Source organism: Manis pentadactyla, chromosome 8 (assembly GCF_030020395.1).
Source record: "Manis pentadactyla isolate mManPen7 chromosome 8, mManPen7.hap1, whole genome shotgun sequence".
NCBI classification, from domain to species: domain Eukaryota; kingdom Metazoa; phylum Chordata; class Mammalia; order Pholidota; family Manidae; genus Manis; species Manis pentadactyla.
In genome coordinates, this window is record NC_080026.1 from 14777980 (window position 1) to 14922158 (window position 144179).

Consider the following 144179-nt stretch of genomic DNA (forward strand, 5'->3'; position numbering starts at 1 on the left):
AAATCCTTTGATATGTTTTGAGCAAATTTAGCAACCGATTTGATGGTTTGGGGAGGGGGACTTTTTTTTTACAATAAGAAATTGAGGCTTGGCAAAATTGAGTTACCCAAAGTTGTAGAGCTAGTCAGAGAAGTAGGGATTTGAGTCAGAGGTTTGTGGGACTCCACAACCTGTGTTCTCTGCCACTTTTGCCAGTGTTTGCCAAATTTCATTCATTCATACACTGTCTTCATGAGCTTGGCATAGCTAAGTATCATTTAATCTAGTAATTATTTTTTTCTTGAAAGCAATGATTCGCTTAAAAAAACCCTTAAAGACATCTTTTCTGAGGAAACCATATATCACTATGTTATTTGGAAAACCAACTCACTTGTTAGGAAAAGGAGGTAATGTTTATGATGATAAAGATGCATTCATAATGTTGAAACTACAGTGTCGCTCATATGAAACCTTCATAAGATTGTATATCAGTGATACTTTAATTAAAAAAAATGCATTCATACTTATACTAAAACCCCAGATTCAGAATAATGGTAGCGTGTGTGTGTGTGTGTGTGTGTGTGTGTGTGTGTGTGTGTGTGTGTGTGTGTGTGTGTGTGTGGTAGGGATCTGAGGATAAAGGAGGAGGAGGTTGGTAGATAATACAGTATTGATACTGTTCTAGTTTTTGAGTGATGTGTTCATGGGTAGTGATTTTATTTTTAGATTTTATAACCTACCTACATGATACATACTTTTTAGTGAGAAGATAAAGAAAATTAAACATAACCATTAACATAATGATTACTTGGGGAATATTTCAGTGCACTGTTCTGAGTGTAGACTGAGCTGGTGCCTGTGTGGAGTAGGCACACAAGAACTGCTGGCTGATTGACAGGACCCCAAGTGATCATTTCAAAGCAAGCTGATTGTTGTCATACCTGAAAAAGATTGAGGTGTGTCCCCTCTATTTTCTTCTGCTTCCCTCTCATTTCCAATATTGTGATTAAAATAATACCATGGGCTACAGCCTGGTTTCTGCTGACTGTGGTTCTGGGAGACGGGTTGAGCTGAAGCTGGCACTTCTCAGCATCACCTTGTCTTTCACATCGAGCTCTGAGGATGGGGCAAAAAATGCATTCATGAAGTGTTAAAATGCTCCCCTTTTACCCAGTGGTAAGTGTGACCATTCAGACCAGGAAGCTGGTGTTTAAGAAGCCTGGGTAAAATGTTCACAGCATTAAACTAGCAAGGCTGGGAAATAAAGCCATCAGAGATTTTAATTGGAATCCTGTTTTATTTTCCCAATCAAGTATTGGGCACTGTGGCTTTATTCCTGGAAGTGAGGATTTGAATTGGGTTTCCTGGTATGAAATGCCTTCTTTGATCTCTTAGAGTGAAAACTTTGTGTTCTTTTTGTGGCCAATTTCAGCTCTCAGAATAACCAAGTGGAAGGTTTAGCAGTTGGCCATAGACTCTCACTTGCCATGCTGGTTTCAGAATCAAGTTCCAAACCAGGATTTGTCTGTTGGAAAGAGTGTTTAAACTTGATTCCGTTTGAAAGAGCCTCATGAAGTTGTGTGGCTGGCACATCATGGTTTTTGCTTCAGATGGGAGGTAGTTTTGCTTGAACTTACTCTATTGAAGTTAGCTAATAAGAGACCCAGCCACTTCCTTTCTGAATTTAAAACAAATACTCCCTCTGCCCCCACTATTCTATTCGACCACACAGTTTAATATTCCTGCGCTCTTGTATGCATTTCTGGAAACTGAGCTTGTTTATATGTCCAAGGACTCTTCCGTGACCCATGAGAGCATTGTTTTCCAGAGCTGCCGCTACTCAGTTGTTTGATTTTTGGGTTTCAGTCACTGACCAACATTTCACTTTGCCCATTAGTATTGCTTCACTGTTTGCTTTGGGTATTGGCCTTCATTTCTGTGACTGTGAAAGTGACTTTGAATTTTAGTCTTTCCAATCTTGTGGGTTCCCACAGCAGGGGACTGTCATTGGGTGGCGTGGGGTCAAGGGGGTCTCCGTTAGCACAGGTGCCCTGATGGTTCTCCAACAGTTGAACTCTCACTGGAAGGCCAGGTCTTGGCTGTTCTGTCCCTCTGTGTTGCCCTCATCCCCACTTTTGAGGAGAGCCAAATCTTTCAGGGCTCAGAGTAATCTCATTGCAGTCAAGAATGCTTCCCAGATTTTTGCCTTTTGACATTCTCCTATTTTATCATCTTCACTACTCATTCTGGGACTTGATTGATCTCTCTGAGGGCAATGACTTTAGGTCATTCATTTCCCTTCACCAATAAAGCCTTTCCATTTCTCTCACTGGACTCCTTGAGGTCAAAAGGACTGTGTCTTATTCAAAACGTTTGCACCCAAGACAGTGTCTAGCCCAGACCACACAGTCAGTGAATCCTGTTTTAATTGCTGAGAGAATGAATGGGTGATTTCCCTTTAGGGGGGCAAAAGGACCCAGTGCCTAGGATTCTGGGGGGCGTTCCCAGAGAAGGTCATAACAGACTTAGTGGTCCTTAAGGATGAGTTTGGGAAGCAGGGACGAAGGACACTCTAGGTAGAAGGAACTGTTATAACCCTTTTTAAATGCTTGATACTGTAGCTTATATTTAGTGGATTCAACACACATCTGTTATATCTTTCAGTATATGTTTGCTGTTCTGATTGTTTTTGGATTTAAGGATGACACCTCCTTTTTAAGGAAGAATATCTCAACTAATATTTTATATCCCTCAGAGCAAGGAATCCTGCTGTACTGTGTCTATGGCTGTGGCACAAGCATGTGGCGAATTAACTCCTTACTCTGACTTTCTCCTGTTGCATGTATTCTCAAGCAGTTGACAGTGGAAACAGTGGTAAGCAGTGCTCATGTGAGAGGTGGAATGTGGATGACCTCTTTGGAATCCAAAGTCAGCTTCACTTGATAGGTTTTAAGGGCTGATTTGAGTGGGCAGAAATGCTATCTAGACCTTTTCTGCCAATAGGTGGTGGTCGGGTTGTAGTTCCTATGTGAACGCTGAGATGGGCCGTTGCCAGCCACCCAGCAGCAAGGATGTCATGGAAATAAGATCGCTCTACTTCTTGTTTCTTTCGTAGCAATTATGGAAGAAGTATTGCTTGGACTTTAAAAAAAATAACCTTGAGTTTGATGAGAAATGTACAGAGGGAATAAAGGAAGGTCACGGTGGTCTTAGAGAGTTTGGAGCCTGGCAGTTGAGAAAAATGTGCAGTAAAAAGAACTTGAGAAAAAACATTCCTGTGTAGAGGGCTGGATTGAGGAGATGTTTTAGACCCAATTCTGAGTCTTCCACTGTTGGAGCCTTTGATGAGTGGGGTTACACTCTGGGTGAAAACAATGTGCTTGATCACTCTCCTAAGTGGTAGGTTAATGCTCATAAGCAAATACCACCAAGAAAACCGGAGCATTTGGACTTGTAACTTGATGTCAGGGACTTACACAAGGTAGAAATAGACATAGGAACAGCCAGGAGGAAGAAAAAAGTGGTAGATGGTTATCTAGAGTGACCCTTACCTTCCTTTTTGGGAATAAGGAGAATGGTAAGGCACAAGTATGCCAAATGATATTTTTTATATGCTTTTTTGAACTTGAAGAACTGAACTGTTGTGCACAACAGGTGGCAAGAACAAATATTCTCTTATTTTATGAGTATGGCCTAGTGAAAAATGGAAAATCTCAGTCCCCAGGGATTATACCAACATAAATGGTCTATTTCAGTGTTTTAAAAACATTTTTGATTCCCAGCAATGCATTTTACATCCTGAGTACACACACACACACACACATATTGAAAATAAAGCTGAATTACAGGTTTTATAAAACAAAAGTGCAGGACTTCTGAACTTGTATGCAATTTTTATTAAAAAAAATTCTGGTCTCTGTCAACTAAATTGATTTCACAACTTGCTAATGGGCTCTAATTCGCAGTTGAAAAAAAAAGCTATCCTAGGTATTGTAGAAATCAGTCTTAATTTGTTTATTGAGCAGTTGCTAATCTGGATGAGAGTTTTGTTTTTCTTTTTGTATGAGTCTCAATTATACTACAGATGTTCCACACCCTTCTGCTCCGCAACTGTCCCCCACCTCATTGTTCTTTTCGCTGTGTAGGGGTCTTTGCTCCTTTTTCCAGATCAGATTAAAGGGACTAATATGTGCGTTGGCCCAGCTCCAAGAGGGTATCATTCTCTTGATCCTAATCTGCATCAAAGGTGTGGCTCATTAATTTAAGCTGGTGGGAGGAGCCACTTAGTACCCTGTTTGTTTATATCATATTTGAATGGGATGGTGACTCAGTAATAAGGGGACAGCAGGAATGCCTGTGCTGGTCAGGCGCACAAAAAGAATGGCAAAGAGGTGGGAAAGGTGATGCCATACGTTCACTGTTCAGGAACACCAACGAGGTTTTTAGGGCACAGCTCTTTGCATTCAAAGCAGTGGAAGCTTAATTGCTGGCTACATTGTGGCTGCCATGGTCTCCACCATTAAAATTTCCCTGCCCTGCTGCGGCTCCTTTATCTTTTCCCCTCTTCCTCATTTATTAAATATTTATTAGGTCTTCCTCTGTGTGGGGCTGGGCATGGAAATTTCAGTAAACCCACGATGATCTTAAGGTGCACTTGAGTAAGGGAGTGAAGAATTAACACATCTAATTATAAACAGCAGAACACCTGAGTATCTTGGTCACAAGATAGAGAGGGACAAGGACCTACCAACACCTTTGAGGAAGTGGCTGTGTGGCTGGCCTTGGAAAGAGGTCTGATTCTGATGTTACCATTTTGAGGGGGCTCTATGTAAAGTGGAGTGTAGGTTGTGGACTAGGCACCATTCCAAAACCAGGCAATGAGGCAAGTAAATATGAAGTAGTTGGCTTTTGTTTAGGAGCCAAGTTGTATAAACCATAGTTGCACATGTTTTTAATCACTAGAATCAGACTCAATGCCTTGAGGTAAACTTCATGAAAAGGCATCAAGACCTGAGATAACTGAAAGGCAGTGGATTCCTGTGTCTGGTTTTGTGGCAATTGCAGAGCCAAAGTATTCTGAGTAGCACGGTCAGTATTATTTAACTGGTTGTATTACACACACCTTCCCACCTTGTTTTATTTTTTTGCCAAGTGTATATGGTAAACTTTTGGAAGTTAAAGTCCTTTGTGATGGAATGTGACTGTATAGAGTACATAAAGGGGAGCACCATAGAAGAAAGCTTAGAAAGGGAGATTTAGAGCCAAATTGCTTTGAATTCAGGCTAAAGGTTTCAGATTTGATTCTAAAATAGCAATAGTAAGATAATACATGTAGAAGAGGCCCTAGTCAGACCCCTTTTCTTCCATTTTTCATTTATCGCACATACCCACTCTAGAGATCTCTTCTCTTATCCCCATTTTACAGGAGAAACTGAGACACAGAGGGTGACAGGAAATGTGTAGGTCACACATCTGACCTTTAACCCAGGTTGGACATTCCCAGGTAATCATGCTCTATAAGCAAAGATTGTGAAGGCGCCTCCGCTGAGTACACCTCAGAGTTGTGTTCCGATTTGATATTGTTTGTAAAACTTTTTTTTATTTTTAAATGGTTGCCATCATTTAAATACAGAGAACTTACCATAAAAAAGTTCAAATTTCCACCTGCTCCTGCAAAATTGCACTCTCTGGCAGCACAAGGCCCGAATTCCTGCAGGGACCCGCCAGAGCTCCTTGTGATGTGTGTGTCTGATGGCACAAGTGTGCTGTTTGCAACAGTCCCTGCTTGTCCAGTACTCTTCCAGACACAAGGCCCAGCATCTGTTGCTATTTGTTCTTTATTTCTCCGAATTCCTAGTCGGCCTCACTCCTTTATGCTAATTGAATTGTCCCTATAAGCATAGGAGTTCCAGACCCTGTTACATTGTTGTCTGCAAATAGTCTAGTGGGAAGGGTAGATGCCCAGCAGCAGAGGGGGAATGAGAGGAGGTGGAATTAGGGTTTTGGCCTTGGGCTGGGAAAGCCATTGGTGAATGTATCATTTTTGTGAGGGGAGGGAGGGACGGCTGGAAGGCAAATGAATCTGGCTTTTGGAAGCTGGATGACTGGGAGAATGGTGTTGAAGAGGTGCTGGTTTGGGACAGGGCGTGGTATTCGGGTTGAGGTTCTGGTGGGATAAGGTCATAGATGAGGGCCTGCTTGAGCCTATTGAGTTGGAAACTCCTGGAACCCAAGGCTGTGACTTTATATTGGCGACCAGGTGTGTGAGAGAGGATGGAAACCATCCTGGGGCATTTGGACCTGGGGGAGGGGTCCCTTTTGGGAACAGGAAGAAGCAGGCTGTGAGGCCTGAATGATACGATGAACCAGTTCAAAGTCTCATACTGACTTTTTTTGGGTCAAGTGCCCTATCTTGCAAATAAATCAAGTGTTTATCCTAATAAAGGAGCACCATAAGTCTTCGCTTTTGAGCATGGGACCCGACAAACATCTGCTCATAGAATCAAAGGCAGATGCACTGTTTGATGGGTGAGTCCTCTACCTTACGTGTATGCCTATTTTGCTAAGTCTTCTTTAGGAGACTGGGGTTCTAACAGTGACATTTTTGATATCACAGGTGATTAAAAAAAAAGAGGTTGCCATCTTCCTGATATTGGGGAAAAAACATGCTAGAAGAGAATGACTTGGTTTGGGATTTTGTCTTGCCTTTGGCCAGTTCAGAATGGAATGTCCTTTTCAAAATCAGATGTTTTTTTTCTTCTTATCTTGGCTTGTTTGTTCAGGATTCCTTCCAAGTCATTGTTACTTAATCAGCTGGGTCCCCCTCAGCTGCTCCCCTTCTCCTTCACTCCCTCTGGATCCCCAAAGGTCTTGATTGTTGTAGGACACCGTCAGCACCAGTGGGGTGGATCTTTCTCAGCGGTGGCTGCTGCTCACGGAAGTCTTCCAGGCGGGCATTTCTTTTGTTTTCATAGACAAATTGTCTTAGACAGTTCAGTCTCCGACTTGTGACGTACCAGCTCTTTTTAAAAAATTCAAATTGGTGTTTTTGTTGCTAATTCATAGCTAGCTCTATTTTATTACATGTGCACATTAATATGGGTTCCTATGTAGTTTTGCTGAAAAATTGTGTATTTTTATTCATTGTGATATTTTGTTTTAGAAATGATAATTTATGTTCCATGTGCTCAGTGCAAGATTTGAAGTACAGGAGGGGGCGGTGGACGAAACACAACTTTTGTTTTCTAGGCTTCCACTTTCCCTTGCTGGAGAAAAACCATCATTAAAACTAGTTGCCTGTCCTTTCAGTGATAGTCTTCATATTTACAAGCATAGTAATGTGTTTTTCCTATAAATATTGTATCATTTTGCGCATGTTTCTGTTCTGTTCCTGGCTGTTTTCTCTGACCAATTTGTCTTGGAAATTTTTTATTATCAGTGTGAACAAAGTTTCCTCATTTTTTTGAAAGGTATTCCATCAATTGCCTGGTGTATCCTAATTTATTTAACCAGTCCTTTGACGTGTTATTTTAGGTAATATTGTGTGTTATAATGTTGCAGTGACTATCTTTACGTGAGCTGCTATGTCTACATATTGATTTCTATGTAGGCGCACATGTAGATGTATATCTCCTGTATATCTGGGGGTAAATATCAAGGATTAGAACTGCTGAATCAAAGGGTACTCATTTTCAATTACTGTATAGGTTGTACTGTGAATTGGGATTTTGAGTTGTATTAGAGAAGCAACGTGTCTTGGAGGAGATGAGAAAGCAACCGCTAAGACTCAAGCACTAGTCTGTTCTTTGGTATAAACCAGATTTGTGGCCCAACAGAGTTACTTTCTTAACCTTTTTCTTGGTGGTACTTTTCTTTCCTCATCTGTCAAGAGAAGGGCATAGACTCCGGTATTTCTCAAGTTTGATGATTTGTTGATTCTCTTTCAGTCTCCCTCCATTTCGGGCCTTCCAGTAAATGGAACTTGATTTTTTTTTCCCCATTTAAGTTTCAGTCTGTGAAGAACCCTGGGCTTTGGAAGCGTTGCTAACCACAGCTTTACTTTGATTGTTTTAAAGCACTGTGTTTGGTTTGTGCTTTTTGTTAAAAACAGAGCTTATTTGGCTGATTATCTTTCTTTACTTTTTTTAATATGGTGAATGGTAAGTAGGCATTTAGTGACCAAGAAATTTACATAGTCAGCTTTTTATTATTGATTATGATTAGAATGGATTTTTAGACTTAAGGAAAAAGTTTTATTTTTGTAATAGTTTTTCTAAAAAAGCAATAAGTATGTGATAGTCTTGAAGAAAGTGCAAAATTTTGTTTATGACCTTGGAGCAGACCAGGGCAGACTGCTTTTGATCTTTTAAAGTATTTTGCAATATGAAGAAGGTAAAATAGGGAACTTGGAAATGTTGAGGTATTTAGCTGGTGTAGTTTAATGAAATGTTTGGATTCCCTGGTGGTTACCAAATTAGATGTATTTAAAAATTCAAGTTAAAAAAAATTTAATGTAAAATTCATGTTTAGTTCCTGTATTGCATTTTTTCTTTAAAATTGGCTCCCCTAGTTTTCCTGGAAAAGATTTGTGCGTTTGGTTACTCATTAAAAAAAAAAAAGTCACTTAACTAAAGCTCTCTAAGTATACAAATTTATTCTTCTAGCTGTAGAGTAGCAACCTCTCTACCACAAAAAAAAAACCCAAAGAAAGAAATGTTCTACAATAAACTATATATATAACTGGTATTTAAGGTTAGGTGTGTGTGTGCACTCTTTTCACACACACACACACACTCACATGTTGTAAAACAATATTATGTAATAACTAAAAGCATTATTTTAGATGAGTTTTCAGGGACAGATCTTAACATTAAAAGTTACCTTCCCAAAGACGCTTTTGTTGGCTAGTCCATCTAATTAGATCTTTTCTTATTTTCTGTATTTTGTATATACTACCAGTGTATCTGTGGGGTAAATACTAAGAACAGGACTGTTGTCTGTTTGGTGCGTGTGTGTGTGTGTGTGTTTTGTGCCTGGTATACTGCCTTATTCATAGTAGGCATGCAGAAATTGTTGGTATACAATCACCATGCAGAGTACACAAAACAACATTAAGTAGAAAAAGCAGAACCTCAAAACAATAGAGTTCCTAAAACAGTACACATAAATTACATAAAATTCCATAAACAGAAACAAACAAAAGCCAGTACAGTTTCAGATTTATAGTGATATACATATGGATATAGAAAAAAAAGACTGGTAGGAAATAAACCTGCATATTAACAGTTATTGTCTCTGAGCTGTGGGTCATGCATAATTTTGAAGATAAAATGTTCAAATACAAAAGAGTGAAGTAGATGTGGGAAGATTATGTCACCTCGATAATATATTTTACCCTTTCAGCATTAAAGGTGGTCACCTTACCTGAATGATGTATTATAATACTGTGGCCTTTTCTCCTCTTGAGTAAAAGGTACTGTATCTCTGCAGTGTGACAGTTTTTATATCTACTTTAGAATTAAATTATGATCTGAGAGCTACACTTTTAAGAAACTGTTTTTAATTTCATATCAGTTGAAGTTAAAGGGTAGTGAAAGTATATTAGATCTGGTACAAGTGTCTAATTATAATTATTGACACATTTTCAAATGCTCTCTTAAATATGATACATTGCCCATGATTTTGACAGCTGTGACTACATTAAACTTGCTAGAGAACTCTTTTCACAAAGATTTGTTTAAACTTTGAATTGTCAGAAGGATTCTCCGTAAGTAGAATGAATATAGATGTAGAGGTCAAATGGTGTTTCATCTCCCACTGTGTCTGGTGATTTTAGTCTGTTAAATGTTAATCAGAAGATTGTCTTGACTTAGTTTTCATTTCAAGAAAACTGGGAATTTTGTGTGTGTATGTAATACAAAAAAATGGGTGATGATATTCCTTGTGATTTGACTCTCAGCAGTGTTAACATAAATTATTTTACTTCTTTTGCTGAAGGTCCCTAACTACAAAACTCCAAAGTAACAAACTTAATTCTACAAAACAACCTTAGTTTCTAATTTTCTAAAAGTCTGCCCTCACCAAGTTCATGGATTATCTCCTTTGTGTGGCCACTCCTTCCTTCTCTATAGATTTGCTGAGTAGCTGCTGTGTGCCAGGCACTGGGCATATGAAGACAGAAAGGCTGTCAGAAAGCTTAGGTTGGGAGAGGCAGAAAAATAAGGCAGCCAAGCTACAACAGAGTGAAACACCAGAATGTAGCACTAAACAAAATAAAGATGGGATGATCAGTTGTGTTTGAGAGGATACTGGAGCTCATCTTCACAGGGAATGATGTTCTCAAACATTTTCAAGGTTGAGTAGAAAGGTATCAGGTGGGAAAATGGTCTTTGAGGCACAGAGGCTTATAGGAAAGATGTCATCCTTTGAAACTGGTACTGATACTCCCAAGTATGGTCCTTGGATCAGCTGTTATGCAACTTTTGGGAGCTAGCATCATTAGAAATACAGAGTCTCAGGCCCACACAATTCTACTGCATCAGAATCAGCATTGCTATAGTACTTCCAGGTGATGTGAATGCTTCTAAAAGTTTGAGAAACTAGACTGGAACACAGGGAAGGTGTAAAAGATGGGAGAGCTGGGAAAGTAGACAGACCACCTGCTAAGGAGTTTGGGCTTTTTTTAAAAAAACATGGGATTGATAATAAAGAAGTCACACGATCACATTTATATTTCTTCTGAATTGTCTGGAAGTACAAGTGAGGCAGCATACAACAAGGAGTTTCTTAAACTTCAGTCATAAAGTATGCCACACACACGAAAAAAGAGGTCAAGTTATATCCTTCTCTTAGGCGATGTAAATTACCAAAGTGCATTGAAGTTCGGAGAACTGGAGGAAAACCATTAACTGAGTCATTTATCCTGGGATATCCCTGGGGTCTTGAAAGTTTATTCTACACCGGAACCCTTTGTAGCTGCACAGCTGTTAACACCCCAGGGAGGGTAGAGAGTGTTTTGCTGAACACGTTTTGGGAAATGCTAGCACTGGTTCCCAGAGTTCAGACACTGCCTTATCTGAGTAGGTCACCAACTGTCTGAGTTTGCCTGGGACTGAGAGCTGTCCCAGAATGCTGGATGTTCTGTGCTGAAGTCCTGGGGAAACGGGGTGTGGACACCCTTTCTGTTTGTTTGCCATACCTTTGACTAATTCATTTTCTTTAGATGGGCTCAGCCTTTCCCCTTAAGTGCCTGTTTCAGGCTCATTCCAGTGGAGTTGTCCCCAAATTTGTCATCACATAGAAGCAACTGGAGAGTTTCCAAACCAGAAACCCATTCCCACCCTGTGAAGCTGTGATTTGATTGGTCTGGGATGAACCTTGGTGATGGCATATTTTCAGTCTCTAGGTTATTTAAACATGCATAAAAGTTTGTTTAAAGCAACTATAACTGTGGAAATGCAGTCTTGATGTGTGCCTGAAGAATTTAATGTATAATAGGAAAGACATTAACCAGTGTAAAGAAAAAGCTTAAGAACCACCCAGCATCCTGTTTGGGGACCATCAGTGGTACAAGTTTCACACCTTGGGAAACACTTGTATGGAGGCAGGGGGAGCTGCTGTCTGGCCAAGGGACAGTGACAACTGTGGCTGTTTTAGAAACCTGGGCTGATGGGATGTGGTACCTGATCTGATCTATGTGATGGGGTAGAAGGAGAGACATCTCGGGCTACTGTGGGGGCAGATGATGATGATCAGATGATAACAGAAATAGGGAGGAGTGGGGAATGCAGGAAGGTGACAGGCTCCGTTTGACAAGTTTTGTTTGCGAGGCCTTGGGACATCCAGTGGGGGCTGTTCAGTGGGTTGTCAGGGGAAAAAAGATTTAGTAAATAACTTTTTATTTACTAAAGAGCTAGGCTGGAGACAAATGAGTCTCCCCAGGTCCAGGTGGCAGTGGAGTTCAAGGTGAGGATCATCTTGCCTGGGAAGAAGGCTTGAGAGGGTGATGTGCACCCAGAAGGAGGGCAGAAGAAGGACCCTGGGAGGAGACTGGGGCAGCCTGAGGAGTAGGAGGAACTCGGGGAGAGTGTGCCGGGCCCCACTCACCCGGAGGAAGGGAAGGAAGGGAAGGCTGCTCCGCGGTAGGCCTATAAACCCAGAGATAAGAGCTCTAGAGGGCAGTTTGTTTTGGTAATTTAGGATGTCATTAGTCATGTTTGTATAAATTTAGCACGAGGGAGGAAAGAGATTATAGTGGGTTTAGAGGGAGGAGATCTGCTACAGCAAGTAAGTGGCTGTAGAAGTTTTAACTGAAGAAGCAGCCGGGAGAGTATGGGACCTGAGGGAATAAGTCTGGGTTTGTTTGCGGAGTAGCCATCTTCTGGTTACTCGTGGAAGTTATTGCAACAAGGAATAAAGAGGAAGGAATATTCAGATATTCATAGATAAATTGTCAGAGCTCTCTGGGGCTCCATCAAACTGCTTTACTTTCAAATCATAGCCACTCACCTTTTCTCCCCTTCTTTTATTATTCTCTGGACAGAACAATGTCAAGTTCTGAATTTATATGTTTATAAATGTCATTAAAAATTTTTTTTTATGGTGATGAGAAGGCAGCATGTGAATAAGTATTCTACTTTTGTTCCTGCGTAGCTCACATTTGTGAGGCTATGCAGTTTACCAAAAGCAGCACCACATTTAACGGAAGTCTCTTGATAACTTCTGTTTGAAAACCATGGGTGAAAATAGTATGATTCCATTTTACAGACAAAAAAGTTAGAACCCTGAAGTTTAAATACAGTGAGGAGGACTTTCTCGTGATTAATGACTTAGTGGTGGGTCCAGAACGGAATCCTTTTCTCCGGGCCCAGCACCTCTCCCGTTATATTTGAGGAGGGGTGGGAGCAGACCGTATGTCCTTTTTCTCCCAATAATTTTGTAAATTCATTGTGTGCAGAGACCGAGTGTTCACAGTTAGGTCGCTCATTGGCTCCTTCACTCTCTGCCGTGTAGAGAGAGACCTTAGGAGGTGGTGGTGGGCAGGAGGGCCTACTGGCCCAAGCTTCACTTTCACAAGGGGCTTCACATTGGTCTTGACATTGCTTTTTGAATGATAGGGCCTCAGAAATCTATCAGCAGGATCAAAAGAAGGTGTCATGGGTCATACAACTTTGAACTCGTGTCTCATTACTGGACCATGTAATTATCATGAGGCTAGCCAGATAATATTGCTTGGCATGTTTCATAAATATTTAAGGCATCCACACTTGTTGTCCCTCTGCTTTGGCATTTCTTCATGTTTTGATACCAGAAGTCATCTGCAGTGGAAGAAACCCAAACCCCTTTGGATTTCTGAGGGGCCCTCCTTGGCGAACAGAATGCGCTGATGAGCTGTGTGGAGGGACCCGGCGATGACTCGGTCCCTCTCACGGTGCTCACATCCAGTAAAGCTGATCTGGTTTTATAACTCCCACAGGGCACACGGTGGGCACTCAATAAATACTTGTTATTTTGAATCAAGGGAGATCTCTTCTGTGTTCTACCTTCTTCATTGTATCACCACGGACCACTTGTCAATTTGTTTTTTCTTTTAATGCTCTTTCCCTTTAGTCATTAAAGCCAGGTTGTGAGGATTTGGGGAAGTGAAATGATGAAAGAGAATAAAGAAATGGAATCAGTGAGTTAGGAAAAGAGGAGGGGTTTTGAGAGAGTGGTGAAAAGTTGAAAACAGGAAGGACTGGCTCAGGAAACCCAAGAGGTGGAGGCCCTCATACAAGAGCACACGGCGGGGAGGTGAGGGTGAGACAAGCTGTTCAAATCTTCTGTCTTAACGGGAAAACCAAGGGCCCTTTTCAACCTCAATTATGGCCACAGGAAGAAAGCACATTGTAGCACTTTATTCTGTCTCTAAGGGCTGATTGTGTGTAATCTCTTCTGTGGAGTTATGTCTAAGAAGCTGTACTTTAGGCTACATTAATATTTGTTAATTTTTAGGGTGCCATGGGTTGAGGAAGACAAAATTTTGACTCCCTTTCTTGCACTTATATTTAAATTTCAAGCTCCTGGTGCATTAAGAAGCGAGGAACTTCCTTCATCCTCGAGGAGATTTAGGTGGATGAGTTAATGTTTGCTCATCAGAAAATGTCCCATTAGGAGCTTGTTTCTCTAGAGAGGAGAAAAGCAAAATATGAGTCAGAGCATAAAGTCATTCCCTCCACTTACGTTAGTCACCCTGTTGCTGAAGGGCCATCAACCCGAAAGGGTGATCCAGATGGGAATAAGCACTGGTGTTTGTGGAGGACTTTACGGTTTATAAAGCCTTTTCCCCAAGACCACCCACAGTTTTACTTTGACTCTTGTATATAACTTGCTACTTCCGATGAGTGGGGCACAGGGGGATTAAAAAAAATTTTTTTTTAAGGAAAGTTGCTTTAATGAATTTATGACCTAAAAGTGCCATCTGCAAGTCTGAGTGGGAGAGTTTTCTCTTGTGAGAGGCCCCTTCAGTTCATTGGCATTTATGAAAAATATTAAAAGGCAGTAAACTAATGTAATGATGTTCTAGAACACTGAAAGAGTGTAGTTTGTTTTACGGATAAACACTCGGCTGTGCCCTTTGGTATTTGGTAATTCAACAGCAAAGGACCACCACTCTCCTCTCTCTGCTCTTCATCTTTCAGTGATTTTTGTGTTTTCCATTTTTCTGGTGATTGAGATAATCAGCAAAACTTTGTGCAGATTTCTAACTAACTAGAACTATGTCTATTGGACATAGATGTGAAATGTTAGGACTAAAAAATCCATCTCTCTTTTCTTCAAACTCTGTTATGGTCTGATTGATGCTTTTATCTGCTCAAGTGTTGGTTTTTTTTTGAATACCAACTGTATGTGGCATGTGTTGATGACACATGGAACCATGGCACTGTCCCTGGGCTCAGGAGAATTCACAGCTGGGAAGGGAGACACGTGCATCAGCAGTGTTCAGCTTGACAAGTGCTTTCTATCACAGAGGCATCCAGAATGTGCAACAGCAAGTCTAGGGGAGGAGCATCTAACCCACTTTCAGGGGAGAGAAGGATATAGGGAAGGTTCTGACCAAGGAGGTGTTAGGTGCACACCTTAATAAGAGTGAGTGGAAATGAGCATGGCAGCAGTGTAGGGGCAGGATATTCTAGCGTAGGGAACATTCAGTGTAAAGGTGGAAGGCATGAGAAGAGTGTGTATGCTGGGAACCCCAGGTAGCTCGGCTTGACTACAGCTTAGGGTACGTGTGGGAATTGATGTGACATAAGACAGGAGAGGTACATGAGGCTACGTTATGAGGACTCTTCGTTCTGTGCTGAACAACCCAGATCTTACTTCCAAACTATGCTAATAGTAATTAATTCAGGTAAGGAAGTTTCAGGATTCTGAATGGGATCTGAGTAGTTTTGGATTTGGAATAATCATTGGCAGCAGTTTTGAGGATGATCTTTAAAAGAATTCATCCATCTATCCATGCTATGGAGTGAATTGTGCATCCACACAAAATTAATATGTTGAAGCTGTAAACCCCAATTGATGGTACAGATCTTCCTTGACTTAGGATGGGGTTGTGTCCCAATAAACCCATCGTAAGTTGAAAATTCTGTTTAGCTGAAAATATATTTAATACAGCTAACCTATTGAACATCATAGCTTTGCCTGGCCTACCTTAATTGTGCTCAGACACTTAAATTAGCCTACATTTGAGCAAAATCATCTAGCAGAAGCTGTTTTGTAATAATATATTAGATATCTCATGTAATTTATTGAGTACTATACTGAAAGTGAAGAACAGAATGGTTGTATGGGTATAGAATTATATGGGTCATAAGTGTGTCTATTGTTTACCCTCCTGATGGTGTGTCTGACTAGGAGCTCTGGCTCACTGCCACTGGCCAGCATTGTGAGAGAGGGTCATAGGGCATATTGCTAGCCCAGGAAAGCATCAGACTGCAAGACTCAAAGTACAGCTTCTACTGAATGTATACTGCTTTCACGCAATCATCAAGTTGAAAAATTATAAATTGAGCCATCATAAATCAGGAGCTGTGTGTGTTTGGAGTGGGGGTGGTCTTTGGTAGATAATTAGGTTTAGATGAGATCATGAGGGTGAGGCCTTCATGATGGCATTAGTGCCCTTGTAAGAAGACACTAGAGGAAGCCACAGTGAGAAGGTGGCCACCTGCAAGCGAGGATTAGTCTTCTCCAGGAACTGAAATGGCCAGCACCTTGATCTTGGACTTCCAGCCTCCAGAACTGTGAGAAAATAAATTCTGTTGTTTACGCCACCCAGCCGACGGTATATTTTGTTATGGCTTGCTAAGGAGACTAATACTATTACTTTTATTTATTATTTGGGTCGTTGTGAAACTAGGGACAGGAAGGATATCAACAGTTATTCAATAGTAAGTCTATTTTGAAAAGTATTTGAGCATACAGCTATTCATTTTCACTTAAAAAATCTGTTTTTTGAGATTGTGAAGATGTCACTGCTATGATAAGCCTTCTGGGAGAACTTTCTAAAATATCTCAACATACTACCTTTTATGAAAGTAATCCACTGATGCCTTAAGTCTTTTATTGTCTTTATTCTGCATATTGGTACAGCCCAATTATCAGTACCTCATGCCTGAGGGTCTGGGAGAACTTTCTAAAATATCTCAACATACTACCTTTTATGAAAGTAATCCACTGATGCCTTAAGTCTTTTATTGTCTTTATTCTGCATATTGGTACAGCCCAATTATCAGTACCTCATGCCTGAGGGTAAAATCTGTTACACAGTCCTTTTCTACTTCATCTAATTTTGATACTATGACATTGAGACTTTTTTCAACAGGAATCTTGATCTTTGTATGGTTTTGGGAATTCCATGCAATGCCATTTCCATGTATACCTTGGAACTACTGTAGACCATGATATGTGTTATAAATTTGGTACCTGTCTTGTGTGTGCTTGTGTAACTATTTAAAAGAGAATAGTTTTAAATACTATTGTTTGTACATGTGCAGATGCGTCTTAAATGTGTTATCCAGCACTTGTTCTGTGCGGGATATTTTCAGGTTGAGTCCAGCTAACTTTTCCAAAGTCTAACTCTTTCTGTTTTCTTTTTTCTGAGCTTCCTTCAACTTACCCTTTTTGTTGGCTTTTTCCTTGAGCTTAGAAATAGGCTCCCCCCCCTCCCTATCATTAAACAAAGTGTTTGAGCCCTATAACTGTCATAAACCACGTCTTGAGGAATCATTTCAGAGAACGAGTCCTCATTCATTGCTGCCACCTCCTCTTCAGCAGATCGTGGTCGGTTCCTTTGAAACATAATTCTGTCGTTCTTTCCCCATATTCTGAAGTCGCCTCCCATTCATTAAATGTTTATGAAGGGCCAGGTTGGGAGCAGATGCTCGTGTCTCAGGAGTGTTTGTGACTCCCTCGGTGGCCTCTTCTTAGATGAAGAATCAGAGGTGGGGAGGAGTTATTTCGTCCAACCAGCCAAGGCCTGTGATTGCTCTGCCTTATACCTGCTCACTGAACCCCCAAGGTTCTCGGAAGTTCTGCAGAGTTAGGGATGCAATATCTACATGGAGTCTGCTCTGCCTTTAGACAATGCTGGGTTTTTTTTCTTTCTCTTTCTCTTTCTGTTTATAACAAATTCAGCTGTTTTTATGCTTTGATCATAGTTCTATTTTTCAGCTATAGGAATAGAATCGAATACTGTATTTACATGATTAGAGCTATCATATTCACCTCTGATCTTTACTTCTCTGAGCAGAATCTCTCCAGAGCTTCCAGGTCATCATCACCATCTTGTTCAGCTTGTTACTCAAGCTTCTGTTTGGTTCAATCTTTAAAAGTTGGTATGGAGAGCTAATAGCAGTATTCCTGATTGGATTTTCTCTCCTATAATTTTTGAACTTCCATGATTGTATTATGCAGCCAAACTGCTATATTTGTGAGCCACATTGTCCTCCGTACTGAGTGGACTACCCAGAAACCTCAAAATTTCTCATGGATCATATCTGTCTCATGGATGCTGCCGCTATGTCTTGTTTACCTTGCATTATACACATCTATTTGTGCCTTTGTCTTTCATTCCCTTTGCTGTATATCGGACTTAAATTTACCTTGATTAATTTTCAGTTTGTCACTTCCCACCCTAGCAGTAGCCCATTGAACATGTTGGGTTCCGTTTCCGTCTCTTTAGGAAGACGGCAGTTCTTCCTAATGCACACTTTAAATGCAGTAAGTTAGAGAAACATCCGCTTACCTTTTTGTCCATCTTGACCACAGATATTTCTTAAGAGACTTTATCGGATGCTTTGCTAAAATCTAGACGTGTGTGTTTCCTTTAATTTCTAGTTTCAGAATCTTATTGAAAAGGAAACTAGGTTAATCTTGTTTGACCTCTTAGTATTGGGTTCCCTAGGGATTATCACTTGCTAAGTGTTTAAAATCCATTCTCAAATCTTGCCTTGGACTTTGGTCTGTATCTATGGTCTGTTGACATTTCCCCCTCATTTTAATTTTTCCAGAGCATTTATTGATCACTCAATCCTGTCTTCTTTTCTGACTTCCATGTCCCTGTTTCCTCCAATTTTGGAATTTTCTGAGATACCTTGTTCCTCACCTTCTCAGTCTCATGCTTAATACTTGTCTCGTCCAATAACGTAGCCGCTAGCCGCCATCTACACAGAGATGTCACGGGCTCTAAGGAATCTACCAACTTTAGTTGGAAGCTAGAGCAGGAAACGCTGACGCATGGAGTAGAAGGTTAAGGTTGACTATTCTGGGAATCATGAGAAGAGCACAGAGGAGAGAATTGGTCACTATTTAACCAGTTAGACTTGCTTTTTGCTGTAACCAGGTTATGTGTGAATGGTATGTTCGTGGCCCTGTCTGCTGCTAATAATCAGTCATTTGCAAATAAGTATTAATGAATTTATGTTTATTTAAAAAAATATAAAATCTTATGTAGTGTGCCATGAGAATAAATTTTGGAGCAGAGTAAGTCCAAAACTCAGTTTTGTCATGAGGTTCTGTACGGCTGTGCTCATTGTGTTTGGTTATTCAAATTCTATACAATAATGTTTGCTGTGATTTCCCAGTGTTAGAATATTTTCTATATGCTTGTTTTTGTAAATACTACAAAACTTAACATTTCTTATTTATTGAGCAGTTTTAGAAAGATATTCATAATAGTAAAGTGAAGAACGCTGGAGGTATTTTAAAGATAATTTGTGCTCTCTGATAGACAGTGACTGCAATGGGGCTGGGTGGGGGGGACTTGATAATATGGGTGAATGTTGAAACCACAATGTTGCTCATGTAAACCCTTCATAAGATTGTATATCACTGATACCTTAATTTAAATAAATAAATAAATAAAAATTTGTGATGTCAAGAATTCCTAGGAATTTCAGTTTCTTGTTTCCAAATACCAAAAACTGATGTCTGTAGGGAACTTGGAAACAGTAGTCCGTAGTGTTGTCTCAAGAATGATTTGTTCCTGCTCTGTAATATGATAGGTATAGACGTTGAGGTTAAGTGTTTAGGAACTCTTATGGCAATTTGACATTGCCATGACTGAATGTGTGATCAATGGACCCTGGACAGGATGTTTTTTATTAAAGTATTATTCCATAATGGACAGTAAATTTAGTTAGATAAGCACTGGTCTAGGGGGAAGAGAGTGATGGCTGGGCTAGGCTTGGTGGTCTGAGAAGAGAATGGTTGGGATCAGGATATACTTTGAAAATGGAGCCAGGGGGATTTGCTCCTGGATTACATGTCAGATCATTCCAGATTATTTTTTCCTCTCAATCATTCCATTTGTAAAATGGGGACAGTTAATGAGATCTACACTCAAGGTTGTTGTATCTATATTGTTTCCTTGAGTTTACTGGAAATCTCCCCTATATGCTGCTGCTAATATAATCTTCCTAATCCAGTCATATAATTCCCTTGATCTTTAACCCATCAGCTGATCACCATGTGTACAGAAGAAACTTTAAACTGTTCAGGTTGACTTTCAGTATATGTGGCACCTTCCTCAGACTATTTTTCATGGTTATCTCCTACCATGTCCTCCAATACTGTTGACTATTCTGTCCCATCAACCTGCTGCCACACAGTAAACCACCCCAAATGTTGTGGCATAAAATGGCAACCATTTTATTATGCTCACAGTTTGGTAATTCAGGGATTTGGAAGGTGCATAGCAAGGACAGCTTGTCTGTGTTCCACAGCGTTTGGGACCTCAGCTGGGAATGCTTGAAGATTGGGCACTGGAATCATCTGAAGGCTCAGGCACACACATGTCTGGCGGGTGATGCTGGCTGTCAGCCAAAACACCTACATGTGGTCTCTCTGTGTGGGCTATTTTGAGGTTCCTCAGAGCATGGCGGCTGAGTTCTCAGAGCAAATGTTGCAGACTACAGGAAGCAGAAGCTGCTAGTTTCTTAAGGCTTGGACCTGGAAACTTGCAGTGTCACTTCTACCGTATTCTATTGGTCAAGCAATCACATAGCCGAGATTCAAGGGTCTGAGAGGATAGAAATCCTGCCTCTTGATGGGAAGAGAGCCAAAGAATTTGGGGACCATGTTTTAAATCTAACACAGCCCACGATCTGCCAGCTTCCTCTGTCCTCTGCTGTGTCTAAGCCCCTGTTCCTGTCAACAGCTCTTTCTTGCTCTCTTCCCACTCCCCAGTTCAAATGCCCTTCCTTTCTCCGTGCAGTCTCTGTCATATCTCATCCTCTGGCTAAAATCAGTTTCTCTGTCCTCAGTGTTCCCATAGCGTTGCTGTTCAGAGTTCTTCAGTAGTTATTTTCCATTTTTACCCTTTATTGGTAGATTATAAACTATTTGAAGGTAAGGATCTTGTTTACCTTTGCATATCTCCTAGTGGATAGCTTCTTGAACTGAACATTCAATATTCAGCTGAGTTTCAAATTTAGGACCCAGATGGGTGGGGACTTGGCAGGGGCTAAGTAGAGCATTTTAAAGAGTAAATAAATGAAAAACTTTTCTTTTAATGCAGAGTGTTTCCTGTAAAACAAATTGTTTCAAAGCTTTTTTATTCACTTTAAAGTAAAACTTAAACTTGTCTCCCCCGTAGCCATAAAACTAGAGGAGAGTAGCCTTTTGATTTTATCCACATTTTCTTCTTGTCCGGTTCAGTCCCTGTTACCCTGTTTTTGTGGGTTGCCATCTATTACTGGATCAAGTTAGCAAGTCACACTCAGCATTAGAAATGAAAGGAAATAAAAGTTTTGAGTAAAACTCATGTGTTGCAAGAGTGAGCCTTGCTTCATAAAATTTTTGTTATATATGTATGTGTATGAGTTGAAATGTAAAATATCTTTTATTACACTTAGAGGTCAAAAATTGTGAAAGGCACTTTCCTAAGCTCTCTGCCCACTCCCCAGTTCAAATGTCCTTCCTTTTCTTCTCCTCTGGAAAGCTCTTAGTATTCTAATTTATTTGGGTTTTTGTTTATTTGTTTGTTTTTTTTAGTTTATTGTTTTTGATGTTCTTTTGAAGGGCTTATCTGCATATCCCTCTGGGAACCATATATTCGTATTCCTTTATGCTCATTCTTTTCTTCTCCTATGTAGGGTGACATAGTTTGCTTTCCCCCTTCATCTTTGGAGATTTTAAGCCTATTCTTCTGCCCTGAAGAGGAGAAGAGGTGGAATCCACTCATTCTTTTACCCCCTTGTATGTTTTCTTGGGAGATAGCATGCATACAGTAAAGTGCACAAATCCTAACCATATAGCTCCATGTGTTTTGACATCTGTACTTACTCGTATAGCATCATACAGATGAAAATATGAACAGTTCATCACCCCAGAAGGAGAGAGCTTATTCTGAAATCCTTTCTGGAGCAAGGTGGGTGGGTGAATACATTAGTAGATTCTCTGCAGCTCCCTTATATGGCATATATAAAGTAATAATGTTGCGTTTTGAAGTGCATAAAGATGTCAAGCAACTGAGTTAGAAAGTGTTAAAACCAGAGGATATTGACTGAACCTGAGCTTTGGAAGAATAAAACAGGATTGGCTTGGGTAGGCCAACGGAAGAGCAAGGAAGAATCATTTTGGGAAAAATTCAGGGGAGAAAAGACTTAACTGAATATCAGAGGAAAAAACATAAAACAGTCTGCAGTTGCCACTTTGCCACTGAACAAATTATGAGAAGTATTTATTAGTATCTGGAGATAGCACAAATTAATTTTCTTATGGTTCTGGTGGCTCTGAGAGGAGGGTCCATTTTCTTTGGCTTGTGGCTCCTCCCTCATCTTCAAAGGACATCCCTGCCATCTGTTTCCATTGTCACGTTGCCTTCTCTCTCCAGTTGAACCTCCCCCTGCCTGCCTCTTAAAAGGATATTTGTGACTGCTCTTAGGGCCCCCTTAATCCAGGATCATCTCCCCATGTCCAGATCCTTAATCACTTCTGCAGAGTTCCTTTGTCATACCAGGTAACACTCACACACTCTGGGGATTAGGACATGGCTAGTTTGGTGTCTGTTCTTCAAGAATCTTTCTTTACAAAAGGAAGATCTGCTGGATATTTGCTTCTAGCGTATTCTGCTTTTTAATATTAAGTCAATTTTCCTTCAGCATCACGTTGTACATTTTATTCCCTTGCTCAAATGTCTTTGGTGACTCCCCTATTAGCTCATGAAATTAATATGACCTAGATAGACATTCAGTTGCTTTTTCACCCCATGTTACATTGCCAGCTTCTCTCCCCCTTCACTCTGATGTGGCAGCATGCATTTCCTTCACCACCAGCCTGTCTCTCTTTCCTTGTATGGTCTGTACTGTTCTGCACCCGCCCATCAAGGTCTTACCCAAGGAGCATTTCCTCACCATCTGTGTGAGTTTCCTAGGGCTTCCACAACAAACGACACAAACTTCGTGGCTTAAAACAACAGAATTTTATCCTTATGTAGTTGTGGAGACCAGAAGTCTGAAATCAGGGTGTTGGGTGTAGCCATGCTTCTGTAATGGCTCTCGAGGAGAACCCTTCCTTACCCCTTGCAACCTCTGGTGGTTCCTGGTATTTCTTGGTTTGTGGCTGCTTAACTCCAGTCTCTGCTGCTTCTCCCTCTCAGGACCCTCTCCTTTCTGTGATGCCTTCATTTGTCTCTTAGAAGGCTACTTGTCATTGGATTTAGGGCCCACCCTGATAATCCAGGACACTCTCATCTCAGATCTTTAATAATAATTACATCTGCAATGAACTTTTTTCCAAGTAGAGCCACATTCACAGGTTCTAGGAGTTAGAGTGTGGATTATCTTTTGATAATGGGCCACCATTCAACCTACTACATCTCGCCAGCAGTCATTTTTTTATTTCTTTGACCTGTTGATGTTACTGGCATAACTACAGGATTGGAACCCCTCATCTCTGTCCTATTATTTTGTACTTGAATGGATAATTCCTGTCTCTCTGGTCAGACTGTTAAGCCCTTTGAGGGCAAGAAGACTTCTTTTGCTGAGGCAATGTGCTTAAGAAACGGATGCACTTTTTATTTTTATTTTTTTTAATAAAACAAAAGGTGGCACTTGGTTGATTATCATTGTGCTATTTTGAAATAATAGCAAGTGGTCTTTTTCACTGAAAGTTGCTTATCAATTTCTGGTACTCTTTTTTAGGGAGCTTTTTATTTCTCAGGAACCGTAGTGAGTAGTCGGGAGGGCACAGAGCTGATAGTGGAAGTGCAGGGCTGAAACGACAGAGGAAGGCCTCTGAAGGAAGGGGCCAGCCTAGTGCAGACAGTGGGTTTGGAGGAAGCTGAGTGGTAGATCTGGCACTGTTACGTGGGAATTTGTCATACCTGATCTCATGAAAGGCCTTTTCTTCCCTGGAATCTTTTCCAGTGAGTTTACAAACCCACGAGACAGTTCTTGTAAGCACCTGAACTTGATCGTCCTCAGCACAAGGGAGGCCCAGGCCAAGGGCATCCCCTAGCCTGGCTTCCCTAGAGGAGATGGCTTCCCAGTGTCACCTGCCCTGCAGGCTCACTGTCCTTGGCTTGCCCCATAAGCACAGCTGCTCTTGAAAGCTTAGCAGTAAGCACAGATCTCAGGCTGTTTTCCCAACTATTTTCTTCATTTGGCTTAAATTCAAGGTTACCTGGTAATTTTTTTTCTTTACCTTCAGTTTCTGTCTTATATGAATGGATTCTGACAGTTTAACCCTCTTACGTTTAAGTGGTGCGCTGATGTTTTTTCTACTAAGCATTTGAAGGTGACCAATTTTCAGTCTTTTTGGTGTTTTCAAGCTGGTGATACCTTCATTTGGAGTTGTATTATGTCCATGAATCCTATTTAGAACTGCCGGAGTATGTGAAATGTAACCATTGCTTCCAGTGACAGCATTCTATAGCAAGGTTGCTCCATAAGGTGCATATTAATGCTCTCCCAGCATTTTGGGCTTGGAAAGGAATGCAGAAGATTTAACATAATGGGTGAGAATGGCTGACAAGCTCCACATCAGGCAAGTGTGGGTTTGATTTGCATTCTGCCACTTTCCAGCTTTGTGACCTTAAGGAAGTTACTTAACTTTGCTGAGCTTCAGTTTATTCATCTCCAAAATGGAGATGATAATTCTTATTGTATTGTTTTGCATGCTGGGAGGATTAAGCGTGGTAATATACATGCAAATCCCTGGCATGGCAGTATCTGGTACCTGAGAAGTATTAAAAAAATTGTGTCTGTTCTTACTTATTTTGCAGGGAAAACCGGGACACTAGTAATATTAAGGAATGTTTCCAAGTTACTCACAGTCAGATTCTAACTTGCAGGATTTAGTAAACACTCAGTGTTTGTTGGGTAATGTCGAATACATCAGTCATTACAATCTGGCTGTAAGATGTATTTATTGGTTAGTTTGTAGAAAGATAGAAAAATGACAGGAATAAAAACACACTTACTGACTATATTATTGAGCCGAATCATTACTCATGCAGGCTCTATGAAGCTATGCCTCTCATTAGTTCAAGGCCTCTATCTCCAAACTTGACAGGAGGATAGAATTTAGAGTAGTTTTAATAGTGTTAAATTTGGATTTTTAGGAATAATTTTGTGACTGTTAAAGTCTGGAGGTTTATTCTGTATTACTTGACTTTTACAACAGAGATATGTTGAAATGTGTTGTTCTTTGTACTAGGAAACCTTGAATATATACACTGCCTTGCTGGCTTTTGGACTGAAGAACAGAAATCCTAGTAGATGAGTCTCACATGAGTCCACTCCCTGGAGTCAGTATTTTGGATTAAAATTACTTTCTGTAAGCCCCTCTGTGTATCAGATCATTTTGTGGCTGGGGGTGGGGGTTATCATAGGTACAAAGTGCTGGAAATTGAGCATCATCTGACCCTGAATATTGGTTTTTCTGACTAGATGTTGAAGACTTTTGCTGGAGTTAATAGGTTCTTCGGCTGAAGAATTCCTTACACCGGGGTGTGTGTTCTTATGATAAAGGGAATCTTCTCAGCGTTGGGGCCTCATAGCAGGAGACATGGTTAGATAGCGAACCAACTTCCCTGCAGAGTTTTCTGCCTGAATGTAAACCGTGTGGGGGTAGGAACTCAGTCACCTTTGCTGTTAATGCCTCTAGTGCCTAAAACAGGGCCTGGCTCCTTGTAGGGTTTTGGTCCACATTGGTCAAGTGTATGAATAGGGCTGTGGGGAAGAAAGGCAATGACCTTGGGAGTGTTCAAAATGCCGTCATACTCTTTACGCTGTATTTCCGAATAGGCCTGTCCTAACGGGCAATAAGTTGTTTGGAAGGAAGATCGATCCATGCTGTGTATGCCAGCACCGGGCCAAGTGCTGGAGATGAAATGGCACGAAAGACCTTATCCTGGGTCTTTAATATTTGGGTCTTTGTGGTTTCTACTTTTCCATAGCAGCTGTAACAAGGGATATTTCCCGAGAATGCCTCCTCCTAAAGTACTGGGGTGATCTTTGTGGATTGGTTCAGGGGACCAGGTACATCTTCAACCATTAAGGCTAAGTCAGTCCTGAGAATTTTGGTCCCCTTTATTGTCCCTGAGTAGCAGCTCGGTACGTGTGGTCATGTATTTATGTGATTTCCCCGTCTAAGCAGTTTCAGTGAGTTTCTTGTGCTGCCTTCTGCTCCTCGCAGGTGAGTCAGGCCAAGTTCTCTCCTCCTGCCCCCACCCTGCCCCCTTACATCCTCTGACAGAAGAATGACTATAAGGGTTTTTTGGGGTTCCTAATGACTGGCATGACGCAGAGGAGTTGAGAGGGAGCTGATCTTCCTCCCTTCCTCCCTCTCAACCTTGTATCACACTTCTGAGCCTGTGTGTTCTGTCGTGTTTCCTAAGCACCAAACTATGACCTTATTTGTATGATATTTGACTTCACGGCCCCCTCTTTTTGATCTTTGGGGCTCCGAACCAAGTATGGACGAGAGGAGGGTGAGAACCACGGCTTGCCAGGGCGCCGGGGAAGCGCGTATGCACTTCGACCTTTTGCCGCCCCTGGTGGGTTGTGCGGAATTGCTTGGGGAAAAGCCTGCAGTTCCACTACCAACTTGGGGGCAGGAGTTGCGGTTGCTGTCGGGCCGGCAGCCAGGAGGATATTTATAGTTGGAGTGCGTGGCTGTGAGCCCACCGTGGTTCTGGACGTGCCTCCTGCCTTAAAGTTCCCGGTGTCCTTGAACCGAACCTGCCCTTGTGGGCCACACGGTAGGTAACGATAAAGCGGACGGCGGCAGGGAGCGGGGCGCGCTATGGCCTCGGCGGCGCGCAGCCTGTGGGTGTTCGTGCCGTGGCTCGCGTGGACCCCCGGTGGAAGAGCAGCTGCCCTCGTCCACGCTGGTCGGGGCTGCGGGGGCTTCCCGGCCTTCTCTGAGTTGACTTCAGCCGTATGGTGCTGGTGCGCCCCTTGCTCACCGGAGTCCGCTTTCTCTATGCGGCTCTGGCTGGGTTGTGTTAAGATTTATGACACCAAAAGAAAATGCAAATCATGAATTTAACTTCCTCATCTCTCCTTGCATTCAGGTCAGATATTTAGACTTTCCTTATGGAAGGGGCCCCACATCAGGTGATGCTTTGTGTATTTTATTTCATGTTAGGGTCTGTAAGGACTAAAAGGGAAAAAGTGAGAGTAAATTGTCTCAGGGAACAACCAAAAATGCAAACTTTTTATGGTAAAGTATAAAGTGTGTGGAAACTGGTAGGTGTTCGTAGAATGGAACGATGGTGCACCTGTTAGTTTGCGTTTGCAAGTGACAGAAAGCCCAGACCAGCCTCCGTATGATGAGAGCCCAGTGGCTGCCATCCTGGGGAGTCCAGGGTAGGGCAGGTTTTAGATCTGGGTTGACCCACTGAAGGGGTGTCCCTGAGACCCTGTTATTTTCCCCCTAATTCTTCCTTTGTTCGTCTGTTTTCAGGCAGAATTTCCTTTTGTGGTAGCGAAATGGCTGTAACATATTCTCCTAGGTTTAAGTATAATGACAAAATCAAACTTTCTTTTCTGGCAGTTCCTGTAAAATCTCGAGTCACTTTGATTGGAGAAACCCATACCCCAGTATTCGCTCAGAGTGGAAAGTGGTGTAGACGCAGCCCGCCCCAGGTCCGGGGTTGGTGGTGGATGTGGAGTGCTTTGGAAAGCCGCTGGGGAGGCAGACGGCTCCTGCAAACTGATTCGGTAGGGCACATCCTGGGGCCTTCGTTGCCAGGAAAGAGTGGTGTTCTTGGACCACCTGGATGGTTGCTTGGTGGTTTCCAGGAAGCAGTAAGTTTCTGGGTAAGTCTGGCATTCCCTCAGAGCAGAGGGCCAGTGACTTTGCCGTTGCCCCACAGATGCTCACTGCAGGGCACCAGGTTTACAGTAGGTCTTCACGGATGGCATGCTCTGTAGCTCTGAGCTGTGACATTGCCTCACTTAGCTTTCACCATATGCCATTACATCAAAGATTGTAGCTGGACAGTTATTCTTGACATATGTTTTGTTTGTGCCTGAAAACACGTGTTCTGTTTCTCTCTGACCATTTAGAATCATTTTGGGTGACTGTCTCGTCAGCTTGGGGCTGGGCAGAGGGGAGGAAAGGATGCATTTTGGCAGTGCTTCAAGCCTGGAGCAGCGTCCTGCAGCCAGCGCCATAAGCTGTATAATTTGTCCACGGAGGCCTATGCATTATAGAAATGAAAATTCCTTCCCTGACAGCATTCATTGCTTAGCACGCAGCAATTTGGCTGTCAGAAACAGCTGGCCCTGCAGGGTGGGACAATGGAAAGGCGAGACCAGAGAGAGACCAGTGCTTACTCAAGGCGCCCACTGAGAGCGGATCAGGTTACTGAGACTGTCATTAACCAGAGACTGTGAGGGGCTCTAACGCAAAGCTTCCAGTGAGCAGGAGCCTGTGGCTCAGACAGTGACTGATTGTGCCCACCCTGTTTTTTGCTGAATGGAACCAAAAGATAAATTAAAAACAAACAGTTAACCTTTGCTCCCTCTCAGCTTTGGGCTTTTCTTGTATGTTTGGTTCTGGTTGTGTCTTCCACTTGGCGATGAGCATTTCTGGGGAAAGTCAGTGCCTTCTAAGTATAGTTGTTGGTGCATTGTAGAAAACTCAGGAAGGAGTTGGGGGTGAGGTTTGTGCAGGATTGCTTGACAACTGCATATTTGAGTCTGTAACTTTTAGGTTCTGCTTACACAGAAGCAATGCTGAAAGGACCGACGTTGAGGAGGGCCCCGTGAGGCATGGTCAAGCGTGAAGTAGAAATCGGGTACGCATTTCTCCCCTTTGCGTATTCTGGGGACAGGAAGGGGACAGAGGAGCTGCAGGGCTTGGTGCTGCTCTGCTGGGTGAATCTGTAGTGTGGCTGGCTCTGCATTTTCCTGTATCGATTCCATGACTCACAGAGCATGATCTAAGCAAAAAGCACACTTAAACTACAGAAGAGACAGCTGTCTATTACAGGAGGACATAGTTTCTGGGTTGGATGGCGCCAGTTTTTTCCGATTACTTTGTACACCAGAGATATACTCACTAGTAATGTCTCATGGAAGGTCTTTTTCCCCCCTTTTGAAAAAAAAAATGCATTCTTCTGAAAGTCATCTTCTAAATATTATGCTTGACTTTCATTTCACAACTGAACTTCCCATCCCGGAAAGCAGTAATAAAATTTTCTATTCCTTTTTTAAAAGCTGCATGTCAAATGATGTTTCTTTATTAACAGAGGTCCAGAGGAGGTTAAAACAGTGAGGTGGGAAGTACCTTGCCGTTTTGAAGGGAACAGTGTCCCAGAGATCACGGGTGGCTCCAGATAAGTTTGGGTGTTGGAATTTGGTTGTCATTCCCGTGTGGCTAGAACGGTATTCCCCCTCCCCGTCTTTCCCACTAAATCTGTTTCCCTTTTATATGATAGAGGCTGAAATTCCCAGATGTTGTTTGGATTAAAGAGTGTGTGTGTGGGGAGAGTTAAAAAAAAAAAGCTTTCTTAATGATAATAACAGAGTCAGACTGGCTGGTTCTGTACTGACAGGAAAATGGAGAGATAAAAACTCCATTAATGGTGTGTGCACTGCCTAGTAGCCAATAAAACAATGCTGTCCTCACTGGAAACTGGTCCCAGACTGGCAGCGCTCCGTGCCAACTGCAGGACACAACAGCTGCAAAGAGGGCAGAAGTTTTCCATCAAGAGTCTATGTTGCAAGACTGGCTTGGGGGCAAGTCTTTTGTCCTCTTGCTCCTCCACCTCATTCTCCCACTTGTGCCCATTTTCCTTGATGAGTCCTTCTTAATGCTTGCTGTTCCAGAAATTGAACCACATCTGATTAAAACTTAATGGTTACTCACAGAATGAAGTTGGCTGGTAGTTTCTAAACCACTTTGTCTAGGTTAGTGTGAATGTGTGACAAGAGAAATTGTTATTTAAAATGTATGCAAGGGTTATAGATCCTTAAAGTTAAGATAATTCATTTAAGGACCAGGAGAATAGTCACTGGTCACAGATAAAATGTTGGAGTCTCCTCCCCATCCCCTTCTTGCCCCCAGATATCTTTGAATTTCCATGCTTAAAATTAGTAGCCAAAAAAATTAAAAAAATATATATATATCTCATTTTGGAGAATGGCAAAGTTTTGCTTTTAGTTGCATTATTCTGTGTTCTGTCTGAGTCCATTCTCTGGGAAAAGCCCTGTGCTCAGACAGTGGTCAAGGCAAGGCTGTATACCGACACCGACACCTCACTTTGGGAACTTACATCTCACAGCCTGTAAGCCCCTAAGCCTCCGGAGAAGGGAAGGAAAGAGGTGATTTATGGGCGCTGTAGAAAAGTAGCTCCAAAAATTCAAAAGAGAGGTGATCTGATGACCTTGCTTTGTTTAAAATCTGGGAGTTTAAAATCTGTTACTTTGACTTTTTAATTCCTGTTCTAAGAGGGAGAGGGAGCAGATATTTGAGAGTTTACTTTGTGCCACAGACTGTACACATGTCAGGAAGTTGTTATCCGCAGCCTCATTTACAGGTGGAAGAAACAGGAAGCTTGAGGGATCCACGTCTTCCAAACTACAGAGTCTGTCCCTCCTGTTCTTGGGTGCAGCTGGAATGAAACACATAGGAGCGGACTGCCTGGTATTTAGTGCACAGAATTGCAGCGAACGTCAAGAAGAGGAGGCCAGACATTCTTTATCTAGATTCAGAATGCTGGTGCTGGCAGGGGAGGGGTATACGCTGCTTTAGATCCTGGAAGGCTCTGTTGGGCAGGGGAGCCAGTCATTTATTTCTCAACACGCTCTCTTAAGTGTACATCCTGTGTCAGGCACCATGCTTGGGGCGGGGCACTCGGATCTGAAGAGGACAAAGTTCTGCTGTCAGAGGAGGCAATTATTTCTAGGTAGACAAAGCCAGGAGTGGGGAGCACAAGGATGGGTGTTCAAACACCCTGGGAGAAGTGAATCCTGAGCACACTACCCAGTGACGGCTTGGCTGGGAGTGAGGCTTGTTTGGGTGACCCTCCTGAAACTGTATGTGGATCATGAGTGGTCTCCAGAATTCAAGTTGCGGCTTCCAGGCCACACCAAGTGGCCAGTGGCTGCAGCATGTGATTTCTTCTGTCATGACTGAAGACAGCAAAGTAGTGACCGTGGGCAAACTACATTCTTTTACGTAAAGCCTTCATGTTAGGCATTTTTAAAAAAAGTATGTGGCCTTTCTTGGTATAGTTTTTATTTAGGTGGCCAACTGGAGAGACTGTTCTGAGGACATACGATTCCTCAGTGATTAATATTAGATAGTGAATGGCCTTTAGCATGTCGTGCTTACACTGCTGGGCCAGCTTGTCTTTTTCTAAATGTCAGGCCATCACTGTTAATGTTATGTTTAAAGGTGAGTTCCAGATGTGACACTGGTTTTCATTTTTAGATTTTATGGTATAATTGGCCCCACAGTGTCCTTGATGATGTTCGTGTGTACATCCTTACTGATAAAGAGTAGTACTGCATACAGCATTAAAGGTGTCGGCCGGTAGGTTGGTGGAGGCTCGATTTTAGTATTCTCCTCCCTCGCTAACCCTTGGGGGACGGAATCTTCACACTTGTTTCCAATATGATGGTTTCCCTGTAGTCTATCAATAAACTACTGGTTGAGGGATTCTGGCTTTTACCTTTGGTTTTTGGCCCTGCTGTGGGGCAGAGCTAGACCGTGGTCCATTGTGAGCTTCACAAGTAATTTATTATTCATTATGGAAGTTTTGACATGCTTCAGCACCACACTCTTCTTTGCCTGCTCTTGTTAGCCTTCCAGAGAACAGAAGGGAATTCAGACAGGCCAAAGTAACTATATGTTTGAGTTGTTAAAAGGTAGGAAGCATAATGAAAAGGAAGGAAATGAGTACCACAGAAGTCAATTATGGTTCTAATAATAACCACACCAGTAACTTTCATGGCTTACCCTTTAATGGTGCTTGCATATCAGGTTCTATTCTAGGTACCTTACATATATTCACTCATTTAATCCTTATAATAACTCAGGTTATTAGACAGGTACAATATTTTAATCTTAATTTTGCAGATGAAGGAAATGAGGCACATTGAAGTATGTGCCTTAGGCTATAAAGGTAGTACGTGGCTAGGCCTGAATTGTAACTCCGGCAGTCTAGCCTCAGTTCTGTGCTTTAACCATAATATGGGGGAGAAAGAAGATAATGAATGAGGGCAGCTAGGGGTGGATAGGGTGGGGCATGCTGGTAGTGTTCCTAAAAAACTAGGGCCTTCACTAAAGGTTGTAGTTGCATTTTTAGTATATATGGGTTAAAAATATATATTCATATAATATGTATTAGGGGTCTGTGTGTATCCTTTTGTTCATACTGTATTTGAGAAATGACAGATGTGTATGTGAGAGCCTTAGCTTCCTTACCATTCTTGATACTTAATGTACAGTAACCTTGGGAACCACTTATCTCCCTCCAGGGAGAGAACACATTCACATACGGAAACTGGAAGCTTTTCCTAACCCTGCGTGCCCCTACTTCCGTGAAATATTCATATTTACTTGCCTTTTCTTTTTCCTTAATACCTTACATAGTAGATCTTGTCTTTGCCAAAGGCATTAGGGGTTGATTATAACTCTGAAGTAGAAGTAAAAGCATTTGTGTGTGTGTGTGCTAGGAAAGTTCATAGAAAATTGTATTTAAAATAAAATAGCTTCTCAACATGTATCTGACGCACTCTTTATGTATCCAAAGAGAAAAATGGTGGAGGGACACCTCACAGTTGTGTTAAACCCATCTAAATTTGGTTATAAGTTCTAAGAGCCTCGGGTGAATTCATGCTAGACTGTGTTATCTTAAAATAAACCTGACTGCACAGCGATGTTGGTAGACCCAGCAAAAATGTTGCATATGAAATAACTAAAATGTTAAAAAATAAGTTATTATCTAAGAGTTCCCTCCCCAATACTTAATGCTTTCAAAATTAGAACTAACACAAGCTAGCCTTTTCCTTCCTGCCAGTTTTAGAAAAAGCCATTCTAAAATGTATAGAACATTATCATTTCCCTCTGGGATTTAGAAAGTAAAAAAGCAAGCTCAGGGAGACAAATATTTATAAAAGAAGCAAGGGTTTAGTGACCCGAAACAGCGGAATTTTTCTCAGAATTGTTGACAGTGTGAATGGTAAACAGGCAGTTGCTAATGTTTTTCTTTCCTCTTCATGCCCATGTTGTACTTTCATCGTCCTGTTGTGTTATTGAAAGAATGCTGGCTCAGTGATATTCTGCTCACTCTCCCGCTCTACCGAAGAGCGATCGCCAGACGCTTTAAAGTGCAGCCATGTGCTGGGGAAGACTGGGTTGCGAACCGGTTGGTCTGTGGAGGAACTTGGAGCGAGAGAGTGCAGTTAACTGCTGCGTTGCTCCTTCGTGGGGGAGGCCAGGGCCGACAACTTGCTAGTCTTTTGAACTCTTCTTGGTTGGCTTTTCAAGGGTAGAAATGTGTGGCATAAAGTTTGCATGTTTTTAAATATGTATATATGTGTTTTTATGTGCGTGCATACATGTGTACGTATATGCACACATATGCATACATATATAAATAATATATGTGTGTAATACATATATATGTATTTTTGAGGGTCTTTTTCCTGTTGGTTGTTTGGACAAATAGACCGACCACATTTTAAATGAGAACGGTTTTGTTAAAACCACTATGGAGAATTATTTCACCTGAGATATTCTGGCCCAGTTGGGAATTTGACGGTAAATATAGAGTGCTTGTAGTAATTGTCAGGAAAGTTGCTTCTTAAGGGTTACAATATCACAAATGATGGAAAAGCTGATGTTTCAACTTGTGCTGATGTAAATTAAATCACAGGTGTGGAATCTTGAGGTTTGCAATGAAAAGACTGTAATATGATCAACTTCAGGCATGTTTTATTGTATAGAGTTAATCTGTAAAAAAACAAATCCTGGTACAAAACTATGTGTTCTAATTAATGGCAACCCAAATCAAGAGGCTATAGTTCTATTAGTGGACTGAATGCTTAATGACACTTGAGGAGATTTAAAGTATAGAAAATGTCTCTGCTTTGTTGTTACTCATATAAAATTACTTAAGTAAGGAATCTAGAGATTAAGTGTCTTGGGTAGTGTAGTCTTGATCATGGCACATGCTTCTGGGAGTGGACCTATCCTCACCCTCCCACTCCACATCTCCTGAACCCCAAAGCAGCACTGGAACCAAAAAGAGGATTCTAGAAGAGTTTGCTCTGAATCTAGATAGGCTAGGCTGGCATTGGTCTTAACTCTTCATTTGCCATATCCTCTCTGCTGTGTCTTCCTTCGTATTTTCTCCTGGTACCTGACCTGTCCTTTCTTAGAGCCTATCCATTTTAATTTTCTGCCTTTTACCATCAGTCTGAGCTTGGTGGTGAATTGCAGATTCTCAGTCTCCTCATCTGGTAAGTAGGTGGTATTTGCTGTTTTACAGCTGGGCAATGGGGCTCAGATGGTAATATGCCCAAGAATCCTGAGCCTGGGAAGCGACAGACCTAGGTTCCGTTCCCAAACCGAGCTGGGAGATTCCAAAGCTTTGGCTCTTTCCACAGAATGAACTGGGAGACAGAGTTTATTCATGGAGTCAACAGGCAGAGCAAGCATATACTCAAGGTCTGAGGTGTACAGAAAACAGTGTAAGAGCTTTTAGACTGACTATTAAAATAACAGCTTTATTGAGTTAGTTAATACACTAAGGCTTTCGCTCTTCTGTGGTGTACAATTCAGTGGCTTGTAGTAAATCCAGAGTCGTGCAACTGTCATCACTATCTAATGTTAGAACATTCTGATCACCCCAAAAAGAAACGTCAGCATGTTAAGGCTGATTTTAAAGCTAAGATCATGAAGAAGCTGAGTGAAGGTCAAGGCTTCCAGTCATTCTGTGAACTTGAGTGAGCATAGAAGCCGAGTTCCTAGACTCAGTCTCAGAGGGACCCAGTGTTCATTGACTCACAGAATCCTTCATGATGGTATATTTTCAACCTTTTTAAAAAAAAACCCATGCCCAATTTTGACAGACAAAAATCTCACATTTTTCTGCCAATTTGTAATAAGAAAACATAAGAACTTGTTTTTCTATACATGTACATACTTATGCTTTTGATTTCTCTAAAATATATTTTCCACCCTCATTATTTTGATTGAAGAATCATCTACATCTCAAGGTTTCTAGGTCATCTTCATTGCCGGTTTGCTTGAACACATTAAATGAATCAATACAGTCATGATTTGAAATGACTCATGCATTAAGCAGTTTCATAGTGAACGTAAAGTGATCCCAGGCAGTGACAGCTAGTAACCGGCCAGTCTGTTCCTTCCCTCTTCCTTCTATTTTCCTTAACTTTCAACTTTGGCCATTGGCTCCTTTCTGTTACCTTCTTTATGCTTATTAAATTGTGTTTTATAGTATTTTATCTCTTTGATTTTTTCTTCCCACTATGTGCTATAAAAAGGCTGGGGCTGGGACAACGGGTGGCGGAGAGGGGAGGAATCAATAGCAAGAATAGCTCTTCCCCCTCATCCACATCTTGACTGAAGTACTTGGGGAAGCAGGACAGTGAGGGGGAGTCTAGCCTCAGGAACTGTATGGGGGCCTGGCTCCAAGTGTCTGTCTTGGGAATAATTTTTCTGGGAGAAAAATGCAACATCTCCCTTCTTATTTTGCTGACAACATCTTAGTCTCCTGTAATATTACAGTGTCAGAATGGTATTTGAGTGTTGTTCTCAAGTTACATTTCTGAATATATTTTAGAAAAAGATTATATTCTAAAGTGTTGGTGGAAATATTTCCTTGTTTTCATATGTATGTCAGAAAGCTATGGTTTAGTGTATACATTTAGTTTACATACTGTTTTTTTTTTTTCTGTATGAAATAAGAAACACTTTAGTTCTTAGTGTCTATAATTTAGGATTTGGGTAAGTTTTTTTGCTTTGAATTAAACTCCATGACAACACTACAGGTGGATGCTGGTAGGTCTGCCTCCTTTTTTTCCATTAGCATAATTATTTCTCAATTTCTATTGCTCATATTTCACTTGGAGGGTTCCTCTTATGCTTTGAATCCGTTACCAGGATTCACCTACTCATCCATCAACATTTATTAAGGACCTATTATTTATAAGACTATTCTGGATGTTTCAGAGATGAAAAAATATTACTTTGAAGAATCCACAGACTCAATAGAAAGTGACATAAAAACTTGGAATGTTCTTATTAGATGCTGTGATAATTAAATTTGGAAACAACAAGTGAGAGTGAAGAACCTCAGACAGGATGTAGGCTTGGGGGCTTCAGGGAAGGTAATTCTTGGGCTGATCCCCAAACAGGAATTTGACAGATAGAGAAAGACATTTTAGATGGACAAGGTGCACAGGCAGGAGGTGAACAAGACTGTGGTATCTTCCGGAAGCCGTGAGGTACAGTTAGTGTCAGAATACCTGAGGGGTGATGACTGGACGAGAGTGGAGAGGTCTCGGATCAGATCATGGAAATCAGGCACCTGTATGTGCCAAGGAGAGCCATTGACAGCTGAGCAGAGGCGAGGCAGCCCCGTGGGCACTGACCGCACTGTTGGCGGGTACCTGGAGGCGATCACAGAGGAGGCAGTTGGAGTGCTGCTGGGGGAGCAGTGAGGGCTGGGACAAAGGTGCCCTTGGGGTTTGTAAGGTGAACCCCTCAGTGTCCAACTTGGTCATCCAGCTTCATGAAGGTATGGTTCTGCTGCATGAGATGGAACATAGGGACGGTTAGCAAGTTTGGGGTTGGGGGTGAGATGGACATACCAGCTTTAGTTTTGCTAATTTAGATTCCTGGTCTTGGGAACGGGACCCGTGCTCATGCTTGTTGAGAGACTGTTCTTTATAGGCACCCCCCCACCCTGCCCCAATTGGGGTACTTCTTTCTGTGCATTTTCTTACTCAGTTATCCTTCATTTGGCAAACAAATTATTGGTAAACAAATGAAAAGCAAACCTATGTGAGTTAAGAACTAAATTGCTAAATTAAATGAAAAATGTTATTTTTACCTTTTTCTTTTTTTTTTAAATGAGTGGGTTGGGTGCCATCTCGGTACAGGAGTAAATTGAAACACCATACTACATTGAGGAGGTGGCCTTTCTTGTTCTCATAAATCTTGAGGAATCCTGCTAGCAATTATAAGAGAAATATCTAAATAAAGAATCTGAGCCAGAGGGAGGCTTAGCAACTTGGGCCACCACTGTTAGTTTATAGTTAGGACAAATGGACGCCAGAGAGGATAAGTGACTTCCCAGTGTCACACAGTTGTGGTGCAAGGGTGTGTCTAGTTCATTTGTTCATTGTTTTTTCTTCCGCACCTTGATGACTTCCTGCAGTAATCTGGTCGAAACGATATGGCAGAGTCTGAAGACTTCAGTGTTCAAGTCTGCTCAGGCAGTTGTAGACCCAGAGTCCCCTGGATTCTTAACTTTAATCTTATTTTAAATTAATCTCACTGGTCCTCAGTCAACAAATACTTGTTGACTATATGGAAGGCATGCTACCCCAGTTAAACAACTGAAAGATAAATAAGGGGTTGTTTTTTCTCTTCAAGAAGCCTGCAAGTTAGTTTTTCAGATAACTCATTACAGATCTAACAACTCATTCATACAAAATACAAAGCTTGTCTGGCATAATTATGGATATATAGGATACACACAGTTAACAGCAAGAAAACAAGGCTGTACAAAATACTGTTCACTTTTAATTTTTTTTTTTTTTAGTTGTACTGGGTCTTTTTTGTTTTTGTTTTTTTAACCTGGTTCTCTCTGCACAGGGGGCAAGCAGTGTCCCACCTAATCTTGGAAATACCTGTGGGCCTGTGGGCAACTGACACATTACACCAAATAATTAGAAAAGGACCTTCAGTTGCCTTTTATTCAGTTTATTTTCATTGAACCTTAATTAGGGAGAGTAATCTGGTGAAAGCTTTATTTAGGCTGTTAACTGACGTAAATGTTTGCGAGAGGGCATTGGACAAATTCTTTTTCAAAGCTTTAGCTCTATGTTCATTTATTTGGTACTCCTTTGGTAGTAACCCCCTCAGTGTTTCTGGAAACGTTCTTTAGATACAGTGTTGAAAAGCTTGATTTTAATTTGGAGTAGTTGTTTAGTTAATAAATGTATTAAGAAAACTTATTGCCATTCTAAAGTGAAGACTGCTTTTACGAGATCATAACTTTTCTATAATTCTTTATAGGTTCCTTCTGTTAACCTGTTCTACTCAAGTTTTTGTTACATTTTACACTGCTTTGAATTTATTTATTTATTTTTAAAATTGAAATGTAGTTGATATACATCTTATATTAGTTTCAAGTATGCAGCACATTGGTTCAACAGTTACCCATATTAAATCCTCCCTGCATATTATTAAGTCTTTCCCCCCAACTAATACGGCTAGTATCTGTTAACATAGGAAGATGTTACAGAATCATTGGCTGTATTCTCCATGCTGTACTACTATTCCCATGACCAACCTACATTATGATTGAGAATTTTTGTGCCCTTTTATCCCCTTCAACCTCCCCAGCTGCCCACCCCAACCCCTCCCCGATGGTAACCACCAGGCCCTTCTCAGTGTCTGTGAGTCTACTGCTGTTTTGTTCATTCTGTTTTGCTTTGTATTTATATTCCACAAATAAGTAATATCATATGGTACTTGTCTTTCTCTGCCCGGCTTATTTCACTGAGTATAATACCCTCTGGATCTATCCATACTGTTGCTACACTGCTTTGAATTTTAAGTCTAGGGTAGAAACTTAGCCATTTAGTAATAGAAAAGTTTTCTTTACCAAATTTATGATCTTGAAATTGTTAATGTTTTTGGTCTTTCTGTAATTTTAAGCTTTATTCATTCCACAAATATTTAAATAAGTCTGGGGTAATGCTAAAGCAGGCATTACAGCAAGATGTCAGATACAGAGAGAGTCCCTCCTTTCAAGAAGCTCCCTGTTGAAGCTCTGCTGGTATCTGGCTAATTAGGGTATATAGACACAGGAACCCCAGAGTGAAGCTTAGGAGAAACAAAATGCCAGACATCTAGAAAACCAGAAAATCTGGTTGTGGCCCAGGTGGATGGCATCCCTTCAAACTCTCATAAAAGTGCTTTGAGATCATCAGCTGATGAAAGCCTCTCTTGTATTATGTGTGAGGGTGAGCATCAAGGCTGCCACGTGACTGGGAGGCAACAGAGGGTGCATGCGTGTGTCGTGGCCATGGCTGACGTGCTGCGATGGGCTTTCTGTGTGTGAACGCTGGACCCCTCGGGCTGAGAAAGGCCGTGTAATTACCAGGAAGGTCTGATGCTGTTTCGAGAGTGCACTTAGAGCCTTTGGAGATTCACATATAGCTGGAGTAGGGCTACTTAGGTGTGGGCTCATGGGTGTCCTGAAACTCAGATCTCATTCAGGAATTGACATGACCCCATCCATCAGCCACAGACCCATTAGCTGGATGACGACTAACAGGATTTGAAAAAGTTAACACCTTTGGTATGAAAGGAAGATAGAAAAATGAGAGGGACCTGTGACGGGCCCATTGGATTTCTTTATTGAGCTCCCAGCTGCTCTCCAGGGCCTTCTGAGAGGCTGCTGTGCACTGGTAACATCAGCAGACTGGAAATGCTGTTTCCTTCCCAAACTGGTTAACGGTGTAGGGAGAGAAATAAGGAAAGGAAAGGAGAGGGCAGGAAAGGAGAGGAAGAGAGAGAACCGGTGAGTTACATGGGCTACCTAGGGGTGACGTGTGCGTTTCTTTGTCTTCCTGTCTTTTGTGGAATCTCCTCTTGCTGAAAGTCACACCTCCTGTCTAGGGAGGAGTTGACGAAGGGGTGTTCTATTTTGGTCTGTAGACTTCCCATCTGGTGTCTGGAGTTCTTCTCAACTGCCAGCAGTGGTGGAATGAGGATGGGGTATTAGTCTCTCCTGTTCTCTCCTTTCAGACTTCCCCTTAGAACTCTTTATAATATTTATCTAAAAAGTGCCATTTTTATGAGTCAAAATGGTCAGGCTTGGGGATTTTCATATATTTCAACCTAATAATTCAACCCTTGTGATTCAGTCTTCAGCACTGTCTGCTCTTCTTATATCTGCTCCTCAGCTATGGAGTTTATAATACTAGTAACATTTATTAACATCCATCATACGCTGTGTATTTCACATGTGACATCTCTTCAAGGACGTCATGATGTCCATTTTGCCTGTAGGAGGCTGTAGCATGGGCAGTTGTCCCATGATTGCATGTTTAGTGAATTCAATCCAGGGATCTTTGGTTCTAGCCTGGACCCCTCTTGGTGCTACCATATCCCACTGCTTTGTTCCCTTTGGTTTTATCCTTAAGGATCCTTGAGCTTTGTATTTCTGGCTCAAATAAATGAGTCTTTGGTTGGACAGGTAAATGGGATTTTGGTGGGCTGCAAAACCACTTCAGATGAGGGTGTTTGCGATTATAAAATTATAAGCAGGTTACCTTCAGAAATATATAGCCTGGTACTTAATGACATTCACTCCTAGCAGTGATCTACAATGGATGCCTCTCAGCTCCGCCAGATTGTAATTTAAATTCTGGAGGAGAAAGGTGCTTTGCTATTTGGGCCTTAAATCCATCATAGGGCTTAAACATGAGGAAATCTCACCTTCATCCTATCTCTCTTTTGGCTGGTCTTCTCTCTAGGCTTTGAGCTAGACCTTAAATCTCTTTCTTAAAACATTCTGGGGCTTTTGTTCTTCCTCACATCTCCTTCCTCTCTACAACTCTTTATCTTCCATCCTTTAAATGTCTAGTGAGTTTGATTCCTACCTAGTATGTAAATAGACACCTGGAGAGAATAGTGTTTCCAGGGCAGAATTCCTTCCCAGGGTTTCTTGGGAAATATATGTTTTTCCAAATCCCCCAAAATCTGTTAAGAAATCAGGTAAATGGGAAAGAGTTGTAATTCTTCTATGAAAATTAAATGGTTAACATAGAGACATCGGTAGATCCGAGGAATTCATTGAAAGTTAACCTGTGGAGTTGAAAGACAAGATTGACGTTTCCCAGAGCCAGCACAGGATGGGGGCAGAGAGGAGAGGCTCGTTCGTGATTGCTGGTAGCTGTTGCTATGTTATAAATGTGTGTTTATGGCCCTGTCTGCTGCTACTAGTGAGTCATCCTTGAAAATAAAATAAATACAAGTTTATGTGCGTAGCATGTTGTATACAAATTCTGTTCATGGTATTCCAAGAGATACATTTCTGAGGCAAAATGTCTTTAAAATTGCAGTTTTAACATGGGACTCTGTGTTGTGCCATTAACCTTCCTCGTAGATCCAAACGCAGGGTATTGCAGGGGTCAACAAACTTTTTCTCTAAAGGGCCAGATAGTAAATATTTTAGGCTTTGCAAGGCATATGGACTCTGTCACAACTATCAGCTCTGCTGTTTTAGTGTGAAAGCAGCCATAGACTATATGTAAAATCAACAAGGAGGGCTGTGTTCCAATAAAACATTTATTTACCAGAACAGACTGTGGACTGGATTTGGCCCACTACTGGAACACTACCCAAACATGTTCACTGGCATTTTCTAGCATTTGAATATTTATTATAGGCTTCAATTGTTTGTAAGTACTATCAACTTTATTTAACAAAAAGATTTAAAGATATATAATGGTGAGTAAAAAATGTTTGGAAGTATTTTAAGATTAACTTTAATTTGGGGGAAATCCTGGAGAAATTCCTGGAAATTTCCATTTCTTACTCCCAAATCCCAAAGACTAATATCAACTGAGAATTTGGAAACCCTGGGAAAAGGAGATCTGGGGGTGTCTTCATGCTCTTCTCCACTTCTGATTCCGTCTGCATTGATCTTTTCCAGTCTTATGTGGCTCTCCCTGTTATTTCTGCTTTACGGTGTCCCTCAAGTTTATCAGTTTTCTAGGTCATTGGACCTATTTTTGTTCCACTGGGGAGATGGGGAATCTTGAGAACCTGCTGAGACCCCTATTGCCTTTCTCTAGAATTACTAGTAGATCATACCTGTCTTTCCCAGGTACTCAACTATCTAGAGGACATTATTTTACAAATTACTCAACATTTCTATGCTTGGTTATAACAATATTACTTGAGAGTCAGAACAAGAGGACATTTGTAGTACAGTGCAGATGATTTGGGGTGGTGGTTGGTGTGCCTTGTGCTTTTCCCGCCGTGTTGCTTTAGCATTTCTGTTACTCTAAGGTAGTAAACAGGAAAGGAAGCTAAGAATTTTTATTATGAACACTCAGTTCAGTTCTTTCAAGCAATTAAGATACAATTTAACTTGTTGGTTATTAAGAACGTAGGTTTTAGAGTCAGCAAAACTTGAATTGATTCTTCGTTTTTCCTCTTATTAAAAAAGTGTGATATTGGGCAGTTTTACTTAACTTTTCTGCATTTTTTCTCATCTTTCAAATGGGAATAATAATCCCTTCCTCTCAATTTTTGTGTTATCTGGATAAAATCAAACAATGCAAATGTAAGATTAGCATAGTTCTAGAACTAAGGGCTTGCTAAATGATAGCTGGCATTGTCAGTAACTCTCAAAGGTGTGAGGTATTTACCCTGTTTGATGCGAAAAGAAACTGAAATTCACAGAGGTTAAATGATTTGTGAAATATCACATTTATTAGGTTGGGAAACTGGGTTTGACTCTTTCCATGTTCTTTGCTAAAATAATTTCAGTTAACGGCATTTCTACTGTAAGGGACACTGTGGTTGATTTCGGTTATGGGGTTGGATGGGTAGACAGGGAAGGTATGGGCTAATGTTTTTTCTATTTTTTTTTCAATTGAGGTATAACTGTAGCACTGTGTTAGTTTTAGGTATATAGCACAATGATATTTGTTTATGTGCAAGGTGATTATTGCAGCTACACGTAGTTAGCACCTGCTCCTGTAGAAAAGGTGGTGTCTGGAAAGGGAAGGATTTGCAGTATTTGGAAGCCACAGTTTCTGGAAGCCCAGGGTACAGTTATAATGAAGAGGTTGAGAAAACTTGCCCTGGTTTCTTTGCCTGTTGCTTAGCTGCTGAGTTGACTGCCAAGAACTTGTTCGATTTCAAGTATCTTCCATGCTTGCCTGTTACTTAGGTCCTGAGATATCATAATAGCCTTTAAGAAACTATGCATGTTCTTCTGAATTGAATGAAAGAAAATGCACTACTGTGGTAAGCCTGCAGTTGGAATTGGATTTCTCCCTTTCCTTCTCCTCACATTCATCTTCCACCGCTTTGCAGGAATAGGCCTCTGACTTTCAGGGATCAGATTTTTCACACGGCACGATTAGCTGCCTATCATTAAACCTCCAGGGCCAAACAACTGAGTTGGCTATGGTTTTGGAAAAACTCCACTCTGAAGGTTTTGTGACAAATTGCTGGAATGTTTATTTTACAGCACTGATTTTAATTGGTGCATATGTCCCTTTAATGGGGTTGTTTTTATTTCTTTAATCACTCTTCTATTACCTTTCAGGATCTTCCAGGGTTGCTTTGGGCATGAAGGATATTTGTGGGGAGACAGGACCTAAGTAGACTACTTGAAGAGTTAAGTATCTAGATTTGCTCTTCACTTTAGCTCCCAACCTATTCTTCCTGGTAGTACAAGATAGTTTTGACTTCAGTTTGGCTTATTTGAGTGCCTGATGAATTTTAAAACAAACATTAAATTATGTTCAATTTGAAGTCTTGATTTTTATCCAGTAATTGTGGAGCACCATCTATATATGCTAGGTACCTTGAAGAAGGAATATAGCAGAAGTTGTAACATGTGATCTTGCCTGGTTTTAAATTGGTTTTGAGACAAACCTAGTTCAAGACAGAGAAGTAAGTGCCAGGTTGAGGAATCTATAGAATATAAATAACCAGAAAAGTTGGAATGGAAAAGTCTGGGAAATAGAATCATTGGAGAAGGCTGAAAAGAGGCAGGAGAACCTGAGCACAGTCTTGAAGGAATTCCAAGCAGTGAAGGTGTTAGGGCTGGGAAGTTAGAAGGGAAACAGAGGCATCTTTGTAATTAAAAAACAAAAATCTGATTTTTAAAGAAGAATCAGAAAAATATGCCCCAGTGTGTCCTTATTTTATTGCCTATCTAAAGCTCCACGCAAACCGTAGCTGTCATTTAAAGACATGGTTGGTCTTAGGCAAGGCAGCCTCGTACTGGCTTCCTTCTCTAACATGCAGTTAGTCTTTGCAGAGGAGAAAGCAACTCCATTGTGAATTTGCCAGATTTCTTTGGCCCCAGGATTTCACCAGTTTGTTCTGAAGCTCAAGGTTTGTGGATGCTGCTTAGCTGATGGGTTTGTTTTTAAGGATGTCCACTCGATAAATGGGTTTTTACTCTTAGCTTCGATAAAATGATTAGTAAAAATACCAAATTTCTGGGTGGACTTTCTACAGGGAGGATATTTTGTCTTCATTCTAGTGTGCTTTTTACATGACTAGATTTTCATTTCAGATTGATTGTGAGCTTCAATTTAAACTGAACCAAGGAAAGGTCTGATGTGTTTTGTAAAGCATTTCCCTTGAACTTCAAGGTTGATGTGTTTTTCCTTTCAAATAATTATTTAGGAATGCTGTATTTTGGGTTTGTTTTCTGCTTTGATTTATTGACATGAAGGTGCTCTTGGCAAAATGTTCCTAGAGGTTAGAAAAAAAAAGATGCTGTTTTCTGAAAGGAAGAAGTTCTTCAATGTTTTGTGTTACTTAACTATTTGAATGGAAAAGTTTGGGTCTAATGAAAATTTCCTCTTCCTTTGGCAAATGTTTTTAAAGTCTTAGGACAAGGGAGCCTGGGTGGCTTTTTGTTTTCTGTTAGTTATCTAGAGCCCCATTCCTTCCTCTGTGTGCTCCTTCCCCACCATTGTTTTATGAGCCTTTGAACTAGATCTGTGTACAGCTGAAAATGGTGGTTGAAAATGGACCAAAACCAGATCATTTCTGGGTGGATGCACAAGACACTGGTTCCTCTGGTACGTGGGGTGTCTCCAGGAGCAGCCGGGGTCTGGAGAGAGACTTTCATTCTATACTTATGTACTGCTTGAACTGTTTTTTTTTTTTTTGAATGAAGTCCATAATAATTAATATATGCAAAGCCATTTTTTTGGTTCTTCTTTGTAATGCACTAGAGTACATGGTATATGGGCTTTAAAGGAGCTTTATTTTGAAATTTGTCTGCTACAGACCTTCCTGGGTTTTGTGTCATTGAGAAAAAAAAGAACTTAAAAGTACCGTGTCGATCTATGACAGCAGCATAATGCACGCCAGTGTTGTTCAGCCCTTTCCAGACTTGCTTCAGTCGTAAACCGGCCTTAGTTTTGTGGTCCCAATGGAAAGGCTTGTAAAGTGTGAACTTTCTTAAGCCAGAACTTCCACAACTTCTGAATTTTCTTCTGCTTAATTGGGTTTCTTTCTTCTTCCCCCCTGCAGACCGAGCCATTTGTGAGTGTCACATTGCCAGAACGAGAAGTGCTGGAGATCTTCACGTAATTTCAGGAGACTCCGGGAGCGCCTCTCCCACCCCCACGGCTCCGGTGAAGGAGTGAGCGGGGCTCTGGACCAGAGCACACAGCCCGGGGGACTGCAGGGAAGATATGACCTGGAGTCAGCCCTAAGGTAGCTGAGTCAGCTTTCACCCGGGAGCCCAGAGCAGCATTGCCAGCCAGAGCGGACAGTAGAGCCATTTCAGCAAATCACCTCTTTTAATGCTGTTTGGGAGAGATCTAATCTACACGGTAATTGCTTAGCTACAATGATCATTTTGTTGGTTTATACAAATCCAGTATAAAAAAGTTAGGACCCAGCCTAATAATTCTTAGTTCCTGCATCACCTGGAAGGTAGGCTTATGTTGGTAGATCTGCTCACTTATGCTTTAACTTGGGCCAAATTAAAATACTACCAACATTCTCCTGCATGTAACATGCTTCTGCCATGCCTTTCACCTTACAGAGCCATTACTATGTTTTTTCCTTTTAAATAGACTGTTTTAGAGCAGTTTTAGGTTCATAGCAGAATTGAGCAGAAAACACAGAGTTCTCCTATATACCCTGTCCCCAACATGCACGACCTCTCTCTCTGCAGTAGTTCCTCTTCTCTGCGGTTTTTCTCCCTGAGGTCTCAGTTATGCATGGTCAGGCACAGTCTGGAAACAGAGGAGCCTCCTGGCGTTATGGCCAGAGAGTCACTAGTAGCCTGACACTGCGTCGCAATGACCACGGCATTCCCCTCACTCCATCCCATCATGTAGGCATTTTGTCATCTCACATTGTGGTGAAAAGAAGGGTGAGTACAGTACAAGAAGATATTTTGAGGAAGAGAAAGAGACCACCTTCATGAAACTTTTATTACAGTATATTGTTATAATTGTTCTATTTTATTATTGTTAGTCTCTTACTTACCTAATTTACAAATTAAACTTTATCATAGATATGTAAGTTAAGGAAAAAAAACATAGTATATATAGGGTTCGGTACTGTCCATCGTTTCAGGAATCCGCGGATGGGCAGGGGGTCATGGGGTGTGGGGCCACTGTATCAATATCCCTTACCAGAATGGTACATTTATTACAATAGATGAACCCACACTGACATATTGTTATCACCCAAAGCCCGTAGATTACCTTAAGGCTCATCCTTGGCGTACTACCTTCTGTGGGATGGTACAAACATATCATGACATCGTATCACCGTAAGGTATCATACAGACAAGCGTCACCGCCCTAAACATCCTTTGTGCTCTCTCTTAACAACCCACCTTCAACCCACCCCACAGCAACCACCATCTTTTTATTGTCTCCATCCTTTTACCTTTTTCAGAACTACACTTTCATAATTTGCTTCCTTTTGAAGTAAGGACGGCTTGCTATCAGGATGAACTATTGTTAAGGCTGTGTTCAGCTATGGGGGTAATACAGATACCTACTTTAGAATGGAGTCTGTAAGCTGTTTCTGTGCCCAAAGGCCTCAAGTTCTGTATGTTGGTGGGTGTGTCTCTGAGTTAAATGCTGGGATTGCTTGAATGTGGTTTGAAACGTATAGAGAGAGGCGGAAGCAAGTAACTTCGGAATAAGGCTCAGGGGGCTCAGCCTCTGCTACTGCCTCAGGGTCGGCACTTTGGGGGAGGGCCTCTAGGAGCTGTCAGGTGCTTCACTTTTTAAGGAGAACCTAGTATATTATTTAAAAAAATTTTATCTCTATGTAAAAGTTTATTTTTGGTTACTGAATTTCAAATGGTACAAAGCAGTCTAGAGTACAGACAAACATGGAGATAAAATTGCTTCCCTTCCTTTTCTCTTTTCACCTGTAGCTCGTCATTTGGAACACACACTTCTTCACGCACAAATCTTTTCATATACATATTTATTATGTTTAAAAATTAATGGAATACGATCACATGTTTTACAACTTGCTTTTTCCTTCCACTCGGTATGTTGTGGCCATTTGCCCTGTTAAGCAGAATTTTTCCCTTTGGAGCAAAATCTGGGTCTAAATAGTGACTGCTTAGTGTTCCTTGTATGGTTAACATCACAATGACCAGCCCTCAAGTGACGGGTTAGCCTATAATTTAGAAGGAGAGGTGGGAGAGCCCTTTCACATTAGGGAAAAAACAAAAGCCATGACTGTTGACGTTGGACTTTTAGTCATTAAGGGTGAGTTTTTATTTTCTAAGGCAGCTTTGGGCTGTTGCCGAGGTGTCCATTATGTCAAATTTTCATCTTCTGGATGCCTGGAAGGAACTTCTTAGGCACTAGGCTTGTTAACATATTAGCATAGTTGTTAGTCCTGGCTACTACTGTCCTTGGAGGATTTTGACATTTCAATGCCCATTTCAGGCGGCATGAGGTTGAATTAGTTTTAGGAGGAAGTAATGAATAACGGGGATGGGATTAAAAGACTGACTATTTTGCATATATATTTATTTGAGGGAGGAGGAGGAGATGATGGCGTAAATTAATTGCTAACCCTGTGATTCTTAATTATGAAACAGGCTTAAAATTGCTCAGCTCAGTTTCCTGGTGTGGCTGCCAGTGAGAATCACCAGAGAAGTTTTCAGATATCTGGAGCTGGGAATGAATATTTGTGTGGTTATTTATAAAATAGTTAATTTTAGGAGGTACTATAATCAATGTGTATAAGGTTCAAAAAGGTATGAAAGAGTGAAAAATAATTCTCCCTCCTCTCCTGTCTCCCAGGTGCCCAGCGACCTTTCCTAGAGGCAACCATTGTTACCAATTTGATGTATATTCTTCCAGAGGTTTCAGGACATAGATAATACACCAGCATATAGTCTAGTCTATATTACAATTTCATTTTTTTAACCCAAATGGTAACACTATATACTATTTTGCATCTTTTTTTCATTGAAACAGTATTTCTTGGAAGTTCTTCATGTTAATACTGTATTCTTTTTGAATGAATGCCTAGTATTCCACAGGAGAGATATACTCTAGTTTATTTAACTGGTACTGTATTGATGACCATGTGGATCATTTCCAGTTTTGTTTTCATGAACGAGGCTGTAGGGAATGACCTTGTACATGTATCATTGAGCATATCTGTACGATTCTAGTAGTGGAATTGGTGGGGGGCAAAGGACACACACATTTTGATTTCGGTAGAAATGTAAGTTGCTATTTTTTCATGGAGCTTGCACAGTTTTAGATTTCACTAGCAATGGATGAGAACACTGCTTCCTCATATCCGTATGATTGTCAAACTGATAGGTTTTTTCTTTGCTAAATCGATAGGAAAAATGACAGTTAAATGTAGCTTTGATTTGCATTTTTCTTGTTTTGATTGACATTGAGCATCTTTTCATGAGTGTGAAGGCCATTTGTATTCCCTGTTTTATTCCCTCTGTGTTTATACTTAGTCATTTGTATAAAAATATTATTTTGTTGGGCAGATTGTTTAAAATTTTGTATACTTAAGTGTACTAGTTTATTCACTCAACACATACTTTTGAATATCTCTAGGTATTAGGCAGCAGGCTATACTGTACAGTAGTGAAGAGGACAGATCCCAATTCTTGTGCCATGGAGCTTGCATTCTAGTGGAAGAGACAGTCAATAAAATGTTCAAAAAAGACTTATAGAGCTAAATATATAATCAAACTTTTTATGGCTTCAGGATTTTGTATCACGGTTAAAAGACCTTTCCATTCTTAGAGTTAAAAACGTATCTCGTGGTTCCTTGTAGTGCCATGTGGTTCTTTTGTCAGATTTAAATCTTGAATCTACCTCCAATGTTAGGTAGGAATCCAACTTAATTTTTCTTTAGGGGCTCTGTTCATTAGGGTAAGGCTGAATTGCTATAACCGAGGACCTAAATACGCTATGGTTCAAAGAATATAGAAGTTGATTTTACTCCTCAACTTAACAGCCCCGGTGTGAGCAAACCAGGTCAGCAGAAGAGCCCATATCCAGTGGTCACTGAGACTCGGGTTCCTTCTGTCCTGTTGCTTCAGTAATTGTCCCTGTGGATATCTCAGTTAGCTGCACGGTCATGGCTGAGGTGCTACCAGTTTGGGTTCCCTCAGTGTGAAGGACAAAGGAGAAAGTCCAGGGCAAGTGATCAGAAGTTGCACACATCACGTCTACTTGCATTGGTGAGAACTGAGTCATGTGGGCACACCTCCCTGCAAGGGAGGGTGGGGAACACAGTCTCTGCTGGTCAGCTTTCAGCAGAGAAGGAATTTTAGTGGAAAATGAGCAGTCTCTGTCACACTGGTTAGTCATGAATAGTTCTAACTTTTCTCCTTTGTTTTTTTTAATTATAAATCTTGCACATTTTGGTCTATTTCTGGGATATCCATTTAGTTTCATTGATCTCCCTGCCTGTGTGTATACCAGGATCACACCTTTTTTTTATTTATTTTTTTTTTTAACTTTCAGAGCTGAATAATGCTTTTTTCTTTTTGGTAGGGGTAGTTCCATTTTACAGAAGTTTCATACTTCTTTTAAGTTCCCTTTTACAGAATTTTCGTATTTGTGTGTGTGTGTATGTTTGGTTATTATAAATATATGAACTGTAGAATAATCATATCAAGTCACCACTCCCTTCCCTCCAAGAAGAAAACCCATTAATATTGTTATCAGGACTATGTTAAATGCATAGATAAATGTTGCCAGGGAGGGTTCATATCTATAGGGCGTTAATCTTTCTTATTTGATGATCATGTACAGTATTTGGGAAACAGTCATGTGTACTCAACATCTTGCTCTATCCTTAACTCATGAAGCTTATGTAATTGATGTAGGAGAGACAAAGGAGCAGCTTATCCTAAGTTATTGTGTTCATTTTATTTTAAAACATTTCTGATTATGACTAGGTAACTGATAACCTATTTCTCTATTAAAAATTAATAAACTTAGAAACTGAAAAAATACTTTTCCTGTTTGAAGGTAAAGAAAAATAGATACTATTTCAGAATTACATTATAGAAACTTATTTTTAATCCAAACCTGGGCCAATTTTTGTATATATATATATATATATATATATATATATATATAATACACAATGTTGTTGCTTTCTCAATGTTTGTGTGTGTGTATTAATCTGAACCTTTTCTAAAATAACACACATTATCATACTTTTGTGTTCTCCTTTTTACCTCTTTATTGTAAAATAAAGCACTCATACAGACATCCATGCACAGCATGCAGAGCACAGTTAACTATTATAAGATGAATATTGCTTGTGACCAGCATGCAGGTCAAGAGAAGAGGCAGATAATTAGTGGCCTCTCTAGAGAGCCCCTCTGTATGTCCCGTGGCAGTCATAGCCCTGTCTCCCTTCAGAGGTAATCACTTCCCTGACTTCTGTAGAGTTGATCATAGAACAACATGGATTTTAACTGTGTTGACCCACTTGTACGTGGATTTTTTCAGTAAGCATGTTGGAAAATGTTTTGGAGATTTGCAATGATTTGAAAAAACATTTTCTCTAGCTTAGTTTATTGCAAGAATACAGTATATAATACAAACAATATACAAAATGTGCTTTAATCAGCTCTGTATGTTATCAGTAAGGCTTTTGCTCAAAAGTAGACTTAGTTTTTGGGGAGTCAAAAGTTATACCTGCCTTTTCCACTGTGTGGAAGCAGGAGGGGGTCAGCGTTGCTCCAGGGACTACTGTAATTGCTGCCTTGTCTGTCCTTATGGTTTTATCACCCTTATGTGTATATCTAGCCACCTTAGTTTAGTCTTGCCCATCTTCTTATGCCTTTTAAGTCTCTTAAACCTTGGGCTCCCTTGCAACCTTTTCCTTTCCTTACAGTTTACCTTTTAAAGAACCCAGTCATTTGGCCTCTAATTACCCATGGGCTGGATTTGGTGATTGCAACCTCATGGTTCAATTCTACTTGTTCTTTTTTTTCTAGTGGGAAATGGTATTTTAACATCTCAATCTGAGCACCGGGAATCCTCACGGCTCCTGGGTAGGTCATTGTTTCTAGGTTTTTTAGTGGACAGAGGATAAGTAAATCTGTCATGAGGTCATGCTGATACTTCCAATTCACACTCAGTTTGTACGGTTCTTACTTAACTTTTCCTGTATTTCGTCTCTATCTCCTTTACTCCACACAGAATTCCGGTTGTCTGGAACAGCAGGGGATGACAGAATTTGAGTATACTCTAGGTATTTGCTTTCTTCCACATTATACACACACACAGTATTCTCAAAACGGCCACAGTCCCATGATAACTGAAAAGAGATAAAAAAAATTTCTTTTTGGTATGCTATCCCTCTTCTCCCTGTAAGGGGACTGGGGGGGGGGGAGTGGTTGAGGGATATTTTAGCAAATTTTAGTACTGCCTCAGCTTTTAGATGCTAATCGGAGGAACAGTACTTTTAATTTTGTTTGGTAAGATTGTTTTACAGTTATGGTTAGGGAAAGTCCTTTTTTGTTAGAGAATCTGTGGGTGAAATGATGTGACATCTGGGATTCTTGTTAAAATACCTCAGGAAGAAAATGGACAGAATAGAGGAAGTAAGATTGCTTACTTTTGAAACAGGATGGTAGGCTGTTGCTAATATTTGAAACTGGAGGTCAAAAATAGGGTTCATTATACTTTTTTCTGTGTACCGTGAAATACCTGTCAAGATTTTTTTAAAATTAATGTTATAAATAGTGAAAAGACAAGGATATATGGTAGAGGAAGAAAGTAATAAGGAGTAGGCAGAGGTCAGGGGGATGAGTAAGCAGAGATTCCATTCTTAATCCAGTGGTTCAGCCCTGGCTTGGAACGGGGGTAACATCTTAAGTGAAAAGAAGAGTCTGAGATGTGAGGCCTTGTAGGACACCAAGATAAAGCGATGAGTGGCAGAACAGGAAAGCCCCATCCAAGGAGCCTGAGATGGTCCAGACCATGCAAATAAAGACACCAGAGAGCATGGAGCCTCTGAAAGCCAGCAAGGGAAGACCCCAGGGGACAAGGAGGCCTTCGGCACAGCAGCGAGTCTGTTCTCAGCATCCCCTGGGTTGCTGGGGGCGCGGGGGAGGGGACTTCTGGGCCTCATCTCATGTCAATTGACTTACAATCTCCGGTGCTGAGGCGTGGGAATCCGAGTCTCAAGGACTCTCCCCTGCGAATCTGAACAATAGTGAGGGTCTACAAGGACTCAGACCCTTAGCAAGAGGCATTGCAGTGAGGGACTCGGGAAGGCTGGGGAGGGGGCGTGTGGATTGCTCTTTCCAGAAAGTTTTCTGCGAAAGGATGAAGAGGCTATTTATGGGGGACTTGGGGCTCAGCGAGTTGGTGATTGTTGAAATGGTCTCTGCTTCTAACAGTATGAGAGTGGTTTGCCTGTAAATGTGGAGAACGCGAATGGCTCCCCTTGTAGGATGACTGGGTAGTCAGGCTAAGTATCAAATTAAGTCCGCCCCCCACCACCAGAGAGACTATTTTTGAGGAAGAACTTGAGTTTTTGAGGGTTCAGGGAAACCTGGGGAATCACCATATGGATTAGATATTCTTTATATTTGTTATTATTTTGAATGACATATGAAAAGAAGAGAGGCATCAAAGCCTTCAGTGCCTCTGCCTCTCCAGTTCCGACTGGGCCTCCTGGAGGGAGAAGGAAGGAGTGGAGTCTGCAGGCTGACATGGGCACCTCCTTCTCTCTCGGCACTGCCCTCTCCCTTTCACGGTCTCTGTTTTCTGGCTTTCCTCTTCTTCGTGTTCAGGGGACACCCTCCTGCATGTAGAACCCCCAGAAGGGTAGGCAGGTACGCAGTGGTATTTTTCAGCTATTTGCTCTAGGACCCTCGGAGGCATTCCTGTATTTACATGATTTCATGATCAGTCCTGGCAGGACTGAGGTGAGAATCCTGTTCTCCTGTTCTCCTCTGCCTCTGGGTCTTTGTTTGGTTTGGTTTTTCTTAACAAATGACATTTATGGTTTCTGCTTTGTAGGCTTCTTGCTCTGTGTACTTGGCAGCCTCATCGATTTCCTAGATTTCGTTTCTCTCCACTTAGTGGAGCACATTTATTTTTACTTCTAACTCACCATTCATTTCTTCTTTAGGTCAGTGAGTGTTTTGGGGTTGGATGGCTGGTTTTTTGGGTACATCTGTTTCCTGGTTTCTCTGTACCAGGAATACGGAATGTCCTGCCTCCTTATTTTCTGTTGTGGTTCCTTCTATGCTAACCCATTCAACTTGTGCTCTGACCTTATGTACACAGCTCATTTTCTTTCTTATGATCATATTTATACTTTTGACGGATATATTTAAATGAACAGCTGTGCATTTGTTGAGTCATACCACAATTATCTGATTCTGCTTTAGCTGCTTGACTTGCAAAAGCATATATCAAACTAAGTTGTGAGAGAATTCCATTAATCACATTCTAGTCGGGGGAGGGGAGAGGAAAAGACCCCTAAAAAAGTCTTTTTAAAGGTTAGTATTAGTTAGCTCTTCCATTATTTTAGAATAGATTGATTTGGTTGCTGTTTCAGATGTCACTTGGAGAAACTTTATAAAGATGTAAATTAGTATAAAGGTTTAATGATATGAGCCTTGTAGGGGAAATTCCCTGGAATCAACGGGCAGAAACCTTGTAGCTGGTGCTCGTCTATTTAAATAGATAACAGGATCTTTAAAAGGGCTCCTTTCTGTAAAGACCAGTGTTCTTGACTCAGCATTCTTTGAATTCATTGGCTTTGTATTTTGTTTTAAGCCTCCTGAACAGATAACATATGATCCAGAAGATGTTACAACTTTCTCTTCGTTCAAATGTATTAATTGCTAATTGTAACTGATTGAGGCTTTGCTTCCACAGCCGGATCTATTTTTCTCTTGACACTTCCTCAGGGTTCTTTCTGAAGGTTATTAATAGGCATGGAAGCATAGCTTTCCAAATAGTGTCGATAACTGTTAGACGACTGTGGGGAGGAGGGGGAGATGATATGTCAATCTCTGACTTGTAGGAGATGTATTTTCAAGCTGCAGAGGCGGTCTCACAGGTCACTGGGGATGGCTCTGGGCAGATCAGCTGGTGTCTGCAGCTAGACATCCAAGCAGTCCTTCCAAATGGGATATTGTCCACCAGGGAGTTGTCTGGTTTACCCAGAGCCTGCCAGGCGTCTTTTTGTTTGGCTGCTTCTCTTGGATGACACCCTTGAAAACTGAAATCCAAGTTACAAATGATATCTTTTAATTTATCTCAACTACCTGGTCGCTACTTTATTAAATTGAGGATGAGGAGCACCCCCTCCCCTACTGATTTCCTTGCCAGGTTGTATCAAGTTCTGTAAACCTCACCTTCTTCCAACCCAAACTAAAGTGTAGCATGGACTAAGAGGCTGAGATTAATGTATTTTAATTCATATTAAGTGGCTAGTATGTTCCAGGCATGGGGTTGTAGCCATAAGCCAGACAAGGGTTCTTACTCTCATGCTGCTGTCATTTGTTGTGTGGAGGGTGGAGGGGTGGGAGAGGGGGACAAATAATAAAAGCCAACTAATGAACGACAAACTTCACGCAGTGCCAAGTGCCATGAAGAAGATACGGCAGGGTGATCAATGCGGGGTGGGGGGGTCAGCAGCAGGAACGGGCTTCACCGTGTGGGTGGCGTATGAATGCGAAGGAGGGCTCCGCTCAGGGGCTGTATAAAAGGGGGTTTTTCTTACCTCCACAGAAATATGTTCTAGTGTCTCCCATTTTTTGAAAAAGGGAGAGAAATATACCTCGGTAGTGTTGACATCTCTTTTATGCTATGCCCCATCTCCTTCAAATTATTGTAGGTTAATCATTACAGCCTTAGAATTGGGACAGTTGTATCAAATGGCAGGTGCCTGAAATGCCATTTGTTTGGTAAATGGGAGGGATAGAAAGGTCCACACTGTTAGGTTAACGGGGAAACTTCAGCTGTAGTTAGAAATAAGATCGAGGGCTAAGACAGCATCTAACTGAGGACTTTGTGAGGAAGTGGGATTTTAAATGGATTCCACGGTTACACTTCCAAGAGTTTTTGAGTGGGAGGGTGGGAAATAATAGGGCCTTTCCCTGTTAAAAAAAAAAAATTGTTCCAGTCACAGTTTCTAAACTGCTGGGAGAGGAGTGAGCCCTGAGCTGCCTAGTAGAATATAACAAAACACCTGGGGGACGATGGGGTCCCATCAGTTGAAACAAAGCAGGAGAGCCAGGACTGTTTGAGACAGAAGGAATGAGGTGGAAAATGCGGGACGGTTGCCATGTACTCAAGCATGTCAAAATAAAACCCAGTCTTGAGATACCCCGCCCCCACCACCACCACCCTGAATTCTTTTTACAGATTATATTGTAAAAATATAATCCTTCTTTCCGATCCATATCTTGGGACCCAGTCACAGCTGGGAAGTTTGTAGTGTAACTCTTTCAGTCAAAACCCTTTCTTTCCTGAGATAATCTGAGGTTATTTCCTCTAACTACAGGATGAACTGATCCAGGGGCTGGGTTTCAGTTCTGGAGGACTTGTCCAAGAAGCTATTTGTATCCATCTATCGCGGAAGATCAAATTACATGCTAATATTCTGAAAGTAACACTCCACCAGGAACCTTCCAGCAGCAGTGAAGTCTATATAAAACCAAGCCCTGGCAGCTTGCACATTGCCAGTCAGACAGAGTGTGGTGTTAAAAATATTTCACAGGTCATTTGTGAACTGGAGAAAAGACCCTGACTTGGCTTATATGGTATGATGGCTTCGGTTTAGCCCCTTTCACGGCTGGAACTGACAGCCCATGTCTCTTTCACCTCTGCCAAGGGCCCAGGTAGTTGGGAGCAAGCTGCCTTGGGTTATATTTGCCTGTTGAGCATAGCAGAGACGTATCTGTTGTTGCGTAATGGGTGATTTTTGTCTCACTTGGAGGTAGTTGTTTTAAGTATAACTTCCCTGAGTGTTTTATGCCTGCAATTTGACTTACTGGCCTAACTTTGCCCCCAGATGTGCCTGACTTACACTAATTTCTGTTTTTATTTCGAGATGGGAATTTCGAGAGACCTGAAGAGTGCCGTGGGGAGGTAGGAACCACCTGATGGACTATCAAGGATGGCTTGTTGTTCTTTTCACGTCAGCATCTTTTTTTTCAGGGACAGGGGAGATACTCTGTGGTTACAGAGACTATGAAATTAATTTTGAGGTTAGAGAAATGGAAAAGGGCATGACTGGAAGGTAGCCCAAGTAACCGTGAGTAAAGATGTTTTCTGAGAGGAAAATGAAGACGGTTAAAGCACAGAATGTGTCTAAGCTTGGATGAAATGTTAAAGATGACAAAAGCATATTGCTAGTCTGTGGTGGGTGGTTTGATGAAGGTTGTGAATGGCGGCTGATGAGGACCTGAACTCTGGTCAGATGGTTTTGAGTTTAATCTTGCATCCTTAAGCAAGTTACTCCTTCCACACCCATTTTCTTATCCGTAAATGAGCTTAATATGAGTATTTTAGAGTGTTCTGGGTAGCAACTGACTGAGGGAACGTGAATGATCCTTAAGCATGGGTGTCTGGCTGCCTGGCTGCCTGGTACATGCCATTACTGTTACGATGCAATGTTGTAATGTTGACAGGTAACTTAAGAGAAAGCAGAATTATTCTCAATTCTTTTTCTGCTTTGCATCTATGTTTTATATTAAAGAGAATGGTTTTTGTTTTTGTTTTTTTCTTATGGAAGGCATAGCAGAGACTGTAAAGAGATATAAAGAAAAAACTGTCATGGAATAGTAGTGACACCTGTCATGAATGGTGAGTGAGCAACTTCATGTGGATGGTGTAAAAGCCATTTGAAGTAGGGGTGGATAAATGTGTAACCTGTCTTTTAAGGTTTTCTCTAATTTGGAGGTTATTAGAAATCGAATTGAGAAGAATATTGAGAAAGTCCCTGTTGAATGAGTAGGTACCTGGCAAATTATGTTTTGAACAAACTGATGAACTATGAGTTTAGGCCATCAGGCCAGGCACACGAATATTCTGTAGAATTTTCTGATGGGAAAGAATCTTAATTCATCATACAACTTTCCCCTCATCCTCAACATTATAGAAAACAAGTTGTATACTGTTCATAAGTCTTGATTTCAAAAACATCCCTTATTCTTAAAGTAGTTTATCCACTAGATTGTTTGATATGAATTCCAAAATATGACTATAGAAGTGTATTATGCCCTTGATTATTCCATGCCCAATATCAAAATACTTTCTGACTTTTTTAATGTATTGCAGTGTGTCTGTGGCTTTATTCAGCTGTATAATTGTGATGAACAAGAGAAGTGCCAAACTTGGTTTCGAGCCCACACATGTTAGAAGTTGAGCTAAACACCAGCTCCTTAACTGGGTATCAGCCTGTTCTATAAATGGAGTTCAAAAAGTACCATGGGATTTGGAAAGCAGCTCTGTTCTGCCTGCTGGTATACCTGTTTTTAGTAGAGTACCATGGGACTGTTCTGTCTCCAAGGAGGGTGATCCTGAGACATTGTAAGAGATGGACTGATTTAAAGGGGGTAACTTCATTAAGATGGAGGTCCTAACTTTTTTTCTGAATAGCTATTTTCCTTGTGTCTGAAGGAAAGACAGATGAGTTATTACCAGGGATAGAGGACCTTATACAAAAACAGAAAGGAGGTGGTGTACACTGGGGGCAAAAATTTATACTCTGAACCCTGCAGATATTACAGTATAATCTCCAGTAGCCTATGACTTTTCAGTTAGGGATTTTGGCCTTAGAATACTGCATAAAGATTTGGTTGAACCTAAAATACAGAGAAGTAGTTAAGTATCTACTTACACGGTTTATGTCTCATTTAAAAAATACTTAGCTGTGTACACAAAATATTCCCACATTAAAAAAATATCTCAAACCTTCTTCCTTGCCATTAGACCTGCTGACTTCCTTGATGTTATAGAGGCTAATGAAATTTTTAAACTTGCAGAACTGTAACATTTTTGTTAGGTATCAGGTAAATATCTGTTGCCATGTGGCTATTGGGTGTGGCAGAAGGACCGATCGATCATTTAAGGAGTAAGGCAGCGGTTCTCAAAGTGTGGTCTAAGATGGTCTGCATGACTTTCTTGGGTATTATTCCACAAAGTCTTCCTTCATCTGATGACATATATGTGTGAGGGCGGGTTTTCTATGTGTACTTTAACCAATGGAATATTTCATCAGAATCATATATGAGAGTCCAGTTGCTTTTTACTAAGCCAGATATTATGGAGATTTGCCAAAATGGAAAACAATGCCATTTTTGTCATTACATTTTTTTTTCTTTTTTGGGTGGGGAACATTGTTCTTTTTTAGTTTATAATAAATAGGGTTGTATGTTTATTGTTATTTTTAAACAAATACAATATTTAAAAATTTCTCCATGTTAATTTCTAATGGAATAAAAATTGATAGGTAGAACTCACATGGACAAGCTCCTCTGAGTCCTCAAAATGGACCCTCAGAAGTTCAGTACATGGCTATACTCTCTAAGCAAACTATGTCTGCTCTTTCATATCACGTAACACCCACTCTTTGTGGAAGATAACCTTTGGTACTAGACTGTTATAAGGAACTGAGACAGAGACCAAATAAAGGTTCATATTATTTATTGTTCTATAAAATTAGAACATCTTTAATAAGATAACAGTTTTAGTACAGAAGGTTCCTGACTTATGATGGTTTGACTTAAAATTTTTTGACTTTATGATAGTGCAACGGCAATAGGCATTTGGTATAAACCACACTTCAGATTTTGAATTTGGTTCTTTTCCTGGTCTGGCACTCTCTGGTACGATCCTCTTGTGACGCTGGGCAGGGGCAGTGAGCTGCAGCTCTTAGCCACACGATCACAAGGGTAAACAACCAATATATTTACAACCATCTGTTTCCATCCAGCCGTTCTATTTTTCACTTTCAGTGTTCAGTAAATTACTTGAGATGTTCAGCACTTTATTGTAAAATAGGCTTTGTGTTTGATGATTTTGCCCAACTGTAGGCTAATGTAAGTGTTACGAACATGTTTTAGGTAGGCTAGGCTAAGCTATGATGTTTGGTAGGTTAGGTGTATGAAACGCATTTTTGACTCATGATGTTTTCAATTTATGATGATGGGGACACTTATATTGTAAGTGAGGAAGATCTGTATTTTCATGCCATAGTTCAGTGAATTGTTGTGCATGACATTGATGCATGTACCCCTTTTGGAGATGTGGGCTAGTGCTAGAGACTGACATGGACAAATAATTGATTCTGAGTGGTGTTAGACCAGTGGTAGGAGGTAGAAACCACTGCTGATGGAGTGATGTTTCAGCGTTTTGAGCTAGATTATGGATGACATGAGGGACTTTGGCAGGAGAGCAGTGGAGAAGAAGGCTCAAGGCATTTGAAGCAGAGTGTGTTCATGTTCAGAGGCATGGAGACGAGGTGGTGATGGGGGAGTCAGTCTCTGGTTGGGTGGGCCCTGGGAGCCAAGATGTGGTGTTTGTATGCCACAAATAAGGGCTCACTATAGAAAAGGTCTATGTGAACATGGAAATAATACTACTACCAACGATAATAGTGAAAGGGGCTCTTTCAAGCTTACGTGCTTTTAAAAATATAAAAAGTACATAAAACTCTCCTTTACCCTTCCCTTCCTTGCTATTAGAGAAGGGACAGATGAAAATGTAACTACAGGCAAATCGAAAAGAAGGAGGTAAGATAGGACCGGGGGTGTGGGGAATGAACAGTCAGACTACCAACCAAAAAATTTGATTTTACGAAGATGAGTCAGAAAGTGTCCACTCCAGACAGCTTAAATAACAATGGGCTTTTGCTCCTCGCATTGAAGCTGTAAGAATAAGGTGGTACATTAACCTATTCAAGGACTTAACCTATTAAAAACCTTACCCAGTTTTCTTTTCTATTTTGCCACTCAAATGATCATAAGTAGTCACAGGTTTAGTTTTTTAAAAAGTTAATTCTTGTAATAAAGAATTAGTATATCCAAACTCTCATCAAATTCCTGAAATTTTGCAGGAATTAATCAAATGCAGAAGATCTTTGCTGTAGCCCTTTGGCTCAGGATATTGAGCTTCTGCCAATATAGTTTTAGGATTTTAGGAGAGTATCAACTTGAAATTTATATCAGGTATCTTGCTTTTACTCAGTTATACTTTCATGTGTTACAGATTTACATGATTTCTTCCTGTTGCATTACATTTGAGATTAATTAAGAATGCATTGCTTTGCAGTAGGTGAGGGATAATTTGTAGGGTTGGTTTTTTTTTTCTTTTTTCATGTTTTGGGTTTTGTGATGATGTAGGTTGCTTCACCTCTAATCCTTATTTAAAAGAGTAAGTAATCCTTACTCCTTAAATTATGAAGTAAGGCCCAAACATAATTTGGATTGGATTATTCAGTTACTCTTTAACATTGTTAGAACAATCTATTCATGCTTCTCTGAGTTTTTAATTTAGTGTCAATTTTGTATTCAATAGGATAAGATAAAATTCGAACCTAAAATCCTATGGGAATACCTAGCCTTATAGCTGAGAATTTTTCATGTCTTTATGAAGGAGTTCATTGTAAGAGAACGGACTCAGAGAAAGTCGTTGTAGAGTGGACACCACTAGGAGGCAAATCTTCATTCCTTAAGATGATGTGTTTAGATCCAGATAAAGGGGGTATGTTTAAATATACTAAGAAATAAGGCAACATATATGAGTGGGATTTGTAAGAAACTTCTTGAGTGACAGGTTGAAAATGGTGTACTTAATTAGTCATCCTGCAGTTATATATATTTTTATTTTATTTTAATTTCTTTTTTCTTCCCTCCACAGTTGTACAATGCTAGATGGAGTGATGATTCTTCCTGTGATAATGATGATTGCTTTCCCTTCCCCTAGTATGGAAGGTAAGTGGCTCCTAGCTGTTTGGGATAGGAGAGTTATAACTGTGTATTGTTGGCTGACTGTAAACTAGTTTATTCTCAATCCCATCAGATATGACTCCTCCTCTCTAACCCCTTTGAAGACTTCATTTTTTTAAAGACGTTTTTTAGGTTTGCAGCAAAATTGAGAAGAAGGTGCAGAGATTTCTCATATGCCCATTTCTCATATCCATGTGTAGCCTCCCTCATTATCAACATCCCAAAGTGGTTCATTTGTCATTATTGATGAACCTGCATCGACACAGCTAGGTCACCCAAGTCTGTAGTTTACATTGGGGTTCACACTTGCTGGTGTACATTCTGTGGGTTTGGACAGATAGAGAATGACATGTATCTACCATTAGAGTATCATATGGAGGATGTCACTGCCCTGAAATCCTTGTTGCTCAACCTGTTCATCCCTTCCCCTTGGCCACCTTAACCAGGAGCAAGCACTGATCTTTTTATTGCCCTCAAAGTTTTGTCTCTTCCAGAATGTCATATAGTTGTATGAAGAATGTCACACAGTATGTAGTCTTTCCCACTGACTTCTTTCACTTATTAATATGTGTTTAAGGTCCTTCCATGAATTTGCAGGGCTTGATAGCTCATTTCTTTTTAGTGCTGAATAATATTTCATTGTCTGATGACCTATGCAAGAAGAGACATCTTGGTTTGCTTCCAGGTTTTGGCAATTATGAACAAAGTTGCTATAAACATCAGTGAGGAGGATTTTGTGTGGACATAAGAATATTAAATTTTCAGCTCCTTTGGGTAAACACCAAGGATTACAATTGCTGGATGGTATGGTAGTGTATGGTGGAGATGTGTAAGAAGCTGCCAAACTGTCTTCCAAACGGTTTGTACCATTTTGCAGTCTTACCAGCAATGAATGAGTGTTCCTGTGACTCTACATCCTTGCCAGCATGTGGTGGTGTCAGTGTTTTGGATTTCGACCATTCTAATAGGTGTGTAGTGGTGTCTCATTGTTTTTTTTTGCATTTTCGTAATGACAGATGATGTGGAGCACCTTTTCATATGCTTCTTTCCCATCTGTGTATCTTTTGTGAGGTGTCTGTTAGGGTTTTGGCCCATTTTTTTATCAGGTCGTTTTCTTATTTTTGAGTATTAAAAGTTCTTTGTATATTTTGGATAACAGTCCTTTATTAGATGTGTCTTTTGCATATATTTTCTCCCAGTCTGTGGCTAGTCTTCTCATTCTCTTGATATTGTCTTTCATAGAGCAAACATTTCTAATTTTAATGAAGTCCAGCTTATTAATAATTTCTTTTATGGGTTGTGCCCCTAAAAAGTTATTGCCATATCCAGGGTCATCAAGATTTTTTCCTGTTATCTAATAATATTACATAATGTGGCTTACATTAAGTTTCTATTGGACAGTGCTGTTGTAAGCCAATTTAGGTATCTGTCGTGTAGATTCCGCTCTAAGCAATGTTCTTAAAAATATTCTAATAATATTGCAGTCATTTGAAGTAGTGCCAAGAAGATATGAAATAAGGTTCCTGTGGGGCAAGTTTAAAGTAATTGGAGGTGTTTTAACCAGAAGAGAGGTTGGGTCTTAAGTTGAAAGAATTAATAAAAAATGGACTGGAAAAATTTGGTGGGTTAACAGTAGATCCCAGCTAAGAGTTCTTTTGTTCCCCCAGGGATACTTGACAGTACGTGAGACATAACAGGCAAGTTGCTGGGATTTTTTCCTCCTTTTTTTAAATTGTTAAACACTATGACCACTATAAACAAACACACAAACAAACAACCTAAAGAATGTTGTGGAATAAAGTCCTCTAAATTCCATGCCCTTCCCTAGGTTCACTGACAAATTCTGTGTTATGTAGTTCGTTGGGTTTCATTTGATGTTATGAGTGGTTGGCGTTGGCGCAGTAGAAAAAAAGAGAGTGGAAGATAAATTGAGAAATGAAGAAGGAGAAGTAGAGAAGGAATAGGGAAAGGGCATTTATGAAACAATATTAACAACCATGCCATTGGTTTTTTTTTTTCCCTGCTTTTAGCTCTTAAGCCACCCAAAGAATCCAGCAAGTGACCTCCTAATGTCACAGTGAAGATACATAATGAAATGGGTTAGTCTGGCTGAAATGGAAAGGGATGGTCACTAACTTTTTGCTATTTAATATACCACTACCACTAAAATGTTTACTGGTAAGGAAAAGAGCACATCATCCCTTAGTTGTAATAGCTTTGAAACAAACAAACAAACAAACAATATCCAGTGAGTGTCGCGACCTGGAGTGCGCTAATCATAATAGCATTTGCCTTAGTCCTGTCTTCTCTGCATGACTCAACTACTTGTTAACTGTCAATAGCATGTTTTATGAGAAGACTTTGTTTTTATGTTTACTAGGAAGTTAAAAAACAACACTGAGAACCCCTAATTGTAATATACTCTAATATATTCAAAACTAGTCATAAAGCCAATGTAAGTACAAAATGATTAACCAAAAGAAGTAAATAATAAGGTGATGACTAACGTTTTTATACTAGCCCCACAGACTAGCTAGTGTAGAGCTTTAGACCACCAAGTTTAAAAGGAGATTAACCAATGCTTGACGTTTACAGAGCAGACACCTCATTAATTGTGCTTCAATGAAGTTAGATGGCATTCTTGATGCATAAATTCTTGGGGCTCTTTTCGGTCCATTAAAAAATAAATGAAACTCTCCCTTTGTCTCCCAAATTACTACCCAAATGTCTTATAAATACTGATCAGAAATAGTGTTAATATTTCAAATACCAGGTCCCAAACAGTGATTTTGGTAGCTAGGCTAGTATAAGTGTACTTTAGAACAGTTCTTAAGTTCTATGGAATCCTAAATGCTCTGGGGCAAAAAAGACTGAATGCATTTGGAAACTACTGCTTGCTGTCACTACCTCTTTGATGATTATAGGTAATATTTATTGAGTGGTCCATATGTGCAAAATATTGGCCTAAATGCTTTGTCTGCATTATTTCCCATAACCTCCATGGTTATCCTAATGAAATGAGTTTTGGGGGGATGTGTTTTTTGAATTGGTTTAAACTCTTGCTTAAGGTTGCATAGGCAGTAAAAGGCATGATATACTTTGAGGAAGGGCATCAAGAGTTTCAATCATTATCAGTCTTCTTCAGAATTTTGCATTTTTAGGGGGTACCTAAATTAGCTACATACACATTGTATCTGGTGGACACTAGAATCCAGTTCAATCCAGTCTGTTTGAGAGGCTGAGATGAGAGCTTGTAATAGCAAATGATGAAGCTCCTTCACCTGGGTTTGTGTTTTTATTTCTCTTGTCTCTCATGCCAGTGTTCATTTCTCATGTTCATTATACATACAACTCTAGATACAGGAAGAGTTTTATTTGCTCTCAAAGAGAAGAACACTTGAGTCCTAATTACCCGTATATCCTTCCTTTTCCTTCTCATTAATAAGACTAATCATGCTCTAGTACTGCTATTATGCCACCAGGGAGAAGTCCGTTTTTGTTCCAGAACCTCCATTTGCAGTGACAACCAGGACACAAATACTTAAAATGGAATGTGGCTTATTCAGAAAAACTTCAAAGCAAAGATGATCCACATTTCATTAAATTTGCAAGCCATAGTTAGATTTTATTACAGCAATGAAGGCTTGACTTTCGCCAAGTTTTTTGTAAGAGATTTTGGCCTGTCCTAGAAAAGACTGCCAAGGCCTAAATTATTTTCTGTGTTGACTTGATTTTAGTATTTCCAGAGCCATCACCACTCAGACTTTCCAGCCCAATTACCCAATGAGAGAAGGAAGGGGGGAACTTGAATAGACCTTTTTGTTAGGGTCCACAAAGGTGCCCCTCTTTGCCACTGACGGGGAAGAATAGAATAAGCCTTTCTTTGAATTTCTCATTTATTGTAGATTCAGGAAGTTCTTCAAAGGGTGAGTGAATGTAAGAGAAATGCCTCAGTATTAAATTTGTTGTTCGCATTTTTCATTACTATAATTTACACCTTTTGTTCAGAATAAAATCTCTTTCATTGACACATCATTAAATGAGAGACTTTCTAGGGAGAGAGATGTGCGGAGCTATTTGCTGCTAGGAGGACCCGAAATGTAAATATCAGATGAAGCTGCACACCTTTATTGTCAAATGTTCTCTTCTAACAGAATGATGTTTTAGTTGGTACAAGGTGACCTGTGGCAAAGTCCTTTTAACTTTTCCTTCCCGGGGAACGTTTGTTTCAGCTGTGGGTAGTTAAACTAAAGCCACAGCCAATTGTTTTTCAGTGCACATTATAAAATGTTCATATTGAGGGGGTAGCTGTAGGGTGAGGAGAGGACTCCACAAGTTCACTCAAAGTCAAGTATTGAGCAGATGGGAAAACAAATCCAAGACCCAGGTTCATTAAGTGATGTCCTTGTGGTCAGCCGTGAGTGGGGGTAGTGCGGTGGCTTCTAAGCTTCTCCTTTAAAAACATAGGTCTCAAGAGCGAGGGGCTGGATGCCAGCTCCTCTTTATGGAAAAACTATGGAGGTCTGCAGGAATGTCCTATATGCAGCTTTTACTCTTGAAAACAAACCCCAAGGAAAACAAAGCACAACTAAAAATTAATTTGTAACTCCCAACCCACTGCTAACTGTCCTCCAGAACTTCCCTCTGCAGCCCAGCATGACCTCAGGCAGGCTTCCATAGATAATGATTATACGAAATAGTCATAATTATTCAGGACTCATGTTGATTCCCAGAGAGTGTAAGGCACAGGGTGGGGTGGCTTTTCAGACTGCACTGTGACACACAGTAGGAAACATTTTAGACTTGGACCCATATACATCTGAAACGAAAATTTCACATAACGGTGATCACTCTTACTAGGTTTAACGTACTTCTATATCTTCGCTTATTTATTCTATTCAGTTTTATCTCATTTAAAAAGAAAGACAGCAACCTTGTCCTGAACCACTGAATTGATTTCACTACCCACGGGCGAGTCATAACCCCTAGTTCAACAATGACAACTGCTCCCGGAGTCCCTTCTGCCCTCAGGTGCAGGTTCTGACGGCTAACCTGTATATTTGCCAACAGAGCTGCTCTAGAAAACCTTTATTTTCTCACAGCTTCACAGAGCCTGACCATTCTCTATCTCTAAGCCAGTGATTGGACAGGGAGAGGGAAGTTTGCCCTGGTGCCTTGTCAGCCTTGGTCATGACAATGGAACAGCTGCTAAATTCTGAGCCGATTCTAATCAGCTGATCCGAGCTCCGCAGAGCAGGGCACGGCCCCGATCCACGTAGTGCTCCATCTAATTCTTTGTTACAGGGTAGAGGGGAGCGTGGGCTTTCTAAGGATGTGTACGTTTGGGGATGTGCGAAGGAGAGGAGGAGTAGGAGGGAGAAGGAGAATTTTCTCTCGGGAAGGCGGTAGTGACATTCCCCTTTGAAAAACACCAGATCCCAACTCTGTGCCTGTGGTTTTGATTCCAGGGGTGATTTGGAGGGGGAGTGGACTCTCGTATTCGTTTTTGTTGCGTTTATTTTACCTTCTGCATTCTGGTACCTACATCAAGGCAGTATGTATGAATGAGGAAAACAATCAGACGCAGTCAGGGAAGTTGTGAAGTAAGGAACAGATAGGGGAAAACATACCCTCGGGCCAGCTCAGAATTTGGCTCCGGTGGTGTGTATAACACTGCAAAGTGCCATTGAGAGTTACCCAATCACAGCCTCTCTTTAACTTTTACATCATGTCCTAGTTCATATGTTTCACATCGCTAGTTTTGCAAAGGGTCAGGGTAATTTCTGATAGCTAATGGTATTGCTAGTCAAAGAGGCTCTTCTGTAAAGAAGGTTCTCGGCTACGCAGAGGAATCCGGCCTTTCTCAGGAGAGAGACAGAGTCTCCATCACGAGCTGAATGTATGTGCCTTCCTTCTTCCTGCGTCACGAAGGCCGTGATGGGGCGGCTGTAGGGAGCCGTGGGGAATGCGGGCAAAGTGAGCCCTAGACCAAGAGGCTGGGACTCCGTGGTGGTCATTTCATCCCCATTGTCTAAGCAGTGCCTGGCATATCGTTAGTGCTCAGTGGTATTGGACAAACGAAAGAATAAGTAATGTTGGCCACAGTGAGAGTAAGTATTGCAATGTGAAAAAGAATTATAAGAGACAGAGGGACTGATCTAGTCCGAGGAGAGAGATGATAAGAGAGCATATCCTTTGAAAGAGTTTATTCTGACTTTGGGAAAAGAGCATCAGAAGACAATCCTAAGTTCTTTCAGTGGATAAATTAACATGAATCCACTGGTAGGCGCTGGTGAGGGCAGCTAGAAACCTAGAAGGGGTTCCAAGTGCTGTCAAGGAGTCCCAGCCTGATTGGATGAGACAAAGGTCACAGCACAGCCCCGGGGGTTTCCACAGGAAGGGCCTTCATATCGCACTGTGCTGGGATGGGGGACAGCAGTCCAGGGAGGCAGAGTTTGGAAGGGTGAGCCGGCATTGGACCAGCCAAAGAAGGACAGAGAAGGACCTTTTTCGGGCAGCAGGGACAGAGGATGCTGCCTGGGTCCTGCGGCATGGCCAGGGCAGCCCCTGGAGGGGTTGGGCGTTGAGGCCCTGCTGGCCTGGCAGGGCCTTGTGCCCAAGGTGCCCTCTCCCTCCTGTCCTGGGGAGGTGAGAGTTATGGCACAGGGGCAGTTTGTGTGCTTTGAGAATGTGGTGTGGTGGGCGCGGATCACAGCTGTATGGTAAGATTAGAGGTCGAGAGATGAGAACCCAGGCCTCCCTCAGCGTCACTGCCTTTTCCAAGGCTTCCCAACTGGGGCACCTTAATGGTGGCAATCAAAATGAAACCAAACCCAAACAAAACCTTGGCTCAAAGAGTAGACCTAGTTCTTATTATTCACCAATAATAACAATAGCAGTCAAACAAAAATAGCCTAGGAATCATTCTACTGGTACATGTATTACAGAAACAGAGGACTGAGCTGCTGACTTTTCTAGCAACTTTTGCAAGACATTTGAATCCCTCTAGCTGGCCCTTTGTCCCTGTGTTGCCATGGAGTGTCAATAAGCCCAGCTCAGAATAACCCGGGCTGTGAAATGAGAGGTACAGCCTGCTCACTGGCATGTTGGCTGGCCAGGTTGCCCTGTTTCCATCGCTCCTGTCTTGGGAAGAGCACTGGGCAGCTGGTTGCCCTGGCAGCTGTGGAAGGTGTACGTCTCTCGGCTGCCCAGAGTTTGAAATGCAACCAAAACTCGCCTGCCTGCTGAGCCTGTGCAGCTCCTGATTGAGCTGATAGCAACTGAAAATTGCCCACCTAGCACCTGTCCCTTGAACACCAGCCCCTGGCTGACTGCCACCTGGGACAGTGTGGGCTCAGCTTGGTGGATGGCTGAGGAGCCTAGTGCATTGCAGTGGTTCTTGGGAAGATCTTATGAACCCTTTGCAAAGGGCTTAAAAGGAAGAAAAAAAGCAGCAGCCTCTTTTGAGCATTTCTATTTGTCCCTTCTGTGGGTAGTGGGTGACCGCAGTGGCTGTGTGAGTACAGTATGTGCTGAAGACTCCCTACACTTCTTGCTCAGCCAAACTGTGGTCCGGTAGGCTGAGAGGCGTAAGTTTTCTTTTGGAGGGAAAGCCTTTCCTAAACAAATCCTGGAAGGTAGCCATCCATGGTGTATACTGCCTCAGTTATAGAAAAGGGAGGCATTGAGCTAAACTGTTTTGATCTTCTACCTGCTCTTTAATCTACAATGGTTGTCAGTAGATCACTTCTCAAGGTGTCTCTTTGCTAGATTATTCTTTCTCAGCAGTCCAAATGTGGGCACAGAACAGGATCACAGCACGTTAGGAGCTGTCTGTTCCCCTTTGGGACTCCTGCCATTTCCTTCTGGGCTCTCTTCTCTTCAGCGGGCTGGCCGTCGTTGGGCATGCTTGGCACGCCAATGTGGATGGAAGTGAATACTTCTGAAATGACTGGCGGTCTTAAAGCTACTATTTAAAAGTGGCCGTTTGTGGATACTTGGGTTATCTTTAGGCTGTCGGTGCTCTGCAGCCACAGGAGCCCAGGGGAATCTGTGGAAACTGGCTTGTCGCTCTCCGCTTGGTTTGTGTTTAGATATTCTTGCTTCCCAGCCAGCGGCCTCGTGACACGTCTCAGATTTAGCTGCCTTTCTTCTGCCAAGGTCCAAGATTATTGTGGAAGCTGGGAATGGCGTGCTCTGCCACAGAGATTAGAAGGGAGGGAATGTGTGTTTGAAAAACCAGTACTGGTTCACAGCGCTCTGAAGAAATGCTTTTTTTCTATCTTGAGGGTAGGCACCTGGAACTTTTCTGTGGGCTCACAGGTTAAAAAAACAATAAACTCACAATGACCCAAACTCAGTTGTCTCAAGGTGCCTGTAGGATCTTTGCTCCATGACTGATAATACCAGTCTTCAGAAATGTGTTGAATTGGGGAGTTGATGAATTCTTGTGGACGTATTAATGAGACCGATAGGGGAAAGAAGACATACGAAGATCTAGTTATAGAGGCTGGGATAAATGCACAAGGCGTGGGTTCATGGGATGGAAGATGTGGGATTCCTTTCTGCACTAACCTTTCACAGCGTTCTGGACCTGGTTAGGGCCTGCGACATCAAATGGGAAGTTGGGGGATGAGGAAGTCACAGGATCAGAAGCTTAGGCTCTGTGCCAGTTTTTCTCCCTTGGTTATTTTGGATATCACCCTTTGGCTTCCTCTGGGCTGGAAAGAAAATAGCCTACAAATTACTTTGTTCCCTCTGTGCTTTTCTTTGTGGTGAGGTAGGGCAGGGCACCGGAGAGGAGGAATTTAACTAATTCTAGCCTTTTTCACCTTTAGCTGTGGGCACCACATTGCCTACAGGCCGGTATTCTAAGACTTGTTCAACAAATTGGAGCCCTGCCTATCTTTTGAAGGGTGTATCTCTGTGGTTTGAAAGCTTCTGGAAAGGGTGTTGGCTGTGGGGCGGCTTGCTGGGAGTAAGTAGAGCAGACTGGCAAGCGGGGAGGCCCGGTCCCTGAATCTCAGAGGAAAAGGTTGAGTGGAGTAGAGGTGGAAGCTGCCCCCTAGTTCCTTCTCCGTTGTCCCGTCTGTGTCTCTACACTGTCCACTGCCCTGTCTCATGTCTCTGTAAACCAGAACAATTCAGTGTAGAGTCTGGACAGGACACCCTCCGCTTAGCGGCCATTCACTCTCTGGTCAGCCTGAAGAAATGCTTTCGGCTTCTACTTTGAGTGCAGGCACCTGGAGCCTTTCTGTGGGGCTCACTGGTAAAAAAAACAATGAACTCAAAGTGACCCAAACTCAGTTGTCTCATGGTGGCTGTAGGACCTGATTTTATGACTGATAATATCAATCTTCGGGAATGTTCAGGGCGAGGTCCTCAGAATGAGGCAGGAACACTTCCCACCCGGTGAACAGAGCTCCTAGTCTGAGACGTTGAATACGTGGTGCCGTGTCACTCACTGGCTCTCTTCTAAATCTAAGCAAGTAATGACTTCCCCGAAATGCCTATAATTCAGTGGGTCTTTGTTTCTTCTCCCTTCTGGCTGTTGTACTCTGTTACTTTGCCTGTAAGTGGAGCTTGCTCAGACATGGGCCTTGCCAATATTAGGGGGTGGGTCCAGGCGGTACTTTCTGATCTCCAAGAGAATTCCTTAGTCGGTAATTGACATCAGGCCTTATAATCATTTTTCAGAAGCGGAGAAATTCAAGCAGTTTGAAGGCAAAATGAAGAAAGGGGTCATTTTGTCCCCCCAGAGTAAGGAGTTGCTTCCTGGACATGGTACCTGTGTTTAGCCTGGTTTGCTCTATTCAGGGAATCATAAAAAGCACAAACAAGACAGACCAATATTGTCCTAAGTCAATACTCCACAATGTTCTTTCACTGGTTAGTCACTTAAACACAGACCAAGCTTTTGGCTTTGAAATAGAAGGTGTGGCTGCTGCAATAGGCTTAATTTACAGGGAGTATTTCAGAGACGAGGAGTCAGCCCAGACACAAAATAAACAGATGGCACTTTTTTTTCCCCTCTCAGCTTCAGCAGTTCAAATGCAGGATGACTTAGGAATCCTTATCACCTTCAGCAAAGCAAGAAGGGGAAAAAAATGATGCAATTCACTCTTCCCCACTCCCTGCTGAAAATGCCATTATTTTCACAGATAGGAGGAAAACAGCAGCGAAGACCGGGGGCAGGTTTGTCACTGCTGCGGGGGCACGTCCCACGTGACCCCCTCCCTGGCCAGAACCACCATTCTGTGCTGTGGTCGTCCTGTCGTCCTGATCACCACAGCCTCACAACAGCCAGAGGTCCTCAGATCGGCCCCCTAAGGAGGGGCCACCCATAAAAGCCCCTGCTGTTCTATCAGTGTATTAAATAATTCCTTGTGTTAGGAACTCTTGCATTTCACCTTTCTTTCAACAAACAAAGCAAACTGAAAACCTACCACACCGCAAAAAAAATACTAATTTCCCACAGTGGTAGGCCCAAGTAGGTGAACAGATGTGACGCCGTGGCGAGCTCCTCTAGGAAGAAGTGGTTTGCACAGACATGCTGGCTCAGTGACTAAGCCTTGCCTTAAGATCTCTGCTGACATTTAGAGACTTTATAAGCTCAGTCTGCTCTGAAAACCAACATCATGTCCCCACTTCCCACCTCTAAATCCTTTCTGTGAAGTGAAAATTCATTCCCAAGCAAATATCCGTCAGGCTTGTACACCTGCTGAGGACCGGGAACAGTTGTGGGGTAAATCGTTGTGTGCCAACTGGATCGGTTCCTTCCCTCGTGGTGCTCCCAGTCCAGAGGGAAGACCTGGATGTTCAGAGCCATACAGACACACGTATGTGGGCGTGTCCAGGGGGTTCCTGCTCAGATTCGGGTGAGTGAACAAAGGCTTCTCTGAGGAAGTGACATGGAAGGTGAGATCTGAGGGGAAGTGAGGCCCTAATGGGACAGTGGGGATGTTGGCAGGGAGGGCACAGGCATCCCACGTGGAGGGAATTCCACAGCTAAAGGATCTGAGACCCTGAAGCAGGAAGAAGCCTTCTAGGAGCTGAGGGCCCATGAGGTGAGGCTGGAGAGGTGGAGACAGCTCAGATGGGACTTCGTAGGCCAGGTTAACGACTGTGGGCCTATTCTGAGGGTAACAGAAGGTGGAGAGACTCGGACTTGTACATCTGTTCGGGGCTGCCATTTGCTCAGTGAGGAAACACGAGTACGAACACATTTGGGCATCATGAGCTCAAAATCTTAGATATCCTAGAATCCTTTTTCTGTTGTTACTCTAATCTATATTTTATTCAAACGCCTCTATTTTCTACTCCTGGGATATATTTTCTTTTCGGTTTTACAACTTTATCAGTTTCTCTGATCTGGACAAAAATGTGATTTGGGTTCCTGAAATGAGTGTTTTACCATGAGAGCATTTAAGCATTTGGTGTATTTTATTCCTGAGCAGGTAGCCTGCTTTCTTGCCAGACGGTCAAATGCCCTTCATGAGGCATTCCGTCTGACCTTTGTGTTTCTGTCTCAGGAGCCGGCTTGCTGGCAGTGATACCTGGCATTGCAAAATCCTTTCTTAAGCCTTTGTTTAATGCCAGAGATCTCAAATGCTTTCAGATTCTGGAGAGGTGCCAGACTGCACTCTCGGATTAGGAGATGATGGAAGGACTCCCACATCTATAAGCCTAATATAAGCTGTCATTTCAAGTGAATCAATCGTTTATACTGTTGGAAGGAATCCAGGGATGTTTGGGGATCCTTTTTTAGCCTATAAAATTCTGAGCTGTTGGACTTTATAACAATAGTTTAATAACTGCATTGTTATTTGTGCCACTTTGAGTGAACCTGTAAGAAATTCAGCCTTTTGTTGACACCCAGGGTCATAGCTACAGGCTGATTTACTTGTGGCATTTTCTTGTTTTCTCTCATGTCAAAGACTTTAGTGGGAAATGTGGGGCTTGTCCACATTTAGAATGATAGTCAAAATGCTGTAAAGCAATATGGGCAGGTGGGAGGAAGAATGAACACTGAGGTAAGTCCATAGTGTCCTGCCTGCATTACTCAAGTCCTACTTGAAACATAAATGTGAATACTTTTACTGTGACGTGCAAGATAACCGGAACTGTGGACAGTCTTGTGTGCCTGTTTTGAGGTTCACGATGCTCTTTGCTCTGCCTCTTCCTGTGACAGTCTAGGACTAGGCTCTAAGCGTAGGTGTGTCCAGATGGTGAGCTGAGTATCACCCAGAACAAGAAAAATCTTTTGAAGGATTTGGCGGTGGTGAACCCCAAGGATTCTGAGCCTTCCTGGTTGTGGAGCCAGTCTGGGTTCCTCATCCCAGGTGGCTTTGAGAACTCCCTGTTGCTCCCAGCCAGACCCAGGATGCGGATGTGTTCACACGGGCCCAGTTCCGGTGACACAAAGGGCATGCACTGCCAGCCATAACACTGAGTAACGCCAGGAGGTGCCTTTTAGAACAAACAATGTGGGTGAGCTCTGTAGAGAGGAACTATCTCTGGCTTTGAAATTACTGAATTATTTAAGTGAGTGTCAGTTGGGTGGAGTAGGCTTACTGCCTTCTGCAGGGCACTTACTAGTTCTGTTTTACACTTGCCCGTGCAAACAACTTCATAGCAGATACAGTGCTTCCTGTCTGTCCTGCTGAAGCAGTGACAGAAGGCGACTGTCCATTCCTTGATGTTCCCTGATGTGTAGCGCATGTATATCACAGTCTGAGAGACTGGAGGCCGTAGGCCCTTTACCTGTGGCCCTAAAAGGAGTTTGGGATCGTGCTTGTCCCTTTCTCCTCAAGCCTGCCCCAAATAAAATATCAAAGGTCCACATGTTGTTACAGTTATTCCTAAATTTTGGCAACACTAAACCAGTGAGTCATGGGCATTTGGGGGCCTGCTGGGTTCCTTAGAATTGTGGATATTAAGGTCTGAAAAAACTGCTACCTTACTTTTAATCTTTGTTGAATTAGTAATCCTAGCTCAGGAAATCCCTTGGGCATTTCTTCCACAAATCCCCTCTGTCAGATGAAATTGCCTATGTGGCCTGGAACTACTGTGCATATGGAAGTGGGTTGTACCGTGGGTGCAGGCATGTGCACAGGTGTGGGGTTTGTGGGTACAGGCGCATGCACAAGTGTGGGATGTGGGTGCAGATGCAGGAGCGTGCACAGGTATGGGGTGAGTTGGTGCAGGAGCGTGTGTGGGTGCAGGCACGTGCACAGGTACGGGGTGCGTGGATGCGGGCATGTGCATGGGTGCAGTCGCATGCACAGGTGTGGGATGTATGCAGTTGTTCTTAGTCTTACGAATTTAGGGTCTTCATTTGTATTTGGGTATGTATAAAAATTAGATTCATGCAGGGCTCTGCTATTTAGTTTCATGGAGTACATGAATTTAGAAGACTAAGCGTTAGAATCAAAATGGGGAGCAACGTGAAGGTTTGGTACTTGCCCATTAGCTAACCGCCTGACTGGCTCATGGCTCCCCGACATCAGAGATCGAGTTAGTTATCACATGTCATTAAGAGCCACCTTTCTTCCCTTTTTTTCTTGGTCTGGATTGTGGAGGGGAGGCTATGAAACCTCTAGTCTGTGACCTCTTAAAAAAATTACCAGCTTAGATGTAGTCAAACCCTGGTCATCTGTAGACAACTAGAAGAGGGATATAAAGATTCAAGGAGAGTGTTTAATGAATGAATAAATCTCTTTGGCTTAGTTTTTGACCCCACGGACTAAGATGTGATGATAGATCTCTACCCCATTAGGCACTGCATAGAGGGGTATAGTGAGTTGAGTTTGACCAAAGGTAGTATTTACTTGAGGCTGCTCAATTCTAGCAAAACTCTAGGTTACAGACCAAACATCTGCCACACTAAAAGCTACAGACCTTCCAAGGCAGTCCATAGCTTGTGTCTGCAGACCTAGAGTTCAGTTTGAGCTAGAACTTTAAAAGCATAGTTCACTCTGAGAGCAGAAGAGAAATTATTATTGTTATCTTACTTTTTAAAAACTTGACCTTTTTTATTAGCAGCAAAACGTGGCATTAATTCTTCAGTGCCCTGGACCGTCCATTTCTATAGGGTCAGTGATGGTGAGCTCCCTGTGTTCAGGAGTTTATTTCTTGTTCTAGTGGGCAACAAGCTGAGTGATTTCTATTCCTCAACCCATGGTCATTCCATGAACAGCTACTCTCCTGTATTATTTTCATGTTACTCCTTCATCCCAACACCAACCCCTCATCTCCAACCCAGTGCTGACAGACTTGACCTCTTTAATGTGCTGTAGATGTATCCTTAGATATATATGATACTTTAAAATAAATGTTCGTGATACAAATCTACATAAATTGCATTATTTACAGGCTTTAAATATAGTCCTTTTAATTTTCTGCTGCAGATCACAAACAGATCAGTAGGACACCATAAACTCTCTCCCTTACCCCGCCCATGTGTTTCCCACCAAAGAGTCATCACCTGTTGGGCAACAAAAGTGCCAACTCTCAGCCCAGCTTTGTGCCATTCAAGAGTGGCAAGCCAGTCTAGACTCCCTAGAAATACTATCTTTCAGCTCACTTTTGGCAAGTGTAAACTTTTTTGCTGGATTATGTCAACAGATATGTACATTTCTCATCCTCATAGAACTAGAGTGGTGCTGGAATTTCTTTAGGCAGGGACAATAAAGACTATCTCTTGGCTCATTAAAATTTTTGCTCATTAAAGATGTCGGAGGGCTTTTGATTCTCTGGGGTGAGACTTGGTGACATACATACACTGTCAGTGGCTATTTCGGGTTCTCTGCTTTCAGGCCTGTCTTTGCTCTTCGATGAGCCCCTTGTGGTTTTCAAAAGAACTAGCAAGTCACTTATAAATAGAAGGCTTGTGTCTGTGTGTCTGCATGCTCTTACTCTGTGGGACGCGTCACCCACATTGCAGTGGGCAGTGAACTATTTTTCACTTCTTTGAAGAGGGAAGAAGAAAGATAAGAATGCTTTTTCTCTTTTTGAGATAACCCACATCTCTACACATGCCCACACAAATCTGCATAAATGAACTTGACATTTTCAAAGACCTTACCTTACAGTCTCCTTGTGAAAGCACAGCCAGTGACCTGTTGTTTCAAGAAAGAAGCAGTTATCTCACAGACTTGTTGCAGAAGGTTCAAGGATCAGAAGGTGGCCTGTCTGCCCAATAGACCTTCAGAGGGAGCTCTGAGAGCTGAATTTCCTTATATGAACAGTGCCTCTTGGGAAAATGGCCTTAGCCAACTGACCAGTGGCCTCCAGGACTTGTCTGTTTACATTCTGTCTTCACTTTCCTTCCTCACTAGTGGAAACTGTTGGGACCAGCAAGTCTGAACTAATCATTCTAACAAGGGAGGGGAAGAGAGTGATTTGAAAAGTGAAATTGCGAATGAGTGTCTCCAGAAGGAAACCATGAGAATGTCTGATTAGGTTCCTGCACTGATGATATATTTCTGACTCTTTCCATTACCTCAGAGCTCCCAGGTGTGGGCTACTCCCCTGCTCCCACTTGTTACCTTTTGTTCAAACATCGTTCTACTCCCTTGATTTCCTTATGCCCTCATCTTCAATAACCAGGGCCAAATTTCTTCCTGCCCGTTGAAAATGTGTAAGCAGCTGTGAATTCCCACTGCAATCAATGTAAAAACTGCAGTGTTACTACTACTGAAAAATTAGTCTAAGCATCTAGCTGAAAATATCGGTAATATGGATTTGTAATTATGGACTGTACATTCTGGAAAACTCTTATTATACTGCCATGTTTCTGAAGCAGACAGATAATGGTGGGAACATCAGCATTCCTTACATTACTAGTTGATGGAGATTTGTATGGAGCTAGCAGGAACTGGTAGGTAGTAACAGCCGCCACATATTTGGGGTCCTTTTCTTTTTTTACATAAAATAAAGGTGATGAGTATTATGGTCTGGTAAAGCATCTTATTTTGAAGCCAGACATGGGATTTGAGAGCCCATCAGGCCACAGATGAAAAGTACAGTGGGAAAAGTCCATTTTCAGGTGCCTGTGGACATGATCTGCAAGAGCATACAGCTTCTATAGATGCATTTGCATACTGAGGGGTGATTATTATTTGGTGGTTGTCCAAGTGAGAGAGACAGGATAACAGACTGTGAACGTCAGGGCCGATGGTGGTGCTTAGCCTGACTTTCTGTTTGGTTAATGTGCTTGTAATGGTCTTGGGGAAACTGTATTATTCCCCCAGTGGGGGTTAACGCCATGCAGTGATGTTTCCCCCTTCCTGTCTCCTTTGCAGATGAGAAGCCCAAGGTAAACCCCAAACTTTACATGTGTGTGTGTGAAGGCCTGTCCTGTGGGAATGAGGACCACTGTGAAGGCCAGCAGTGCTTTTCCTCGCTGAGCATAAACGATGGCTTCCACGTCTACCAGAAGGGCTGCTTCCAGGTGTACGAGCAGGGCAAGATGACCTGTAAGACCCCGCCCTCCCCTGGCCAGGCTGTGGAGTGCTGCCAGGGAGACTGGTGTAACAGGAACATCACGGCCCAGCTGCCCACCAAAGGTTCCCATGGACTTTCTATTTCTAGATCAAGCTTTTTTGTTACTTTTGTCCTGATTCCGTGTGGGTTAAAGATACAAGAAGCTACAGGCCTTTCCTCCTACTCTTTGAAACAGAGGCAATGGGTGGCAAGCAGGTAGCTAGCTCTAGGTAAGGGAAAGAAAGACACAGCTTTTCAGAATCTAAAAGGAAGGTGGATATTTTTGGGAAAGCAAGCAATATGATGTCCACCTTGGGGACGGTGTGGCTGGCCAGACCTCCCTTAGCAGTCACGAGCAGGTGAATAGCTCCTGATACCCGTTTTCTACTGAGGACCCGTGGTGTCATAATTTCTGAAACACTCCTGCTTAATAAATACGCATCTGTATGTTAAGTACGTAGGGAAGAAACGGAAAATAAGACTCCAGTGACTGAGTTAAATACTTTTGCTTCTTTACAAGAAAGGAGACAAAGAAAGGCTCACTAACCTTCTCTCCTATGTTTGATTCCCAGTGATCTGTCGCTGAACCTTCAAACTGGGTTACATGTCACATAAAGCTTGTTGTTTATGTGGAATCTTCCCTGTATCATATTCAGTATGGATTCAGTATCCGGTTGGAAATCAGGCCACCTCTGAAGTCATTTCCTCATAAAATGAGCCCTCGAGTGTGATCTCAAAGTCCCTACAAATATTAATGTACCTTAGTCTTTGAGACTCACTCCAAGCCAAATTTACTCTCTGAATATATAGTGATTTTTAACAGGCTCAGTTATTTAATTTTGCACTTGCAGATGAAGTAACAAACCAGAGAGTGAAGTGGGAAAGGCTACTTGGACCATCCACTGCCAGAAATGTCAGCCAGCAAGGAAGAGAAAAAAAAAAACTGATACAAGATCATGTCATCACAATTTTTGTTAGGATGATGACCTTATAGAAAAGGTTATATTCTGATAAGCAAGTAGGTTTGAATAACAAAAAAGAAGATTTTTAAAAGAGATCAAAGTATTTTAGTTGTTAAAACTAAAAGGATACTTGATGGAATAAATTTTGTGAGTTAAATTTTTAATAAGAATGGATGGATATGAAGAAACACCTGCATTCACACAAAAATTATTTGTATGCCAAAGTTCCTGATCTATAGAACACTCTGCTAGACTCTGAATTGAAATAGAAAATGTGTTTTTTTTTTAACTTAAGGACTTTCTAATTTAATTAGGGAGGCACAATATTTGTATAATGTTGTATATAATTAGTTTTATACTTTATCGTACAAATGACATGTACCATGGAGTATTGTGTGCCAAGTCATTGATTCATTTCGATTTGGGAAGTTAATGGAAATGTATAAAGGAAGTCAGGCTTGAGACAGGATGGTTGAGGTGGGTAGGGACCCGGGACAGAGTAAGGCATACGTGGGGAAGGACAGGGCTTGGTGGTGACATAATGTCACGAAGCCTGAAATTCAGCTATGATTATTGTTTTTAGGCCTTCTGGTTATGGACCTTTGCTATCCAACTATGAAATTTTGATTTAACTCACTAGGCACAAGTAGAAAATCTTTGTGAATATTTGCTTGAGTGGTATGTGAGTGTTCCTGTGAATGCACAGATGTTTGAATGGATAATGTAATAATTAATGTCTTTATAAGGGAGTGAGTCAGTGAGTGAATGATTTGAGTGAGTGAATGAAGTTGAACAAGTAAGAACAGATGAATGAACTGGTTCCCAGGCCAAAATCATGAGGTAAAAAGATCACTGATAATTCAGCAATGAGACATCTAAGGTACCTCAAAGAGAGAGTCGGTAGATTGGGCAATTTGCTTTTAACCTGGGTAGCACTTTCCCACTGGAAGAGTATAGCATGATGTTTGTAAGGGCTTGTTGATGAAACAGGTCAAATCCAAGTTAATAAGAAAAGTACCAAGGATTTGTATATTACTTTATATTTTAAAAGTACTTTCATATACATATATTAATACAGTTGATTCCCAGTGGAATTTTTTCAAGCTCCAGTTGTGACTAAATGTAGTAATGGTTTAAAATGACCAGGCCACTGGCTAAGTGTTAGGAAGTATTTTAATTTTAACACTTTGTGACTTAGGAGGCTCTGTGGTCAGGATCAGGAGGTACTTGTTAGGTACTGGTTATGCTAAATAATAAGTAAACAGTGATCCTTAGAGCCATTGCCCTTTTTGCCCCCATCTCCAGGGAAGTCCTTTCCTGCAACACAGAATTTCCATTTGGAGGTCGGCCTCATTATTCTGTCCGTGGTGTTCGTCATATGCCTTCTAGCTTGCCTGTTGGGAGTGGCTCTCCGGAAATTCAGAAGGCGCAACCAAGAACGCCTCAATCCCAGAGATGTGGAATACGGCACTATCGAAGGGCTCATCACCACCAATGTTGGAGACAGCACTTTAGCAGTGAGTTTGTGACCCCAGGGAAACCCAAGCATAGCAGAAATGGCTGAAGATGCTGTCTTATTTCAGGCATGAAATGCTAACCAGTACCTGTTGGCTGGACAATGTGCACACATACCCCTGGTCACTTAAGCCCTCAGCAGTCATGTGCTGGGACCTGTATGAAACATTTACATTCAATGAGGGAGGGGATTTATTTTAGTAGATTCTTGGTAGTTATTTTTCATTTGGGATTAAGAGAAAAGAAACGGAGAATGGTTGCCTATACCTTTTGGGATTGCTTGGATTTTTGGTACTCAGTTACTCTATTTTTAGCAATAAAAGTAGTTCCAAAAAAAGTACCTTTTGCTTAATATTAAAAGTCACTTTCCCCAGTAATTTAAGACTTTAAAACTTGACATCCAAAAAAAGCAGTTATTAAAATTGTGGTGCTCCTGTGCTGCCCCCTTGTGGAGCGTAGTCACTTGCTTAAACCAGTGCTGGCCAGTAGAAATATGTGTGCCACATAGGTAATTGAAAATTTTCTATTAGCTACTTTTTAAAAAGTTAAAAAAAAAAAAAAGCACAGGTTCTATTAACTTTAACAATATATTTAACTTAATATAATTATTATCATTTAAACATATAGTCATAAATAAATATTAGTGAGATAGTTTATATTCTTTTTATTTGAACTAAGTTTTCAAAGTCTGGTGTTTTACACTTAAACATATACCAGTGCAGACAAGCTGCATTTCACTTGCTCACTGTCAGCATGGGGCTTGTAGCTACCCTAATGGACAGACAGGACAGGGTTAGAAACCACTGTATTTACATGTTTTAAAGTTACTCTTTTGCACTTTTTAAAATGATTAATGACATTAAAAAGTGTCTTCCTTTTTTTGCTTTTTGGAACTGTCAATGTTAATTTTAAAGAAACTTTAAACTTTCAGTGAGAAAAGGGAATCACTTGCTATAAATAGGTTGCCATAAGGTGCAAAAGAGAACAGTAATAACACTATAAAGAGATACCGTGCTGAGTCTGATGCATACTCTGAAAAATGGCAAAGATTAGTGAGTGTTGGAGTTGTTAATGACATGCCACTACCAAATCTAGACTCTCCTTGTCATACTATGATGAATTGAAAGACGATCAAGCTAATAACTTTCTAATGTGATCCAATCTTATTTAACACTGTTACTGTGTGTTACCTGAAATCATCTTGTGTTAAGTTTTGTTCTGTTAGGCAACGAGCTTAAAGCATCTGGAAGTTCTGCAATTAAGCCTGCCTTGCAACTTCCTTTTTTCTGGATGAGACTTGTCCTCACCAGTATTTGTAGCTCAGGTGCTACAAATTGTTCATGTTGTTCAAACACTTGGCAGTGGCTGATACAGGCTGGGAGATGTCCCAGGCTACTGCTTTCCCCATCTCTGCGCCATGAGTCAAGGGTACTTTTTTTGTATGGAGAAGGGGGAAAGCACTTTGCTTCAGCTTCCTTTGACCTCCTTGTTTGAATTGTGGTGGAGCAAACCTGGGAAAAGAGGAGATAAGGACATTCCATTTCAAAAGAAGAAATACAGTTTTTCTTGAGACATTACTCAGAAGTTTATTTCAAATTTTAAGGGGAAAATTAAATGAGTTTATTGAGTTAGTAGTAAGATGGTACCAGGCAGAATCCTGACAAAGCTTAACAAAGAAAGGCTCTAAAGTAGATGAGTCAGAACTTTGTTCTCCAGAACTGCTACCAGAGCTAATCACAACGGGCAATGACGGGAATATCTTGTGTGATTGCTTACATGATGTTGAAAGAGGAATGGGAGTATATGCTAAGGTAGTCTTCTCAACTCAACCACATTAGGTGACAGTATATCATGTCATAACAGTAGAGAGCCCTGTTTAAAACAAATTGTCATTATTGGTCTATATACTTGCTTTTTTAAGTGATCATTTATATGACTCAAAAAAAGCATGCCTTACTAAACATCTCCCCTATGTTGAAAAAGAAGGCTTAGGGTCCAGGAGCTGAAATAGATATCATTAGTCTTCAGTTGATATTCCCCCCACCTCCCTTAGGTCTGTGAAGGAGGTTTAGAACCAGGATTATACATTAAGAAAAAACAACACATTAGTTTAATTTTCAGAATTATTGTCTCAAAAAACATGGAATAAATAAAGAGAAAAAGAGTAGCAAAAGAGATGGTTAGTGAGATGTGAAACTGTGCTTCATCTGCATTCAATTTCTGGTGGTTTTTAAGGATTCTACATTTTTGCGTTTGGATGATCAGATTTTGATAATTTAGATGATCAATGGTACTTCCCAGTGGTGCTCAGAGTAAATAAAAGAAGATGAAATTCAGACAAATCAATGCATTACTTTAACAGGCTAGTTAAACTGTTTGGGAAAAGATGAGCTTTGGGGAACGTTAGCTCCACATTACTGCAGCCTTCCCATCAGCACGGGACAGTATGTTTATTACAGATAATCCATTCCAGACGCAAAATGGCCTCTGCCTCTTGGCTTGCGCTGGGAGTAGGAAGGAAAAATTTATGAACCAACTAATTGGGGATATTTTTTCACAATATGTTCATTTTTAGAAGTCAATTAGGAGCATAGTTTTATGTTTTTAATGAAAGTTTTAGCTTTTCTTTAATTTGTGGGTAATTCACATTAAGAAGTGACATGTAGGTATTATTTTTGTGGCCCTTTTTTCCCTCACCTGTCTAAAAGGTAACCTCTACCAGGTAACCCCTCTTTCTTGAGTGTAGCAGTTTGATGGCCATATGGCTATTGGAGTCTTTCCAATACAAACGATCTTAAGAGTCATTTGTTCCTTATTAGAATTCCTTAGTTGGCAGGTCAACTAACATGGATCCTTTCAGAGAGGCTTATGAGAAGAGCAGAATATGGTCACTTATGCCCAGCTCTTAGTCTTGAAGGTCCTTCCCCTGTTTTTCCACTGCTCCCCTTGTGCTCAGCCCTGCTTCTGGGACTTCTTATTTTATCTTCAACTTTGTCCACTCAGCTTCTTTCTTTATATATTTTATTCTAAAACTCTGGGTTCAGGAAAGGCCGACTTATCTCTCTCAGGAAAACCTATCACATATTAGGGAAAGGGCCAGTTTCCAGTTTTCTAAGAAATAAAAGGACTCCTTCGTTAGTGGGGCTTTCCATACACATGAACGGGCCACATGTCCAGGATCCCTGCCCCCATGAGAGTTGCAGCATGCATGCTCATACTCTAAAGCCGTTGCTGTCCCTCAATGGTGTCTTTTCCCTGTCTTGAACCACAGGACTTATTGGACCATTCGTGCACATCGGGAAGTGGCTCTGGTCTTCCGTTTCTGGTACAGAGGACAGTGGCTCGTCAGATCACACTGCTGGAGTGTGTTGGTAATTTCATTTTCCTTCCTTTGCAAGTTACATGCAGTGTTAGCTGTGGGTCTACAAGTAGGCTGGAACTTGGCAGATCTGCTTCTTGTTGCCGGTTGCTTGTTAAACATCCGGGGAGGGTGTGGCTACGTTTCTCTGCTTGGAGACTATGTTGAAGCCCCTGAACTTGCTGAAGTTCTTGTCCAAGGACTCTGTCTCTGGTTAGTATAAAGAATGCATAGTCAAAAGCTTTTAGCTGCAAGTTGACCCTTTGGGATGATAGGAATGCTTGAAAAGTGGCTTCTTCTGACTATAGGCGTTGAGTGATCTGAGGTAAGTAGGCATTTGGACAATAAATTTGCTTATCCCTCTCGCTTGTCTCCTGCCTTTAGAAATAATGAGATCACTTTACCAAAGCTTTCTTTATAACTGCTTTGTCTGAACAAGAGCTATGTACATTTCTTTATGGCCTCTTGCATTTTCCCATATAGGAAGATATATATATATCAATGTAATCAAAGTGTGTATGTAATTTGTATTCCTTTTTTCAGCTTTAAGATCACACACATTTCTGTGTAGTTGTACATATCACAAATACTTGAAAAGATTATGTAATAATAGTCTATTGAATGATAATTTAACTTTAACAATACTACTTGAAAAAGTTTCTGCACACATTGCTTCTTTCTTTTCAGTGTTGAGACTAAATTCCCAGGAATTGCAGTGCCTGGGTCAGAATTTGTGACTTTTTAATGGCTTGTATTATGTATTGTTGATTGCCCTCTAGGAAGATGGTGCAAAATGCCAAAATGTGTTTTTGTTTTTTTTTAAGTCCTGGTTTTTATTGGTTTTACTTTCATGTGATGGGTATTTGCAAGTCACGTAATAGTATTTATTAATTTCTCCTATAGATGGCAGGCAGGCCACAGGAGCAGCAATGGGTGGCAGTGGCCCCATACTCTGTTCCTAGTTCTCCCGGTTTCTCTGGGCGTGGCTCTGCAGCCCCTGCCAGCCCGTCTTTTGCTTTCGGAAGGTGGCCGGCCATCATAAGCTGCCTTTGCCATTTGGCTGTCTTCTAACTTTTCTTGTTCTTTTCATAGAAAGCACAACACCCCAACCTAGTGGTGGGAGGGGGATGGGCAGAGGTAGTAAGAGCAGTAACTGCCACCTTCAGGCGTACAGGCGGCCAGCAGGAGCCTGTTGCCATTGCTTTCCCTTAGTCCGCAGCTACTGTGACCATTTTGAACCCCACTTCACATGTCACCTCCAAGTGAACTGTGATTAGAGAAAAGAAAGATGGTAAAGGCCCAGATGGGCTCATTGCATACAACGCTTATGCCAGCTAGCATCCTATTTGCTTACAGAGAAGGGTATCTGGTAGTGGTGAGAGGGCAGTGAGTGGGCATTTACCTGTCTGGCTTACCCCTGCCCTTCTGTCCCATGGCCATCGCTATTCACAGAGCAGTAGATTTCAAGACCAGTCCTCAGAGACTGCCCAGGGTCCAAAGGGCAAAAGAATATTGCACTTTTAAAAATAAACGTTGTTTCTGGTTGTATAGATACTCTTTAGCAATTTTAGAAATAGTATAAATTCAGTTATGTTGCATTTTGTTGGTTTAGTGCTAAAGACTAATAAAAGCAATGCCTTTTTCAGTAGCTTGCAGCTAGTGTTCATATGGTACAGCCTTGAATAAAAATGAATGTGATGAATGGCTTGGATAGTACGTTACCATTTTTGGTTCAGAAGCATGGGAAGTTGGACTAGATCAGTCCTCACCAGATGGTGATCAGTGAACCCCCAATTTCAGGTACCTTAGGGAGCCCCTTTTGAGGCTCCATGGCCAGGACTTTTGGACAGTTCTGCTTCTGTTTTTAGGGACTTCTGCATAAGGCTGCATTTGCAAAAATCACTTGACAACTTAAAAGCATTTGAAAACCACTGAAGTAGGTTTCTATTTTAATTCTGTCTACTTACACTGACACCCATCTCTGTATTCTTTAAAAAAGGATTTAAGGCAACTTTATAGTGATGTCTATAATTCTCTGGGACATTTTTCTCTCCTTCCTAATGAAAATATGAGGGGAAAAGGCAAATAAAGATACAGAATAGAACCAAAGGCAGGAAAAGCTTAGCATATGGCTTTGTAGCAGCTGATTTTGTAGTACCGCAGCCCTAGACTTCATCTTGAACTAGACATGCTGGGCAATTTCTATGACCTCATTAAAGTTATTCCTGCACTAAATACTATTTTTGTGACCTGACAGTGACCCCCAGTAAGCACTTACAGGCCGCATATAATATCCTTTGGGGTTGGTCATTGATATTTAACAGGGACATCGTTTATTGTAAGGGAATCTAGAGTGAGCTGTTTCGATTCTGTTTCAGGACCTAGTCACCTGGACAGACGTGCTCTCTCTCTCTCTCCATGTTTGGGTTCTCCGTGCTTTGTTGTTCAGCCAAGAACTGTATTCCTATCTATGCAGGTGGTCCTGCAGCTGCTTGTTATAAGCCACGATGCCCAGCAGCCACTTGCCTCTGTAGGAAGCCCTGCTGCCTGCAGGTTTATCTCCTGCTGCGTCGTTATCAAGGTGCAGCGGAAGTCTTTAGCCTTAATTACACCCCATGTCCATCCCCATAGTCCCCTGGTAATCACCTCCTCCTCCCAACCTCTCTGATCGTGCCTACCTATAATTAAGAAGAAGAATGATGGAAGAGGGATTTGTAGTTGACAGACTGACAGTTGTGTTGCTGCTGGGGTGGGGGTGGGGGGTGAGGAGCAGGCACCCCACAGATCAGATCACCACTAGAGTCGGCCTGTTTTTGAAAGTGTCTTCTCCAAGGGGCCTTCTCCATGTAGACCACTTGGCGGTATCACACCGGCTAATGAGCAAGTACCCATGCCCCGTAGAAATCAGAACTGTTCTGGGATTGTGTGTTGAAGACCTCGCAGATCCTCTTTTGAAATAGATCCTCCTCCAAGAAATCCCTTAGGATCTCCAGCGGCTGCTTGTTGATCTCCTACACAGCATTGTGTTTTGTTTATGTTTGGGGTTATGTATATATTTTTAATTCTCCCAAACATACCTTCAGATTTAATAGGCACCTTTGTAAAAAGTATAAATACATATGTAAATATCCAAATCTGGACTCCCCCAAAATGTCTTTGTTGATCCTGTATGAAGGGAAGGAATCGAGTGAGCCATTCAGTGTAGCCACATGCACTTTTTCTTGACTTTCAGCACAACGTTGAAATCTGATCATCTGTACCATTTTCTAAGTTTTACCTTCTTGTGCTTTTGAAAACCATACGTGGCTCATACCTTTTCATAGAGGAATTTAAATGGGAGCTTTGTAATCAGTAGCTAATTGTACAATGCAGACAGTAAGGGTGTTTAATTTGATCTTGCAATAGGGTACCTAGGAGGGGCAGGTTCTACCTTACTTTTGTATTTCTTTCCAGGCAAAAGGTTGTAGGTACAGCCCCAAACTGAGTTTTCCTGAGTAAACAGGAAGGGTTTAGAGTTGCAGGCATGAGGTTTATTGGCTCCCTCTCTTGTCCCACTCTCCATGTCACCCGTGTGTCTCTTTCCGCAGGGAAAGGCAGGTATGGTGAGGTGTGGCGGGGCAGCTGGCAAGGGGAAAATGTTGCCGTGAAGATTTTCTCCTCCCGGGATGAGAAGTCGTGGTTCAGGGAAACAGAACTGTACAACACTGTGATGCTGAGGCATGAAAATATCTTAGGTAAGTACAAGGATGACCCCTTCATTAATTTTATCTAGAAATAAGTAATTGTCTGCCTTAGCCCCCTGTGATTTGGTGTCTGAATTTGCAGGTCTCTCCTGAAAACCCATTGAGGGATCATCGGCATTTATGTACTGTTCAGTTTTCTTTTTAACACTCATCTCAAATTTAAATTTGCAAAGAAGCTGAGTTTGAAGATTCTCTGGATGATGAAAAGGAAATCATTATTGCTAATTCTTATCCTGCCGGTCAATATTTAAACAACAAGAATTTGCCCCATATTGTTCACTTTCAGGCTTCCTCGGGTGTTCTACCTACTCCACCCTCTTTGAATATTTATTGCTTGAATCGAACTAAGAAAGATCTTTGGACGATTTCCTAGAGATTCACAGCTCCCAGGGACACCATAATTAAATGCACATTCCTTCAAACGAGGCATAATTTCTAAAGCCCAAATTTACAGAGGGATTTAGCATACATTTTAATTTGGAAACTGAAGCTTAGAAACATTTGTGACATATGGGAAGAGCCCATTGAAATACGGGTATGTAAGTATAAAGGGTGAGAATATTCCTTACGCCCGTTGACTTGTTGACTTGGATGTTTTTGGCAAGTTTCTCTAAATGTGTTTATACGTGTATGATGAATGCTCCCCAAGTGCTTCTTTAATAATGGATATAAAGTTTATATAGAATTTGACTCTGCAAAGGATGGTGTCAGCCACTTCATGGCAACTGGATTCCATTTGGCTCGTAGGAAGGCCATTGCCGGAATTTATTTCTATTCCCATACGGGCAATTGAGTACTAAACCTGACTCAGGTTGTCTGCTTGTAATGGTTTCGCAGTGGTCCAGAGCTTTGCTCTAACGATATGGCGGTGTGTTCCATCTCAGCATTGTCTCGATGTCTGTGTTATTTTCTGCCCCTCCCTTACCCCGGGGGCCCTAGCCATCACCTAATCCTCCTCATTTTTACTGTTGCTGTCCGTCTCCTTTTCCCAGTCTGTCCTGCTATACCGAGTGCTCTTCCACTGGGGACCTGAGCTCCTCCTGCTCAAAGTGCCGCTGATGACACCCACGTTGTCTGTCTCATTTGTGACTTCTGGGCCTAGCATTCCAGCCTCTCAATTGTAGGGTCTCAAGGGGTCTCAGAAACTTCCTGTACAAATGTGCCCGCATGGTAGCCCTCCTGACATTTGCTGTTCCTCTGCCTTCGTCATGTTCTTGATCGCCCACTGGTCCCCCTCCCACCCTCTGACCGCAGCTTCCTCCAGTAACACCTGTCAGTTCTGCCAGAGGATTTTGCTGTGCTTCCTGACTCCACTCCCCGTGGGCCTGTGCGCTCCCCGTCCTCACACACTGCCTTGTGCTACAGTGTCACGACAGTGGTTGCTCTGCAGCGAGCGCCGCTTCAAGTACTGCTGCGCGTTTTCTCGGTGATGTTCACTGCGAGGGCAGGAGAGCAGATGCCCTTGTTTTCTCAGTTGTAACTGCCGAGGTAGCAGAGGAGCAGAGAGGTTCGCAGCACTCACTGCTTAACAGCAGGCTGAATACTGGAGCTGAGCCTCACGTGGGGCAGTTTGACCCCTAACCACAGTGCTGCCTGTACCTTAAGTGGTAGTTAGCCACCACGTGGAACTGCTTCTTAGATTCTGGAGTCAGAGTATGAGGTGACAGTCAGAATTACTCTCACGTGCCCCCGTTTTTCCTCTGAGATGGGAACAGACTAAGGTCGAGCAACAGGTAAAGCTTTGATTGTGTTAGAAGCAGTGACATACATGAAGTACTCACCTCTAAACAGAATTGCTCTTGATTAGCATGGGGTGGAGACTTACCGAAGGAAGGGCGTGTCCAGGCACCCTGGCTGGTTCTCATGGGGCTCGCAGGTGCGTGGAGCAAACGCTCTGGGTATCCCTCTGCTCCGCAAATAGTCACTGCCTCCATGCTCTCAAGTTACACGACCTGTCGTGCCCCTCCACTGTACTCTGAGGGCAAGAATTCTTCGTTGTATATTGCTTTCACCCATAATACTGTGGATATGGTAGGTGCTCAGTAAATATTTATTATACTGGATTTAATCACAAGGGGAATTTGTGAGTCACCTTTGCAATATGATTCATGTGAGGGAAATTTAGGTGACCTTAAGTGTAATCATACAAGGCAAACCATCATCCAATTCTTTTATTACCTAATGATCTTCAGAAATTCTGAATCTGTGAGATCTTGTTTCCCTCATCGTCATTACAGCTATCTGGCTTGATTTTACTGTGTAGTCCTTTAGCTGAAAAAACTCATAGGATGCATCACCTTTTTCTGTTAAGCTTCTTTCCCTGCTTTACCAGTTTTCTGGATGGAAGAACTTTAGAAGGTTTTTTGAGATTATTTTCTTTTTTATCAGAAGAGCATATTGTGTTGAATCTCCGATTATGATTTTCCCCCCATCTTTCATTATTGGTAACTCCCCCCACCAAATATATGCTTAAATTACACACATACATATACATATATACAGTTGACCTTTGAACAGTACAGAGGTTAGGGAGACTGACCCCCAAGCTGTTGAAAATCTGTAGTCTGCAAACTTTTGACTCCCCCCAAACTTAAATCCTACAAGCCTGCTGTTGACTGGAAGCATTACTGATAGCATAGTCAATTAACACATATTCTGTATGTTATATGTATTATGTACTGCATTCTTACAAGGAAGTAAGCTGGAGAAAATATGTTTTTTACAAATTGTCTCAAATCTCCAAAAAATTTCCCACTATACCCATTGAAAAAAATCTACATGTAAGTGGACCCATGCAGTTCACACACCATGTGTCCACTGTAAACATATATGCATATAAAAAAAAACTCTAGGCCCTCACTGTTTATCCCCCTAAAACAATATCTTTTATATGACTAGTTTAGATTTCAACCCTTCCTTCTGCTATTTCTGGTGTAGAAGTCAACAGATAACTGCCTAAGGGGAGGCTTTATAGTTTCGGGGCAGGAACAGTGATCCGGGAGTTTTATTCTTATCACATGGAGCCCCACTGTGTGATTTTGGGCGAAGGTTGTACATCTCCAAGCATTCTTTTCTTCATCAATAAACCAAGGAGGTTGAGTTGATGTGAAAATTTTGCTCTGAAGTCTCATCTTACACACTTTCAAATAAAAATGATGACACAATATAGTTTCCCATGTGAATCACATTGATCGTGTGGCTCAGTGACTGGAAGTACACTGACACCACGCAGCCATCACCACCCTCCATCTCCGGAGCTGTGCTCCTCAGCAAAGGTGCTGCCGCACCATTTAAACAGTGAAAGTGCTTGAGACCGACTGGAAGTAAGGAAAATCATCCACAAAAATGTGTTAAACTGCAAAATGGTTGTGGTTTTAATTGAACCCTGAGCTATTTTAAAATACACTGGTAGCCAACTCTTCATGAACGCTTCCTGTGTTAGGCATGGCATGAAGCTCCTTACCTACAGTAACTCACAAAGCGCCTTTGAGATACACGAGGATGTTCCCCTTATCTTGTAAAAGAGAACCCCACGGTGAAGATTTTCTGTGATTTGTGCGAGGTTGCCCAGCTCAGGATAGGCACCCTGTAGTCTGGCTGTGGGCCCCCCCCCCCCACACCACTGTCGGTGCTCCACAGTGGGGTGGCCTCACCCCTCAGCTCTCAGAGCTGCCCAGGCCTGGTTCCTGGGGAGTCACCAGTGAGAGGCTCATAGGGACACTAATTAGCTCACTTAAGAGTTGGGGTTTTAGTTCTTGAGGAAGGCTGACTCTGGCTGTTAAATGTGGTGTTTGCCCTGATCACTTTCTCTTCCTGCTGTGGGCACATCCAGTGGCTGTGCCCGAATTCCACCCCGTAGGTACCTGGGCAAACTCTTGTTCAACCTTCGCTAGCAGTACAGTGCTTCGACTCAAAATGCAAAAATCCCATAAAATACTCTAGCATTTTGAAGCAAACATAGCTGTATCATTGACATTCGAGAGAGAGAGTTAAAGAAACAGCCCTGCTGATTTCAGAGTTATTTTTCCTGAAGGTCTAGAGCATAGTTAATGGGACAGACAGAAGCCTTCTCTAAGACCAAGGGGCTTTAGGGAGGGTAAGCGAATAAACATTTATTTGTTACTTGTGTCTGTATATATGTACTTAAGTATTTATTTAATCAGAAGCTGCTCTCCCTTGGGCAAAGAAATCAGTACAGGCTACACAAATATATAATAGTAATTCTTTTTGAGTGATATTTTTATAGTTTGGGATATTAATATTTGAGAAGTCATTAAAGGTTAATATCATTTGATTTAAAATGATAAAGCAGAAACCTTTTCCTTAGTAAAAATAACGAATGTCTCAATACACATTTTGGTTCATATTATGGAGCTAAGGGTTCCAAGAGAAACGGCTGTAGGCAGAGGAAGACAGACCAGAGTGTAGGGAGGCAGTGGGAGGGGAAGATGGGCTGTGGGAACCGGCTCAGAGGGACCAGGAGGGAGAGAGGGCAGGGGGCAAGGTGAGGAAATGGTACTCAGTCCACTGTCCAGATACCCCGTGGGTACAAATATCAACTTGTCTTTGAGTAGAAGTCAGCTTGTTTGGGGGCGGTGCCGTATAGTGGGTGAGAGTATGGGTTCCAAAGCCGGACTGTTGGGGACCATTCCTGACCTTAACCTTAGTGATATCCTTTACGCAGCTGTTGAGGACTGCTCGCGGAGCGCTCGGAACTGCACCTGGCACGTGGCTAGTCCTCAGTAATTGTTAGTTGCTTCTGTTGTTGATCTGATGATCAAATAGGGGGCCTCTCTTTGTTTCCAGAGCCTTCCTATGCAAGGTACGGGGGACCAGAACAGCTGGTGCCAAATTTGCAGTGGGTAGCGACTTAATAGCTGTGTAATCCTCAGCATCTCCCAGCAGTAACTTCATTATTTGTAAGATGAGTATAATGATATCTGTCTGTCTGGTCGATTGAGAAAAATTCCATGAGAAAATATATGTGAAAGTGACACAGATTTTAAATAAAGTTTTATGCAAGTATAAGGCATTTTTCTGTATTTTCCTTTTCCATTATACTTTGACAAGCCATGTGATTCTTCTTAAAGCCACGTCTGTCTTTTAAAAAAAAATTCTTTCATTTATAAGTCCCAAACTTCACTGTATGCATCTCCATAAGGTGTATATGTGTGTGTGTATACATATATATGTATTATATGAGGCATATATGCTGTAGTGTATTTTATATACATATTAAAAATATATATTTACATATATGCTATTTTATATATAAATAGCATATATGTAAATATATATTTTTATATATTTTATATATATAAATATATATATTATATATATATATTTATTTTTATTATATTTATTTTATTAATTTTTATATATTTATTTTATTAATATATATATTATATTATATATATATAATATATATATATATATATATATTATATATATATGTAAAATGCTAGGACAGTACCTTTGAAGCAGGAAAGGCAAGTGCACATATCAGTTTATTTCTAGGTTAGGAAGTACCTCTGACTTTTAGGGTTCCTTCAGTGTATTCAAAAGTCTTCTTAGAATGTTTCAAAAATATCCCTTTCTGCCTCTTCATCTTTATCTGTCAGTATCTCATTTCTTCTTAAGACCACTTCAGTTGTCACTTAAAAAATATTGTATTTATTGACAGATAAGTTGACATACAGTATTAGTTTCATCTGTACACATAGTACTGTTGTCACTCTGATGGTAGCCTGCTGTGACATTGATGAGTCTCTCCTCTGGACTCATGTTGCCCTTGGCAGATATATATTGTACCCTTTTCACATTATAGTGTAATTTTTCCTTCTTTTAATGTCTTTTTTCTAACTAACACTATCACCGTGGCTTTCCTGTGTGACTAACAAAAGTGCATCGTAGGTGCTTGTTGTATTTGATGGGTTCCTTTTTTCATTTGTTCAGTCGGTCAGTCATTTAATATAAACTCACTCCTTGATTTTACATCTGAGCAGAGAGAATCCAGAGAGCCTGAATGAGTGGGCCACTATTACCCAGCAAATCACAGGCAGAGTCAAGACTAGAGTATGTGTGTCTAGGTACTAATTTTTCTGATCTTTTGGGTGGTTGATGAATGACCTGTGCTTGGAATAGGAACATGATGAACTATTTATGGGTAAACACAAAGATACTCTTCCTACTTAATACAATGTATTTTGTATTTAAAATTTTTTTAAGGATTATTTACCATGAAATGAATATGAAAAGTTCTTATTCATTACCAGTGCCTTCCTAAGGAATAAATACTATTGTTTTTCTCTGTTGATCCTTCTGTAAATCTCTTTTCACAGCAGTTAAATTATTTTTTATAACTATCATATGGGTCACATAAAAATTATGTTGTGGAATTCTGCCATGTGTGTTATTTTTGTTCTTGCTCTCTCCAGGCTTCATTGCTTCAGACATGACCTCAAGACACTCCAGCACGCAGTTGTGGTTAATCACACATTATCATGAAATGGGATCGCTCTATGACTATCTGCAGCTCACCACTCTGGATACAGTTAGCTGCCTGCGAATAGTGCTGTCCATAGCTAGTGGTCTCGCACATTTGCACATAGAGATATTTGGGACCCAAGGGAAACCAGCCATTGCTCATCGAGACTTAAAGAGTAAAAACATCCTGGTTAAGAAGAATGGACAGTGTTGCATAGCAGATTTGGGTAAATTTTTAAAAATGTTTTTTAATTACTGTTTTTACTGTATTTGTATTCCAGTGTTTAGCCAGGCTGCATCCTTGCTCACAAACTCCCAACATTTTCTTATGAGAATTTGAAACATGCAGTCAAATTGAAAGAACTTCACAGTAAATGACTGGATGATACCCACTACTTAGATTCTCCTATTGCCATTTTACTGCTCTTAAGCTTTATCACATATCTCTCCATTCCCCATTCATCAGGCCATCTTAATCTTTGACTCTTTCCAAAATAAATTACCAGTGAAAGAGCCCTGCCCTGCAAAGACTCCAGCATACACACCACTGTATCTTTCAGTACTAGAGTCAGTTGTTTTTTTTTTCTTTTCAGTTAAAATGTAAATTTCATGTGAAATGAACAAATCTTCAGTGTACATTCCCAGAGTTTTGACAAATGCTGTAAAACCCAAATCCCTATAAAAATTCAGACCTTTAGGTTACCCTAGAAAATCACTTTGTGCTTTTCAGTCAGTCCCTGACCCAGTCCACCCCTCAGAGGCAAAAAACAGTTGCATTCTGTCTTCACAAACCTTTACACAAAGAAGGTACACAATTAAATAACCTGTGGAATGAGTTTGCCTTAAAAATGGTATCTAAAGTTTGTTTTTTCCTATAACTGTAGCAAAATTATCAAGACAGAGGAAAAAAAATCTCCAAATCAATTTATTATTTGCCCCACTGGGCTATATCATTCCTAAGATGTTACGGTTATGGTCAACATATTAATCATTAAATGTACACTTGTAATTGTACATTGTAATACAGTTTTATTGTAATTTGCAATACATTTAATTGTACATTTAGTTAATGATTATAATTGCAATACATTTAATTGCACTACGAATAAGATTGTTTTCATTTATGTTTACCTATATAAAACTATGCTTCCTAGACCTCTTGGATATTGGCTGAATAATTGTGCTAATTTGAACTGAATTGTAATATTCACATTATAAATTTCAATGGACCATTGAGAGTCCTTACTTGATTAAAAATGGTTTATATTCATATCACTGTAGTTATTGTTAGACTGATAAAGGTTTAGACACTATTAGCTTCAATCATATAAAATGTATTTTTGTTTTCAAACAAGAGATTTGACATGTCAGGAAAATTTACTTCTTTTGAATTCCTTTAAAGTCTTGGTATTTATGTTGGGAGATTATTTTATGATGTTTTCCAAGTATGAGAAGAAAAATACTTAAGATAGCATTGAAAGGGCATGGTCCAAAAGATTTTTCAGGCAGTTTCAGTGTGGAATGGAAGACATTTACATCTATCCCATGGCTTTTGGAGCCAGGGTGATTTGGGTTTGAGTTCTGGCTCTCCCAGTTACTCACCCTGTGTTTCTATGCAGATCTCCTCATCTACCTATTTACCTGCCCTCAGTTCTGGCATCTTACGCTTGGTGCAAGGATTGAGGGGGTATATAGCAAGGGCAATTCAGTGTTTGACACTGTGCCGTATACTTCTGTATTGCTTGAAAGTTCATAGTTCTGTGTTTATGTATTACTCATGTTACTACAAATCAATTGTGCCTACCTCACATGATTCTTTTAAGACTCAGGAATTATTATAAATGCTTGGCAAATAGTAAGCATTTAAATAGTAGCTGCTCTTACAGTCCAGTGGTCTAGGGAAGATGGACAAATTGAGGCAGCTGTTGGCTTAGTTTACGGGAGTTGGTGGGGAGGGTATGGGGGGAGTTTCGCAATAAGGTCAACTAATTCATTCTTCAACTGTCTTTATTTGGCCTGCAGCCTTCCAATTGGATGCAAGGATTCATGCAAAAATCTGTGAAAAGGGATCATTATTCAGGGAGTAGATCTGTAGTACAGGACACAGCTCTTGCAAGACCATAATGTGTGTAACTTTACACTTTATACCCAGAAGTTAAAGATCACTCATTAGAAGCCATACTGTATATAATACTGTAAAAATACCTGTGTTCTATTTATTATAAAAATTTCAAACATACAGGTTAGTTGAAAGAATAGGACAATGATCATTCATATCCACAACACTTAGATTCAACAGTTGGTAAAATATTGCTGTATTTGCTTTATCTATATGTGGTTGTACATACATATTTGCTAATCCATTTGAAAGTAAGTTTCAGATATCACAGCACTTTAACTCCTAAACACTTCAAAATGCAAACATCTAAAAATACTTTAGAGTGTATCACTTGCATAATCACAATTTATCACATTTAAAATTACAGATAATTCTTTAATTAATCATTTAATATCCACTTTGAATTTTTTCCAGTTTTTTTAAGCAAGTGTTCAGTCAGTGTTCACACATTGTGTTTGGTTGTTTTGTCTTTTTAGTTGGTGTAATAATTATCTATTACTGAGTAACAAATTACTCTAAAACTTAGCAGCTTAAAATAAATAACACAAATACCTTATCTCACACAGACCTCTGAAATTCAGAATCTTGAACAACTTGGTTCTGTGGTTCTGGCTCAAGGTCTCATGGGTATTACAGCCAAGTTGCCGGTCAGAGCTTTAGGAATCTGATGGGGCAGGAGGAACTTCCAAGATGGCACACTCACATGGCTATTGGCAGGAGACCTCGGTTCCTTATCACGTGGGCCTTGTGACATAACACAGAGTGGGCTGAGAAAGGGCAGACAGGAAACCATAATGCCTTTTATGTCCTAATTTTGAAGACACACTCCTTTCTGTCATGTTCTGTTTGATAGTCCAGCCCACACTCAAGGCCTAGGAAATTGAGCTTCAACCTCGTGAAGGGAGAAGTTTAGAAAAACTTGTGGACCTATTTTTAAACCACCACAGCTATTATCTTCGTGCTCTATTTAAACTGTACCTTTTTTATATTCTGTTATTTTAACTCTCAGTTTCTGGAAATGGTGGAGGGGTATATATGATTTAGGAAATGTTCACAGTGGCCAGAGAATCTTGGGGTTGATTATAAAAATAAGAGAAAGAAGGAATCAGTCTGATTTGGTTGAATGCAGTTCCTGATACCTTTGCTAATTACTAAGGCTGAGGTAGCCTACGTGCTGTCTCCATGGCAATAACGGAGTCCTCACCTTGCACATTCAGAGCCACAGAGGGGGAAGAGAAGCATTCTCCCTGGATGGCTTCAGGGATTCCCAAAGGACTGTTGGGCTGCACAGGTTTACAGGGGCAGGCTTGTTCCAGTTCAGCACTTCCATTCTTGTGAGTGTTGTAAAAACCATTGTTAGTTGGACAGCATATGCATCAAAAACTAACCCCATTCTCAAATAAATCAGGCCTATCTTGGCCTATCCTACTTGAAATAGTCATAAATTCTCTCAAATTGGCATGTCTGACACCATTTGAAATTTGTGTTTGCAGATGAGTAGGGGCTGTGGGGGAGCTCGAGAGTTTAATTTGCTTCTGGTAAGCCATGTTGAGGCTCCTGTTTACCGCGCCAGCCTCTTTCCTTCTACTTTAGATACCACCCTCCTATTGGTTTATTATTTACCCAAAACTTTTTGTCTCAGAGGTTGGTATATTAACCTTAGAGCCCCAGAATGTTCTGGCATTAGTCCTTTTTCTGGCTCTCACAGTAAGTCATCACAGTGGCATTCCAGATCTTACACTGGGTGTAATGCAGCAGTGACCACGAATTCCACCAGAAGGCGCTTTTGGTTGGGGTTGGTTTAAAATCCTTCAGCAACCGTCTCTGAGAAAGGAAGCGAACCCATTGATGCTGTTTTCTTCCTTTTTAGGCCTGGCTGTCATGCATTCCCAGAGCACCAATCAGCTCGACGTCGGGAACAACCCCCGGGTGGGCACCAAACGTTACATGGCCCCCGAAGTTCTAGATGAAACCATCCAGGTGGACTGTTTCGATTCGTACAAGAGAGTTGATATTTGGGCCTTTGGTCTTGTCTTGTGGGAAGTAGCCAGACGAATGGTGAGCAATGGTAGGTATCTGACCTAATGTGTCATCATCCTTGTCCAATTCTCTTGATTCTGCTAGGGTTAAAAGGGCAAGGGGAATGCCTGAGGCCACATCTATCTGCAGTTGTGTCTGGTTTCTAGCTGGTAAGTGGACTGTAACAGCGTTATCTTTTAACTACACAAGAGGAAATGGTGGTGGAAAAGAGTATTTCTGGAAGAGACTAGGTATTCCTTGGCTTTTTTTTTGGATTAGGCCACGTTTCCTTCCTTCCTTCCTCCTCTTCCTATTGTGCTTTGTCTTCCCTCCCTGTTCTCCCTCCTTCTTTGCTCTTCTCACAAGTAAGGCTTAAGGTGAAGGAACACTCAGGTAAATCCGAGGGTGACGTGTGCTATTTTAGATATTTTTACTTCTTACGTTTGGATTATTGAGATAAGGCTTGGACTGTACATTCGGAATTCACTCCTGTGTAAGAAGCAAGCGTGCCTTTTGAATTAGTGGAGTTTAAAAGCAGGAAGGCCTGAGTAGATGGATAATGATGGTCTTCTTATAAATAAGTTTTATGAAATGGTATGGCTTCAGCACTTTGGGAAGCCTATGTCAATCATTTTTAACTTGTGTTCCCAATATTAAACTCTTACTTTTGTCTTTTATATATGCTAATCAGCCACACATACATTGTTGGACTAAGTACATTGTATTCTGAAAGCACTAAGCTTACTCTTTCAAGTTGCATATGCGCATCTACCCCCTAAAGTGGTTCTTAAAGCAGAATCTCTTGAGGCAACGAAATCATCCTCTTCATATCTTCACAACTGGAAGTCTTATTTCAGACCCAGGATGTGTCTGAAGTTGTTCCAGGAAAACATAAGGAAATGCCATATAATTCGTTTAATTGTCATTTTCAGATGGATTACCTTTCCGGGACCCATTACTTTCCGGGAGTCCTGGATTCGAGGTATTAAACAATGCACAAAGTCTCTAACATCTGTGCTCCATCTCTCCTTATATTTTCATGTAAGGATTGAGATTCTTGGAGCAATCATGATTTTCATGAATAACATAGCCAGAGATTAGGAGGTTCTATGGGGGAGTGGAAGCAAGGTAATTTAATGTGCAGTAATTAAAATTGGCATGCTGTCACGGGAGCCTTCTTTTCTTCCCTAACAGCAGTGTGTGCTTTTAACAAACTCTAAGGGCATCAGGGCCTTTGTTTCAGATTAAACATAAATATACATGCATTGAAACCTGACAGTTCCTTTAAATTACTTTTTTTTCTTTAATGGAGTCAAGAACATTTTGTTGGTAATTGTTTCTCTGTCGTTGGGAGCTGCTGACTTGCATGTGGTGCCATTCAAGCGCCTTGTGAATTGTTTTGCTGATTTATAAAGTTCTGAACTTTGCCCAAAATTGTGCATTGACTTTGTTTCCCCTTCTCCTCAGTCATCCTCAAACACTGAGGACCTGAATAATCCAATTCTAATTAGTTACGATTTAGAGAGGGAGAGGTGTAGCAATGAGCCGTGTGCTGGGGAGCTTGCGCCATGTGAGGAGGAAGCTAACGTTCGGAGGCCAGGACGGTAGCCATTGGAGGTGGGGGGTTTGTGCTGGCACAGCACCGAACAAGCCTGCGCGATGAACGCCGAACTTGGCACGAACTTGAGGTTCGGGCTCTGTAAGAGCTCATGTTGCAAAGGCATTCCCTGTGTCACAGGCATAAAGCCAAGTGGCTTTTAAAGATTGGCTGTGATTAAGAGGAGTCAATTTGAAACTAGAATCATCAACTTAAAATTTAGCTCAACAACTGGTAGTTTGCTGATGTATGCTGTTTAACATTATTTTGGGGAAAAAAAAATCTTGAAGGGTAGAGAACGAGAGAATGTTTTGGTTGTTTTTTGACTTATCGATGGCCCCCTTACATCATCTAGATTGTTCTCTAGTTCTTGTGGGTTGAGCTTCTGTTCTGTGCTGTGGTTTGATCTTCAGGGGGAGGCAAGGGTAATACCATGTCTCATTTTAAATCAGTTACTATCCCTGGGTAGTGACTAATTTGATATTTTCCCCTCCCCTTCCTATAATCCCCCTTCTCCATGAATATTCATGTACCCACATATCCACACACAGAGAAATCAGTTTATCTAAACTTGAACACATTCAATGCTACTTGAAGACTATTTATTAATAATTTAGTCATCACTACTCCAAAACAGAAAAAGGAGAAATTTTGCTTTTATATTCCAACATTTGTGTTTCTTTCTACTTCTCCATGCACCCATATATGTATATTTTTTTACTTAATTGTGATCATAGTAGAGATATAGTTTTGTGTCTTTTTTCCACTTACATTTTTTAATGTTAATCTGTATTTTATGTGGTTATGTGATATTTTATTAACCATTTCCATATTTTAGACACCCTGTCTCTTCATGTGGGGCCTATAGTAGCCATCTTCGTTCATAGAACCTTTTTACCTGAGGAATCAATTCTTAATCTGAAAAAAAGTAGACCTAATAGGTCAAAGAGTATGGATGTTTTTATGGTCTGACACATATTGCCAAATTGCTTTTCATAAGAGTTGTACTAATTTACAATATTTTGCTCACCCTAGGGTGTGATGTACCTGTTTCACTTTCTTCCCAGCTTTGGGGACTGTCATTAAAAGAATATATAGTTTTGAAATTATTGCATATAAAATGTACCTCATTTAAATATATGAATATCTTAGGAAGGTCATTATAATTATGTGTCCTTCGAGTTTGAGCCCATTATAAAAATTGATGACCATAGTTTTCTGGAGCAGTGTGATCCTCAAGTGAACCAGGAGTATAAAAATATGATGCATTTTGTATTTTCATGAGAATTTTACATTGATTTGCTACTAATAACAAACTTCATGCTGTTTCTGTACAGTAAATGAGGGATAAGTCCATTTTCACAGCTCAGAATGTCTCAGTAGTGTCTTTTGGAATTTACTTTCCATGTTTAGTTTGACACAGAACTTGGAATTAGTAGGAGGGAAAATGGTTTTCTCACCTTTCCTATGTGAATTTCCTGGAGAAATTTAAGGCAGGGTTTTGCTTAAATCACTAGCTCTTAAACTGGAATGTGCATCAGAGTCAGAGCAACACAGTGGTGGGCCCACCTCCATGGTCTCCGATTTGGTAGGTCCAGGGCTGGGCTGAGAGGCTCATTTCCTGACAGGGTCCTAGGTCGTGGCGATGCGGTGGGCCAAGGCTTGTACTGTGGAGATCTGGTGTTGAATTGGAGTCTGTTACAGTAGGTTCACGCATGCCAGGAGACAGAGACGGCCTCCAGGGTGCTGACAGAGCCTGTCCGAGCAGGTAGTCCATGATTTGTGTTCTGATGCTATAGGTGAAACTCGCTGTCTCTTTCAAGTTTAAGAGGAGTTCATTTCTCCTTTAAAAGTCTTGTAGCTAAGCATTAGCCTTGCTTTCCCCATGTTTCTGTTTTCTCTGGCAGGATTTATCTTTTCCTCCTTTTATAGTTCTGCAGACTCATTTTTTTCCTGGTCCCTTGAGGGCAGTGTGGTGTGAAGACAGAACTTTACACAGGGATTCTGTTGAACACGAGCTCAGCATGGCCTGTGCACTTGTGCGGTGGAGCTTTGGTCTGATCAGGAACCTTTAACTGCACCTTCCAGGCATCTGTAGCATATACTCCTTCTTGAGTGTAGAAGTCCTTTCTCTGGATCCTCAACCTTCAGTGAATCCCATATGCAGAAATTCCACAGTTGTGTTGCTCCAATACTGTGGTCATCTGCTTATAGATTTAAAAGCTAAATTATGTTCAACTCTCCCACCTTGGCATGTCTTTGACTGTAGCATCATCTGAACAGCTTGGGCCCGTTACCTTCAGGGGCTCACGGTCTACTGTAGATTTTATAGTTGTCATTTATGTGACACGTGTACTTCACTGTCATCAATAGTCCAGTTAATCTTAGACATACCCAGAGAAAATGTGGTGCCAAGATTCTCCTCGGAATATACACTGGGATTTTTGAAAAGGCAACATACGCCGATTGTACAGGCAAACACATTTAGAAGGAAGGAGAGAGATGGTCCTTTATAATGTTTGATTGCTACACACCTTCTTGTGATGTTGTTTTTGGGCTTTGCTCCCCTCCAGGCCAGAGCACTGCATGTAGGAGCCTGTGTGCATGTAGGGTGCTTCTCCAGAGCTGCTGGAGGCAGGGGAACCAAATCTAGAACATTCCAGACTCTGAAATCCTACTCTCTGACTTGATCACTTACATTAGTTGTATCATGAAAAAAATATTAATAGTATTCACTGCAAAGAGTTCGGATGGTTAAATGTGATCCTGTGTGTAGGGCACCAGGTGTGTATCTGGCACGGAATAAATGTTCCGTAACAGCCACGGGATCACAGTTCCACTGGCAGTGAATGATGATGTGCAGGCAGGTCTCAGTGGCTCTTCCCCACGTCCCTGTATGCTCACCCTTCATTCACTCTGATACTGCATCTGTGCTGCTCTTCACTTTATGTTTCATAGAAAAATCCTGGCTGGCCAAGGTGCATCTCTTATGGGGTGGGGACTAGGAAATACTTGTTAGAGTAATACTTGGCACCCATACTTGGGAAAACCTCTTTGAATTAATCCTTGGGCTTGCCAGGGAACTGCGTGTGCTTCTGTTCTAAGCACAATGGGCTCTAGGATGGAAACCGTGGTGACTCTTAATTTTCTTAATATAGACCATGTTTCACAATTTTATTTCACTATTCTAGTATGTGTTAAGGTTTGAACAAAGGGAAGAATCATCATACTTGGGAAATTTTTTTTCATATTAATAAGAGTAATTTCTTTCAGGGTTTTGCTCTGTTTTGTTTGGGTTTTTTTGAGCTTATAGCCCGGCTGGGGGCAGGAATATGGAGGTAGAGTGGGAAGGATGGATTTCTTTTCCCCCACTGATTCCTGGAATTTCATGTCCCGGATTTAGAGATCAAGCCCAGAGGAGGGCAGTCAGCTGACGTCATGACAAAATGTCCTGAAGCCTGCAGAACTTTTTTGGGGTGCTGCTTGCTATTTAGTGGCTCTTATTCCTTGACACACCCTGGAGAGAGCACTCCATCAAGACAAGTGTCTTACATCCTGCCACAGCCCCACCATTCGGTGATTGACACAGTGTTCTCATGAGCCCTCCTGTGGAGCATCTCTCTCTGGTTTCGGCTTCGGCAGGATGCGGGATGCAAGGCATCTTGTTCAGAGCTTCCCTCCGAGCTTGGCTCTGCATCTCTCCAGGCCTTCTGTCCTCTCTGGCAACTAATACGAATAAATATTCTTAGTGGGGTCTGGCCACACAGTAATCTATAAACCACTTACTTTTACTACACTACATCGATGAGAATCCCAATAATAGACATTACTTTTTTACTTCTAACACTGGTATCTGAGAACACAGCCTTGACTTTGGTGTTCATGCTTCCATAGACCCAGGAATTGCAGTGGGGTGGGTGGGTGAGGACATAGCTGACGAGGTACATGCGCCCTCCACCCAGCAGGGACAGAGTCTGTGCTGCAGCCTGTTCCTGCTTCAGGAAGGAGAGCTTGCCCAGGGGTACAGCAGGCCCTCCCAGCCAGTGTGCTTGGCTGGGTTACAAGAATGCCCAAAGGCCCCTGCTGATTCTCTTAGCCCTTGGCAGTGAGGCAGGGTCTATGGACACCAGAACTCCCTGGGCAGTTGGCACCTCTGCCACAACCAGCCTCGTCCATTTATGCATTAGTCATTTTTGATATGGGCCATAGCATAAAAGTTTTAAAGTCCTGTGAGGAATGTTAAGCAAAGTAGCACAAATCTTGGATATACCTTTTTGAATCCTGCCTTACCAGGAAGAATGCCTGTCTGTAAACTCTGTGTTTCCCTGGATTCATTCATACACACACTACCTTTGTGATTTTTTTCCATATTCAAATGCTACTTGTACTTATCTTTTTCTTTAACTTTTTTTTCTCTTTCAAACTTAGTTTTGTTTTAAAAGGATATTAATATCATTTCCTGGAAATGGGAAATTCAGTATACATGGCACAAAATGGAAGGTAACTATAAAAATAAATATGCAGTTAATAAGATGAAGATAATCACATTTTCTCACGGATGTCACCCAAATGCCACTCTTGAAGGAAACATTATATTAACTTATTGTCCACTCAAAAGCCAAATATGAGCCATTCTAATTCTTGCTGAAATGGCTTTAGATGTAATGTTCTAATCTCTGAAGTATTTCTGAATTTCTGTAGGAGTTAGTGTTGACAGTACGTCTCTGCATGGATGTAGATGCCAGGACTCTGTCCCCTCACCTGTTACCTGGATATTGGATGCAGCTACCCGAGTTGGAGGACAGTGAGGAGGGACAGTATAATGTGAAGTGAGCCCACGGTGGCATGAGATCAGTGCAGAGAGAAGCCTGTTTCATTATGTCACAGTTGACTTGCTGGGAAGAATTCTAGAATGTAAACAGGGAATTGGATGCTAGTTTAGCTTTGCCATTCATTACCTCTGAACTTGGAGAAGTTTTCCTGTGTGGTCATGAGTTTCTATTGCAGGAAAGAAAGGAGTGTGATCTGCATGCTTCCAATATCCCAAGGATGGCTCTTCACCTCACCTTCAGACTATTCAAAGTATAGCCAGGTTCACAGCCCCTTATCTGCAATTGAGAAATCCCCAAAGCTTTGAAACCTGAAAAGTTTTTTGTGACTTATTTGGCAGACCACCTGAGCTGACATTTACCTGAATTGACATGAGGCTACTTAGAGCCTTTATTTATCCACTGTAGCCTGACTGTTCATATATTTCACTGCAGGAATCTGTTTGGTTGTGAGCGATTGCTCAGATTCTGCTAGGGTGTTACTGAAAATATGGTGTGTGCCTCTTTATTACCTTTGGAAAGTATAATTGTGCAAACAAGTCTAACCTCAAGGGTTTTGGAAAATGGATTATGGACATATGATCAACATCCCCTCAATTAATATGATTTCATGTCTATAACATGCTAGCTATTCTATTACACTCTAGGAAGCAGTAGAGCAAAAACACAAAAGAAATATCCAATTTAAAGTTGCTCACATTTTAAAGAGATGAGTCATTCAATGAATGGATCAGGCCAGTATGGTTGAGGTGTACAGGGAGGGTAGTGGACTTTGTCCAGCGGCCTGGAGTTGTGGCAGCAGGGTGGGCTGTCTTCTCAGAAGATAGAAACGTGACCTGTGTCCCACCTGAGATGAATGGGAGCTAGTCAGGTGGAGAAGCCTGAGCAGATGTGCAGGTGGGGATGAGAAATAAGATGGGACGGTGATGGCAGTGGGCGGCCCTGCTGATGGCACTGCAGGTGACCAGTGTGGCTGACGCCCGGGCGTGTGGCGGAGGACGGGAGTGGGAAGGGGCGCGGTCTTGTGGGCAGCAGTGATCGGCGGAGCGCATGTAGAGGAGGGACATGACGGCTCTTCCCTCCGTTTTTCTACAGATCTTGCTGGAGGCAGTGGGATATGGTGGGGGGCTAGCAGGGGAGGACCGAAGCGGAGAGGCTTGTAGGTCCCGGAGGCAGTTCTCAAGGAGGGGAGAAGACGAACCCCCTGGTCCCAGGCATGGGTGAGCAGGCTCGCGAGGAAGGCCTTGTGTCCGACACTTGCATTTCAGAAAGACCACTCTGGCATTTCCTGCTTTTTTGACGTATATCTAGGGCCTTCTTGTCTATCCACACATCAGCTTTGGGATCCATACTTTAAAGGTGTTAGAACTAAAGTGTGGCAATCGAGGGCTTTCCTCGGAGCCAGGAAGCAAATTAATCGTAGGGATATTGGTTAGTAAAGATGCACTTGCCCCAGGGAAAACTTTCAAATAGACATATACCCCGGAGAAAACACTTGCTGAGAGTCATGGGGGAGGAGGTTATGAAGAATTTCTCTGAGTTCTTTCTCATGGCCTTTTGAGTCACACCCGCTGCCTCATGTGGAAAAGCAAGGCCTGGCTCAGTTTGTTCTTCCTTGACCACTGGTTAAGTGCTCTTTCCTCTGCATTTCTGTGTCCTTTGCCCCACTCATTTGGCACTTGAAGTACTTGGCATTTTTAGTTACTTTTCCCGATTACATGCTGTCCTCTTTCTGGGCTCAAGATTTGCAGCCATTCATTGGGTGCTGTTGGAAAAGGACTTAAGAGTTCACTTGTCTGCCTGTCTCCCCAGCTTGGTTGCCACTTGCTGGCAGAAATGAGAAACAATTGTAAGTAGCTTCCTACCTTGACACTGCAAGTCTTTTTACAGTCTGTCTTCACCTCCCATTCTCCCCACCAGCAAGCGCACCAGATTTCAGCCACAGGGAACAGCCTTCCATCTCTCCTGCATCTCAGGATTGTTTATAACAGGGACTTTGCCCCTGCTCCCCACCCCTGTTCTCCCCAGCCCACTCTCCCCACCTGGAATGTCCCCTCTCCTTGGTGTATTCTCATCCCCACGCTCTTCTCTGGTTTGCAAACTCCTTATCTTTCTATGTCTTCTCAAGCCCCGACACCCAGTTGATCTGGTACTTTGAAGACCAAACAGATGCTTTCTTTTCTGCAACCTGCTGAGTACCACGTTCCCCACCCCTTCTCCCCACTCCTACCTGTAACGCTGGTTGTATTTTTCCACATCTTCCTTTCCCCTTATTCTGTTCTTCATCACCAGCATGACCTCTGTTCCTTGTTTGTGTCCCCAGTGCCAAGCAAAACCTCTGAAACACAGTATTTAAGGGATCAACATGGTTACTGAGATAACTTAGGAACTAACAAGTAAAAATATAGGGAATTTCTAATCTGTCTTTGCCTTTTGAGATACAAAGTAAGTAGTGGGGCATAACATTTTTGAAGTTCTTTTTAACAAGACATCCATTATCAAAGGAAAAAAGAGAAGGCTTGTGCTCCTCTTCCACTAGATTCTGAGTTCATTGGCAAGTAAGAGCATGTTTTACACTTTTATCATCCTCAATATTTAATATGCTGTTCTGCACATAGTAGGTACATAATATACTATATATTGATTGAAATAATTGCGTTCTTTGACCAGAGGGAGTTCACGTGACTGCTAGAGTTTAATCCTTGGTTTATTTTGTTCTGGACAAACATGACCAGAGTCAGATGGAAACAATTGATAACTGGAGAAACAGAGGCTGTACTTAAGTCCCAGGCATAAACAATGAAATGATTTTTCATTATAATTTGATTTCTTTTGTTAAAATATGGGACGTTTAACGAGATTAAAATACAGGAAATATAGACACAAAGGAAAACTTCAGCTTTGTATAATGACATTTGTTTTTGCTATCACTAGATCCTAAGTTTTAAAAATCCATCCATGCTTTTGTCTTTTTCATTTATACAAAAAAAAGTATATCGCCTTCATCGGTTTCTCTCCACCCTGCCCAACTGTAGTAACCACCAGTTTGTTCTCTATATTTTTTAGTTCTATTTCTGTTTTGTTTGTTTCTTCATTTAGTTATTTAGATTCCATATATGTCAAATCATATAGTATTTGTCTTTCTCTGACTTACTTCATTTAGAATAGTACCCTCTAGGTCCTTCCATATTGTCAAAAATGGCAAGATTTCATGCTCGTTTATAGCTGAGCAATATTCTGTTATAGTGTACTCACACACCACATATCCCACACGTTCTTTACTCATTCATCTTATTGACGAACACTTAGGTTGCTTCCATATATTGGCTATTATAAATAATGATGCAATAAACGTAGGGGTGCATATATCTTTTCAAATTAGTGTTTTTGTTTTCTTTGTATCATTACCCAGAATCTAATTACTGCATCATATGATATTTATATTTTTGATATTTTGAGGAACATCAATACTGTTTCCATAGTATCTGCCCCAGTTTACATTTCCACCAGTAGTTCATGGAGATTCCGTTTCTCCACATCCTTGCCCATGCTTGTTATTTCTTGTCTTGTTGATACTAGCCATTCTGACTGGTGTGAGGTGATATCTCATTGTTTTTGGTTCCCATTTCCCTGATGATTAGTGATATTGAGCATCTTTTCACGTGTCTGTTGACTACCTGTATATCTTTGGGAAAATGTCTGTTCAGGTCCTTTCCCACTTTTAATTGGTTTTTTCAGGGTTTTTGGTATTGAGTTATTTGAGTTCTTTATATATTTTAGGTATTAATCCATATTAGATATAGCATTTACAAATATATTCTCCCATTCATAAGGTTGCTGTGTTGTTGATGGTTTCCTTCACTGTGTGGATGCTTTTTAGAGTGAATGTAATCCCACTTGTTTATTTTTTATTTTATTTTCCTAGCCTCAGGAGATGTATTCAGAAAAACAATTGCTAAGGCCAGTGCCCAAAAGTTTATTGCTTATGTTTTCTCTTAGGAGTTTCATGGTTTCAAGTCTTATATTTAGGTCTTCAATCTGTTTCAAGTTTTCTTTTGTGTATGCTGTACAAAAGTGATCTCATTTCATTCTTTTCCATGTAGCTGGCCAGTTTTCTCAGAACTATTTACTGAAGAGACTGTTCTTTCCCTGTTGTGTATTCTTTCCTCCTTTGTCATTAATTGACTGTGGGTTTATTTCTGGGCTCTCTATGCTGTTCTTTTGATCCATGTGTCTATTGTTGTACCAGCACCAAACTATTTTGGTTACTATATAGCTTTGTAGTATAGTTTAAAATCAGGGCATGTGATAACTCCAGCTTTTTTCTTCCTTCTCAAGATTACTTTAGTTATTTAGGGCCTATTGTGATTCCATAGAAATTTCAGAGTTCTTTGTTCTAGTTCTGTAAAAAAAATGCTGTTGGTATTGCTAAAGATTGCATTAAATCTGTAGAGCATTTGGGGTAATATGGCCATTTTTACAGTATTGATTCTTCCTATCCATCAGCATGGAATATCTTTACATTTATTTGAGTTACGTTCAAGTTCATTCATCGATGTCTTACTGTTTTCAGAGTACAGGTCTTTCACTTCTCTGGTATTTTATCCCTAGGTATTTTATTCTTTTTGATGTAGTCATAAATGGGATTTTCTTAATTTCTCTTTCTGGTAGTTCATTTTTAGTGTACAGAAATGCAACATATTTATGTATATTGATTTTGCATCCTGCAACTTTACTGAACTCATTTAGTTCTAATAGTTTTTTGGTGGCATCTTTAGGGTTTTTATATATAACATCATGTCATCTACAAATAGTGAAAGTTTTACTTCTTCCTTACCAATTTGCCTCTTATTTCTTTTTCTTATCTGACTACTGTGCCCAGAACTTCCAATACTATGTTGAATAAAACTGATGAGAGTGAAAATCCTTCTCTTCTTCCTATTCTTAGGGGAAAAGCTTTCAACTTTTACCACTGAGTATAATGTTAGCTATGGGTTCCCATAGATGGCCTTTACATTGAGGTATATTCCCTCTGTACCCACTCTATTGCCAGTTTTATCATGAATGGATGTTGACTTTTGTCAGATGCTTTTTCTGCATATATTGATCATATGTCTTTCACCCTTTCGTTAATGTGGTATATCATATTGACTGATTGTGGATATTGAACTATCCTTGCATCCCTTGGAATAAACTTGGTTGTGGTGAATGATCCTTTTAATGTATTTGTGAATTGGCTTGCCAATATTTTGTTGAGGATTTTTGCATCTATGTTCATCAGGATATTGCTGTGTAATTTCCTTTTCTTGTAGTGTCTGTCTGATTTTCATATCAGGGTAATGCTGGCTTCATAGAATGAATTTGAAAGCATTCTTCCCTCTTGAGTTTTTTGGAATAGTTTGAGAAGGATAGATATCAGCTCTTCTATAAGTGTTTGGTAGAATTTACCTGTGAAGATATCTGCCCTTGGACATCTGTTTCTTGGGAGCTTTTCGAGTACTGACTCAATTTTGTTACTAATAATCAGTTTGTTCAGATGTTCTATTTCTTCCTGGTTCAATCTTAGAAGATTGTATGTTTCTAGGAATTTATCCATGTTTCCTAGGCTGTTCAATTTGTTGACATATAATTTGTTGCAGTAATTTCTTATAATCCTTTGTATTTCTATGGTGTTGTTTGTAACTTCTTGTTCTGATTTTATTTGATTTTTTTTTCTTTGGTGAAGTCTGGCTAAAGGTTGATCATTTTTCAAAGAAGTTTATCTTTTTGAAGACCCAACTTTTAGTTTCATCAATCTTTTGTATTTTTTTCTTTTTGGTTTTTATTTCATTTATTTCCATTCTGATCTTTATTATTTCCTTCCTTCTTTTTACTAACTTTGGGCTTTGCTTGGTCTTTTTCTGGTTCCTTTGAATGAAAGGTTAGATTGAGCTTTTTCTTTATTGAAAGGCTTTCTTTTTAGAACTTTAGAAGCTTTTTCAGTGTCTCAAAGGTTTTGAACTACTGTATTTCTATTTTCATTAGATTTCAGGTATTTTTTGAATTCCATTTTGATTTCTTCATTGACTTGTTGGTGGTTTTGTAGTGTGTTGTTTAGCCTCCATGCATTTTTGGTTTTTCCAGTCTTTTTTTCTTGTAATTGATTTCCAGTCTCATACTGTTATAGTTGGAAGAGATGCTTGATATTATTTCCATCCTCTTAAATGTATTGAGCCTTGTTTTATAACCTAACATGTGACACATCCTGAAGAATGTTCCATGTGGACTTGAAAAGAATGTGTATTCTGCTGGTTTGGGATAGAACGTTCTGTGTTTCTGTGTATATCTAAGTCTGTCTGTCTTATGTGTCATTCAAAGTCATTGATTCCTTATTGGTTTTCTGTCTGGGTGAACTACTCATTGATATAAGTGAGATGTTAAAGTTCCCTACTAGCATTGTTTTACTGTCAATTTCTCTTACGTTAATATTTTCTTTATTCATTTATATGCTCCTTTGTTGGATACAAAGAAATTTACAATTGTTATACCATCTTGGATTAATCCCTTTATCATTAAGTAATGCTCTTTGTTTTGTTACATTTTTTTTACAGTCTATTTTGTTTAAGTATTGCTACTCCAGTTTTTTTTTTTTAATTCCATTTGCAAAGAATATTTTTTTCATTGCTTTACTTTTACTCTGTGTCTTTAGGTCTGAATTGAGTCTCCTGTATACAGCATACATAGGTCTTGCTTTATGTATCTAGCTACCTTATGTCTTTTGATTGGAGCATTTAGTCCATTTACTTTTAAAGTAATTGTTGATAGGTATGTGCTCATTTCCATTTTGTCAATTGTTTTCTGATTGCTTTTATAGTTTTTCTCTCTTCCTTTTTCTCTTGCTCTCCTCCTTGTGATTGATGGCTTTCTTTAGTATTATGCTTGGATTTATTTTTCTTTATTTTTCATGTATCTATTACAGATTTCAAGTAGTGGGTACCACAAGGCTCATATATAACATTCTAAGTATATAGCAATCTATATTAGGCTGATGGTCACTTAAGTTTGAATACATTTTAAAACACTACTTTTTTGCTCCATCTCCTCATATTATGTCATATTTTACATCTAAAAGGTTTGCATTTATATGGTATTTGTGAGAATGGATTCTCACAGTTAAGTAATTTATTATCTTTGATAAATGAAAAGGGGTTTGAAGCTTTCTGGGTGGCTTCTGGAAATAGAAACAATTATAATTTTCCTCGCAGCTTCCTCTTGTCTTCCCCACCAACCTGTCAGGCATTATGGAATTGAAGAAAGTTACATGGAGGAATTGAAGAGGGTGATAAACCAAGTAATGCACCGTCCTCATTGTTGAAGCCTTTGATGATGGAGGAAAAGCGGATTTTCTTGGTTTCAAGGGGAAGAATCAATTCTCTAATTCCAAATGAGGATGTTGTAAATTTCTTTATTTGTAGAATTACTCTTTTTGAAAAGTAAGGAGTTGATGTACTTTTGTTGGGAAAAAAAAATGGTTCTAAAGGCGTTGGAAACCAGGCCGACGCAGAAGCTGAAATTAGCTGCTTTCCTCCTTGCTTAGGAGAGTCCATCCTTTACAGCCCTTCTTCCGCCTCCTCGTATGACTGTTCTTCTCTACATTTTGTTTTGTGCTTTCAGTCTGGGAGTAAATAATAGAGCCATCAAACAGACAGCTGCACCTGGCAGTTAGACGGTGTTCAGTACACCTAGAAGGAATGAGGAAATGAATACCTCATATTATTCGCAACTTCCAATGGGAGGGATTGTTTTATAATGATTTTCCCCCCTAATCATTTCATAACCAAAAAAGGGGTATTTTGGTGATATTTTTGGACTATTTGTCTCTAGCTCTTGTTTGTGGATAACTTTTCATTTCTTTTTATGGTCTGAAACTGCTAGATTCGGGTATCTTATTTAGATGTCTTATCTCATTTTGATCACCAAAGGGATTTTTGTCCTGCATTTACTGTGCCCTGTGGATTACTATGGAGCTCTTTATATACAGTCTTGGAGCATTTTGTTAATAATTGTAATTAAATGAGAAGTAACATTTTCCTCTAATCATCATTCTTCTTCAGATTTTCTGTAGGGCTTCTATTTATTGTTATCCACTTATTTTAAGACTGACTTACAGGTTTCAGAATCACTTTGAAGTGAGGAAGGTGAACAGTACTTTTTCCTGACACACTGTGACTGATAATAAAAGTTAGTCTGTGACACTCATCAGTAGAACACTGGGGAAACGTCTATTCTTTTGCTGACCCAACACAATTTTCGTCTATGTGTAAAGGTATTGTGGAGGATTACAAGCCACCCTTTTATGATGTGGTTCCCAATGACCCAAGTTTTGAAGATATGAGGAAGGTGGTCTGTGTGGATCAACAGCGGCCAAACATACCCAACAGATGGTTCTCAGACCCGGTAAGAATGCCAGTTTCTTAGTTACAGAACTATCCTCTGCTGTTTTCTTTTTGTTACTCTTGAATTTCCACTGATATATTTCCTGAGTGATCTGTCATGGGTACCTATTGCTTTCTCTCCCTATTTCATGAAGAAAGGTCTTAGACTTAGTGGAATAGGTTAGGAAACGGTCTGTTTTAAAGATCCATATCTAATAGATCTTGCTAATGATGAATGGGAAATCGGAATACTTATAAGAATTTCTATTTCCTAGAAATTCTCTTGGCTAGTTCCAGGAATTGGGAGACTTATTGCTATGCCATTGGTCCTAGGATTGCAGTTTCATGTGTAAAACAAGGGACTGTGAGTGATGCTTTTAACTTCTTTTCCATCCCTGCATATCTGAAATTCCAGTCATAAGCGGTTCAACACTGAAAATCTTCACTGCTGCTCTTAAGTAGTAGTGAATCTAAGACATTGATTAATGATCCTATCTGCAAATTTCAATATTAACTTGGGGTTACTATTACTGCTTTTAGCATCCATAAAACAATCAAGGGGTCCAGCCTGGCCTATGTAATTTACCTGGTAAAAACAGCTGGTAGTATTAGGAGTCCAAAGGAAGAGTTCATGAAACTCAAGAGTAGCTTTTTTATCAGTGGCATTTGAAAATCAAGTCAAAGCCTTAATTATTTGTTTAAAGAAGATGGCAATAACATCACTTTAACTTCACAAGACCTGCAAAATTCTGCAAAAATGGTTAACACATCTTCCCAGCTTCTGGGGCCACGAAAAACCGATTTTCTCACGCTGGTGTTTGTTCTTTCTTTCCTCAGACATTAACTTCTCTGGCCAAGCTGATGAAAGAATGCTGGTATCAGAATCCATCCGCAAGGCTCACAGCTCTGCGCATCAAAAAGACTTTGACCAAAATTGATAATTCCCTAGACAAATTGAAAACTGACTGTTGACACTTTGATGGTGTCAAGGAAGATTTGACATTGTTGTCATTGTCCAGCTGGGACCTAATGCTGGCCTGACTGGTTGTCAGAACAGAATCTGTCTCCCTCCTCAAATGGCTGCTTTGACAAGGCAGACATCCGACCCAGCCATGTGTTGGGGAGACACCAAAACCACCCTAACCTCGCTCAATGACTGTGAACTGGGCATTTCACAAACTGTTCACACTGCAGAGACTAATGTCGGACAGACACTGTTGCAAAGGTAGGGAACTGGAGGAACACAGAGAAATCCTAAAAGAGATCTGGGCATTAAGACAATGGCTTTGCATATCTTTCACAGGTCTCCTAGACACTCCCCACGGGAAACTCAAGGAGGTGGTGAATTTTTAATCAGCAATATTGCCTGTGCTTCTCTTCTTTATTGCACTAGGAATTCTTTGCATTCCTTACTTGCACTGTTACTCTTAATTTTAAAGACCCAACTTGCCAAAATGTTGGCTGCATACTCCACTGGTCTGTCTTTGGATAATAGGAATTCAATTTGGCAAAACAAAATGTAATGTCAGACTTTGCTGCATTTTACACATGTGCTGATGTTTACAATGATGCTGAACATTAGGAATTGTTTATACACAACCTTGCAAATTATTTATTACTTGTGCACTTGGCAGTTTTTACAAAACTGCTTTGTGCATATGTTAAAGCTTATTTTTATGTGGTCTTATGATTTTATTACTGAAATGTTTTTAACACTATACTCTGAAATGGACATTTTCTTTTATTATCAGTTAAATTCACATTTTAAGTGCTTCACATTTGTATGTGTGTAGACTGTAACTTTTTTCAGTTTATGCAGTACGTATTTAGCCATTACCCATGTGACACCACCGAATATATTACTGATTTAGGAGCAAAGATTTCAGTAGAATTTTAGTCCTGAACGCTGTGGGGAAAATGCATTTTCTTCGGAATTATCCATTATGTGCATTTAAACTCTGCCAGAAAAAAATAACTATTTTGTTTTAATCTACTTTTTGTATTTAGTAGTTATTTGTATAAATTAAATAAAATGTTTTCAAGTCAAAAAGTGAATTTTTTTCAGCCTGTAGAAAAGATGTAATATAAAGCATTTTTTTTTAATAGGAACAATAGAAGCACAAAACTAATTTGTAAATTGAATTTGCTTTTGCTGGAAAAAGCAGTCTGTGAAAAGATTCTATGATGTCCTCCAGCTTGAAGTTGTATCAGAAAGTTTTAAGTTTATTTCTTTTTTTTTGGCTATGATTTTATTTTGTTCTTAGTTGTTGCCCAACTTTTGAAATGAGGATTAACAGATACATCTGATTCGTCTTCCCCACAGAGGAGTTGTGAGTACAAATGAGAGGAAGGATGTGAAGCATTTTGTTTAGTATCAGCTCCTGTGTAGTGAACAGCAGTCTGATGCATCTCACCTGGCTAGTTCATGAGAGTCCTTTGTTGTTTTTTCTACTTTTGTTCAATAGGATTGAAAAAATAGGATTTAAAGTAGCCCGAGAAGTGAGTGGCTACTTTATAAATTTAATGAAAATTCTTAAATGTTCACCAGAGGTAAATTAATAGCATCATTAGGATGTATTGACTTAGAGAATATATATTAAATCATAAGGTTTTCCAAAAAAAATTGTGGTACAATATGCATAAAAATGGTACAGATGGTAAATTCTGTTCAGTCTTATGTTATTAAGTATGTTCATATTGTTGTGCGGCCATCTCCACCATCCATCCACAGACCTCTTCCTCTTATGAAACCGAAGCTCTGCTTATCAAACAATAACTTCTCATTCCTCACACCCCCGTTACCTGACAACCACTATTCTACAAGTTTGATTATTCTAAGTACCGCATATGAGTGGAACCATACAGTATTTATCATTTTGTGCAACTGGCTTATTTCATTTAGCCTAATGTCCTCAAGGCTCATCTTTGTTATAACATGTATCAGAACTTCTTTCTTTTTATGGCTGATACTCCATTGTATGTATATATAGTTTGTTTATCCACTCACCTGTTGATACTTGGGTTGCTTCAATCTTCTGGCTATTGTGAATAATGCCGCCACGGACATGGGTGTATAAACATTTCTTCAAGTCCTTGCTTTCAGTTCTTTTGGCTAAATACCCTAAAACGGATGGAGTCACATTTAATTTTTATTGAAGTATTATTTACATATATAAAAGCATTCCTATATAAAAGTATGCAGCTTGAGGCCTATTTATAAATGTTTATAAATTGTTTGCACCATGGAAACAGCACCTAGATCATGAAGCAAAACACCGACTTCTCCAGAGTGACGTCAATGTGATGGTGGCATGAGTTGTTGCTTTTTTCTCTACCCTTTGATGTACTAGTTGGACCCCCATAACTGAACACCACTGCCTCTGCACATTATATAGACACCCAGATTTCTATCCATTTGTGTGTCTGAAAGTGGGTGGCTAGGACTTCAGAGGAGCTGCATACTCAAGGAGTCAATGAGCCTGCACCACCCCCCTTTGCTAAGATAGAGAAAAGGGGAACCCAAAGTGTGCAAAACTGAGTGGACATGCAGGGGAGGCAGAGAATTGTAGAGGCCCAGCCAGTCTCACAGGAGACCCCGGCGTGCCACTGGAGTGGGTGAGAGATGAGTTTGGAGGCAGAGGAGGGGGAGGGACCCACTGAAGCAGGCAAAACCCAGGGAAACTGCATCATCCTGGGCTTTTGTTGGCGGCAGTGGCTGCCTCTCTGCCAGAGGAGGGGGAAAGGGAAAGTGGTGAGTGACAGACTGCGGGGCTGTGAGGGTTGCAGAGGGACCTGCTTCTCTCCAGCAGCACTTGGGCTTATGAGGGGAGATCTCCATGACTGGGGAAAGGGGAGGAAGTAGACAAGAACGCCAAAAGACTCTGAAGGAATGAATTTCCTGTCTGGTTTGGGATTTCAGCACAGGCCCACCCATGGACCTCTGGGAGTCTGGCACCCAAGAATCCCTGTCAGGCTGTGGGCACCTCCAAAGCCTCAGATGCTAAGTTTATACCTCCCCGCCACACACACTACTGCCAGCCCTTTCTGTGCACTCCTGAGTGCGATTCTGAAAACCAGCTCTGGTAGGAGAAACCAAAACTTGAGCTATAGCACCACCTTCTAGGACATAATAAGAAGCTTTTGAATTGCAGCCTTCTTGAACTTCAACAGCCAAAGTAAACAAATCCTTCACAAAAAAATGTGTCATTTCAAAATGTAATAGAAGTGCATATCCTCAAAACACTATGAAAAATCAAGGGGATAAGTTATTACAAAAAAATAATAATTCTCCAGAAATCAAACTCAAAGGTAATGATCTAATTGATAAAAGAATTCAAGACAGCTATTATGAAGAAATTAAATAAACTATGAGAATTCAAAGAGGGAATTCATTGAATTCAGGAGTGAACTTAATGAACACAAGAAGTTATTTACCAAAGACAGTGAAATTTTGAAAAAAACTAAGCACCTTCTGGAGCTGGAGGATTCAGTGAATGAGATGAAGAGTATAAGAGAGCGTAGGTAACAGGCAAATGGAAGAAAGAGCAAGTGACTGGAGGACAGGAATTTAGAAATGATTCAGTTAGAAGAGAGAACTAAGATTGTTTTGAAAGTGAAGAAATCCTATGAGAACTATATATTTAAACTATATTATTTAAAGAAATAATAGCTGAGAAATTCCCAAACCTGGGGAAGGAATTGAATATACAAGTCTACAAAGTTAATAGAATGCTTTATTATCTCAGTGCAAAAATACCTCCAAAAGACATAGAAACTCAAAAACCAACGTTAAAAGGAAAAAATCTTAAAGGCAGCCATGGGGAGAAAGTAACCTAAAAAGAAAACCTCACTGGGCTATCAGTCAGTTTCTCAGCAGAAACTATATATTCCAGGAGAGTATGGAATGACATATTCCAAGAATGGAAAGTTAAAAATTGCCAGGAAAGAATATATTATCAAGCAAAGTTATCCTTAAAATGTGGAGAAAAAAAGCTTTCTCAGACATACAAAAGCTGAGAGAGTTCACTACCAGTAAACTAGCCTTCAAGAAAATTTGAAAGTTCTTAAAGCTGACATGAAAAGATGGTAACTAGTGACACAAAAGCTTTATGAAAGTACAAATATTTTGGTAAAGGTGAAAATTAGAATTAGAAAATGAAATGTGTTAGGTTGGTGTGTTAGCCACTTAATTATTATATAAAATTTAAAGAAAATATTAAAAATAATTAGCTACTATAATTTGTTAACTAATTCACAGCATAAACTTGCCTTATTAACTATTAACTTTAAATTATCTATTAAATTATTAATTTATATAACAATAAGTATATTAACTTTTTGTTAACTAATTCACAGCATAAAAAGGCAAGTTGTGACAAAAAATATAAATTAGAAAATTTATAGGCAAATGAAGATAAAATAGCCTTTTTTATGCTGATAGTAACTTATCTATTAGATGTTTTATGTAAACCTCATGGTAACCACAAAGTAAAAATTAAGAATAGAATCATAAAATGTAAAAATGGGGAAACTGAGCAAATCACTAGTGAAACAACTGATTTACAAAGGCAGGCAGAAACGGGAAAAATAAAATGGAGATATAAAACAACCAGAAAGCAAATGATGAGATGTCAGGAGTGAGTCTGTATAGATCAATAATCACTCTAAATGTAAATGGATTGAATTTATCAATAAGAAGGCACAGAGTGGCTGGGGAGGTTTTTTTAAAAAAAGAGACCCAACTGTATGCTGCCTACAGGAGACTGATTTGAGTCCTGAAGGCACACAGAGGCTCAAAGTGAAGGGATGGAAAAGGACATTCCATGCAAGTGGAGACCAAAAGGAAGCAGGGATTCCCATACCTAGACAGAATAGACCTCCAGCTCAAAATGGTAACAGGAGATAAGGTCACCATATAACAGTAAAAGGGTCAATAGACTAAGAATATATCACTCATCAGTATATGTGAACCCAACATCAGAGCACCAAGTTACATTAGCAAATATGAACAAATACAAAGAGGAAATAGGGAGGAGGTCCAGATGGCAGTGTAGAAGGAGCCTGAGCTCACCTCCCATGCACACACTGAATCTCCATCGGTGTGAATAGTGATTCCTCCTGAGGAGGAACTGGGGGCTGGATGAGCATCTGTATGCCCAAGGATAGAGCAGTCACACGGAGAATGGCAGGAGTAACACAGTCATGGTAATGATGAAAAGCACACTCCCAACCCCAACACTGCCACCTAGAGTAGGGAGAGAGAGATCATTGAGGGACCTGCATACAGATTCACCTGTACTTGTGCAAAGAAAAAACTTGGTTTAAAGAGCAACTAGACTGTAAGGGAAGAAAGCCTACTTACTAAACTAAAGCACCCATCAAAGGGCAAGGAAACCTCTAGAACTCTCCAGGATCAGAAGTGCTGGCAAACACTGTTGTTTACATTATCCCCAACATGGATAGTGTGGTTGGGAGCAGGGTCTGAGCATCAGCCAGATAGCCACCCTAGCCCACAATAGCTCTAGATGGCCACCCAAGGCTCCCATGCCACAAGCCTATATGTGCCTGCTGGGCCTTTAGCTTTCCCACCAGGGTGCACCCTGATTGGATGATTCTAGGATCTCCTGGCCTATGTCCAGTCAGCCTCCAGCCAGCCAGACAAAGCCACCGGAAATATGTGGTATACCCTGGCACATTCCTACGCAAGGCCACTCCTTCATAGAAGTAACAGTATTGCCTAATTCATAGAAACAAACACAAAAAGTCAAAGTGAGGAGACAGAGGAATATCCTCCAAATAAAAGCAAGATAATGTTAGAAACAGAACTAAGAGAAATGGAGTTAAGCAATATAGCTGATAAAGAGGTCAATTCAATGGTTATAAAGATACATGCTGGATTTGAGAGAAGACTTAATGAACTCAGGGAAGACGCCAACAAAGAGAATATGTAAGAAAGAATATATATCCAATCAGAATAGGAGAATTTAAAAAATGAAATAAAAAGTACACTAGAGGAAATCAACAGCAGATTAGAGGAGCAAAAGAATGGATCAGACATGGAAGCTCAATAATGGAAAGCCCTTAAGCTGAGCAGCCAAAAAAAAGAATAAAAAAAAAAATGAGGATAGGGGCCTGAAGAACAATGCCAAATGTACTAACATTCATATTATAGGAGTTCCAGAGGGAGAGAGAAAAGGATGGAACCTTATTTAAAGAAATAATACCTGAAAACTTCCACAACCTGGGGAGGGAGCACAGCTTGGTCCAGGAATCACAGAGAGCCTGAAACAAGATGGACCTAAGGAGGCCCACACGAGGACACATAGTAATTAAAATGGCAAATATGAAAGATAAAAAGAGAATCTTAAGAACAGCAAGAGCAAAGCAGTTACATACCAGGGAAATCTCACAAATGTATCAGCTGATTTTTCTGTAGAAACTTTACAGGCCAGAAAGGAGTGACATGGTATGCTCAATGTGCTAAAAGGACAAAACCTACATCCAAGAATAACTGGCAAGGTTTTCATTCAGAATTGAGGGAGAGATTAGGAGTTTTTCCGGCAAACAAAAGGTAAGGGAGTTTACCACCAGTAAATCAGCCTTACAAAAATATTAAAGGGACTAGTTAAAGAGGAAAGGCCATAACTAGAAGTAGGAAATGAAAAAAATTTCACTGACAAATAAATACAGCAAAGGATAAAAGCTGGTATGAAGGTTAAAAGACAAAAGTAATAAAATCAATTACACCTAACATTCATTAAGAGAATAACAATAAGTTGTAAAAGATACCGTATATGTAAAATGAGGGAGAATATACACATAGTTCTATTTAAGTGCATTTGAACATAAGTGACCACCAACTTAATGCAGACTGCTATAAATTTAAAACATCATATGAATGTCATGGCAACCAGGAGCCATAAACCTTTAATAAATACACAAAAAATAAAGAGAAAAGAAACCAATAGTAATGAAAGTCATCATCAATAAGGGAAGAGAGCAAGAGCAGAAGGAACAGAGAAGAATGACAAAAATAGAAAACAATTAACAAATTGGAAATAACTACATACCTATCAATAATTATTCTAAATGTAAGTAGTCTAAATGCTCCAATCAAAAAACATAGGGTGCTTGAATGGATTTTAAAAACCCCGTCCATATGCTGCCTACAAGATACTTATTCCAGACCTAAAGACACACACCAATTGAAAGATGTTGCATGTAAATGGAAATAAAAGAAAAAGTTGGAGTAACAGTACTTATGTCTGTAAAAATAGACCTTAGAACAAAAAATGTAATAAGACAAAGAAGGGCCTTGGGTAATGATAAAAGATTCAAATCCAGCCAGAAGATATAACAATTTTAAATACCTATATACCCAACAGAAACACACCTAAATATATAAAGCAAATATTAGTGTACATAAAGGGAGAATGGACAATAATACAATAATAATAGGGGATTCTAACATCTCACTTCCATGGATAGGTCATCCAGACAGAAAATCTATAAGGAAATAGTGGCTTTGAACAACATGTCGAATAACATGGACTAAACTGATATATACAGAGCACCCCATCTAACACCAGCAGAATACATGTTCTTTTCAAGTGCACATGGAATATTCTCCAGGATATCACATATTTTAAAATATGAATAATATCAAGCATCTTTTCTGAACACATTGGTATGAAACTACAAATCAATTACAAGAAAAAACTAGAGAAGCCACAAATACGTGTGGCCTAAACAACATGCTACTAAACAACCAATGATTCAATGAAAAAAAATCAAAGAGGAAATTTAAAAAATACCTGGAGACTAATGAAAATAGAAAAATTACAGTTCAAAATCTTTGGGATACAGCAAAAGCAGTTCTAAGAGGGAGATTTATAGTGATACTAGCCTATCTCAAGAAACAAAACTCTGAAACAATCTAACCTTGTACCTAAAGGAAATAGAAAAATACAAACAGCCCAAAGTTAGTAACAGGAAGGAAATAATAAAACAGAACCGAAATAAATGAAACAGACTTAAATACAAAATTCAGTGTAACTAAGATCTGGTCCTTTGAAAAGAAACAAAATTAACTCATCAAGGAAAAAAGAGAGAGGACTCAAATAAAATGAAAGAGGATAAATTACAACCAACACCACGGAAATACAAATGACTAAAAGAGATTATTATGAAAAATTAGGTGCCAATAAATTGGACAACCTGGAAGAAATGAATAAATTCCTAAAAATATACAATCTTCCAAGACTGAACCAAGAAGAAAAATCTGAACAGACTGACTACCAGTAATGAAATTGTTGGCAATAATAAAAAAAAGAAAACTCCCCCAAAAAGAAATTCCAGTACCAGATGGTTTCATGTGGGAATTCTACCAAACATTTAAGGAAGATTCAATACCTATCATTTTCCAACTATTCCAAAACACAGATGAGGAAGAAATGCTTTCAAACTTCATCCTATGATTCCAGCATTACCCTGATACCAAAACCAGACAATAAAACTAAAAAATCACAAATTATAAACCAATATCTTTAATGAAGATAGATTTAACAGTCCTCAGAATATTGGCGACTGAATTCAAAAAATACATTAAAAGGATCATTCACCACAATCAAGTGGGTTTTATTCCAGGGATGCAAAGATGGTTCAATATCAGCAAATCAATCACTGTGATACAATACATTAAAATAATGAATGATAAAAACCACATGATCATCTGAATAGATGAAGAAAAAGCATTTGACAAAGTCAACATCATTTATGATAAAAGCTGAACAAATTTAGTATAGAGAGAACATACCACAATATAAAAAAGGTCATATACGACAACCCACACAGCTAATCATAGATACTCAATCATGAAAAGCTGAAAGCTTTTCCTCTAAGAACAGAAACAAAACAAGGATGTCAATTCTCACTACTTTTATTTGCATGGTACTGAAAATCCTAACCCCAGCAATCAGATTACAAGAAGAAATACTAGGCATCCAGATTGGTAATGAAGGAGTGAAATTGTTGATATTTGAGATGATATGAGGCTATATAGAAAATCTTATTGATGTCACCAAAAAAAAAATTACAGAAGTTGTGTAAAGCTACAGGATACAAAATCAATATACAGAAATCTGTTGCATTTCTATATACTAAATAGGAAAAAGAGAAATTAACACAATCCCATTTACAATTGTATCAAAAATAACATCATTCCTAGGAATAAGTTTAACTAGGGAGGTGAAAGAACCGTACCCTTGAAAACTATAAGATGCTGATGAAAGAAACTGAAGACACCATATATAAATGGAGAGCTATTCCACGCTCACGGATTGAAAGAATATTATTAAAATGGCTGTATTAACCAAAGCAATCCATATCAAATACCAATGGCACTTTTCACAGAAAAAGAACAAAGAATCCTAAAATTTGTATGGAACCACAAAAGACCCCCACTTGAGAAAGAAGAAAGCTGAAACTACCACACTCCCTGATTTCCAACTATACTGCAAAGCTGTAGTAATCAAAATAGTATGGCACCAGCATACAAATAGACATACATCAATGGACCAGAATAGAGAAACCAGAAATAAACCCACATTTATATGGTCAGTCAGTCTATGACAAAGGCGGCAAGCGTATACAATGGGGAAAAGGCAGTTTCTTCAAGAAATAGTGCCTGGAAAACTGGACAGCTACATGCAAAAGAAAGAAAGTGGATCACTGTCTTATAGCATATACAAAAATAAACTTGAAATGGATTAAAGACCTAAAATAGGATCTGAAAACATAAAACCCCTAAAAAAAAAGGCAGTAAACGTTTGAACATTTGTGTTAGCAATTTACTTCCGGATATGTTTCCCCAGGCAAGGGAAACAAAAGCAAAAATAAACAAGTGAGATTACATCAAACTAAAAAGCTTCTTCATAGCAAAGGATACCGTCAACAAAATGAGAAGACAACCTGTTAAATTGGAGAATATATCCACAAATGATGTATCTAATAAGGAGTATATGAAGAACTCATACAACTCAACACCAAAAAACCAACCAGATTAAAAAAGAGACAGAGGATCTGAAAAGGCATTTTTTTCACAGACAGATGGCAAAAATCACTCATCATCAGGGAAATGAAAATCATAACCACAATGAGATAAATAACCAGTTAATGAGATAACCATCAGGGAAGTACAAATCAAAACCAGTCAGAATGGCTAGTATCAGCAAGACAAGAAATACATGGGCAGGATGTGGAGAAAGGGGACCCTCATGCACTGTTGTGGGCATTCTGTATGGACAACAATATGAAGTTTCCTCAGATAATTAGAAATAGAAATACATCGTATGACCCAATAATTCTACATCTTGGTATTTGCCCAAAGAAAATAAAATCACTAATTTGAAAAGATATATACACCTCTGTGTTTACTGCAACATTATTTACAATAACCAAGATATGGAAGCAATGTAAATGTCCACCAGCAGATGAATGGATAAAGATGTAGTACATATATACGATGAAACATTATTTAGCCATAAAAAAGAATGAAATATTATTATTTGTGACAAGATGGATGAACCTACAGGGTATTACACAGTGTAGTAAGTCCAACAGAGTAAGATAAATACCATCTGTTTTTTTCTCACATGTGGAATCTAAAAAATAAAACAAACCAACCAATCAGAAATAGACTCATAAATACAGAGAAAAGACTGACCTAGTTGCCATAGGGGTGTGGGATGGGAGGTTAGGCAAAATAGGTAAAAAGGATAAAGAGGTACAAACTTCCAGTTATAAAATAAATACATCACAGGGATGAAAATCAGCATAGGGAATATTAATTAATAAGACAGTAATAAATTTGTAGGGTGACATATGGTAGTTACACTTACTGGGGTGAATATTTCATAGTGTATGCTATTGTTCATGGTATTGAATATCAACTTTATGACCATAAAAATAGTAACAGTGGGAGGAATAGGCAACAATACAGTAATGTATGGGACTTCAATATCCTCACTGTTAGCAATGGATAGATCATCTGTACAGAAAATCAACAAGGAAAGTTTGGAACTGAGTCATACATTAGAACAACTGGACTTAATGGACATTTAAAGAACATTCCATCAGACCTAGAGGTATTATGCTAAGTGAAATGAAAGACATATACCATATGGTTTCACTTACATGTGGAATCTAAAAGCAAAACAAAATGAACAAAACAGCAAATTCATGAATATATTAAGAAGATTATACATACACTATGACCAAAGGTGATTTACTCCTGGGCTAGAAGGATGGCTCAAAATATGCAAATTAGTAAATGTAATACATCACATTAATAAAATGAATGATAAAAACTATATAATCATCTGAATAGATGCAGAAAAAGCACATGACAAAATACAACACTGTTTCATGAAACTGACAGCTTTTCCCCTAAGATCAGGAACAAGATAAAGATGCCTACTCCCACCAGGAACTAATCAACAGTTTCAGTGAAGTTGCATTACACAAAATAAACATACAGAAATCAGTTGCATTTATACAAACTAATGATGAAACAGAGAAAGAAAAAAAAACTATCACATTCACAATAGCATCAAATACAATAAAATACTAAGGAATAAATTCAACCAAAAAACTGAAAGATCTTTCAATGAAAACTATTCGACTTTGCTGAAAGAAATCAAAGAAGACACAAATGGAGAGACATCCTATGTTCATGGATCAGAATAATTAATACTGTTAAAGTATCTGAACTACCCAAAGCCATCTACAGACCAACACAATTCCCATCCAAATACCAGTGGTATTTTTCACAGAACTAGAAGAAAGGATCCTAAAATTTGTATGGAACTATAAAAGACTCTCAGTAGCCAAAGCAATCCTGATGGACAAAGAAAACAAAAAACAAAGCTAAGGTATCATACTTCTTCACTTCAATTATACTACCTAAGTAATTAAAGCTAAGTAATTAAAACAGTTTGTAACTGGCACAAAAATAGACACATAGACCAATGGAACAGAATAAAAAGTCCAGAATTAATTCATGTATCATTAACTAGTACTTGACAAAGGAGCCAAGAACAACCAATGGGAGAAAGACAGTATCTCCAAGAATGGTGCTGGAAAAACTGGATAAATATATGCAGAACAATGAAATTGAACCCCTGTATTACACGATCATAAAAATTTACTTAAAATGGATCAAAGATTTAAATGTAAGACCTGGTATTATAAAACTCCTAGAAGAAAATGAAGGGAAGAATCTCCTTGAAATTGGTCTTAGCAATGATTTTTTGTTATAACACCAAAAGCAGAAACAAAAAAAGCAAAATCAACAAACAGGACTATATCAAACTTAATGGCTTCTGCAGAGCAAAAAAAACAATTGACAAATGAAAACACAACCTATGGAATGAGAGAAAATTTTTTCAAATCATGTATTGGACAAAGGGTTAAGATCCAAAATACATAAAGAACTCATATAACTCAAAAAAAACCCCAATCTGATTTAAAACTGTGCAGAACTAAATAGACATTTTTCCAAAGAAGACATCCTTATGGTGCACAGGTACATGAAAAGATGCTGAATATCACTAATCATCTGGGGAATGCAAATCAAAACAACAATGAGATATCACCTCATACCTGTTAGAATGGCTAGAATCAAGAAGACAGATAACAAAAGCTGGAGGAAAGGAAACAATTATAAACCGTTGGTAGGAATGCAAATTGGTTGAACTACTATTGAAAACAATACAGTTGTTCCTCATAAAATTGAAAGTAGATCTATCATATGATCCAGCAATCCCATTTCTGGGTATATATCCAAAGGAAGTGAAAACAGGAGTTTGAAGATATATATACTCCCTGTTTTTGCAGCATTATTCACAATAGTGAAGTTATGGAACAACCAAAATTCCCATTAACAAATGAATGGATAAAGATGTGGATATTCAGACATGGCAAAGGGGAACATTCTGCCATTGGTGACAACATAGACAGGCCTTGAGAACATTATGCTAAGTGAAATAAGTTAGAGATAAAAAGATAAGTACTGTATGATATCATTTATGTGTGGAATCTAAGAAAGACAAACTCACAAAAATACAGAGTAAAATGGTGGTTACTTGGGTAGGGGAGGATAAAACAGATATTGTTTAAGGATAGAAAGTTATAATGTGTAGTAAATAAGTCCTAGAGATCTAATACACAGTACAGTGAATACAAACAACAATATTGTATTATAGTCAATCAACTTAAGATACTAGAACCTACTTATTCTAACCACTTAAAAAAAGGATAATTATGTAATGTGATAGGTGGCAAGCCCAGAGAACGGCTGTGATGGCTGTGCGGGCATAGAGGCCCAGAGGCAGAGACCAGCTTGCTGCATGCAGACTTGCTCTGAATGAATGGAATTTTAGTGATTGACCTGCCACCGTGGAAATAAAGTTGGGTATAACCCTTTCATCCCATGAACATTCTACTGTCATTTCTTTGGTCACATTGAATCCATAGTGAACTTGACTGGGGCTGAAACCCATTGGCAAGACAATTGTGTTCATCAAATTTGGGAATTTTTTTTTTTTCATTACTTCTTGCATTTTTTTTGTTCTCTGTGGTCTTTTTTCTTTTGGGGACTTCAATTATAAGTATATTATGTCAGTTAAAGTTTTCCCACAGTTCAGCAATCCTTTTTTTTTTTAATACTTCTTTTTTCTATGATTTATTTTGGAGGGCTTCTATTGCTCTGTCTTCAAGTTCACTAGTCTTTTCTTCTACAATAGCCAATCTTCCATTATCCTAATTTATTTCTCATTTCACTTATTGTAATTTTTACTTCTAGAATTCTAATTCAATGAGTGTTTTTAAAAAAATCTTCCATGTCTCAAGTTTTGCCCACATGGAGTACATAGAATATAAAAAGTGCTTTAATATCTATGTCTACTAATTTTAACAACTGTGTCAATCCTGGGACAGTTTCAATTCATTGATTTTTCTTCCCATTACAAGTTATATTTTATTGTTTCTTTACAATCCTGGTAATTTTTTATTGGATGCCAGACTGAATCACACCTTACTTGGTCCTGGATATTAATTGTACTTTTAAAATATTCCTCAACTGTATTCTTGGTTCCAGTGTCTTGGAAACAGTTTAGTCCTTTTAGCTCTTGCTTTTATGATTTGTTAGGTGTGCCTGGAGCTGTCCTTAACCTAGGGGTAATAATTCCCCTCTGCTGAGGCAAGATTCCTCTATGTACTTCAACGAAGGCCCCAAGAATCATGAGTTTTTCAACCTTAGTTAGTAGACATAGGCATTATTCCTGGTCCTGTGTGAAGACCAAGGGCAATTACCTCTAATCCTTTCAAGTTGTTCTTTCTCCAGCTTTGGAGACACTGATACTGATCAGTACCCAGCTGAATACTCTTCATACAAGTATTGGCCTTTGCCTCCAGAAGATCTCCTTTGAAATCTTTATACAGCTTTTCACAACATGTATTTCCTTTAGTGCTTAGTGATCAAATTAGATAAATAATTAGTATCACCTGGCAACTTATTAGAAATACAAATTAGGTTACACCTCAGACTTACAGAATTGGAAATGTGAAATGGGGACACTTTTTGTACAGCCAGCAATCTGTGCTTTAACAAGCCTTTCAGAGAATTCTGATTTGTGCTAAAGTTTGACAACCAATGCCTTAGAACCCAGTTTGAGTAAGGAGGGAAGGAGTCTTAGGTAACATTTCAGTGCCTTTGAATCCTCACAGTCAGATAGCTGCCAATCTCACTTGCTCACAAATTGGCCCTAATCAGGCAGAGAACTGAAGATAATAGAAGTTATTCAAGCTGAAGGGAGTATGGAATGTAGAAAACAATCTTGCTTTTTGGAAAGTTTCTTGATTAGGAAAATTATTTCCAAATTCCCTGTTCCCCAATAGTAGAGGGATTTGGGGAGATGAGAGGGTTGCAGAGTGGGGAACTGGCAGTAACTAGTCTTATTATGCACATAAGGCTTTCATAGAAAATAAGCTAAGGGACTATGCTCAGGGACCATGTCCCCAGCTATTGGGGTTTTTTATTTTTGTCCCTAATGCCATGTCTGGTAAACAGGCAATTGGCTCCAGAGGGAAAGTTGGCAGCATCAAAAAGGGGAGAGGAGTTCATGCCATGGGGTAGTATGCATTGGAAAAGAGTTGCAACAGTGTTGGGCAAAAGCATGTATCTTGAGAAAAAAATGGCCTTTCAACAGCAGTGGGCCAGGTGCCCACACAGGCAGATTTGTTTGTCCAAAGGTCTCACTCTCTCTCTCTCTTGGCCACCTGATGGCCCTTCCTCTTCTCATTGCCAGTCAAAGATGGGACAAGAAAGACAGAGAAAAGGAGAAAAAAAGCTACTGTTCTCTTTGCTTCTGTAAGTAGTTTGTCTCTTCCTTACTAAAGGGTAAATTCATTGATATTTAAGTAATCAGGCTCTTCTTAAAAAGACCTTAATTCAGAAAGGAAAGATTTTTAGCCTGAAGAACACCTTTGGAAGTATTGAAAAGTAATCATATATATTAAGAAAAAGGTTAATTTTGCTAATGTGTAGACAATATACACAATTGATACAATTGCCCAAGAAATGTCAAGTACCCAGGAATTGTTTAAATTGGTACCACCTACTCTTTGCCCATAGAGCTGGGCCCAGCTGGGGCCCCTTTACCCTTACCACTAAGCTCAGCCTTGCCATTCCCAAGGCTCTGGTATCAATCTAGTTTCAAGTTTCCTCAATTATTCATATACTGTTTTTTTCATAAACTCTTTTTATAACTTTTTAATGATGATCTATTAATAGTCAAGATTGTAGGAGGTGAAAGGAAGCAAACAGGAAGTTCCAACCTGCTTTCAAAGAGGAAAGCCATGCAAAAATACGAGTACTCTCAGGGTAATAGGAATCTTAGGTCAAGAGATCTTTATTGCTGCAAGATCTCTATAATCTCGTCTGGGTGCAGTAGCTGAGCTCAGCACATGCTCCCTGTAATCAAGTCTGCCCTGGTCTTATGTCCCTGAACTCCTTCACCTCACCATCATCACCATAATCAAGTTCCTACTTTAGGAACAGATCAAGTTCCTGAGTATTTTACTGCAGTTGGGCTGTTTCCTTAGTTCTTTCTCCTTCCAGAATAGGAGCTGTTTGATAGCAAGGATCACTTACCACATACTTAATACATTAAAAATGTCCTTTTTTTCCTCCTTCCCTTCCCAGTAGATGCTGTATGGATGTGTCATAAATGCTGCTGGACCTTCCTACAATATCTCCCTTTCTTAGCAACTTTGTCTATTAGAAGTTTCTTACATTTAAATAAATCAAGTAGGCTGAGGATAAAGAAGAGGTAGTGCTGAGGAATGAGATACACTGGAAAGTATGGGTTCAATCAATGGAGGCAAGTGTCATTCATTTCTAGTCAATTGCTAGCATATAGGAATCATGATGCCATGTTGCCAAATTTTCCAGTTTTTTCAAGATAAGTCAGAAATCTGGATTCAATTCACCATTTTTGAAAAAAAAACTGTGCCAAACCACAAAGCATTCGAAGTCCAAATTTTCTATGTGGATTCTCTGTTTTACTTCTATAAAAAAGCTAGTTTTCTTTCTTAGATGAGTTGTTTAGCACACAGAGACACAGACATGAATATGAACACTCAACAAATGTAGATTATGATGACATTCAGTAACAGAGCCAGACCGGATGAAGAAATCATGAAGCTAGTGGATAGAGGTAAAGATTTCAGAAAGAAGACAAAAAGATGGGGAAAGATGGAGACCAATGGCAGCAGCTCTGGGATAAAGGGGAAAGTGTAGAAAATCTCATCCCTGGCACCAATAGGGCTTTCATAAGATAAACTCACTGAAGTGGCACTTCATAAGATAAACCTAAAGGGCTGTGATAGTTTGTCATTGTGTCAGAAGGGCAGGGTGGTGACTTCATCTGTTCTGGAGTTCAGGAGAATGTCCTGCTAGGTCACTTGGAGAAACTGCTGCTCTGTGGAAGTGTTTGCTAGAAACACCCTTTGCCTGCAATTATACCCATAATCATTATTATGTTTGCTTTGAGAAAGGCCATAACACACAGAAGGTCTGCAAGGATAATTTTTTCACTAAGTCGTGATTTTGAAAATGCCATAGGTTCATATGTAATGTGGTAAGAATTTCCGGGAAGAGGTCACCATTTTCAGGAGAGTGTGAAGCATTTGATGATTTTTGTGAGTGTTTCTCTAAGACCTATTATGCAACAGGTGTGTGGTGGTAGGCAACTTCCACTAAGGAATGATAGGTAAAAAAAACTGTGATGTATATATATTCTCAGAAATGTACAATTGGCTTGGGAAGAAAACTGAGCCAGCCACAGGGGAGTATATTTGATGAAGTTGCAAAATAAGAAGGAGGAGAGGAAAGAGAAAATGAACAATCATTCTGACTTTTGACTGAGAGTCTCTCTGCCAATATCACCTTGCACATAAAGGCTTATTTACATTGTTTTGCAATATTACAGATTGCAAGAATATACAATTCAGATTTTTTTCTTCTTATTTTAACACTCAACAAGGTTAAGACCTTCTTAGCTGTTGCCAGTTACTACAAAAAATGTGTCCTCTGGATACCTTCATTCTCATAGGATATCACTATAAGTGAATATCTAAAATCAGTAGATTAGACATTTGTATATATGGAAAATGAGAATTTATTTTATAACCAAACAAAAAATATGGTAATGTTACCAAGATGGTGACAGTTTTTCTTGTGAGGGGGGGGACAAAGTCAGGAATGACCTAACAACTATTTATGAACAAGATACCACTGAAAATCCTAGAACATGAAGGTGAAGTTGAAGCACCCCTCTGTACCACAGAGGCCAAGATAGACTCCATAGAAGGGTAAGAACTGTTATGTTCTGACCACATTGCCCTTCCTCAGGAAGACATAACACCACACTGAGAAGTCTCCCATGAGCTATGGTTCTTCCAGTGGGAAAAGAGAACCCAGGGTGGACATCTAGCTCTCCCAGCATTGTGGGTCATCTCTTGGGAGCCCTGTTTCAGTCTTATCCCACAGGGACTGCGGGGAAATCTGCAGGACCTGACCATTGGAAATCTGATTGTGATGGGGAAATGAGAAGTATAGAATTATAGGGATTCCAGAAGGAGAAGAGAAAGACAAAAGGACAGAAAATATATTTAAAGCAATAATGGCTAAAAACTTCCCAAATCTGGAGAGGAAAAGGGACATCTAGATCAATGAGGACTAAAGTTTCCCAAATAGGCTGAAACCAAATAGGCTATAACAAGACATACTATAATTAAATTTTCACAAGTCAAATACAAAGAATTTCAAAAGCAGCAAGAGAAAATAGAGAAGTTACATACAAGGGAACCTTTATAAGACTATAAGTGGATTTCTCAAATGAAATGTTTCAGACCAGGAGAGAATGGGATGATATATTCAAAATATGGGAAGCAAAAAACTGACAACCAAGAATTCTATACCCAGCAAAACTATCCTTTGGAAATGAAGATAAAGACTTTCCTGAACAAAAGCTGAGAAAGTTCATCACCTCTAGACTTGCCTCATAATAAATGCTAAAGAGTGCTTTGATTGGGAGAAAAAGGATATTAATTACCATAAAAACATGAGAAAATAGTGGAAAACTCACTAACAGGTAACATATAGTCAAAGTTTAACTCTGTAATATGGTAATGGTAGTGTATAATTCACTTAGAACTCTAATTAGAACTATTTTTAAAAGGTAAAAAATAAACATGGTAAAAATAACTAACTATAATAAACTTATCAGATACACAATATAAAAAGATGTAAATTATAACATTAATAACCCAAATGTGATGGGAGAAGTAAAAGTGTAAAGTTTAGGAATGCTATTAAAGTTAAACTGTTATTGGTTTAAATTGCGGTATTACAATTTTAAGATATTTTATGTGCCTAAGTCTCAAGGCAACCACAGGGGAGAATGTATAAAAATTACAGAAAAGAACATGATAAAGAAGTCAAAGCATACCAACAACTAAAGAAATCAAAACATAAAAAAGGACTACAGAATGAAAAGTAAGAAATATATCTACAAAACAGCCAGAAAACAACTAACAAAATGACAACAGTAAGTCTTTACCTACCATTCATTACTTTAAATGTAAAAGGATTAATTCCCCAAAAGACATAGAATGGTTGAATGGATTAAAAAAATGAAATACTGCCTATAAAAGACTCACTTTATCCTTAAATACACATTCACAGACTGAGAGCAAAGGGATGGAAAAAGATGTTCCAAGCAAATGGTAATCAAAAAGCAGCAGAGGTAGCTATACTCATACCAGACAAAATAAATTTTAACTTAAGAAAGTTAAAAAGAGACAAAGATAGTCATTATCCATCAAGAAGTTGTAACAATTGTAAATATTTACATGCACATCAGAGAACCCAAATATCTAAAGCAAAAACAGAAAATGGGAAAAGTAAACATCAATATGATAATATTTTGGACTTTGATATTCCATTCTCAACCATGGATAAATCAGATAATCAGTAAGGAAACTACAATTTTTACATTGTAAACAAATGGACCTAATAGACATATACAGACCATTCTATCCAACGACAGCAGAAAATATTCTTCTCAAGCATTCATGGAACATTTTCCAGGATAGACATATGTAGGCCACAGTACAAGTCTTAGCAAATAGAAGAAGATTGAACTCATATCAAGTATCTTCTCTGACCACAATTGTATGAAACAAGAAATCAATAAAAAGAAGAGAACTCAAAACCTCATGAACACATGGCTACTAAACACTAATCACCTGAATAATCAGTAGAATAAATAATAAAAAAGAAATAAAAAAGTATAAAGACAAATGAATATAGAAATACACCATACCAAAACCTGCAGGATACTTCTAAGGCATTTCTAAGATAGTAGTTCATAGCAACAAATGACTATATTAAGAAGAAAGAACATAAGCACCCTAACTGCATGCCTCAAGGTACTAGAAACTGAGAATAAACTGAGTCCAAACTTAGCAGAAAGAAGAAAATAAAGATTAGAGCAGAAATAAATGAAATAGAGCAGGAAAATAGAAAAAATGAATCAAACTAACACTTAGTTCCTTGAAAAGAGAAACAAATCTGACAAATCTTTAGCTATACTAACCAAGACAAAAAAAAAATGCCTCATATCAACAAAATCATAAATCAAAGAGATAACATTACAACTGACAACACAGAAATACAAAAGACACAGTTGACCCTTGAACAATGTGGAGGTTAGGGGTGTGTCTCCCCATGCAGTTGAAAAATCCATGTATAACTTTTGACTCCCCAAAACTTAACTACTGATAGCCTACTGTTGATTTTATGATAGTAAATGATAAACTAGTATCTACATATATGTTATTCATTTATGACATACCTAAATTTTTCTTTTTTTGTCAATATTTCTATGATATCACGTCTTCTGTGAGTTTTCCAACTGTTTCAAATTTCCAAAATATTTACAATATATTTATTGAAAAAAATATGCGTGTATGTGGGCCTGCACATGTGGTTGGTGGTCAAGAGTTAATGGTACTATGAAAAACGACATCAAACTGGACAACCTAGAAGAAATGGAAAAAAGTTCTTAGAGACATACAACCTACTAAGACTGAATCAGGAAGAAATAGAAAATCTGAACACACCAGTCCCTAGGAAGGAGATTGAATTAATAATCAAAAAAACTCCCAATGAATAAAAGCTCAGGACCATATGGATTTACTAGTGAATTTACCAATCATGTAGAAGAATTAATGCCAATCCTTTTCTTACAAAAGAAAAGAATGTAGAGGAGGGAACACCCAAAACTAATTTTATAATGCCAGCATTACCTTGATTCTAAAGCCAGAAAAAAACACCGCAAGAAAAGAAGACTATAGGTCATTATTCCTGATGAATATATATGCAAAACTTCTCAGTATGATAGTAGCAAACCAAATTCAGCAGCATGTTAAAAGTATCATTCACAATGACCAATTGGGATTTATCCATGGGATGCAAAGATGGTTCAACATATGCAAATGATATATTAATTGTATAAAAAAATTCACATGATCATCTCCATAGATGCAGAAAAAGCATTTGGCAAAAATTCAACAGCCATTCATTTGAAAAACCCTTTAAAAAGGATAGGAGGAATGTACCTCAATGTAATAAAGGCTGCACACAATGTAATAAAAGCTCACAGCTAACATCATAACCAGTGTGAAAGGTTGAAAGCTTTTCCTCTAAGACCACAAAACAAGGATGCCCGCTCTCACCATTCTTAAACAACATAGTACTGAAAGACCTAGCCAGAGCAACCAGGCAAAAAAAAAAAAAAAGAAGTGAGAGATATCAGAATTGGAAAGGAAGAATTAAAATAGTCTTTACATGCAGATGACCTGATTCTATACATAGAAAATCCAAAAGACATCAACACAACAACTGTTAGATCTAATCAACAAATTCAGTAAAATTGCAGGGTATAAAATTAACATAAAATCAGTAGTGTTTCTGTATAGTAACAATAAATTTTCTGAAATAGAAATAAAATGGTCCTATTTCAATAACATCAAACAATTAAAGATGTGGGAATTAATTTAATCAAGGAGGTAAAATATCTGTATCCTGAAAACTGCAAGATATTGATGAAAGAAATTAAAAAAGACACAAACAATGTAAAGGTATCCTGCGTTCATAGATAGGGAGAATTACTATTGTTAAAAGTGCTGGTAATACACAAAGCCATCTGTAGATTCAAGGCAATCCCTATCAAGATTCCAAGGGCATTTCTTTGAAGTAGAAAAAACACTCCAAAAATGTATATGGTCCCACAAAAGCCAAAGCAATCCTTAGAAAGAGAACAAAGCGGGAGGCATCACACTTCCTGATTTCTTGATTTAAAGCTGTACTTTATTATGGTATTATGATAGATGAAACAAGTTAGACATAGATAGACAAATATATTATTATCCTACATATGTGTAATCTCACAAAACAAAATGACAATCTCAAACTCATAGAAAAAGAGACCAGATTTGTGGTTAGCAGAGGTGGGGGGTGGGTGGTAGGAATAGAATGAAGGGGGTCAAAAAGATACATACTTCATTTATAAGATAAATAAATACTAAAGATGTAATATAACATGACGACTATAGTTAACACTACTGTATGGCATATTTAAAAGTTAAGAGTAGATTCCAGGAATTCTCACAGAGAAAAATTTCTTTTCTTTTTTTAAATCTATATGAGATAATAAATGTTAGCATACTATGGTAAATCATTTCACAATACATGTAAGTCAAATCATTAAGTCATATCACCTTAAATTTATACAGTGCTGTATGTCAGTTATATCTGAATAAAACTGGGGGGAAAAACTCAGAAAGATCCCACACCTTAGAGAAGAAGATTTGCATTCATATAAGAACATGGCTTTATAGCAACTACTATAAATGAGATATATTGCAATGACTCTATGTCTGCATCTATTTATGTATTTAATATATTTTCTTAATATACATAAAGTGACCATTACAGAAATCTATAAATCAGAATTTTGAGTAGTTTCATCTATGTTCCATCTTACAAAAATACAAATGGAAGTGCTTTTGAAAGTCTATTGCCAATGGAATTATCAAGACTATACATAGTAGGATTAACATTACGTAAAAATTACTGGGTTTGGCTTAAGAACCAAATCTAAAAAGTATATCAAATCTGGAAGATGTGGTGAATTGTTATTTGCTCTTCGTAGTGGTAGATTAATAGAACCCTAAGGATGTCCTCATTCCAATCCCCCAAAGTGTGAATTTGTTAGGTTACATGGTAAAAAGGAATTAAGAATGCAGACGGAATCAGCTGGATTTAAAATGGGGATATTATCCTGGAACATTTGGGTGGGGGCCCCGTGGAACCACAAATGTCCTTCAAAGTGGCAGAAGGTGGCAGAAGAAGGAGGCAGAGGGAAATGTGACTATGAAACGAAGGCATCAAAGATGCGACCGTGCTGGCTTTGAAGGTGGGGGCAGTGGGCCCTACGAGGCTGTGAAAGGCAAGGAAGAGAGCTTCCCTTACGACCAACAGAAGCTAATGCAACTAGCAGCTATTTTTGCCCAGTGAAAGCTGACTTGGACCTCTGACCTACAGAACTGTGTTGTTCTAAGCCAATACATTTGTGTTAATTTGTACGGCAGCAAGTAGGAAACTAAGATACCTTAGTCAATTTTATCAAATCAAACTTGTTTCCAAATGCTCGTAAGATTCACTTAACAACATAATACAGACTTCCTTTTCTGATCCTGAGCATAACGAAGCTCAGAATTACCCCTTTGTCATAAATAATTAAAAAATTGGATAAACTATGTGGAACAAGTTTTTGAATATCAGACAAAAGGCAGCGCAGGACTTCTACACCTCAGAGAAGGAAACGAATGAAGGAAAATATAACGATGTACACTTTCTGCCATGGACAACTGAAAGCCAAATGAAATAAGTCCTGTAAGGGCACACACACCAAATTTTTAGGATGTAGAGATGGAGAACCAAACAAAAAAACCACACAACACAACATTAGTACCACCATCACTGCCACTGCTACCCAAATCCTTGTAATATTGCTAAATTGAGCAGATTGTAGAAACCAGCAAAGCTGGAAAGGGAAAGAGCCCTGGAAAGGAGGGAATTATGCAGAGGAATAACATAAAAAATGTTTATAGGGGTTTGCTCACATATCTGGTTGAACAGCAACTTACATATGTTCAGGATAAGACTCCATAAGGTTAGACAAAAATCTTCTAAGGAATGACTAAATAATTGTAGGTGAGCTACAAATTAATAATTTCTCAAGCTCACATAGGAATAGAAATTATTTATAATAACCAAAGTGAAGAATCCTTATTGAATATATGAAACATTCCATAGAGACTTCAGAACAGCCATACCTTAGTAGTGGGGTTAAATTAACCTTACAATAAAGGCTCTCAGAGGCATACACTGTAAAAGAATAAAACAATTATCCTAACTTTCAAGTTGATTCACTAGTCACTTAAATATTCCCCTGATTAAAGTCCAAAACTCCTTAAAGGAATATAACAAAATCCCATGCTCACCAATATAAAATTCACAATGTCTATTATACAATAAACAAATTATTGCATATATAAGGAAGCTTGAAAATGTAATCCATAATCAAAAAATTAAAAAAGATACATACATACACACACACACACATATATATATATATGTATATATACCTACAAATAGCAGAGATGATGGAATTGTGGGGCAAGGATGCTAAAATAGCTATTCTTAATATGTTCATAGGCCTACAAGAAAACATGAAAATAACAAGGAGAGGAAAGATATGAAAAAAACCAAATGGGGCTGCTAGAGATGAAAATGACAATATATGAAATGGAAATTTCACTGGCGATGATAGCAGATTAGACACAAAAGATCAAAAGGTCAGTAAATTTGAAGACACAACAATAAAAAAATAAAAAAAGGAAAAAAATATGAAAACAATGAAGAGTGCCTCATTGATTTGGGGACAGTATCTAGTGTTCTAACATATGTGTAATTGAAATCCCAGTAAGTGAGGGGGAGGAAGATAAACATCTGAAGGAATAATGCCTAAAAATTTTCCAAGTATCATGAATGCTATACAGATCTAAAAAACTCAGTGAAAACCTACACAACCCAAGAAACCAAATAAACACAAAATCCGGTAAACACTAAAAACCACACTAAGATGTATCATAATAAAATTGTTAAAAATTCATGATAAAGAGAACATATTAATGTGGCTAAAAAAAGAAGCCCACATTTATGTAGATGAATAAAGATAAGAATAATGTGGTCTTTTCATTAGAACCTGTGCAAGGCCAAAGTCATTGGCATGATATTTTTAGTGTTGAAAGAAAAAAAATCATGTTAACCTAGAATTATATGTCCAGTGAAAATGTCCTGCAAAAATTAAGTTGAAACAAGAGTTTTTAAGAAGAACCGAAGGTGAAATGTTCATCAGCAGCAACTCACATTACAAAAAATGTCAAAGGAAGTCTGAATCAAAAGAAATGATATTTGTTTTGGATGGACACTCGGATTTATACAAAGGAGTGAAGAGCACCAGAAAAAGTAAATATGTTAATATACTTTTTCTCATTTAAAAAATTTTTTAAAGGTGATTGACTATTTAAAGCAGATATAAACTCAACTATTCATTGCTATAACATGTGTAGAGAAAAAATATATGACACAAACAATAAAGGAGAAGTGGAAATAAACTTTTATAAGTGTTGTATACTGTACATGAAAGGATTAATCTTACTTGAAGGTAAACATATAGTAAACTCTAGAGCAACCGTTAGATAAACATGCACATGTGCACATGTACAGCTTATAAATCAATAATAGCACTAACATGAAATTTAAAAAATGTCCCTCTGAAAAAGATTAGTCTAAAAGAAGGCAGGAAGAAAAAAATAAATAGGAAAAAGGTAGATTTAAATTAATCATAATCAACAGTAATGTAACTGGTCTGAACATTCCAGTTAAAAAGCAAGAACCAACCTATGTTGCTTAGTAGAAACTCACTTTAAATATAAAGATTCAGGTTGGGTAAAAGTACGGAAAAAGGTAAATTATCCAAATTCCAATTAGAAGAAAGTTGGTATAGAGTATTAAAATGAAACAAAGTAGGTTTTAGGACAAAGAGTATATACACAAGTGGACTTTTCACAGGGGATCAATTAATTAAGAAGATAAAATATAAATATATATGGACCTAATAACAGAGTTTGAAAGAATTAAAAAATAGATCTATAGTTGTAGTTGGAGGTTTCAGTTTCCTTAGTAATTGAGAGAACAAGTAGAAATTTAAATGATTTAAATAATTTTAAATCAACAAGCTTGATCCAACTTACAACGGAATATACATTCTTTTGAAGTGTAGATGAAGCATTCACTCAAGGAAATTATGTGCTGGGCCATAAAAGATATCTCAATAGATTAAAAATAATTGAAATGATATAGATTATGTAATTTGTCCATCTAGAGAATTAAACTAGGAATCAAAAACAAAGAGAATTAGAATATTTCCCAAAATGTTCAAGGAAGAAATCACAAGAGGATTTAGAAAATATTTTGAAGAAAATGAAAATAGAAACACAAAGTATCAAAATGTGTGGGATGCAGCTAAAGCAGTACTAAGGGGAATTCATAGTGCTAAAAGCTAATTGTAGAAAAGAAACAATAGCTCAAATGATCTAAGCTTCCTCAAGAAGTTGGAAAAATATATTAAATGTAAGTTAAAAAGATAGGAGGAAATAATATAGAGCAGGAATAAAAAAAATATGAACAAACATAGAAGTGAAAATATCTGCTTCCTTAAAAAACTTAATAAAAGTAATGGGTCAGAAAAATGGAAAGACACAAATGATCAGTATCAGGAATGTAAAAGTGAATATTATTAGAGATTCTATAGACATTCAAAGGGTAATAAGGCAATATTATGAACAAATTCATGTCAACAAATTTGATGACTGAGGTGAAAAGAAATTCCTTGAAACAAATTCTGAAGACTGATTCAAGAGGAAATATAAAACCTAAACTGTATACAAATAACTTGAGTATATATTTTTAAATATTTCTGTAAGGAAAATTCAGGCCCAGATGTTGGTAAATTTTATCAGATATTTAAGGAAGGAATAACACCAATTCTATGCAAACTCTTTCAAAAATTTAAGACTATCCATCTATTCTATGAGGCCAAATTATCCTGATATGAAAGACATTGCAAATGAACTATAGACCATAATTTCTCAGGGGCACAGATGCAAAAATTATTAGATATAATAGAAATTGAATCCAGAAAGATATATTTTGAATCCAGTCACATATAAAAGGTGGAGTATATTCCGGGAATGCAAGATTAGTTAATTATTGGCATCCAAAGTGGAAAGGAAGAAATAAAACTATCTCTATTTGCAGATGATATGATTTATATACAGAAAATCCTAAAGCTCCATCAAAAAAACTGTTAGGACTAATCAACAAATTCAGTAAAGTTACATTAAAAAAAGCCCATATAAAAAAAATCAGTTGCATTTCTATACACTACTAATTAACTATCAGAAAGAAGTTAAGAAAACAACCCCATTAACATTTGTACCAAAGAGAGTATCTTGGAATAAATTTAACCAAGGCGGTGAAAGGTACATATACTGAAAGCTACAAGACATTGAGGAAAGAAATTAAAGATGGAAATAAATGGAAAGTTATTCTGTGCTCATACTACTAAAAGCAGTCTACAGAAAGGAAGATGGAAATAAATGGAAAGCTATTCTGTGCTCATAATGCTAAAAGCAGTCAACAGATTCAGTGCAATAGCTACCAACATACCATTAGCATTTTACAGAAATAGAACAAAAAATATTAAAATTTGTATGGAGCCACACAAGACTCTGAAATCCAAAGCAATCTTGAGAAAGAACAAAGCTAGAGGCATCACACTCCCTGATTTCAAATTATATTACAAAACTCTAGTAATCAGAACAGCATGGCATTGGCAAATAGACACATAGGGCAGTGGAGCATAATAAAGAGCCCAGAAAAAATCCATGCATTCATGACAATGTAGAGAAAAGAGCCTTTGAACACTGTTGGTGGGAATGAAGATGACTGGTACAGCCACTATGAAAAACAGCATGGAGATACCTCAAAAAAATAAAAATAGAACTACCATATGATCCAGCAATTCCACTTCTGTGTATATACCCAAAGGAAACAAAATCACTGTCCTGAAGAGATACCGGCATTCCCATGTTCACTGCAGCATTATTTACAATAGCCAACATACAGAAACAACCTAGATTTCTACAGATGAATGAAAAGATAAAGAAAATAGGGTATATGTAGAATGGAATACTAGTCATCCATAAAAAAGAAGGGAATCCTGCTATTGACAGCATGGATGGACCTTGTAGTCATTGTGTTAAGTGAAATAAGTCAGACAAAGAGAGACAGATACTGTATCATCTCACTTATATATGGAATCTAAAACAACAACAATATCAAGCTCATAGAAACATTTTAGATTTGTGTTTGCCAGAGGTGGGGAAATACAGGGAAGATAGTCAAAAAGTACAAATGTCCAGTTACAAGATTAATAAGTTGTGGGGATGTATTGTACAGCATGGTGACTAGAGTTAACAACACTGTATTGTATATTGGAAAGTTGCTTAAAGAGTAGATGTTAAAAGTTCTTAGCACAAGTAAAAGATGTGCAACAATGCGAGAGGATGGATGTTAACTAAATTTAAAATGGTAATCATTTTATAGTATATACATATCAAAATTATCTTGTACACCTTAAACTGATACAATGTTATATGACAATAATGTCTCAATGAAATTGTGTGTGGGGGGATATTAAAAATTGAATCCAGCAATATATATTTTAAGTCCAGTCATGTGTAAAAAGTGGGGTACATTCCAAGAAAGCAAGTTTGGTTTATTATTTTAATAAGTCAATTATTTCATCATATTAAAAGGATAAAAAGAAAAATACCATATGATAATTTTAGTACATACAGAAAATGTATTTGACAAACTTCATAACCATGTGTGATAAAAAACCCCAGTAAACTAGGAATAGAAGGGGATTTCCTCAACCTGACAAATGGCACATAGAGAACACCTAGAGCTAACATCGTACTTAATGCTGAAATACTAAGTTGCTTTCCCCCTAACACTAGAAACAAGAAACGAACATACCCTTAATCCCTTCTATTTAACATTGTATAAGGGATCTAGCCAGTAAAAAAGGCAAGAAAAATAAGTAAGAAGTACAGAGACTGGAAGGGCAGTAAAACTATATTTATTCCTAGATAACATGACAATATAGATAGAAAATCCAAAGGAATATACAAACAGCCACTAGAATACAGGAGTTAGCAAGATCAATTTACAGTAATCAACTTCTACATACTAGCAGCAAACAGTTGGAAGTAGAAATGAAAAAAATAATGCCAATAATAGCATCGAATAGCATCCAACTTGAATATTGCTGATAGGATTGTAACAACTCTCCAATTCCACTCTTAGGTATTTGGCCAAAAGAAATGAGAACATATGCCACATGCAAAGAGAGTAAAAGACTTTTACACTGATGTTTGTAGTAGAAAATTAAAAATAGACCTTAACATATATAGAAGTATATAAAATAGGAAGTGAAAATAGAGCCTCCTTCCCCAATCCCAATCCCATTCTCTAGATATGTAACTATTAAGAGTAGATATATCATTATAGATTTTTTTAAATGCATAAACAAGCATATACATAAAACTAAAAAAACTGTTAGACAACCTGCTTTATCACAGTGCAATGTAGCATGGACATTATCCATGCTGATATCTTTTCAAACAGCTAATGATGCTAATATGATTTTCTATTCTATAATAGAGTTTCCATTAATAGACAAGTAGGCTATTAGTGGTATAAAATTATAAACTTTTAGAACATTCTTGTATATTTTTATGTATTTGGGCAAATGATTCTTTAGAATTCTAATAATTAATTTATTCTAATAAATAACATTTTAAGTTCTAATACTGGCAAATTTCTCTTCTTCAATATTTTGCCAAGTACACACCTATCAATGCCATTCTTAAAAAGTTACCTTAAAATTGAATAATGCAAAAGCTGATGAGCTCAACTTACTTTGAGAAAGCTTCTCTTCTGCTTACGTCTGGGTTAGCTAGGGAAAGCTAAAAAGTCACATCGTCAGCTTCTTTCTAGCTTCATGTTCAAGAACCCAGTCTTGGTACACTAAATATCACTTGTAGGTGTTATTTATTAAGCATTTCTTGTTCCAAATATTTAGAAACATCTGGGGGCCCATTTTTAAATGGTGAAATTCATTCACGTGTAAGTAAAATGACTAGTAAAAGTCAGTTTCTTGATTTTTAATTTCATTCATATTGTTCTCTTTTATTCATTAAAATTGTTTTATGTTAATTGAAATATAGTTGATAATCACATTGATTTCAGATGTACAGCATAGTGATTTGACAATTATCACTAAAATGTTCACCATGATAAGTGTAGTTACCATCTGTCAAGGATATGTTCTCTTTTATCTACTGATTAA

General features: G+C 39.6%; 1 protein-coding gene across 3 annotated transcripts; it reads left to right on the forward strand.

The window, feature by feature from the left end:
- Positions 1-45587: 45587 nt before the first annotated feature.
- ACVR1 (activin A receptor type 1) lies at positions 45588-114997 on the forward strand. Of its 3 annotated transcripts, none has more exons than XM_036884161.2 (10): positions 45588-45788; positions 61332-61405; positions 77725-77988; positions 80173-80384; positions 83654-83753; positions 87328-87474; positions 93921-94196; positions 97959-98156; positions 112839-112969; positions 113785-114997. In XM_036884161.2, the coding sequence occupies exons 2-10, from the start codon at positions 61339-61341 to the stop codon at positions 113917-113919; spliced, it is 1530 nt and encodes a 509-aa protein (XP_036740056.1). In that variant the 5' UTR covers positions 45588-45788; positions 61332-61338; the 3' UTR covers positions 113920-114997. The 3 variants fall into 3 exon arrangements, with proteins under 3 accessions (XP_036740056.1, XP_036740057.1, XP_057361544.1); XM_036884162.2 differs by lacking the exon at positions 45588-45788 and adding an exon at positions 57205-57275; XM_057505561.1 differs by lacking the exons at positions 45588-45788; positions 61332-61405; positions 77725-77988; positions 80173-80384; positions 83654-83753 and adding an exon at positions 84047-84065.
- The last annotated feature ends 29182 nt before the right edge of the window (positions 114998-144179 follow it).

Excerpts from the sequence above, each read along its gene's own strand:
- ACVR1 (XM_036884161.2), top strand. The coding sequence starts at position 61,339 with ATGCTAGATGGAGTGATGATTCTTCCTGTGATAATGATGATTGCTTTC. Across the intron at positions 61,406-77,724 it reads CCCTTCCCCTAGTATGGAAG|ATGAGAAGCCCAAGGTAAAC; the intron begins GTAAGTGGCTCC and ends TCTCCTTTGCAG. Across the intron at positions 77,989-80,172 it reads GGCCCAGCTGCCCACCAAAG|GGAAGTCCTTTCCTGCAACA; the intron begins GTTCCCATGGAC and ends CCCCATCTCCAG.